Source organism: Notolepis coatsorum, assembly GCF_963971535.1.
Source record: "Notolepis coatsorum genome assembly, chromosome: 19".
Taxonomy (NCBI): Eukaryota; Metazoa; Chordata; class Actinopteri; order Aulopiformes; family Paralepididae; genus Notolepis; species Notolepis coatsorum.
The window spans coordinates 36,969,191-37,113,369 of record NC_140183.1 but is presented as its reverse complement, the minus strand read 5'-3'; the positions used below and the strand labels follow the sequence as shown (position 1 = coordinate 37,113,369).

At 44.2% G+C, this 144,179-nt stretch overlaps 1 protein-coding gene across 1 annotated transcript; it reads left to right on the top strand.

Moving 5' to 3' along the window:
* Positions 1-27,131: 27,131 nt before the first annotated feature.
* Positions 27,132-141,837, top strand: LOC311245767 (soluble guanylate cyclase 88E-like). The gene is made up of 19 exons (XM_084335746.1): positions 27,132-27,167; positions 27,712-27,756; positions 43,237-43,410; positions 48,298-48,430; positions 55,773-55,947; positions 56,341-56,432; positions 64,020-64,277; positions 66,872-67,004; positions 76,954-77,091; positions 95,731-95,851; positions 99,057-99,186; positions 99,620-99,766; positions 124,250-124,396; positions 128,188-128,344; positions 131,942-132,051; positions 133,475-133,564; positions 134,005-134,123; positions 134,529-134,946; positions 141,749-141,837. Exons 2-18 carry the CDS (start codon positions 27,749-27,751, stop codon positions 134,893-134,895), a joined length of 2,499 nt encoding a protein of 832 aa, XP_084191872.1. The 5' UTR covers positions 27,132-27,167; positions 27,712-27,748; the 3' UTR covers positions 134,896-134,946; positions 141,749-141,837.
* Positions 141,838-144,179: the final 2,342 nt, after the last annotated feature.

Here is a 144,179-nt window from a genome sequence, read left to right as displayed (position 1 = left end):
CAACAATGTAGACGGTTGTCCTTTCCATGATATGAATCTCCGGAAGGCCATAAGGAATGAGTCTGTGCTCATGGTCGGAAGGAGCTCGATATGTATCGCTCTGGTGGTCATGCATTTGAATACAATACCCCACCGCTTCTCGGTGCCTCTTCCTCTCTTTATATACAACGGGCCAAAACAGTCCATGCCTGTGGAGTGGAATGGCTTGTCGCCGATTCGGAGGCGACAGGGGGGTAGGTCAGCCATCCGTGGTATGCTGGGCTGCGCGCGCCACTTACGGCAGTCTAGACAGGTTCGCTGGAAGCGCCGTACTGCTTCTCTGCCTTGCAATATCCAATAACGACGTCTGATCTCCGCGAAGACTCTCTCTGCTCCTGCGTGGTGCACATCCTCGTCGTATTTCTTTATGATCAGCTCTGTGACCTTGTGTCGGCTGTTCAAGACGATCGGGTGCTTAGTGTCATCTGGTAGATCGGGGGCTCTCCGCAGGCGACCACCCACTCTGATGAGATTATGTGCGTCACTCTCTGGTGCCAGGTGAATCAGTCTGCTGTCTGATGGGACGGGGTTTCCTCCCTGTAGACAGTCTAGCTCATCGGGGAACGAGTCTCTCTGGGCTTGTTGTAGTAGAAGAAGTTCTGCTTCTTCGTAGTCAGCTGCTGACATGTCAGTGGTGGACTGAATCTCTGGGTGGTGCCGCAGGAATGTTCTTTGTTGCGCACTCTCTAGGGTAATGCAATCATCTATGTTCGGGTCTGTGGAGGTGACAGTGCTCAGTCCACAGAACATAGGCTTCTTGTTCTCAGCCTCCTCGCTACTTGCTTCCCTCGGGGTGGGCGTAGGCCAGTCTCCTTCCGGGAGCTGGAGGAATGCTGGTCCGTCACTGTAGATGTTGCGACGGGTTAGGTCATCCAGGGACATTCCCCGGGTGATGACGTCAGCTGGGTTGTGTTTGGTATCCACATACCTCCAGCTTGCTTCTTCTGTTAATTCTTGAATCTCGGTGACTCTGACTCCCACGAAGACTTTGTATCTGCATGAATCAGACTTAATCCATGTGAGTACTGTCGTGGAGTCTGACCACAAGATTGTTCTATGCACCGGAATGGTGAGTTCACGTTGGATTAACGTGGCTAGATGCGCTCCTGCGAGGGCTGCGCAGAGCTCTAGACGTGGGATAGATTGTTGCTTACGTGGGGCTATCCTTGAGCGGGCCAGTATGAAAGCAGTGTGTATATCTCCTCCCATCTCTTGGGCACGCAAATAAGCAACCGATCCGTAGGCTACTTCGGAGGCATCGCTGAAGACGTGTAGCTCAATCTCGCATGTCTCTGGCCTCACTGTGGATGGGAAGTAGCTGCGGCGTATATTGACACCTGGGAGTGAGCGGAGTTCCGTCTCCCACTCTCTCCATGTTGAGGCAAGGTGTGCGGGTATTGGGTCGTCCCAGCCCTGGTCCTTGTCCCATAGTGCTCGTACAATCATCTTTGCCCTGGTGGTGTAGGGTAGAATACATCCCAGCGGGTCATATTGTCTGGCGAGTGTTCTGTACACACTCCGTCTGGTGGTCGGTATCGCCGCCGACCTTCCTTGCTCTGGAGCCAAGGGTTTGTGTCTATAGTGGAGCGAGTCTGTTTTGAAGCGCCAGACTAATCCTAGTGTCATTTCTTGGGCTTCTCCTGGGATTGTCGCCATCCAGGTCTCGCTGCTGGCAGCCTTGTCTGCGGAGGAGAGGCTGCGCAATACGTGCGGGTCACTGCTGGCCCACTGCCTGAGATCAAAGCCTCCTTTGATTAGGGAGGCGCGTAACTTGATTAGGAGAGCCTCGGCTTCTTCTTGAGTCGAGACGCTTTGTAGACAGTTGTCTACGTAGAAACTGTTCTTCACACTGTGTTGGACCTCTTCATCTGCTGCTGGGTCCTCTGTGACGTGTTTCTGTAGTGCAAATGTAGCACAGCACGGGCTGCATGTGGTTCCGAAGGGGAGTACTTCCCACTGGTAGATGGATGGGTTCTCATCCCCGATCTTCTCTCTCCATAGGAACCGTAGCAGAGGCTTGTCCTCCTCTACTAGTCTCACTTGCAAGAACATCCCTTTGATATCCCCGCTTATAGCCACCTTGTCCTGGCGGAAGCGCAGTAGCACGCCTAGTAGGGAGGCGTGTAGCTTTATGCCAAGCAAGCAGTGCAAAAATTTACCGTAGTGGCATGCAGTAATGCGCCTTTCATTTTCGCGGAAATAGGCTGTCTATTGCCATTCTCTTTGACAAACTCTAACCTTAACCAGCTCCTTAACAGCGCCTAAACTTAACCGTTCTAACCTTAACCAACTCCGAAACAATGCCTAACCTTAACCTTAACCATAGAAATTATATTGCCATTCTCTTTGACAAACTCTAACCTTAACCAGCTCCTTAACAGCGCCTAAACTTAACCGTTCTAACCTTAACCAACTCCGAAACAATGCCTAACCTTAATCGGCGAAAGAATACACGTTAAAAAAAAATCACGTTAAAAAATATTTTCGATGGGATTCGAACTCGCCAGCAAACAAGCCATAGGATCCACAGCCATGTGTCCTTGCCAAGTGAGCTATTTGTTGGATACTGAATAAGGGGCGGTGACTTATATATATTGAGCTCCGCTCGTGTCGCATGCGCGGGCACCTCGCGCGAGCACGCCGGCGCACGCACGCACCTGAGCGAGCACGCCGCCGCCGGTGCACGCACGGTAGCATTTGTCTGAAAAGAAGGGCGCTTTACCGCACTAGCGTGCGGTGACGAATGCGGAAGCATTTTTGCACTGCTTGCTTGGCATTAACGTACAGGCAGTAGGGAGGGGCTGAGTGTGGGGCCGGGCAAGAGCTCTTTATTCAGATTTTGGGATCCGATCTGGTAGCTGCAGTTAAACACAATGCAATCCTTGCCATTGTGATGGACCTTGTGATGCGGCACGTACCATGATTCGGTCGTCTGATCGGCCTCTTTAATGTCAATCTTTGTTACGTGTCCCGCTGTGATTAGCTTCTCAATCTCAGCTCGGTACACACTCTGTTGAGCGGGGTCTTTGGCTAGGCGCCGCTCTGTGTTCAGTAGATAGCGCTCCGTGGCGTCTTTCTTTGCGTGAAAGGGGGGCATTCCCTCTCGCCTCAGGAGTGGAGTTGCGTATCTCATCACTCCGCCGACTGTGACTCTCTTTGTCCCCTGCTCGAGTAGGTGGATGGCGTAAATGTCTTCTTTAGAGCGAATGTCTTTCTTTTCGTTCTTAAAGGGCATTGTCTCTAGGGTCCATAGCCTCTCGACATGCTGCAGGAGAGTGGTGTCTTCTTCTGTCGTTCTGGAGTGGAAGCAGCTAGTGGCTGCGGTTCGGTTGAGAGATTTAGCGAGGGGGCCTTGTAATGTCCATCCTAGGCGGGTCTCGACTGCTGCAGGACAGCCTCGGGGGCCTGTATGGACCCGGTCAATCGGGACTATGAGTTCTGCATGGTCGGAGCCTATCAACAGGGTCGGGGTAGCGCCGTCTATGAGCGGGATAGGTAATTGGCGCAGGTGCACATATTTATCCATCAACTTGGTGACAGGGTAGGTGTACTGCGAGAGTCCTATTTCTTGGCTGATGAAAGCATTTGTGATCTCGTACCGTCGCTCTGGCTGCCCGTTGGCTGCGATAGTGAAGGAGACATTCTCGCCCTTTATCGTCTTCAAATCTCTTCTTATTGTCCGAATCGTCATTTCGTTCTTGCTCCCCCGCAGTCCCAGCTGAGTCGCAGCGGAGGCGAGCAGAAGGGTCTTCTCTGACCCGTCATCAAGGACGGCGTAAGTGTCCATGACTTTATCCTGGTAGCTCAATGTCACACGGACTACCTTTAAGAGCACTTGAGCTCCGTTGCTGCTGGCGGGGTCAATGTACATGACACTTGCCTTGGTGCCGCTCCGTGGTGCAGGTATAGGCCGTCTTCCGTTACTATCGTGTAGTATATCTAGATGGGCTCCATCGCACCGGCTGCACCTTTTCTTTAGGCGGCATTCGGCTGCCATGTGGGGCCGCGCACATCGATAACAGCGCCGGTTGGACTTTATCCATTGGCTCACTTCTTCTGCATTCATCTTTGTGAATGAGTCACATTGTGACAGCCAGTGTTCTTTCTCACAGTAGGGACACGCTATCTTCCACTTCTCCTTTCTCGAGGGGGTGCTGTGACTCTTACTGCTCGGTACTGACTCTGATTGGTGCATGACAGTCACCGATCTTCTTCCATCACTTATTCTCCTGGGTCCCTCTCTGGAGCTTGGCGTGCTCCGCCCGAAGGTGTCCAGTCGTAAGCTGCTGACCTCTCTCGCCAGGAAGTCGGCCAGATCAAGGAGGGATGGCTCGGGGCCGTCGGGATCTCGGTAGTCCCTCTGCCGCCGAAAGCGCTCCTGTCTTGCGGGTGGCAGCTTCTCCAAAATCCTCTCAACGTTAGAGTTGACGTACAGCTCATGCCTGCCCTTCTCCCGTTGAGCTCCCAGCATCCCCACCAGGGACTGCACTTTGATTGACAGGTCGTCTAGTGAACGATTGTCTGTGGCTGGGGGTAGGCGGTCAATATGCCTTATCTCCTGGATTACGTAATCCCATATACGTCCATATCTTTGATCCAGCGCTGCAAGGGCCGCTGTGTATGGGGTCGAGGAGGTAGCATAGGCTAGCGCTATATTGTGCGCTCGCGGTACTTTCAGGTGCTTCAATAATATTGCATACTTGTGGCGTTCATCAGCGACATCCACCATCATTGTCTCTAAACACATCCGGAGCTCCGTGTACTGTGCTCGACTCTCATAGGCGAAGTCTGGGAATGACGGCGTGGCGTTGTATGACGCCGTGGATGGCGGATACATCGGCGAGCGTTGGGGGAGAGACCTCCTGGGCGAGTCCCCTCTTGCGCCTCGCTGTGGGCTGGTACTGGCAGGGTACCATGGCCCGCTGGTCCAGGTACTGTTCCTCGGGGCTGGTTGTGCGTCGTGCTCACCCGTAAATAGAGTCGGGGGTCTGTAGCGCAGCGCCGCGGGGGTATAGCCTGGACTGTATGGGACCTCCTGGTCCGGTGGAGTACTGTGCTGTCGTCGGGCTTGGTTCTCCTCTTCTCCCTCTTCTTCTTCTATCAAATCTTCCAGATCTTGTAATCGTTTATTTAGCTTCTCCGCAGTGTAGGCCGCTCCTTCCTTGTAGCTGGGTCTCGCTTGGACCGGTATGGGAAGGGGGTCTGCGGGGGGTCTAGACTCGGTCTGTTGGTCAAGTTCAGGGTCGCTTGCTCGTTGCGGTGACGCTGCTCTTGACTGTTGTCTCGACGAGTTCCTTGAGCCCCTGGCGGAGGGAGAGGGAGTTGTCCTTTTGATCAGCTGCTCTATTAGTTGCGCTTGTAGTCGGTCGCGCTCTGCGTCTCTTTGGGCACCGGCAGCGGCGCGCTGGGCGTCGGCCCGGTCTCTTGCCATATTCTCTTCCATCTGGAAGCGTCTCATCTCCAGACTTGTGCGCTGTTCTTCGCTCCGTTGCTGTGCTTGGAGGTGTTCGCGCTCGCTTGTCGCCTGGGCTTGGAGACGTTCGCGCTCGCTAAGCGTCTGTGCTTGGAGCCGATCACGTTCGGTAGAGGCTGTCAGGCTGACGAGGAACGCCTGTTGTAGTATCCTCTCCGCTTCGCTGGGGGAAGGCGGTAGTGGAGGTGAGCCGCTCCTGCGTGAACCGCTCCTGGGGGTACTCGTTGGGGAGTCCTGGAGCTCTAGTTCCTCGGCGCTCTCCTCTTCTTCTTCCGTGCAGAGTTCTCTCTCTGTAGGGTTGTCTTCCTCCCGGGGCGTGTCGGGGACTACTTCTTTAGTAGTGGCGGGGGGTAAAGGCATGTCAATTCCCTCCTGGTCCCCACCGTGGGCTTGGTCAGTTACATTAGGACCTACTAGGGCCTCTGTGGTCGGGGAAACCTGGTCGTTAAGGTCAGACATAATTTTACTTTCTACTTTTACCACGTTTACCGTTTGTCGAAGGCTAGGTAGTTGACTGACAGTGTAAGCCTCTAAGTACTGAGGTGTCTGTCGTCTGCGCCGCGGGCGTTCTAGGTTAGGAGGATTGTTTCGTGGAGTGTTCATCATAGGCCATTTCGATATTAATAACACTATATTAATATTACACTAGTTACCCTCCGGCTCGAAGGACCAATTGTAGCTGAGGGGTACAATTCCCTGACTGTATTGTTAGATATGATATTTAATACCACTACCTCATGTACTTTAACTTCTGGCCACCCAGTACAAGATATAAGTATGATGAACACTTTCCCACCTGATGAAACGAACCAACACAAATGTACCAAATCGAATATTTAATACAGCAAAGGGTGTATACAACATTCATTTAATTACATTTATGATTTGAAATATTGAATATGCTCTTTTATGGCAAATGAGTATTCGTAGGTAAATCAACATTGAATGTCCAATCTCTGGTTGCGCAGGGAGTAAGTATACAACCTGGAATATTTAGGAAACGATAGCGATGGTACTTAAATGATTATAGCTGGATACACTAAGGGGGGGGGGGGGTCCCGCTGGTTGTAAGACAGTAGGAGGGGGGGGTTAGAGAAGCCGCTGGCGGTATCCCATCTGGCCGACGGTGTCTTGGGAGAATCCAAAGTCTTAGACACAGTGCCCACAGAACCTCGGGCAGCAGACGAATACAGCTGGACCCTCTGTGGAACGGTATCTGCCGGTCCACAACGGAGAGACGTGGTGCGACCTCACGTGTAGAGCGCCGCCTCACCTGGAGTCCTCTCCGGGGGGTAATTCCAACACTCGACAGTGTTGGCCTTTATCCATGGAATAATCAAAGCACATAAAGCATAATCCAAGAGCCGTGGAAGGCTCGCCGTCGTCGGGTAGAGTAATCCAATATACAGGTCCAGTCGCTCTTGACCCGGAGCTCCTCGGATGCAATCACCACTAGGGGTCTGACCAGCCTGGATAAGCGTCCAGATAACGTCAGGAACGATGGGGGTACTGATAACTGTAGAACTCGAACCGAACGATGCACCATACATAAATAGACTATTATTAGCTTAATAGAATACGTCCAACTCGACGGTATGGTGCCAAACTATGACCATTCAACTATTAATCTACACGATATCTCAATGCCTATTCTGGGCCAAGTAGGCCCTACTACACCGCACGTGCTTCGTGGGGAGGCTTTTTCGTCTGTCACTCTGTTGGAGGGTAAAGAACTGGACTAAAAGAAAGTTCTACTTTACGAGCGCCATATATATATGCGCTATGAACAAATAGTACCACACGTATTTCGCCCGACATATTACTGCGCGGAACCGGGGGTTTGCCTCGACATGTTAGGCGGCACGATTGAACTTGGACCTAGGGGTATGGCAACCTGGCGCCAGGTTCTCGTCCAATGGTAGAATGAAACTATTATGGGCTGTTTAGTAGAAACGGGGATATTCAATGCATATTGTACAAGGAATATACAGGGGATATCAAACGATATACAAATACAATTAAATATATATATATAAATAAATATACATATTCGGTTTAATCTGATCCTTCACAACAATTACTGTTACTGTATTGTTTGTCTTGTTTCATGTAAAAAGAAAAGGGAAAATAAAAAACATTTATTAAAAAAAAAGAGAAAGCTGGGTTCAGAAACCTTGTCCAGCATTTTGAATGCCATTGCTTTAAATTTTATTTTATTCTTGTCATTGTTCATTGTTGTGTTTTAAAATAGAACAATAATGACATCTGAGAGTTTTTCCCTGATTTTGAGGAAAAGTATCGAAATTAATATTAAAATCTCCCTTTCCCTCCCACTCTGCTATTCCTCTACTTCCTCCCTGCCACTCTTGACACCACAATGTGTCTCATATCCACAATCTGCTCCCCCAGAACAGACTCAACCCACCCACGGCAGTTTGCTAGCAACCCGGCTAATCTATCCTACCCTCCTACAGCCACTAATACACCTGTCACAGTACAGGGAGGCCTATGGAATTGTCAATCAGCAGTCAAGAAAGCTGACTTCATTACTGCCTACGCCCATAGTCAAAATCTGCAGCTCCTGGCTCTAACTGAGACCTGGATAACCCCCAATAACTCATCAACACCTGCAGCATTATCTACAAACTATAACTTCACTCACACACCTCGACCTTCCAGGCGGGGTGGAGGCACTGGCCTCATGACATCTCCTTCATGGACTACAAACGTAACACCCCTCCCAGCACTGTCACTCTCCTCTTTTGAATATCATGCAGTATCTGTCTCTAATCCTTTCAATCTCACCATTGTTACACTCTACCGCCCTCCAGGTCCGCTCGATCACTTCACAGATGAGCTGGACATGCTTCTAAGCTCCTTACCGGAAGATGGTACCCCTCTCCTTCTATTGGGCGACTTCAACCTGCCTGACTCATCTCAGTCAGTCATAGTAGTCTCCCTCCTACAATCATTTGACCTGACTCCCACTGCCATGCCTCCCACCCACAAAGCAGGCAACTCCTTGGATCTCATATTTTCACGTAACTCCAGCATCATTAACACCACGGTAACTCCCCTACATGTATCTGACCATTCCTTCATATCCTTCTCACTAACTCTCATGCTTAACCGAAAGGTCTTCACCCCAACTCAAACAGTCTCACTCAGACGCAACCTGCCCTCCCTATCCCCCTCCACCCTCTCCTCTGACATACTATCCACTCTACCTTTGAGTGACACCTTCTCTGCTCTCTCCACAGAGATGGCAACCTCCACCCTCCTCTCAGCCCTTGCAACCTCCTTCGACAAGCTCTGTCCCCTCGTTGAGAAACCTGCCCGCCGTTCCCCACCCAGTCCATGGCTGACAGATCCAGTGAGAGAACAAAGACAGGTCCTGAGAGCAGCTGAAAGGAAGTATAGAAAGTCACGCCTCACTGCTGACATCGACACATATCACAACCTCTTGTTAACATTCTCCAAAACCATTACTAATGCCAAAGCTTCTTTCTTTCACCATAGGATCGAGGCCTCTGCCAAGAATCTTCGCAAACTGCATGCTACCATGTCCTCCCTCCTCACTCCCCCCCCACCCCCCCCTCCCTCATCTTTCTCTGCCGAAGACTTTGCGATCTTCTTTGAGGAAAAAGTGGAGAACATCCGCAGCTCCTTCTCCCAACCCCCACCCATTCCAAATGCTGAATCGAGAACCTCATCCTTCACTGTCATCTTTCTCTCCCATTACAGAAGCCGAGACCCTGACACTGGTAACGTCGAACCGTCCGACTACATGCCAGCTGGACCGGCTACCTTCCCCACTCCTCCAGTCCATAGCACCAGACATCCTCCCATTCCTAACTGCAACCATCAACTCCTCACTCAACTCGGGGGTGGTCCCCACCTCCCTAAAACAAGCCAGAGTCACGCCCCTCATAAAAAAACCATCCCTGAACCCTACCGTCATAGGCAACTACCGTCCTGTCTCTCTTCTCTCCTTCCTTTCTAAAACACTTGAACGTGCTGTATCCAACCAACTTACTGCTTATCTCTTACAGAATGACCTCCTAGACCCTAATCAGTCAGGCTTCAGGACTGGTCACTCCACAGAGACAGCCCTCATTGCGGTCACAGAGGCACTTCACTTAGCAAAAGCGAAAGGCCTCTCTCTCCTCTGTCCTGATTCTCCTAGATCTATCTGCAGCCTTCGACACAGTCAACCACCAGATCCTCCTCGCGGCCCTCGCAGGAATGGGAGTGGCTGGCTCTGTGCTGACATGGTTGTCATCATACCTCAATGACCGCTCCTACCAAGTGTCATGGAGAGGGACCCTGTCGGCCACCCGCCCCCTGCGGACGGGTGTCCCCCAGGGCTCGGTTTTAGGACTCCTTCTCTTCTCCCTCTACACTAAATCACTGGGTAACATTATCACGTCTCATGGCTTCTCCTACCACTGTTATGCCGACGATACTCAACTCTTCCTCTCCTTCCCTCCCTCAGATATCCACGTCTCTGAGCGGATCTCGGCCTGTCTGTCCGACATCTCCGCCTGGATGACGACCAACCACCTCAAACTGAACCTAAGCAAAACAGAATTGCTCCACCTGCCGGCCAAATCCTCCCCCCTGACCGACCTTTCCATCACAGTCGAGAATGCAGCTGTGACCGCGTCCCCGACCGCCAATAACCTTGGTGTTGTCCTCGACGACCAGTTGAACTTCTCTGCTCACATCGCAGCGACAACCAGAACCTGCCGATTCCTCCTGAGCAACGTCAGAAGGATACGCCCCTTCCTGACAAAAGAAGCCACCCAACTCCTTGTCCAATCAACAGTCATCTCCCGCCTCGACTACTGCAACGCACTGCTCGCTGGCCTCCCGGCCACTGCCACTAAGCCTCTTCAACTCATTCAGAACGCAGCGGCCCGCCTGATCTCAAACCTACCGAAGTCGGCCCATGTCACCCCACTTCTTAGGGACCTGCACTGGCTCCCCATTGCTGCATGAATCCGCTTCAAGGCCCTTGACCTAGCATACCGTGCGGCAAAGGGAACTGCTCCCGCCTACCTCCGGTCAATGGTCTCTAACTACACACCCTCAAGACCCCTACGCTCTGCATCTTCTGGCCGCCTCAGACCTACTCCTATCCAAGCTCCGGGAGGGTCATCAAAGAGAAGTCGCCTATTCTCAGTCCTTGCCCCACAATGGTGGAATGAACTACCCACCCCAGTTAGGACAGCCGAAACACGTCCAATCTTTCGCCGTCGACTAAAGACTCACTTCTTCAACCATTATCTGAATTAAAAAAAAAAAAAAAAAAAAAAAAATCTAACCCTAACTAACCATACTGTCATGCACTTGTCCTAATAAACTAACCTACACTGTAGCACTCAACACTTTGATGAACATTGTTACTCAGCTGATAGAGTTGTGCTCTTCCTGATGGCTTGTCGTACAGAACTTGTAAGTCGCTTTGGATAAAAGCGTCAGCTAAATGACTAAATGTAAAATGTAAATGTAAATGTATCGAAACTAAAATTGGTATCGTGACAACCCTAATAGAGTGTACCCATTCCTGCAAAACCACCTCCAGTCAAGAGTGACAAACCATAATTTAGCTTGCAGAAAAATATAAATGTTCCAAGTTATCAAGCACCTGGCTCCGCAGTAGTCTGCCAAGAGACAGATGATTATGGGGCCCGGAGCCCTGTCCATCACTGCTGTGCTCCACCACTGGTCCTTCTGCCATGAAAAGGGGTTGTAGAGGGCTTGGCGATAACAGGGTTGTTCCGAGACCATTCAGAGTGGGCGTAATGCACTGCTGTATCAGGCAGAGGGGGGGCTAATTAACTCATCTCAAGGGGGTTGGTATTGCAGCCAAAGTTTAAAATAGAAGGCTGGAGGAGAACATGGAGCCCCTTCCCTATTTTGTCACATTATGTTATAACTATCATTGATGGCATATGAATGATCAAAGTCAACTTTAGTGTAATATAGAGGACATATAGAGGATCAAAATTCCGTTTCTCTCAGACCCCCAGTGTAGGCATATACAAGTACTAAAAACAAAACAAGGGTTTAAAATAAATAGGAATTGGAATTGTCCTTTGTTCCCAGTTAGTAGTAAGTGTTTTCTAGTGTTCCATGTTTGGTTGCTCATCTTTGTTTTCGTGTCTCAGTTAGTTTTTTGGTTAGGGTTTTGTTTGTAGACAGTTTGTACCTTTGTTCCATGCCGGCTCGGCCAATGTTTTTGTTTCGTGCTTTTGGAAGTGTATCTTTGTTATTGCCCTGTTGCAAGTAAAGCTCTTTTTATTGTCACCTCACCGCCTCCTGTCTGCTCTCTACTCGCCTACTCTCCAACACCCCCACCCCCCCCCCCCAACACCGTAACAAGGACCCAGCGGACAGAGCGAGCGAGGCACTTTTCAGTTGATTTTCTCTCCTCTTTCTTGGAGGAGAGGACGGCCATGCTGAGCCTGCACTACTCCATCAGAGCGTGGAGTCTTGAACAGGCCCCACAGATGGAGGAGCAGGGCAGGATGCTCAGACTTTTGTTCTGGTCTCCAGCCCCCAGCCAAGCCACTACTACCAGCATGGACCCCACTGCAAGTAAGGCCTCTATTGCTACTGCAGCAACTGCTAGCTTAGCTTCTGCAGCTAGCAGGACTCCCTCGGCTAGTGCAGCCCCTACTGCTAACATAGCCTTTAATGCTGGGACCGCCCCTTCGGCTGGCATGGTCCCTGTGGTTAGCGTAGCCCCTGCAGCTAGCAAGAACTCAACTGCTAGCTTAGCTCCCTCTGCTAGTATAGCCACTACAGCTGGTTCCTTAGCTCCCTCTGCCAGTGTAGCGTCTACTGCTAGCCCCCTAGCTCCCTCTGCCAGTATAGCTTCTACAGCTGGCCCCTTAGCCCCCTCTGCCAGTGTAGTTTCTACAGCTAGCCCCCTAGCTCGCTCTGCCAGGATAGCTTCTACAGCTAGCCCCTTAGCTCCCTCGGCTAGTGTAGCCACTACAGCTGGTCCCGTGGCCCCCTCTGGGGACAGGGCAGGTGAGGCCTTAACCTCCATCTCCTTGGAGGAGAGGAAGACCATGCTAAGACTGCTCTACTCCATCAGGGAGTGGAGTCCTGAGCTGGCTCCTCAGCTGGAGGAGCAGGGCAGAAGCTGGATCAAACATTTGTTTCCTGCCTCCAGCCAAGCCACTACTAGTATGGTCCCCACTGCAAGTAAGGCCACTATTGCTAGCGTAGCTACAGCTAGCCCCTTGGCTCCCTCTGCTAGTGTAGCCTCTACAGCTAGCACCCTTGCCCTCTCTGCTGGTGTAGCCTCTACAGCTAGCATCTTAGCCCTCTCTGTTAGTGTAGCCTCTACAGCTAGCACCCTAGCCCTCTCTGCTAGTGTAGCCTCTACAGCTAGCACATTAGCCCCCTCAGCTAGTGTAGCATCTACGGCTAGCACCTTAACCCCTCCTGTTAGTGTAACCCCTACAGCTATCACCGTAGCCCCCTCTGCTAGTGTAACCCCTACAGCTAGCACCTTAGCCCCTCCTGCTAGTATAGCATCTACAGCTAGCACCTTAGCCCCTCCTGCTAGTGTAACCCCTACAGCTAGCACCTTAGCCCCTCCTGCTAGTGTAGCCCCTACAGCTAGCACCTTAGTCCTTTCTGCTAGTGTAGCCTGTACAGCTAGCACCTTAGCCCCCTCTGCTAGTGTACTCCTACAGCTAGCACCTTAGCCCCTCCTGCTAGTGTAGCCCCTACAGCTAGCACCTTAGTCATTCCTGCTAGTGTAACCCCTACAGCTAGCACCTCAGCCTCCTCTGCTAGTGTAGCCACTACAGCTAGCACCTTAGCCCCTCCTGCTAGTATAGCCTCTACAGCTAGCTCCTATAGCCCTCTCTGCCAGTGTAACCCCTACAGCTAGCACCTTAGCCCCTCCTGCTAGTGTAGCCTCTACTGCTAGCACCTTAGCCCCTCTGCTAGTGTAACTCCTACAGCTAGCACCTTAGCCCCTCCTGCTAGTGTAGCCCCTACAGCTAGCACCTTAGTCCTTCCTGCTAGTGTAACCCCTACAGCTAGCACCTCAGCCTCCTCTGCTAGTGTAGCCACTACAGCTAGCACCTTAGCCCCTCCTGCTAGTATAGCCTCTACAGCTAGCTCCTTAGCTCTCTCTGCCAGTGTAACCCCTACAGCTAGCACCTTAGCCCCTCCTGCTAGTGTAGCCTCTACTGCTAGCACCTTAGCCTCCTCTGCTAGTGTCGCCTGTACAGCTAGCACATCCCCCACTGCTAGCAGAGTCTCTGCAGCTAGTACAGCTCCTGCATGTAGCTCAGCCCCTACAGCTAGTAAGGAATCCCCTGCTAGCGTAGCCCCGGGAGCTAGCAGAGCCTCTGTAGCTAGCTAGACTCCTAAGGCTAGCATAGCCCCTGCTTCCAAAGCCTCTTCTGCTAGTGTAGCCTGTACAGCTAGCACATCCCCCACTGCTAGCAGAGTCTCTGCAGCTAGTACCGCCCCTTTACGTAGCTTAGCCCCTACAGCTAGTAAGGAATCCCCTGCTAGCGTAGCGCCGGCAGCTAGCGGAGCCTCTGTAGCTTAGCCCCTGTTACCAGAGCCACACTCTGTGTGATCACTTTCATCCCTGCCGCTAGGACTACTTTTCTAGCTAGCGTAGCCTTGAGGGCTAGCACAGCTCCTTCTGCTGGCATGGAGCTTCGGGGAGAGTTTCCTGGAATCCAGGCGTCGCCATGGGAGGGAACTGGTCTGGCCTACCGTGGAGCCCCCAGGACAAGACAGGGTTTCCGACGCCACAGCCCCAGGAGGAGACTGAGTTCCCATTGCCACAGGTCCTCTTCACAGCCCTGGTGGGAGTCTTCAACTCCCGAGGAGTTCCCTGATCCTGCTCCCACTCCCGAGGAGCGTCCTGGTCCAGCTTCTACGCCTGGTCCAGCTTCTACGCCTGGTCCAGCCTCTATGCCTTCTCCCTTCTCCAGACCCCTCTCCGGTCCGGTTCCCCGGCCTCCCTTCTCCTATGCCCTTCCTGGGTTATTTTCTCCGCCCCCCTGCTCCAGATCTCCTTGTCCTTGCCTCCTTCATCCTGGTCTCGTCCCCCAGTTTTTTCCGGGGTCCCAGCCCCCCACCTTGCCCGTTCCCGGGCGGTCTTATAGGCCGTCTGGAAGCCGTCCGTCGGGGGGGGGGGGGGTACTGTTACAATCTTCCTTCCCCTGCTCTTCCCCTTCCCCTCCTGTCCATCCAAGGACTCATGAAGAGTCCCCTCCTGTCCATCCAAGGACTCATGAACAGTACTGTACCCCCATCTAGTGGACTACTGCCGCTACTACCTCTGTTGGTGTTTCATTTGTGCCGTGTCTATCTGTCTTTAGTCATTAATGTACTCTCCGTCATGTTCCTGTTACCTGCTGTGTTCCCTGATCTGGTCTAGTGTGTATTCTTTTTCAGTCCTGTCGTGTATTTTAGTGTCACTGTAGTTTGTCTGTCTTCCTCCCAGGTGTCGCTCATTGTAATCATGTGTGTGTATTTATGCTTGCTCCCCCCTGTCGTCCTTGTTGCGTCATTACTCAGTTTTCCTTATTCTGTCGTGCTGCCTGTTACCCCTGTGTTTCGTCATCCTGGCTGTACTCCGTTATCCTGTATCCTGTATCTGTTTTTAGTCTGGACCCTGTCGCTGCTCATTGAGTCTCGTTTTCATATCCTGTCATTCGCGGAATTGTCCTTTGTTCCCAGTTAGTAGTAAGTGTTTTCTAGTGTTCCATGTTTGGTTGCTCATCTTTGTTTTCGTGTCTCAGTTAGTTTTTTGGTTAGGGTTTTGTTTGTAGACAGTTTGTACCTTTGTTCCATGCCGGCTCGGCCGAGGTTTTTGTTTCGTGCTTTTGGAAGTGTATCTTTGTTATTGCCCTGTTGCAAGTAAAGCTCTTTTTATTGTCACCTCGCTGCCTCCTGTCTGCTCTCTAGTCACCTCTGTCTGCATTTGGGCCCTACTCTCCAACACACACCCCCAACACTGTAACAATATAAACAAAACCCTAATAAGGCACAGATCAGAACAAAAACGAATGATAACAAATATAATGCAATATATATATCCACATATCCACAGGTTGAATAGTTGGCCGCAGTTTTAGAGTGGTATTCTGTACCACAAAGTGTCTAGTGCTGAATGTGTGTGTGTGTTGTATAAAATAGTACTTATGGTTGGTGCTTTTGGACGTGTAGGTGGTGCGATGGGTATGTTTACAGTCCAGACTTTTTGGAGGTAGAGGGGATAGAGTTCAGCATCCTGACTGCCTGATGGATAAAGCTGTTGTCTGGTGGAGCAGGCGCTGATGCTGTGGTATCTTCTCCCAGATGGCAGGAGACGGAAGAGACTGGTGAGGGATGGGTGGGGTCACTCTCTTTGGATAGGAGGGTGTTGTAAATGTCCAGGAGGGAGGGGGAGTGAGGCACCAGTGATCTTCCCAGCCACATTCACTATGCGCTGCAAGGTCTTGAAGTTGGAGGCAGTGCAGCTCCCAAACTACACAGTGATGCAGCTGGTCAGAATGCTCTCAATGGCACCTCAGTAGAAGGAGCAGATGATGGGCATCTGGGCTCCTTCTCTCTTTAGCTTCCGGACGGAGTAAATACGCTGCTGGGCTTTCTTGGCCAGTGCTGCAGTGTTATTAGTCCAGGAGAGGTCCTCTGTGATCTACACACCCAGAAATGTGGTGCTGCTCACCCACTTCCACAACAGTACCGTGGATGGTCAGCAGGGGGTATTGGGTGTGGGCTCTCTGGTCAATAAAAATGTTGTTTGTTTTCCCTACATTTAGGGAGATTGCTGTCTTTGCACTGCATTGGTTAACCTAATTCCTGTAGTTCATTTCATAGTTTTTGCTTTACAGTTTTGTCAAAAAGCTAATTTGACAAAGTGGTTGGAACTGTAATTTGGTGCACAGTCATGGTCAGTTGGGTGAAGAGCAGGGGACTGAGCAGGCATGGTGGTGTAATGGTTAACACTGTCGCCTCACAGCAAGAAGGTCCAGGGTTCGATTCCCGCTTGGGGACCAGGTTTCCATGATGCCAGGTACCCAGGTGGGGTATCTCCCAGGCCTTTCTGTGTGGAGTTTGCATGTTCTCCCCGTGCTCGCAAGGGTTTCCCCCCCGATAAGATAAACCCAATGGAAAAACATGCACAACAACAGATCGCTAACGCTGTGGCGTCCTTGACAAAGACGGACAGGAGCACTTGGATTGGTCCCCTGGCGCGGATCACGTTGACGCCTGTCTGCTCCCGGCTGCCCTTGGGGGGGAAGGACGACGGGATGAGTTAATCGCAGAGACAGATTGCATCAGCGATTCTAAAGAGACAATGCATGCGTGTGTGTTCCGGTGTGTGTGCTATACTAACCGCTGTGTGTACCACTAAAACATTGAGTGTCGTTGCATGCCGAATAAAGACCTCTGCAACAGGTCCTGCATTATTATATTATTAGGCATCTGTGAGTGAATCTGATGTGAGTAAGGATTTACTCAGACAAAGGTAGACGTAGTTGACAATGGTTTATTACTAGCTTATAGCCCAGGAGAATGGTCTGAGGCCCCGTCCACACGAGCGCTGGATTTAATGTAACCATGATTGTATGTGCGCAGTTGCACTGTTCGGGCACACACAACCGGGGTTTTGCTACACTGCAACTGCGGTCTTTGAAAACCGGAGTCCAGGGTGAAGTTTTGCGCACATCCCGGTTGCAGTGGGTGCGTGTGGGCATAGCAACCGAGGTTATTCCCAGTGTTTACAGCAGAGCTGTCGCAATTATTTCCCATGTTCACGGCAGACTGTCGCAAACAATAGCAAGTTAGCAACCGAGCACGGGGTTAGAGTGATTAGAGCAGAGCCAGCTACACCAGTGTTTACAGCAGAGCTGTCCCAAGTAGCGTTATATTACAACGGCTCAATACTAACAATTGTTTGTATTGAGCCGTATTGTATTGTACCCATTCTGCAATGTGTTAAATAACGTTTGCATCCATTCATTATACTAGCGTTAACGTTACCATATTATTACGTTAGCATGGAAGCTATATAATACTATACATAGAGAATGCCATTCACATTAGCATGTAGCTAACAACACCGGAGATCTTTTTGTGAGACTAAACTATCCGCTCTTGGTGGTAAATTGTGTTGCTGTTGGTTTTGTGTCATCAACAAATGAGAGGCAGAATACACAGTGAATGTATCCATTTGTTTATTGCACTTTCTTTCTTTGCTGAAAAATATATGCTCCGTTGGCTAAATGGCTAACGCAAGATATTTAAAGATGGCGGCTTTGTTTTGTTTTTAAGCAGGAAGTGTAGTGAGCGTTCAACCTTTTCTGATTGGTTGAAATGGCCTTCATGTCTGAACAACATCGCCGCCTACTGCTTTGGCATTGTACTACATGTATCGGTTGCTGGTTTTCCAGCTGCCGTGAGTATGCGGTTATACACGGTTATTCACCTGTGTGGACAGAGGTTTATTTTTTTCACAACTTCTGTGTCATTAATACCCGTGATCGTGTGGACAGGGCCTGAGAGACCCGGCGAGTCCCTGGCCAGGGGGTCTCGTAACGGGCTCCTTGAGACAGGGGAAACTCTGATCTAGGTCCTAGAAAATGGGTGTGTCTAGGTGAGAGAGACAATTGGATTGGATGGGGGGGGGGGTTAGGAGGAGGGGGGGGGGCATGGTTTGGGAGGGTTGAAGGTGAGAGACAAAGGTTTAATGGCTGGGGGAGGGTAATGGGATGGTGTTATGTGTGGGGTCTGTGTGTGCCTTGATCAGGCATTCCCAGTGTGATGTGTTATGTCTAGCTGTAGTTCCCTGTCCTGGGCCTTCATTTATCAACGTTGCGTACGCACAGATATGTGCTTAACCCGTGCGTACGACCATTTCTAAGCAAAGTGTGGGATTTATCTATTTGAACGTGAACTTGACTTTGTGCTTATATTTACGCACAGCTCGGAGCATGCGTAGCTGACGCCCCGTGGTAGAAGATCGTTACTGCAGACGGACGGCATTATGCGCTCCTCAGTTCATGCAGTTTCAACGCGGAAATAAGCTTTCGTGCATTACTCCCGATACTGGCGCGTGTTCTGTATGAACCGTAATTCATTATAGTTCATTGTGAAATAGCGACAGTAGTGTAATTATAACGGGCTCATGCGTGAACAAGAGGTTGGCTTGCTTGTTTGGCACGGGGGGCAGACGCAGAACACCCACCTTCAAACGCCATTAAATATTGTTTCAAATAAAAAGCGACATACTATTATTTTGTGTCATGTTTCCAAATAAGATTGGCCACAACGAAATGCTTTCTACTTCAATTTGTTGGTTAGAATAGATTACCTCGCTCCGTTGAAACTTCACTGAGCTCCGCGCACAGACGTGATAATAATAATAACAACAACAATAATAATAATAATAATAGCTTAATTTTATATAGCGCCTTTCAAGAGACCCATGCAAGGTCGCTTTACATAGATAGGGGGAGGAAATAACAAAGTAATAAACATAGTGGACAGACTATGTAAATATGATGATGGGATTCAAGTTCGCGTTTTTATTGATCATAGGCATGCTGTCAGAGTATGATGTCATAATCAAACATTCTAGAACATTTGTCGTCACAGATCATGTCATAATAGAACATAGGCTACATGGCATGGTCCATCGTGATATTGTGTAGACTGTTATTACTGTACCACCCATTGTGACAACAGCCTTGTGAGCTCCCGCACACAAACATGATGGAATTCAAGTTCATGTATTGATCACATAGGCAGGCTACATCATACATGGCAGTGAGATTCATTGTTCTTGTATATGCTCTCGTATTATTGTTTATATAGGCTACCCAATACTGACATCAAAATAGATTGTATGCCTCTAGAAATCATATGCAGCAGGTAGAAAATTGACGGAAAATCCGTCGCGATTTGGAATAAAATTGAGGAGAACTTTAATCCCTGGGTATTAATCAAACAAAACGGAAAAAGGCAGTCATATTCCAGCACGGTCTTTATTAGTGTTTGCGCTGCCCAGGCAGCAATGGTTAATAGATATCATATCCGACATCACCGTACGTGTACACGTCTGTCAGCCTGTCTCATAACACGCTTCCCTCGGTTTAGTCCATTTTTCCACATTTCATGGGGGTGTTCCATTACCGTATATGGTTAATCGGGGCGGTTTTGGTATGCAAATACGTGAAAGTGTGCACGAGCCTCAGCGTAGAAGCAAGGTGATATTTATCATGACAGGTGTGCGTAGGACCTGTGTACGCACGTGTGATAAATCCCTTTTTTTTTGTGCGTGCACACATTCTAAATTCTGTGCTTACGTGTGGAAATAGAAGGTTTTCTAAGAAAATTTTATAAATGAGGGCCCATGCCTCTTGACCACATTATTGTCGCCCTATAGCCGAATTCTGTTAACAAAGAAAACCCCCTATTTCAAAAACCCCTGTGTACAATGTGGACTAGGCCTGAATCTGATCCGTTCTGTGCCATATTTGCTGGTCTGTTGCTTCCTATGTCGGGGGTCATACTGGGTGTATGACTGCGTAAAACAACCAATCATAGTGCTGATGTATCATTTGTCACTCGCGATGGGAAAATTACAAAAAAAGTGATAAAAGCTGTGCATGTGGAGGTGTGGTGTTGTTGATGCTTTTTGCACACAGTGTGTGTGTGTGTGTGTGTGTGTGTGTGTGTGTGTGTGTGTGTGTGTGTGTGTGTGTGTGTGTGTGTGTGTGTGTGTGTGTGTGTGTGTGTGTGTGTGTGTGTGTGTGTGTGTGTGTGTGTGTGTGTGTGTGTGTGAGGAAAAACCACGTTAGGAGCTGTCACAAGCAACGCTGAAATTGGATTAGTGTCACCCATGATAAGGCGAAGGGCAAAGAAGGGAAGGGAAGAAAATTGGAAGAAAGGAAACAGCTATTCCCCCCCTCTCCACCAGCTACCACCAACCCGCCTCCCATCGCAATAATTTCATTTAAAATTCCAGGCAGTGAACGCATAACCGTATAGCGGTGTACAGTTATGGAGCCGGCTGAAGTTAATGGAATATTTATATGCAGACCCAGGACCCAGTATTTCTTTTTCTTTTCACGGCAGTAAGTCTGCATCCCCCGAACCTCCCACCTTGCCTCGCTCTGCAATTGCCTTTGTTCAGATTTGACACTATTTTTACACCTCCAAGAGTATTGCCATCGCTGTTGGTCGAGAGGGGGTCTGGAGGGGCAGAACTGAGCCGGGGGGGTTTTGTCGGCCACCATTAGCTTCACAGCGCGACATAGAAATCAATGCCAAAAAGGGAGTAACGGACCGCCCCGGCGTCACCACCGCTTTCAAATAACCGTGCCGGAAGATTCAATTAGCCTAAATGCGGAGGGAGAGGTTGAATGAGGCCTGTGAGGTATTACCGTAGCCCTCAACAATTACCTGGCCACCATATAGGCCTCTATTTAACAGTGATGGAAGAGGCCATGTAAATGTGAAGCGGGAGGGACTGTGAAATGTGAATGAGATTATAGAATTATCGAAACTGGGTTCAGGTGGTGGGGAGTTGAAAAGTGGAGGGGAAAAAAGTAGGGAGTGGAAAGAAGGATTTTGAGGGAAAGATAAAGACACTGAGAGACGGGTGAAGCTGAATGGCAAGCAAGGAAGGGGAGAGAGAGAGAGTAGGGACAAAGGAGAGGGGGAGGGATTCTGAGAATAGGAATAAACAATGGGAGAGAGAGGGGACCCATAGCTGCATAAAGCCGCAATAAGTCTCCCGGCGTTGTTAGCATTCAGCTAGCGTAGCGCTATAGCCTCACTCCCGCTGTGTCTACAGTAAAACCAATAAGAGGGTGGTATCATGGGATTGTGGCAGAGAAATATGGCATGTTGTTGTGTGTGTGTGTGTGTGTGTGTGTGTGTGTGTGTGTGTGTGTGTGTGTGTGTGTGTGTGTGTGTGTGTGTGTGTGTGTGTGTGTGTGTGTGTGTGTGTGTGTGTGTGTGTGTGTGTGTGTGTGTGTGTGTGTGTGTGTGTGTGTGTGTGTGTGCGTGTGTGTGTCTGTGTGTGTGTAGGGGGGGGGGGTTGGAGATTGAGAGAGATGGGGAGGCTGGGATATAAAATAGATAGACTCGCATTAAGTATTCAACCAGAGGGCACATACACCGGAGCCCAGAGATTTCCAATCCGGCTACATCCCCCTGATTCATCTGTATAGCTATTGTGCAGTCACAGTGCTCGTTACACCGAAGTTTGTGTTTTTTGGCGCCGACATGCTGATAGGAATATGGATTCCGAGTTCGAATCCTGAGCCCCTTTTTTTCTCCACTGCTGCAGATCTAATACGTATGTCGGCCACATTATAATAGAGACCCCCCGCTGCCGCAGCCTTGCTCCTGGAGTTGAATAGGCTGCAACCCTGGCATTTCCCCCGAGATCACATCATCCCACAGTTAAGTTGGCTGAGCCACGATAACTCCCTGGAAAGATAACAAGTGAGGGATAGGAAAGAAAGTGTGTGTATAAATAAGATTTCTGACATAGGCCAGCAAAAATACCACCTACGAATGCATGCGGGAGGGGGTGAAAATAGCACCATGCGAGTGTATTTATGTTTCATTTGTCTGCCCTGAATGTGTGCGTTTCCATGTGTGACGACGAGCCACATCCAAATAACGGGAGGTGTTCCCACCAGCCGAGCAGAGATATCATATAATGGACGGTGGCATCTTCCCACCGCGGTCTCTCTCTCTCTCTCTCTCTCTCTCTCTCTCTCTCTCTCTCTCTCTCTCTCTCTCTCTCTCTCTCACTCTCGCTCTCGCTCTCTCTCTCTATTCTTTACTTTCTATGAAGGTGGGAAGGCTGTAATATAGTTGGAAGTGAGAGAAGATGAATGGTGTCGCCTGTAATGAAAGTGCAGGAAGTGTCCACATGGAGTCATCGTCGGCACCGTCAGCACATTGTTATCCGCTACCTCTCTTGCTTCCCTGGCTAAGAGGCAAATGAGGACCTCCTGGGTCGTCGCGAGGTACAATTGCGCCGGGGGCCATTACACGAGACAGCTGGGGAGAGGGAGAAAATGGGGGATGGGGGATAGGAGGCAAAACCCACCCCGGAAAATGTGATGAAGAGCGCTTGTTATCGCTCATGACCCATTAGCGACCTAGCATTCTGCACACCTGTTAGTTTGGGTATAGGCTTTGGGGAGGTAGTTAAACTGTTACTCACGAAAGGCTGTTTAGTTAGGCCTCTGTATAAGCCTCCAAATTGAAAACAAGCCAAAATCTTTAATCTTAAATCTCTCTGATTGCTGATGAATCAATTAGGCCTATTTGAAGTTTTGAAGTGTGCCATTGCCAAATAGCTAGTGGCTGCCTGATCATTCCCTGGTAGATTGTCCAAAAAAAACAGCACAATGTCATTTTCTGTAAAATGTTCAAGCTCACTCTCCATGGTGCCAACATTTGATAATCCAATATTAAACCCAGAATGTTGTAACAGTGTCCCCTAGCGGACACTGTGAGTAAAGCAGGACATTTACTTCTGAGAACAAGTGCTGCGTCTCTGCTTCTCCTCTGCATCTCATCCATGTACCGTGAAAAACACGATGTCACCTAATCTGTGTAGACAGTCAGGAGGAGCAACTGATTGATTGATTGAAATTGTATTAACAGATTGCAGAATGGGTACAATACAGTGCAGCAGCTGCTCAATACACACAATTGTTAAGGGGATGCAGACTAGAGAAAGACTTTCGTCTTGTTTACATCAGGGTCCCCCATTTTCAATTCATCATACAGTATGACATACATGACATACATATAGACACTGTTACATCTAAACATTTATGACATACCAGATCTACAAATATACAGTACTGTTTATGAGTACAAAAAGAGTCTAAAAAGAGAGTATATACATTTGAGGGGGAAGAAACTACATTGGAGGAGGTTGGGTATAGTGGGGGGGGGGGACTGTACATTGGAGGAGGTTGTGTAGGTGGGGTGGGGGGGGGGACTGTAAATTGGAGGTGGTTGGGTGGGTTGGGGGGGGGGGGTGGGTAGGCAGGTGGGGTGGGTGGGGGACACTGTACATTGGAGGGGGTTGGGTTTGGACCTTTACAGGGGCCAGTTTCGAATTGCAGTCTCCCGTAGATGCTCTTTGAGAGTGGTTTTGAAGGTGAATAGTGATTCACATTCCTTTACAGCTGTGGGTAGGGCGTTCCACATTGATGTGGCATAATTGCGAAACGTGTTTAGTCCCTTGTTTGAGCCGAATCTGGGTTTAACATGATTTGTGGAGCTCCCTCTGGTGTTGTGGTTGTGGTATTCACTGACCTTTGGGAAGTATTTTGACATGTACATGGGTACCTTAGTGGTATAGTCGTGTATCTTGTAGACCAGTCGTCTACTCTAAGCCATCCTAGGTTGTCAAAGTGGGCAGGGGTGAGGTGGGTTCTAGGACTAAGGTCAAGCAGTAGTCTGACCAGTTTGTTTTGTGATGTTTGTAATTTAGTTTTTAGCGCATTTGAGGTGCTTTGGTACCATGAGGTGCAAGCATAGTCGTAGTACCCTTGAATGAGTGCTCCTGCCAGAGTCTTCAGGGTATTCTTGTTTACCAGAGAGAAGATCTGATCCGGTACAAGAATCTAGTTCGTTGGTTGACTTTTTTTATTACATTGGATGCCATTTTGTCACAGGAAAGATTTTCCTCTAGGATGGAACCCAGGTATGTAATTTCATCTTTCCTTGTGACAATATTGTCACCCACTGAGAAGCCGTTGGTCTTGCTGAGTTTGTTATTTGAACCGAAGAGAATGGACTGTTTTACCCAGGTGTAATGATAGTTTGTTATCAGTGAGCCAGGTGCAGATTCTGCCGAGTTCCGAGGGTTTTTTCAACCTGCAACTTGTTCTTGTCAGAGACCAGCAGGGCTGAGTCGTCCGCGAACTTGGAACAAGTTGCAGTCACAAGCTGACGACATGTCATTTGCATAAATTAGGAACAGTAACGGTCCTAGTATCAGGGGCGGATTTAGGATTGTAGGAGATCCGGGGCTTAGCCCAGATTTTAGCCCAGATTTTTTTTACTTCGACACCACAACCTTTAACTTAACCACCTTAAAGCGGACAAAAGGCAGTAGATAACACTTAAATTCACACCCTTTAATTAATGAAGCAAACTATAATAATTTATTATAATAATAATAATAATAATAATAATAATAATAATAATAATAATAATAATAATAATAATAATAATAATAATAATAATAATAATAATAATAATAATAATAATAATAATAATAATAATAATAATAATAATAATAATAATAATAATAATAATAATAATAATAATAATAATAATAATAATAATAATAATAATAATAATAATAATAATAATAATAATAATAATAATAATAATAATAATAATAAAATAGTGCAGTGCAATAAAATAGTTAGTAAAATAGAATAAAATAATGCAATAGTGCATTGCAATAAAATAGTTATCATCGTATTTTTTCGGGGGGCCGGTAAGGAGTGCATTACAGTAGTCGAGTCGGCTTGAGATAAAGGCATGTACTGTATCTGGTTTTCAGCGTCCTTTTGATTTATAAATGGCCGTACTTTAGCTATGTTTCTAAGGTGGAAGAATTATGTTTTTGTCAACTTGTTGATTGTGATTTAAAGCTTAGGTCTAAGTCTACCATAACACCAAGACTTAACTCACTCAAATACAGTTAGCAGCTGGATAGACTACAGATGGAAATTAGCTTCTGCTAAATCTGGTGCAAACATATTTTCATGTACAGTAACAATGATTAATTGTCAAAAATAAATAAAAATAAAAATAAAATATTTATAATATTTTTTATTTCTTTATTTTTTGAAAATAGATTCGGGGCTTTTCAGAAAACATTCGGTGCTTGAGCCCAAGTAGCCACCCCCTAGCCCCGCCCCTGCCTAGTATGCTTCCTTGTGGAACACCACAGCTCACTGGGAGGGGGGGGGGGGGGGGGGGGGTAGAGTACCGCTTACCTCCACCATCTGTTCTCTCCCCTCCAGGTAGGATTGCATCCAGCTCACTGATAAGACTATCAAAACCAATTGCTTTTAGCTTGTCAATCAGAATGGAGTGATTGACAGTGTCGAAGGCCTTTTGTAGGTCCAGCATGACCATGCCGCAGTATTTGCCCGCGTCAACCTCTTGTTTGATGTGGTTGTTCAAATAGAGAAGGCATGTGTGAGTGGAGTGGGATGTTCTGAAGCCAGATTGGATTTTGTAGATTAGATTTTTACTTTTCGACCTGTTCGTATAACTTTTTTTCCATGACTTTCGAGATGGAGGTAAGAATAGAAACAGGGCGGTAATTGCCTGGGTCCAATTTGCTGCCCTTTTTGTGCATGGGGGTTACTCTCGCAATTTAGAAGTATTTGGGTACGTGTCCCTGTTTTATGGAGAGGTTTATTATGTGTGTGATGTTAACTGGCTGCGTTGAGCTGAATTATCATGTTTCACGCATTTCCTATCAATGCGGCTAATTGCCATAAACACCGCTTATTGCTGTAACTGTCATATTAAATTAGTTTAAGAACAGAGTCATTTGATTACTTACCTCACTCACACAAGACCCCCGCGGGCAGAATTACCAGAAGTAATGTTAGGCAATCGATACCTGAGACACTGTGAGAATAGGAGAATATGGTTAGAATAACAACATACTGTTATCCAAAGCTTCTCATCTCGAGCATTTACCATTTTGTTTTTTGGCTGAGCAGAAATCGCGAGATTAAAATAATGTTGCGCCGGCCATTAATAAATGCGCTGGTAGCCAAGGCGCGTGCATGCCTCGACCAATACAAGCAGGATCAAAATGTAAATTTGGTCACTATTTAAGCCAAAACGTAGACCTAGCCTATAGTTTTTTAAACGAATATTAGATTTCTTTGATCAACAAAGTTAGAATCAAACTTCGCACTTGTACATATTGTAATTATGCAAATCTTAAGTAATTGCCAAGGAAACATCCCTAATGAGTTTCTACAGAAATGTAATTTGGCATATAAATACATTATGATTATGTAGCCTACACCCAGGCTTACATGAAAAGGGCCATTTGTAAAGTAGCTTATTCATTCATTCATTATTCCATCAGGCTACATCACCATCATAGACACTGGTAGGCAAACGAGGTTGGTGAATATATCACATAACAGGTGATTATCTTTAAATGACAACCTTGGCCAATGGGCTGTGTTCAGAGGCACTGTGCCATATTGGTAAAAAAAAATCCATGACTCATCACAATGAAATGAATATCAAACGCCCACACACTTTTCCTCTGTCACTAGGCCTACATAGATACAAAAGCAAACAACTTGCATGCTAGAAATAGGCCCACATTTCCACACAGACAGGGTTTTAAAAAACGCTATGACCTTTTCTTTGGTACCTGCCAGAAACATACCTTGGCGCTGCTATTTTGGCCCAGGCCCCATTGACCTGACAGGCAAGTGTCAGGAGAGAGGGGACTTGTCAGCTGCAGGTGCTGGCCCTCTGCATGCAGGAAGCGACATTGTGGCGCTAGGCTGACAGCAGTTGCACCCAAGGATAACACTGCGCCGTGGGACTGCAGGTAAGGAGACTCATATTATCACCTTCTCCACCTTAACTGATGCATTTAAAAAAAAAGATCAGGGCAATAGGTTTATTTCAAGTGTTGTTGTGTAGTTAGTAGTTTACTGATATGATATGATGGAGAGTAATCTGTTTGATAGCCTGGTCCACCGCGGTGCTGTCTGGTACTTAATGCTGCATGCATTATGAATACTCCAAAACCATCTGCATGTTCATTTTAATACATAATACACAGCACCAGTAGTGAAGTGTGATGTGCAATTATCTGTGAGTGTTTCATTTTGTTGGTGTTTTACTAGTATTAAACTTCAAATTGAAGCTGGTGTACTCATAAGTAAATAGCAGACAGTATGGGCTTTAAGATGTAGCCTACTGTATATGGTGCAAAGTGCCTATCCTGCGGCACAGGATAATGCTGTAGCTGGTGTGCATCAAGCCTAGGTTAAGTATTTAACTATGACCTCACCATAATGTGTTGTTGTCTTCATGATGAATCCTGCTGAAGGAGGAATGGGCCTTTTATGTTCTTAATTCACACCCAGATGCAGTTGCTGTTGAAGGACGTGACCTGAGGGTACTATGAGCAGGTAAAATGATATTCTAAATATCGATGCACAATACAGTATAATGGCGACCATATCAGTATCGGCTGCTGATACTGATTATTTCTATGTATCGGTCCGATGGGCAGTTGGCGAACATAATCTGTATCAGTTGATGATAGTGATTTAAATTTTTTATGAAATTTTTTAGAACTAGACAGATCTGAACAACAGGTGATTATTTCTCTGTTTAGCTGTGCAGGTTTGAATTTTTTTTAATTTTGGCCACATACAAGTTTTGTTTGGTTACTTGCACGTGCACAACAGCATTGAAATAGACTGCAGAAACAGGGGGGGAAAGCAGATTATCTTCCATTTTACAGTGTTGACTCCAGTGGCGGACTGGCCATCGGGACGTTCGGGACGAATCCCGATGGGCCGGAACCAAAGTGGGCTGGTCCAAAAAAAAAAGAAAAAAAATAATTACGTTTTTTTTTTTTACTTTTTTTTTTTTTGTCAGTGTGTGGGCCAGTGTGTGGGCCACTAATGTGGGCCGGTGTGTGGGCCAGTGTGTGGGCCAGTGTGTGAGTCAGTGTGTGGGCCACTAATGTGGGCCAGTGTGTGGGCCAGTGTGTGGGCCAGTGTGTGGGCCAGTGTGTGGGCCGGTGTGTGGGCCAGTGTGTGGGCCAGTGTGTGGGCCGGTGTGTGGGCCGGTGTGTGGGCCAGTGTGTGGGCCAGTGTGTGGGCCGGTGTGTGGGCCAGTATGTGGGCCGGTGTGTGGGCCGGTGTGTGGGCCAGTATGTGGGCCAGTATGTGGGCCGGTGTGTGGGCCAGTGTGTGGGCCACTAATGTGGGCCCGGGCCGGTGTGTGGGCCGGTGTGTGAGCCGGTGTGTGGGCTGGTGCGTCTGAATGTCCCGGGCTGAATTTCTGTCCCAGTCCGCCACTGGTTGACTCTTTCACTTTCAGTATGGACAAACTTGGATTACCATGGGGACATTTATTTTATACCAATGTTGTTTTGTTTATTTAAAATGTATTGTTGGTACCGGCCACATTTTTATATCGGTGCGTCCCTAATTTTCACCTACTAGCCAAGTAGCCGTGCATTAAGAGTTCTTCATGCACAGGCAAATAGAGCTATTAATTTCCTTTTTTAATCTCAACCATTAGATCATTTTATTCCCATCTATATAGTTCAGAAGTCACTTTTGATCAATCGAAATTCGAGGCGTTTACCAGCGGACTTAAGCTACCGAGGATATCTGAGGAGGGGGCTGGGGAATTGGGGAGGCCGATCACTCTTTTAACAATAATAATAATAACTTCATTTTATATAGCACCTTTCAAGGGACCCAAGGTCGCTTTACATAAGGGGGGGGGGATAACAAAGTAACAGACAGTGGACAGACACAACATATACATATAAAGTGAGAGATTAGGGGTTAAAGGCCAAGTTGAAGAGGTGGGTTTTGAGCAGTTTTTTGAATGAGTCCAGAGTTGGGGCGGTGCGGAGTTCTGCGGGGAGGGAGTTCCAGAGGGTGGGAGCTGCCACACTGAAAGCTCTGTCCCCGAAGGTCCGCAGTCTGGTTCGGGGGATGGAGAGCTGACCAGTGTCCGTGGATCGTAGGGACCGTGACTGAGTGTAGGGGTGGAGGAGGTCAGTGAGGTACTGAGGTGCCAGAGCATGAAGGGATTTGTAGGTGAGCAGGAGGGTTTTGTAGGTGATGTGGGATTTGATGGGGAGCCAGTGGAGGTGGATGAGTGTGGGGGTGATGTGCTGCCAGGGTTTGGTGCGGGTTAGAACCCTGGCAGCTGAATCTTTTACATACTGGAGCCTGTCCAGGGTTTTGCTTGGGACCCCGGACAGGACCCTGTTGCAGTAGTCCAGGCGGGAGGTTACAAAGGCATGGATGAGGGTCTCAGCTGTGGAGTCTGAAAGTGATGGTCGGAGTCTGGATATGTTTCTGAGGTGGAAGAAGGCGGATTTGGTGACGGAACTGACATGGGCTTGGTAGGAAAGGGTGGAGTCCAGGATAACGCCCAGGTTGCGGACCTTTGGGGATGGGCAGATGGAGCAGCCGTCTATGTTAAGGGTGAGATCCCCAACCTTCTGGAGCAGGGCCTTGGGTGCCACAACCATGAGCTCAGTTTTATTGTTGTTGAGTTTGAGAAGATTAGATGACATCCAGGTTTTTATTTCGTGAAGGCAGTTGATAAGGGAGTGTGGGGGAGATGGGTGGATGGTTTGGTGGAGAGGTAGAGTTGTGTGTCGTCAGCATAGGAGTGGAAGCTGAGGCCATGGCGGCGGATGATCTGACCGAGGGGGAGCATGTAAATGGTGAACAGAATTGGGCCAAGTACAGAGCCTTGGGGGACGCCTCGGTTGACTGGGGCCGGGGTAGAACTGGTATTGCCGATGGTGATAAACTGTGTCCTGTGTTTTAGAACTCAGAGACAACATTTCTGAGATGCAGAAGGGCAAAGCACCCGGCTGGGATGGAATTCCACCCGAACTATACCTAGCGTTTTGGGAACCACTAGGCCTACTACTGCATGAGATGATTAAACAAGGAGGATTCTCGAGGGATGTAAATATGGCTCTTATCTCTCTATTCCTTAAGAAGGACAAGGACCCAAACGACTGTGGTAGCTACAGGCCCCTAAGTCTCCTCAGCGCCAACTTCAAAATATTTGCCAAAGTCCTGGCCCGTCGTCTACAATTTTATATGATGGAGCTAGTACACTGTGATCAAACCGGCTTTATTCAGGGATGCTTAGACATTTCAAATACCTCTGCAATGAGATTTTCCCCACCCTGAGTCAGACTGTTAGACACAATTATACAGGCACATACAACGAAATACTTCAGGATCTCAATAGATGGTCGAGACTCATTAACGTTAGGTTATGGCTATAACCAAGTTCTATGAGTAATGGTGACGCTCAGCATCACACTTGCACTGTACTTCACTTCGTGCACATGCACTGAATAAAAAATTCCACCATGTACCTTTACATCCCAACATTCGTCTGGCCACACCCCCATTCGCTTACCTTCATAAGCAGGTGTGTGGTCACCTACTCGCCTCCTTCCCAAGCTTTCACCACAAGGTGAGATCAAGGGCCGCAGAGGCGTCTGATGCTGAGCGTCACCATTACTCATAGAACTTGGTTATAGCCATAACCTAACGTTCTATTTCGTAATGGATCTCGCTCAGCATCACACTTGCACAAGGGAGGCTGAGCGAGAGCCATAGCCCGACAAATGTACCCCGCTGAGGCCCCCCACAACCATCAGATCGGGGAGGACCGAGCCCCCCCGACCCTCCCTAATGGAGGATACCCTCCCTATTGGAGGCTGACGGGAGGGCGACGGATCCGATCGTGCGAAGAGGCACTCAAGCAACTCAACGCACAGGGTGAGCAGACCGTGGCTTGACCCCACGACTACACACACGCACAACCCGCATGCCACCCGGGAACGAACGGAAGGAACAACCTCGTTACTGCCCCCAGAAAACACGGGGTTAAGAGCAAACCCAACCCCGTGGCAAGGCCGTAGCAGCGGAGCGCGAAGGAAGACCCAGACCCACTGAAGGGACTGGATCCCCTGGAAAACGGGGGCCCGGAGAGGTCAATGACGCCAGGCATCAAGACCCCACCAGGTGGTCACTTAGTGACACCGCCCCCCACATCGCCAGCATATTCGGATAAGGCCCCTCCAAGAGCGGGCCCTTTCCCCCCAATAGCACACCGCCTGGCACACTGACCCTGCAGAACAGGCAGTCAGCATGGCCGTAAGCACACAAAAAAGGTTAACCAACGGAAGCAGGCAGCGCACCGGGGAAAACCAGGCAACAGGCTGTAACCTGAGCCTGGAGCACTGCGGACGAGACAGGCGCCAAAGGAGTCAGCTGAAAACAGCCGCCCCGGCGGAAGGGGCGTATGCTGGCGTTGTTGATCACCATGACAAAGCCTCCATTAAAAAAACCCACCCAGAGAGGTTGAGGCAGAGAAGGCTGACATGATTGGCAGACGTCATGAACATGCAGGGGCACACTCAACCGGGTAACCCGGGAGTTGACTCTGCTCCAACACACCAGGGAACCAACCACCCTGTCGTTACCATATGCGGTGGTTGTTCCTATAACCCCTCAAGAAAAAACTCCAAAACACACCTGCGGGCATACACTGGCTATACCGCAGTACAAGTGTTTCAGTTTTCAAAAAAGGGTTATCCCAGGCCTACGGTATCAACGAAACTTTACTTCGGACCGGGCCCGGCGGCACGGGAAGCACAGGGTTACCAGAGGAGGTCCAAGACCACCCCAACAGCCCCCTCTTCGCCACGCGAAAAGAGCGAAAAGAATGGAGAACCAGCCCTAAGCACACCGCACTTGGTATTCCCAGGCGGTCTCCCAACCAAGTACTAACCAGGACCGAACCTGCGTAGCGTCCGAGATCGAACGAGATCGGGCGTGTACAGGTTGGCATGGCCGTAAGCCATTACGATAGTGCAGAGTACAACATGTACCCAACAAAGGGTCTACATAACGCCTAACCCTGTGACACCCGGACCGACCCGGCATTTTTCCCCCCGAAAAAAGCACAAGTCCCTCAGGGTACCAGAACAGCAGATCTGCATCCCCGGTGGACAACGGGTTAACTGACCTGGACCAGCGTGACCAGACCAGTCCTGTGTCCTAACCACGCCGACATGCCCACTCCAGGAGAGGGGGTAGGTATGCGTGTCGATCTAAAACATGAAAAGAGGGCGCCACCCAGACGGTCCCCATTTAGACCGTGCTCAGTGGCCCACCCCAAGGGCGTGAGACCCCTCTACCTATGTTCAGATCTATTCCGTTAACATCCCCCAGATATGAACGAGAATTCATCGAGACAACCTAGTAAACTGGCGCTCGGAAGAGACAAAACTCCATCCCAGTTGCCCTATAAAAACGCTGTTTTAACAAGCAACCAAGGCGCACTTAGCCCCTGTGTGATTCTGTCACAGAAACACACCTGAGCCAGCACTATGTATGCGTCGAGACCCAAACACATCAATGGATAGTCTAGCAAGACACCAAACATTGTTCCTCCAAGTCGCCTGGGAGAACGACACGGAGCCGTCGTGCTTCATGTACCTTCCTCTTTTTATTCAAAAAAGAAAGAACACAGACTGACATGAATCCCTCGTGACGACGCTGAGGGTAATTTTTTTTTACATTTTTACATCCCACCACCCTCCCATAGGGAGGAGATGGAAATCCCCAGAGAGACTTCCCACGCGAGCCGTATAGATTGAAAAGAATATATTTCAACATTGAGCCATGTAATATTTTGGGTTAGGGCTCTCCGAGGAGGAGGCACTGAACCAATACACACTCAATAATCGAATTGAATCGAATACACACACAATAGAGCAGGACTCCTTTTTGAAGTTCTACTCACCTTGACAATCTGAGGAGGAGGCTCTGAACTCTGAGGAGGCTCCCTCACAGGGAAGGAGAGTCCTAACTCACAGAAGGCCCGAGTAGGAGCTTCGTGAGGAGGAGCCCTGACCACTCCCTGAAACAGATCCATCATATGGACCTGAACAGCTCACGGAAGTCTTACCAACAGAGACGCGCACAGTGACGTACTCTATGGCGGGGGAATTTCTGCGGTGCACACGCCCAATCTCCCAGGGCGTGGGACCAGGAAACTCCCCCCCCCCCCCCCCCCCCCTCTTACCCTGTAACATGCCGAACAGCAACGTGACAGGAACCTTGAAGGACAGGAGGTTGTAACCCCTGCCCATCAAAAAGGGGAGGAAAGGATTACCAGTTCACCCCTTTACAACCCCACACCCATGATACGATGTAATGACAAAAAAGAGCATGACACAGTCACAGTCAGCTACATGAAGTGTCTAACAGCTTCACACAGCTCATGTGCTAACCTGCTATCTGATTTTTACTAAGGAAAAAACACAGAATAGAGAGGGCCTCCTTAAGAGCCCCGGTACCAGACTTACACATGTGCTTCTGTGGCCAACCTAACCCAGTTGTAGATCACAAGACACACACAACCCTTTATCACCACAAAAAATGGCAAATACACTCTACAGAGGAACGCCGTTTTTCATAATGAGAGAATACACAATTCTCGATTAGTATCGGCCACAGGCCTTGCTAAGCACACACGAAAAGTGACCAAACAATCTTTTCTTTGGGAAAATATAGTTTCTCAAGCGGTTTTAGCACAACCCCAGCAACTAAGCTAAGGGTTACATCGTATCCCACAACACAGTGACACAATATATTGTAAACAACATGTCTGAGAGGAGGGTGGGGAAGTCCCCAGGGAACCGGGGGGAACACCCCTCCTACCTTACCCTTGATACGGCCAGTTGAACAGGTAAACCTGTTAATATGTGAACACACTGTTCATTGTCATTACAGGCTGAGAAAAGAATTCATTCTTCACTCATATGTCACTAAGCATAGCTTTATAGGTTAAATAACCCCCTTAGTTGTGAGTACACGGTACATGAACACACATGATGTTTCTCAACACAACAAACCAGATAATTTTTACATATGTAACAAAAAACCTGATTTGCATGGAGAAGCTAATACCAGTGACAAGACAATTCACACACAACTCGCGTCGTATCCTAAATGTATTGCAGCAACACCCGTTTTGGAAAACATCGTTATTACAAAACATTAGAAGGGAAGGAAGAAGACGCGTTTTAAGGTCTGGTCGGGACCTTTCCTACCGTGAGCGCAGACCAAACTGCAGTCTGTATAACAGGGCACCGATAGTAAACACAGCATTCCTGTGTTGACGACACGGGCAGCGTCGCTGCTCCACCCCGCCGCTACGGTTCTCCTTGTTGTTCTCCCGGTAGGTTCGACTAACATCCTCTGTCAAAGATGACGTCGTAGTCAGAGTGTTTAAAGCATGTTATAGTCTCAGAACGTTCAACAGTGTAGCATTAAGCTAACAGCCGATCGGCTGATAGCAACAAGCTAACGTATACCAGCCTGGTAAACACAGCGAGCTAACGCCGCAACGAACAGCTGCGCGGCTAACAGCTGACTGGTAGTAGCCCATAACTAGCACGCAAGCTAACAGCTATCACCTGAACTGCATACAATGACATAACAAGCTACACTTCAGACAGGCCGCTGTCCCAATCCCTTCCCTAACAGGGAAAAGAAAAAGAGATGTCAGAACACAGTTTCAACGGTGATCCAGACACACACGGGGCCCTTTGAGCATGGAACTTCGATAAAGAAGATCTTATGCCCACATTTCCTCGTTAGGGTAAACTTTCATTTGTATATGAAAGATGGGGCCTACACGGGACAGAGAAGCATCCGCTCTAGAATCCTGGGATCACCAGAACCTAGCGCGGGCCACTAGATTAGTCATCATGGGCATCAGGCCAAGATCCTCCGACCACCGTTTTAAGCCGAGCAGAGGACCTTAGCCTGGGGTCGGCGTTTCGTAAATTGTTAGCTAACCCCCATAGCATCAACAACAACCAGAGCTCGCAATCAAAACAGTACATACCCAACCTGGAACCCACCGCTTCTCACAACAGTCGGTGCGTCCTACAGTCCAGCTGTGTTGCTGGAGGGTCTTACCCCATCCAGCCGCAGCAAGCAGGATTGTAGTTGGGAAGCATGTCAGCGGCGTGAGCTCCAAATACGAAAAAACCGGTGGAGGTGTAGAATGATCATCATCTTCCAGACACTCCAGTAACGAAGACAATATCGCCGTATTTTCTCGGAAATAGTGAGAGAGAAAATAAAGATATGATGTCAACGTATCTTTTGTTTTCCAACTTTCTTCTACTAACAACCTCGTCAAGTGGGGATCTACCGAAGGCACTTCCTTGTGGTGAAAGCGAAGAAGGAGGCGAGTAGGTGACCACACACCTGCTTATGAAGGTAAGCGGATGGGGGTGTGGCCAGACGAATGTTGGGATGTAAAGGTACATGGTGGAATTTTTTATTCAGTGCACGTGCACGAAGTGAAGTACAGTGCAAGTGTGATGCTGAGCGAGATCCATTACGAAATAGAACTCACTACAAGCCCATTATCAAAATGTACGTACTACCCAGAATAAACTTTGTTAGCTCAATGCTCCCCTTATCCCCCCCAATCGACTACTGCCACAAAATACAGGCTACAATATCTAAGTTAATTTGGAACAACAAGCAACCGTGAATCAAAAGAACCACCACTCAGCGTAGGAAACAGGACAGGGATCTAGCAATCCCAGATTTTTTATTATATTTCTGGTCCTTCTCACTGAGGCCCCTGATTAACTGGTTTGATCCCGAGATTGCTGTGTTGTGGCACGCCTTGGAGGAGGCAACAGTCTATACACAAAGACTACAAGATATAATATACTCCAACACCTCGATTAGAAAATGGCAATTACGATTTGGTCCTATCATCTCCCATGTGATTCAGACATGGCGTAACGCATATAGGTCTTGTACTATCAAGTGCCCATGGCACCTCGACTCATATTTCATAACCAACAATTACTTGTTGGGCATAAACCCATTAACCTATTAAGCCCTAGCCCTATTTTCTGAAAATCCGCCTAAAATACATACCTAAGTAAACCTAAGTAGACCTAAAGATTGCTCCACTTCTGCAAGGTTCATTTGCATGTTCTTGGTATCTAGGGAAATCTATGAATCTCAGGGAATGTATTCCCAGTGTCAGAAATATTGTGTCTGTTACTAGGCTTGAGTAAATTGTGATGAAACAAAGGAGAAAATGAATTATGATTTTTCTTTGCATCTTTGACAGTGAATACAGTAACACCATGCTAAAAATGACCAGACATGAAAAACTGCCACTGGGCTCGTTCAGCACCTTCTTGAGATCGCATGTACAAAAAGTCTAAGCAAATGAATAAAGGGAAGATGATTTAACAGAAGGTTTTGTAGATACACTACTGAATTCTGCCATCCGGACACATGCAATTTTAAATATTATTATAGAATATCAGGCCTATAAATTACCTTATTATAGTCAAGTTGCACATCTATGGATCGGGCCAAATCTACTCTTTCCAATGGCAGAGTTCAATCTGGATTTAGTATCACCAGGCATGCAGCAGGAACCGTGAATGAAATCTACTGTAAATACAGTTATTTTCTGTTATGGAAACTGATCCGCCATTTTGAATCGGTTTGCAACGCGGATTCTTGCTAAACGTTCACAGAAGGTAGACAAACTAGGGGGGTCCGGGAGGGGGGGGGGGGGGGGGGGGGGGTACGAGCTAGAGCATATGTGTGTAGGGTATTAGATAGCAAGTATTAGGGGTATATCCTGTATAAGACATTTAACTAAATGGTGATTTCATTGGATGTGCACTGTTAATAATGCTTGTATATCTTATCGTGTGTTGTCATGTTTGTTTATATGTTTGTTTAAAAAAATTATAAAAAATTAAATACAAAAAAAAAGAAGGTAGACAAACTAACTGCGCTCCAATCTATGCCAATAACGTTCAGTTTTGTGGTAGATAATCCAGAAAAATAAGAGAAATAAAAAACGTTATTCCACAAGTAAGGATGTTTGATATTGGCTTTTTTACAAATATCCGATATACCGATATTGTCCAACTCTTAATTTGTCCAACCGATAATTTTCGATATTACATTTTAATGCCAATATCGGCCGATAATATCGGTAGGCCGATAATATCGGACATCCCTATCCACAAGTCATTTGATTGACAGAAGCTGGCATGAGCTGGGTAATGTAGTTTTTCGAAATTCCGACGGTCATTGAAAGCCTCGTCTTTCCTTCATCATAATGACTACAACAAGATGGCTGCTCGCATTTATTTCCGATCGAAATTCGCTGTCATATGAATACAATTCCTAAACTGATATTTCATTAATAACACTTTAACCTATTGGTAAACAAGCGTATTGTTGAAAATATTCACTATGACTGCTGTTTTGACATAGGGTCTTTACTCTTGGCTACATTTGGAAAAAAATATGCTAAATTATGTCATACAGTCTGGAGAGATTGATTTATGGCTTGGGTCCGGTACCGTCCCGTCGGGCTTAACACATTGGTTGCCAGCAGGGGGTGCGCGATTTATCGCTTGAGTGCCAGCGCTTTAGTCAATAAGAGGACGGGGATATTTGCGAACGCATAAACTATATCTTAAATTATGGCTATGTGTCTAATACAACCGTCGCTTATCAATGACTTGCTTGCAGTCACCACCCCCCTCATCAGTACATTTCCATTTTATACCGTTTTGAATACGAGTATAGTTTTGAAGATTTCTAGTGATTCCTGAAAAATCTGTGAAAATAGCCCTTTACTGGAATACAAAAAACACGTTGTAATTTTGCGGCCTATTTATGAATCGTTTTCAAATAAACGCTAGATTATCAATAGTATATGTGTACTTATGCACGCTAGAGAAGCGCTAACGTTACGCACACACACATACACACATATGCGACACGTTGTGAACGCTGTGAAAAAAAACTGATTACCCCAAGACTGGTAAAATAAATCAGATGTTCTGCAAAAAGATTAATCCAATTCCTGATCGCCATTCCATATATCGATCACGTTTATTGATCCAACGTTATACCTCGAAACAGATAATCCACGCCGCTTTCAGTTGCCTCAATGAATGCAATAGTCTCAGGTTACATGGCTCAGAAGTAAAATGTGGAGCCCGGAGTTTTTTCTCTCTCATGCATTTCCATTGACTCCATTCCAATGGGTGCAATACCATCCGGGAGACGATAGGGGCGGTATTTGCCCTTTTCGAGCTCAGAGCCAGTCCCAATGATAACGTGAGGCTGGATGGATGAAAAATGAATGGATGAATGAATGAATGAATGAATGAACACTTTATTTAACGGATTGCAGAATGGGTACAATACAGTACGGCTCAATACATACAATTGTTAAGGGGATGCAGACCTGAGAAAGACGTTTGTCTTGTTTCCATCAGGGTCCCCCATTTTCAATTCATAGACATTTATGACATACATGACATACATGACATTTATGGCATAGGGACATAGGTATTTAGTACTGATACATTTGTGACATAAACGGTATTCAAATATACAGTACTGTTACCCCTAGATCCTGACAGAGTATATACATATGATGGGGAGGGGACTGTACATTAGGAGGGGGTGGGTGGGTGGGAGAGAAATATACATACGGCGGGGAGGGAATATATACATGCGGTGGGGAGGAGACTGTCTATTAGGAGGTGGTGGGGGTTTTGGGCATTTACGGTGGCCATATCGCTAATAAAAGAAATAATGATTAAATAACGAGATTTCTCGTCGTTGGCACCCAATGTGTTAAGAGGTTAACAACCCTCAGTCCACACTTTGGGGGATGTTTATGATAAAGTCGGCCGTCACGCGTTTCAAGACCCAAGACATTTTTATGACCTTCCCGGCGCATCCTCTCTTTTATTTACAATTAAGATCGGTGCTCAGGGCGCATGGGGTCCCATGGGGTCAGCCACTACATCTACACCCTTTTTTTTAAAACTCATCAGAGACAGAAAAACCTCAAGGGGCTTCATTTCAGATTTCTATACACTCTGACTCTGACGTTCCATAATAAACATAGGTAGTTATCTTTAAACACAGTTTGCTGAATGGAGAGAAGATGAATAGAACAAGGCTTCCCCCAAGACTCCACTATAGCCAGGGGGAAAATGAGTTGTACCCCACTGTTACGTACCCCAGTGGGGAGATGCAACACAAGGCCACAGACAGGGTATGTGAGGGTGCAGTGACACACAACGCAGGAGACAATTTGCTAAATAATAATATTTATTTTACAAACTTCAAAAAACAGCAACACAGAGCAAGGAGGACTTACCAGTGAACACCAAATGAAATATCAAAAAGAAATAAAAGCCCACCCCCCCTTACAGGCGCGGACGCCCCAAAGTACAGGTGGTGGTGCTCACTTCTAAAGCTGGTGTCTTTAACAGTAGGTCACCTACGTGATGCAAAATGTAGACCCAGGGTATCTTCCTGTCCTCAATGTCCCTGTGTGCAAAACAAAAGATTAACAAGAAAAACAATCACCATAAGCTGGGTGACGATGAATAAACAAATACACAAAACAGGTTATGGGTAAAACAGAAATGTACAACAGGCAGGATCACAAAAGGTACAATACTGAGCTCAACCAAGCTTTAACTAGCTCATACCAACAAACATGAGCTCAACAGAGCTTTAACTAGCTCACACCAATAAACATGGGCTCAACAGAGCTTTAACCAGCTCACACCAACAAGCATGAGCTCAACAGAGCTTTAACTAGCTCACACCAAAAAGCAGAACTCTACCACAACACCACCAGATATAATTACCCACAGACACCGACAGAGATCTAGCTAACACTGCGCACACAGGGATATATGAAGGGATGTGGAGGTTAATTGTCTGACGAGCCTCAGCTGCTGCTGCTGCTGCTGATTGACCCTGAGAGAAAGATAGGTTACACAGGAGGGAGACAAAAAAACAACAATACAACCTGCCTACATACATAACACATAATATATATTATTCCCTATACAATACAATATAATATTACAAGGATACATACATAATGATATAAGGACAGAGTCCGTAACACTTCCCCCCCCCAAAGAGTCAGCCCACGTACAATGAACGGTGGGGCTGGGATGGGGCGTGCGGTGCTCCCCACGAACACGCGCTCGTCCTCGGCATCGCCAACGGTCAACCGCCGCCGACTGGGAGCACCGCGTGCCCCAGCCCAGCCCCACCGTTCATTGTACCACCGGGTAAATCGCTATTTTTTATTGGATTGTCATGACAAACCAATTTTCTAATCCAACATATATGTAAAGAAACAACATACTCCAGTTAACGGTATATTTTTTTAATGATTCGTTACGGCGTAATCAATACTTAATTGCGTTAATCAGAAAACTCGGATCCGGGATTCGGCTACCATCAGTGGGGCAAGAACTGCGGATTTTCAGCCTCGCTCTCTGGAGCTTAAACGGAGTTTCGATTCCTGGCTAGAGGAGCACGTCGCGGCTCATGCGCATGCGCACGCTCGGCCAATCAGAGCGCAAAACGCCAATGCGGAAGCACTCTTGGGCTGCCTTTAATATAGACGCCAACGGGTTAACTGACCTGGTCCGGCACGACCAGAACCAGTGTCCTAGTTAGCCGCCATCCCCAGTCCTAAGAGGGGGGTAGGTACGTGTGTCGATCTAAAACATCACAGAGGGCGCCACCAAGATGGACAGAACGTGAATGCACTGCTCCTGGCGGCCCACCTCATAGGTGTGAGACCCCTCCGCTAATGTAATGATCTACTCCGTCATCTCCCCCCGGAGATGCACGTGAGTCATCGAGTCTAACCTAGTGCACTGGCGCTCGGTAGAGATAAAAAAATCTCCTTCCTAGTCGCCCGCATAAAAAACGCCCCTCTTCAGAACGGTGTTTACCAGACACAGTGGTATCGGCAGCAAGCCCCTCGTTGTACGTGGGCTGCAGCCGACCTGAGCTCGGGATATTGTTATAACGAAACACCAAGCTCACCTCCCTCGCGCCGGGTGTTTTTCATCTTGAAAACCGAGGCCAGCACGGCGACAGAGGGTATCCGTTTGTCCAGAGACCCGGGGAATTGAACCGCAGATTCGGAATCACGGTCCCAGGAAAACAAAGCTACAACTTCACTGAGGAGGAGCTAATGTTATCGTGGGGCATCAGACTAGAACCCCCTCCACGCCGCTAAGGGGCAGCGAAAAGGATTCTAGCCTGGAGCCGACCTTCGTAAGCTGTGCAGTTGACCCCCCACAACTGACACACCTGGCGCCCGCGTCGCAAAAAACATCACCCGCCCAGAGAGGCCGACAGCCCCCACACAGCCGACCGCCTCCCAAGCATAGTGTCCAGCTGCAGAGCCGGAGACAATGCCGGCGGGGATTGCTCAGCGACGCGCGCCCCTAATGCGAAGCGCCGGTGGAGGTCAGAATGATCATCATCTTCTAGACACTCCGGTGGCAAAGACATTATCGCTGTATTTCCTCGAAAAATAGTGAGAGAGAAAACAAAGATATAATGTCAATGCAGCTCCTCTTCTCTTCAACAAACTTTCGTTACTAAACTAAAGTGGTGTATACAGACACTTCTCGTGGTGAAAATAGGGAAGGAGCTGATGGTGTGGCCACGACCCCGCTTATGTAGAGGAGCGGATGTGGGTGTGGCCAGGCGGATGGGTGTGTGCATGTGGAGAGAATTATTCAATATTAGACTGGATAAAGGGATAGTTCCAATAGAGCAGAGTGTAAGCTATACGATAATATAACCCCAATCACCAACAAATACACTTTAATTTTATTCATAGAACATATATCACCCCTAGAAAACTGTGTATGATGGCACAGGGTGGCTGGCTCCCGGTGCACCCTGTGCACTCTGGGGGCCACTGGCACTTATATGCACATGGGAATGTCCACCGGGGGCTCGATTTTGGAAAATCATAACCACTAAGCTTTCGGATATATGTGACCTAACAATTCCACTATCCGCAACAACACTACTCCTGAATGATATCTTCCAGCTACCGACTCCCATACAGCAAAAAATACTAATTTTAGCGGGAGTTACAGCAGCTAAAAAACTGATAGCCATGAGATGGAAGCAACCCGAAAAACGTACAATGATCAATTGGGCTTTAACATTTAGAGTGTAATTTATATGGAGATCTCCACGGCTCGGGTAATTGGAGTTAAATAATCCAACATTGGGTTGTGGGAGTCAGCGGCTGAGAGAGTAAAGGCTATGATCTAGCAGCGAAGCAGGGTAGAGATGTTGGTCCTGAGGCGTCCTAGGGTCCTTGGGTGGGGTGGGGGGGGGGGGGGGGTGAGAGTGGGGAAGAAATGTCGTTTGTAATGTCTGTGGTAATATAATACACATTTTATATTCTGTTTTTATTATTTCTTTGTATTATTTGTATTTATTGTCATTATTATTATTATTATTGCTGTATTGTGTTGTCTTGTTTCATGTGTGAAAAATAATGTATAATAAAATTATCATAAAAAATTAAATGCATGACATTTATTTTGGAATTCAATCATGGCATGTCATTATCATGTCATGACATGTCATTATTATGCAATATTTAGTCTGATTGGCGGTGGCATTTAAAAGTGAGCCTTAAAAACATAGATGGCCTGGAAAAGATTTTGTATTTCAGATGTTTAAAGGCACAATCTGTAATGCATATAGAAACAAAAGTAAAAAGCATAGGATTGGAGTATTGTTATAACAACAAAATATTAATTTGTAAGGTTTTCTTTAATATGATATGATAATGGATTTGTTTCAATTGGTAATGTTTGTAAACTTTACTTTTAACTTTGACCAGTCGAGAAAGACACATAATGCTTATATACCTTTAATTTATACAGTCAAAATTACCTTTGCCCTATTCTTGTCTTTCCTCAGCAGAGCAGTTAACCTGGGCAGAAATCTGGAGGTCCCGCCCCCCCTCAAGATGTATGGCCTATACCTGGAAGCGGTGAATGATTACATCAATGAGTCCTACGGGGAGGACGTCTGGAGACTGATTGAGGCCCGAGCGGAGATCCCCCACCTCAACTTTGTCAGACATCAGATGTACAAGTATGACATTTAACAGTGGATTTCCACATGACGCCTGGGCATCTGTTGTCACGGTGGGGAGGGGGGCGTGCATCCTGAGAGGTGTCCCAGGCCTAAACTGAACTGTGATGGGAGATACCCACCAGATAACCCCAATGACATACCTGCACTCAACCTCTACATCAACCCTCGCCCTGGTTTTGGCAAACAGCGTGAGTTAGATAAGAGATCGTCTGATATGTCATATTGAGACCTATCAAGAAGATGGGAAACATTTCATTTGTTGCTTCTACCGTGGACATGTAATTGAACAGACCCCATAAAGCAAACCCAATAACAACTTTGTAGTGGAAGACGATCATACTACTGGTATATTCTGGAAAAGACATTTTAAATGATGAGAAATAAAAGCACAAAAGTACATGAATGATTATTATTATTATTATTTCATGTAGGAAGTAGGAAGAAGTGTACACTTATTTGCTCCTACCCCTTCTATTGACTTAAATAATTACCCTTTTTAATCATAATTTACATACAATATTTAGAGTATGTACAGAAATGCATACCGGTATGACCAGGGGTGTAGTGGAGGGTGAACCCAACTCAACTTTACCCACCTGTTTATTTAGTCAAATAGAGTTTACCCACCTTTTAAGCTGATGTAAATCTTCATGACTAAAATTCATATAGATTATAGTATGCTGTATTTGATATTAAAATTGGGTCTTTTGATGAAATAAAACAAAAGAATACTATTCAGAATAAAAAAAAGTATCTGTATATTTGTGATTATTGCTGTTACTGTGATCATCAACTGAAGTTGATTTACCCCAGTTGTTCTGAGCCTATTTGGACCCAAGGAACACCAAAAGACACTAAATTAATTCAGTACTCATTATGCAAATTGTGTCATGACTGATTATTAACACTTTGAGTGCCACGCTTAGCGGTTATCTCTACCGCTAGATGGCCATCTTGATAGTCGTTTCCGCGATGTTTCACTATATTTGCAAAGCTGTGTGTGTGTTCTGTATTATAGCTGTGGAGACAATGGTGTGGCTCATTTGACAGACATTACTTGTAATGCAACATGTAAAAAATAGTTTGTTTCTACACACCGTAGTTTGTAGTTTATTAAACGCTAAACATCTCACATTGCCAAGATAATCCAGTATTTTCATAGATCGCGAGATAAAACGTGTTATGTGCAATAAGCCCGAATCGTTCTGGTTGATTCCCTGAACCCCCAAATACTCCCAAATCAAAGGTATATAACATGTATATATGTACCTTCACAAAATCATCAAGGGGGGGGGGGGGGGGGGGGGGGGTTTAACTCAAAACTGTGATCGTGTTTGCAGAGCATGTTTTACGTCTGGTGAAACACAAAACTGTGATCGCTAGAAAAACACGTTTCAGATTCTGTAAAATAGACATACCTTACCTTAGCCAGAAGGTATTCCAAAAAGAATAATTCCAAGTGATCACATCGCCATCGCGATTACTAGTGTATATGTCTACGTTTCAATGAAATACGCTTAGGCAACTGAATTTCGAGGCGATCAATGTGAATCTATGTTCAAGCAGGAGGAGGGGCCCCTACCAAGGAAAAAAAAAGGCTGTGTATCAACACCAAGCCATTCCAGTTCAGACACAGACGATACTGCCACCTGGTGATAGTCGATCGGCATTGCAATTCAAACATATACAAACGACCCAGGGATGGCTAGAATGATGCGGATGATGATTTAGAACGGGGATCAGAGGAAAAATATCAAAGGATCTAAAAACGTAATTTTACGCGTTTGGCGCTCAACCGCTGGTGAGCAAACACGTAATATTACATGGTATCTTGTATCTTGTATCTTGTATCTTGTATCTTGTTAGAAAGTGTTAAGGCTGTCAATCGATTAAAATATTGAATCTGATTAATCGCATGATTGTCCATAGTTAACTTGGGATTAATCGCAAATTGATCGCATCTTTTTTATCTGTTCTAAATCTACCTTAACTCATTCCCCGCCAACAACGATTATACTTGTTATTGGGCACCATGATTTGAACACCAACAACGAGTATACTTGTTATTTGATAGTTTTTCCTTTTCTTCGATTTTAATATTCTATTCAATGTCACGGACCTGTACAGTATGTTGCCGTTAAAAGGCATACTGGGATGCAGGTCCGGCCAGATCCTGCCAGGTGGCAGTATCGAGAGTGCAGTAAACCCTGTTCCAGACTGGGTGTTACGCTTAAACCGCTCCGGGCGCAGTTTTTTAGTACAGGGAAGCCTAGAGATTCGCATTGAAACGGGTCCGGGACCTTGGTTGCATGTGTTGTGCCGTATTATGTCGTGGACCAGATGGACCAGATGGCGATCAAACAATTGGAATATTCTTTTTTGATTACCCCTGACCAGATATGCGGTAAGGACTATCTGACAACAATTTCAGCTTGATCCAACAATGTTTTGATACCGATCCAGCTGATCAGCGTTTTTAGTGTTCAATACGAATGCCGTTACTGGCAATCAAAGCATCAGAAACGACCCCCCCCCCCCCCCCCTTTCATGCATTCATGATGAAACATAATACCTTTTTTTTTATCCACTTTTTCTCCCATTTTCTATATTTTCTCCCATCCCAATTTTGTATCATCCAATTCAACCCTCCCCTGTCACGAACGCTGTTTCTTGCCTCCCACAAGCCAGCTGCAATGTGGACTAAGTCATACATAGCACAAGTCCCCTCCGGTACTTGAGGTAACAGCAGTCGCATCTTTTCACCTGCGCATCTCTCAGTGGCGAGGAGTAACGCGTGGGAGGCTCACGCTGCCCCCGACACTTCCTGATTCTACTGCGCAGGCGCACCAACCGACCTGTAGGAGTCGCTGTCCACAACGCCTGAAACTGATCCCCAGTTTCCCACCCCCTAATACGGCCAATGTGTATTAGTATGAACGACCAGCTAAACTGAAAGCAATGTGGAGCGCTGGGCTCGAACAGGCGAGCCCAGCGTCTCCGCATTCGTGGCGAGCGCCTTGCCCACTATGCCACGTAGCCGCCCCGATGAAACATAATACCTATTATATACATTTGATTTGGAAATAGTAGCGTGTCCAGGCGAGAATGGCCAACGCTTATAGTAGAATTCACGTTGCGCCCTATTAGCTTCCCAGGAATGATCCCGGATCACTCTGAAATTATACTTATATTCACCACAGGATAACGTGTGAACGTATGCATGAAGAAATTATCTCTTTTTTGCATCTTGGACGGAAGAAAGTCAGTGTCAAATTACTTTAGTATGGTCTCCATAGCTAGAATATAGAATATAGATATAGCTCTACAAACAACATGACACACTCCTATCTTTAAAGCGTGGCATAGCTACAACGGGACCCGGCTAATCCCTGGCGCAGAATGAGTTGAATGGATATTTTTCAAGTTTTAATACTCTTATCAACATGAGAGTCAACAAATGCTTGCTTTATGCAGCCATTTAACACAAAAGGATGACCCTCATGCATTGCAAATTTGCATCAAATTCAAAACAGAGTGATAGTCAAAATAATAATAATTCTTTTTAAACGGTAATCTTGCATTAAAGAAATTGTGGTGTTAACAGAATTGTGCGTTAACTTTGACAGCCTTACTGATTATATATGATTATATTGTTAACTTATCAGAGATATTTGCCCTATAGTTCACCTTTATTGTACCACCTTGTATAGCTAATGTAGTCACGTAATCACCTTTCCCTGTAGATTGATTGATAGATGGATAGATGGATAGATAGATAGATGCTTTATTGTCATTGCATATAAACAGGGGTGTAAAAAGTACCCAGAAATTATACTTATGTGAAAGTATGGGTATACCATCTCAAAATCTTACTCAAGTAAAAGTCAGAGTATGGCTAAAAACACACTTAAGTAAAAGTAAAAAAAAGTTTCTACTTTTAAATGCTACTTAAGTACTAAAAAGTTTAAGTAAAAACTTTTTATGGAGATAGGGCCATGGGTGCTCGTCTTGTCCGTCCACGCCGACCGTTTCGTCCTCTTCATCACTTGTACTATCGTTTATGGCCATCTTCTGTAGCTTGTCACTCTGACTTTCTATTCTTCTGATAGCAGGTGTTTAATCAAAGATCCCTGAGTTCTAGTCTTGCACAAGGACCAATCAGCATGGGTTTGGGCGAGTTAATTTTCCATTGATGGGTATTTGATTGGCTGTTTTAAATAAAGTGCGGCAGCAGGATTAATACCGTTAACGTTAGTTCGGCTAGAGAAACAAATATACGAATTAAAATGCTTGGACCTGCGAGATTTGTACTTTGTACTTTGTAGTAGTACTTTTTTTTCTCTGAAATGTAATTGAGTAAGTAGTACAGCCTCACAAGTACAAGTATACAAACCTAATAATACTTGAGTAAAGTACAAATCCCCAAAAACAGTAAGTATTGTAACAAAGTACAATTACTCAAGTACTTTACACCCCTGCATATAAAACATAAGAAAATTGAGTTTGGCAGCAATCCACTCCACTTACCACCATACAATATAAATAATCATATACGTATGGCACACAAAATTATAAAAAGTTATAATTGAATACTATACTTGAATGTAAACATGAATCGTTATTGAACTTATTGCTTTAGCTATGGGGTAGTTGTAGTACTTGGTGGTGCAACTAGAATACCAAACTGTACAGCAGCACGTCAGGCTACTCTCAATAGTGTAGCTGTAGAAGTTGATCAGCATTTTGTAACCCGCGAGAGACAGTACTGTGTGTAGTAAATCTATACAGACAGTGAACGGATAGTGTACGTATACAGTAGTACAGAGTAGGCTTCTGACATTCCCGTAATGAAGCACCAATAGTAAGTCTCCTCCTCCTCTATAGTGACAACCTGATCCTGCGGTTAGCCAAGGCAGCAGGGGAGGTGCTGGGCAAGACCCACGATGAGCTGATGTACGCCTTCGGGGTCTACATGGTCAAGAGGATTGGAAACTACGGCTATGAGCGGATCCTGAAGGTGACCCACTGCAGTATAATGTAGTGATCAATCAATGACTCAATAAAGTGTTTAAGCTATTGTTCCAACACCTTCATTCATTGGCACGTGAAGTCTCTTTGTCTGCAAAGACGTTTCACTTGAGAGAGATGCCGGTTGTAATCCAGCTGCGTTACACATGTGCCTCCATAGGAGTCCACTCTCGGCCGTCGCTGCCCTGGAGATCAAATGGCATTCAGGATTTTCCCCAGCTCTCAGTATTAATAATTGGAAGCGGGCAAAATGACCTCTTAAAAAGGATGACTTTGGTAACCACCAGTGTACAGCCTTTAAAAAAGAAAAACAATGTAACCCAGCTCTCAATGTTGATAATTATAGACGCCACCAGCATTGAGGATTCCTTTTATTTGTAGACAGGAAACATTTGTTTTTTAACAAAGTATAACCCTGGACACACTAATGAAATAACATTTTAGCACAATTGTATTTGTGTTTTGAAGTTTGCTTTTTAGACAAGGGTTTCTAAATTAAATTGAGGGAGTGGTGGTGACTCAGACTCCCAAAAGCGGGTGATATTAGTGGTTCGCTGTTCATGAACTCCTATATGTGCACTGAAAACTGAAAATTAAAGGTTTCAGTCGACACACTCGACACAGTGTCATAGATGCGAAGTGGCACTAAGCTACTGCATATAGGCTTTCTTACCATGGTGTTGAGAGGATTATATCTGGGTGCCCTTTGCACACTGATTTGACAGCACAACACACACACACACACACCCTAATATTGGCCAAATGGAAACACACACTCTCTTTCTCTCGGATCACCAAAATAAGCAATAGCAAACCAAAATATATATAGCTAACCTATAAGCACTGCTCAAAATGTCAGTAAAATGTAATTGTGTTTTACAGAATGTGATGTTTTTCTACATTTATACCGTGGTGTTGAGCTGGGTACAGTAGCTCTGGATGCCCTCTGTCGGCGCAGTCTGCAAGTGTTTCACGTGGAATTATGATTGTTGTCGTGATGTCAAGCTGATGCTTGTGGGACATGACTAGGGGGCAGAGCGTCTAGGTGTGTGTGAGTGAATGACTGAATGAATTAATAAGTGAGTCAGTGAATTAGTGACATTGCCTGTCATAGAGGTGCTTCACATCTTAAAGGAACACGCCAACTTTTTGGGAAATTCGCTTATTTGCCATCTACCCTGGAGTTAGACAAGCAGATACATACCATTTTCTTCTCTGTGCATGCATTAGGCTTATGGAATAGCCGCACCATTAGCCTAGCTTAGCGTCATTCACTGGAAGTAGGTGTGCCAGTGTAGCCTAGTTCCCAACAGTCACGAAATGCACTCCAAATACAACTCCAAAACGTTCCTGTAAACATGTTGTGACCTGTGTATTTACCATAAAAATTATTGACATTTTCGTTTTCTAAGCAGATATATACTCTGAATTTTTTTTTGCCAAACCACTGCTGCCTGGGTGCAGTGATTTCATCACCTCAAAAGCCCTGTTGCTTTTTGAATAACTGGGCTTTTGAGGTGATGAAATCACTGCACCCAGGCAGCAGTGGTTCGGCAAAAAAGATTTCAGATAGGGATGCTCGATATTGGCTTTTTTACCGATACCGATATTCCGATATTGTCCAACTCTTAATTTCCGATACCGATATCAACCGATATCAACCGATACCGATATATGCAGGGTTTCCCCATCCAAAAAAACGGAATAATTTCAGGTAACTAATAATTTCACTGGATATATATATAACAAATATTGTTATTGTTTTTTATTTTTTTTAAACCGATACCGATATTTTCCGATATCACATTTTACTGCCGATATCGGCCGATAATATCGGTCGGCCGATAATATCGGACATCCCTAATTTCAGAGTATATATCTGCTTAGAAAACAAAAATGTCGAATTATTTTTTTTATTTCTCGACATGGTAAATATACAGGTCACAACAGGAACGTTTTGGAGTTGTATTTGGAGTGTATTTCGTGACTGTTCAAGTTTCATGTTTGTTTATTAACTCAATCAGCGCCAGACCCGAGGAAAGTCAGGTTATCTCGCCATGCGTTGAGCGCCAGGACCACCCGAAAACCCGAGTATAGTCGGGTTTTCATCGTTATTTCTTTTATTCGATATTTCTATTCATTACAGGCACACGGACTCGGGGTTAACATGGGGAATCATCCTGAGAACACCAAAGTGCAATACCGGCTGCATCCGCCCAGGAGGCAGGATCGAGCACCCTTTGAAACCTTATATCTTGGCCTGTGCAACGATCAAATGTCTCCAGGCACACTTTTCTTTGTCAAGCGAGGCGGGCGGGTATCCCGATTCCATTGAGCAGCGTCAAATGCCCCGATGCATCTGTTGTGGTGGATTATGTTGGCGGCACGACAGACACCAATACTTGGACTTGCGATCAGACAATTGGAATCTTTTTTTTGGGGTACCTCCTAGTGAAGGTAAGGGCTAAATGATATCAATCCTACTTTGATCCAACCATGATTTCACCTCGATCGCAATGTGTGTGTGTAACGTTACTCCACAACGTATGCCGTTGGTGATGATCAAAGCATCAAAAAACGACCCCCCCCCTTCATGCATTCATGATGAAACATAATACCTATTATATACATTTGATTTGGAAATAGTAGCGTGTCCAGGCGAGAAATTGCAATGCTTTTAGTGAAATTCACATTTTGCTGCATATCGTCGTTTTCTGGGATTAGACAGGATCACTCTAAAACTATACTTATATTCACCACGGTATAACACGGGAACGTATTGATGAAAAAATGTATTCTTTTTCACATATTGAACGATAGATAGTTGATGTCAAATGGGCCATAGTATTGTATCCATAGCTATAATATAGAATATATATATATAGCCCTGCAAACACCGCCACTTATTCCTATCTTTTAGAGCGTGGTAGGAACAAACGATGCTCAAGTCTGTGGCGTCCAAATTGTTAATTGTCATAGTAAAATACAGAATACTTTATCATGAAATGCTTTTTTCTGTATGAGCTAGATGTATGTGCTAGATAAAAAGTATAAAATAGAAAAAGTCAAAAGTATGTAAAAAAAAAGTGTTCACTGTTCAGTCAATATACATACAATATACAATACAGAGTAAAAAGAGTAACAGTGAAGTACAATGCAGAAATGGGATGAGGTACAAACTTAGGGTAAGGTGCAATGAGGTATGAATTGTAGTGCAAATCTCTTTACTTAATAAATAAAGTGTGTTAAAGTGTCTAAAGTGAGTAAAGTGGGTGTTATGGTGAGTGTTTATTTAAAGTGAGTGTGTACGTGTGGTGTAGTGTAGATCAGGGGTGGCCAACCCGCGGCTCGCGAGCCGCATGCGGCTCTTTGCCCGTCAATGTGCGGCTCTTCCACCCAAAAAAATTTAAAAAATTGTTTTATTTTTTTCACTTTTTTTTTTACTTTTTTTTTTTTATGTCACTCATTCCATAAGGACGTAGAATAAACATTTACAATTTTTTTTAAATGGTCCATTTGCATGTTCTTGGTATCTGAATCTAGGGACATATATGGATCAGTGTCAGAAATAGTGTGTTACTGTGTTAGTGTGCTACTAGGCTTGAGTAAATGGTAATGAACCAAAGGAGAATATCAATTCTATTTAAAAAGAAAAATGATCTTTGACTGTCTGTGAATAACACCATGCTAAAATTGACCAGACCTGAAAAATCTAAGCAAATGAATAAAGGGAAGATGATTAAACAGAAGGTTTTGTAGATACAGTACTGAATTCTGCCATCTTTTTTATAATGTAAATTTCTCCACCATTTTTCATCATATTGCAACACCGTGTTTTGCAAGACGTTCACAGAAAGGTAGAGAAACTAACTGCGTTCTGTTTTATGGCAATAACGTTCAGGTTTGTGGGAGATAATCCCAAAAAATAAGAGAAATAAAAAAGTAAATCCAGAAGTCAGATGATTGACAGGGGCTGGTGTGAGCTGGGTAGGGTCGTTTTTCGAAATTTGAAAGCCCTGAGTCTCTTCCTTCAAAAGACTACACTCACTTTTTGATGTGCCACTTCCTCCTGTCAATATGCGCCGGTTTCCGACTCAATGCCCTGAGATTTCTATAATCTTATATTTCACTAATAACAGTTAAAATAATTGGTAAACAAACGTAATGCTGAAAATATACACTTTTACTGTATATCTCGGGCTTAAGAGGTTAACCCTGTAAGGCCCAAATTAAAAAGACATTAGCAACTTCAGAGGCCAGAGGGTGGGACATATAAACACATTTACTATCAAATAGCATTGTGAGGCTGAACAACAGGACCAATTGACTATACATGTGCTTAAAGGGGAACTATCTTATAAATGGCCTTTTTTAGTGTTTACCATTGTTTCTTAGCTATGTGGACTTATATTAATAGGATCTATGTCTCTAATTCTCATATTGGCGCATTCTTCCAATTCTCCTCTCACAATATTCACCCTCACTGAACTGAGTCATCTGAAAATGTGCATATCTGTGATGTCAGAGATTTCTCAGCTGCATAATAATGTGGCAGTTGATGTGGCAGTTGGCACCAGGCCACACAGTGGTTGGAGCCCAGCCTCAAAACGGCTTAAGATCTTGAGGTAGAAAAATGCGGTTTTTGAGTACTTGATTAGAAATACAAAACAATGAATTTTTTTTTTTTTTTTTTAACCTAGGTGTTCCATAGACTCACAGGAATTGTGTAAAAGTGCCCAAATAGTGAAAGAAATAGTAAAATGGTATTTGGTATTGGTATGGTATATGGTGTGGCTCTTTGTGGTACCACAGTAAATTTTGTGGCTCTTAGTCTCTGACTGGTTGGCCACCCCTGGTGTAGATGATGGGTTGTTACATAGTGTCATTGTCGTTGAGCATCCTGATGGCCTGGGGATAAAAGCTCCTTCTGAGTCTCTCTGTACTGGCCATGAGACTCCGGTATCGCTTGCCTGACCGCAGCAGTTCAAGGAGGCAGTTGTTTGGGTGACTAGAGTCTTTGATTATTCTCTTAGCCTTGCCCCTGCAATGCTTGTTGTAAATGTCCTGGAGAGTGGGAAGCCCACCTCCAATTGTGCGTTCGGCTGAACGTGCCACTCTCTGTAGTCTTCTACGGTCTTGTGCGGTGCTATTCCCAAACCAGGAGGTGATGTTACCAGTCAGGATGCTCTCTATTGTGCATGAGTAGACGTTTTTGAGGATCTTCTGACTCACTTTGAACTTCCTTCCAGGCACCTAAGGAAGTAGAGGCGTTGCAGTGCCTTCTTTACTACACTGTCAATACTGTCAATGTGTGTGGTCCAAGTCAAGTCCTCGGATATGTGGACTCCGAGGTACTTAAAACTGTTTACTCTCTCGACCGGTGCCCCGTCGATGTTGAGGGGGCTGTAGTCCATGGTCCCCAATCTCCTAAAGTCCACAATCATCTCTTTCATTTTGCTGACATTCAGGAAGAGGCAGTTCTCCTGACACCACCGCGCCAGATCCTCTACCTCTTCCAGGTAGGCCCTCTGGTCATTTGCAGAGATCAGGCCCACCACTACTGTGTCGTCAGCAAACTTGATGATTGTGTTGTTGTTCCGCTGTGCCACACAGTCATGTGTGTACAGCAAGTAGAGGAGGGGACTCAGAACAGAGCCCTGTGTTGAGGGTGATGGATGAGGAGGTGCAGTTGCCTGCTCTCACCACCTGGGGTCTTCCCGTCAGGAAGTCCAAGACCCACTGGCAGAGGTCATAGTTCAAGCCCAGGTCCCTGAGCTTGGCTACGAGTTTGGAGGGGACTATGGTATTGAATGCTGAGCTGTAGTCGATGAATAGCATTCTCACATAGTTCCCCTGCCTCTTGTCCAGGTGTGATGACTGTTGAGCACTAGGCTACACTGGCACAGCTACTTCCAGTGAATGACGCTAAGCTAGGCTAACGGCGCGGCTGTTCCCTAAGCCTAATGCATACACAAAGAAGAAAAGGGTATGTATCTTCTTGTCTAACTCCAGGGTAGATGGCAAATAAGCGAATTTCCCAAAAAGTTGGCGTGTTCCTCTAACAAAAAACAAAAAAACAGAAACATCGATTTAAGAAATATTTAGCTCAATCAATATTTAAAAAACACATGATTTCTTCTTCTAAAATGTTACTATTTTTATAAGCAAAAGGATAGTCAATAACTACAACAGTGTTCCATAATGTGCTTTTGCTTTTATACCATCAATATTGGAGTCAGATTCACCTTTTTCAAATCGTGAATTACTACCTCATTTTGTAACAAAACTCTAGCATCAAATCTTGTCTTTTTATTAGGGATGTCCGATATTATCGGCGTACCGATATTATCGGCCGATATCGGCATTAAAATGTGATATCGGAAAATATCTGTATCGGTTTTCAAAAAAATAAACATTTTTTTTTTTTTTTTACATTTCTATAACCTTTATTTACCCTGCATATATCAGTATCGGTTCATATCGGTATCAGAAATTAAGAGTTGGACAATATCGGTATAGGTAAAAAAGCCAATATTGAGCATCCCTACTTTTTATAGATCCCAAAAAACACTGAGGATGTCTATCTTTGTAATCTGCCTATATAATGATTTTATCTTGACAACAAAAACAAATATGAGCAGCATTCTAAGAATGGACTATGTTCGATTTCCTGTCAGTTGTTGATATTAGCGAACCCTGCGACAGGAAATAAACTGTAGTCCGAGCTGTTGATTGATTGATTGATTGAATTTATTGGACAATCTAAAATCACACACAATACTGATACACAACATGTACAGCCATCACATATAATTTAAAACCGTCGAGGATTGAAACACAATAAAACCTTATGGTTTATTTCCATTGTGGTCCTCAAAGGGGGGGGGGGGAGCGGAGACAAGATTATGTGTATGCACAAATAAGACATGCAAATAACATTTTCAGGCATTATAAATATGTAAATATGAATAAAAAATTGAATAAAACAAACAAACACAAAGTCAATACTTTTTATAGACACTGGCAGTTTATTCCACTCACAAGCTGCTGAGTACTGGAAGGTATTTCCCCCCATTGAGCTCTTGAATTTGCACAGTTAAACTGCCCCTGGTTGCATATGTGTGGGTGCCCCTAAAGCACATAAAATAATTTGACAAGTATTAGGGGACTCTATTGAACATCATTTTATGGGTAAGGCCCAACTTAATTTGTATCACCCGTTTTTCCACTGGGAGCCAATTTAGTTTTGTTTCCTAGCAACATGTCAAACATTCCACGGAAGTGGGTCTATCCATGTTGCCAAGCAGGTCCTCATTCTCCATCTCCTCCAGGTGCTGGGGCGCAACGTGCGTGACTTCATCAACGAGCTGGACAACCTGCACGAGTACTTTCGTTTCTCCTTCCCCAAGGTCCAGCCTCCCAGCTTCTGTGTGGAGGAAGAATGCGAGACCAGCCTCACCCTGCACTACCGCAGCACTCGCAAAGGGTTCACCCAGTTTGTCAAAGGTATAATGTCACGTCTCCCACAAGCATCTACTCAGTGATAGTGTGCATAGGGCCATCTTATTATAATATTAACTTGTTGGAATTAATTAATCACTTAATGGAATTAATTAACTGCCTGCCAAGATGAGTCAGTGGTAGAAACGCGACTTGATCATCATCACGTTGTTATTCCACCCACGTCTATCCGGAAGATTTCCCTTGAAATTATTACAAAAGGTCATTATTTATTATGACCTTTTTTTCAGTATTCATATACAACACACAACAAGGTAATTTATGTCACTCCGAAAGGTCACCTACAGCATGAGCCCCATCTCGAATGAAGCCCTAAATAAAGCCGTTGCCACCTCTTCCCTCTGGTTATTACCGGTGTGTACCGCTGTGTCCTTACAGGCCAGCTCTCTCAAGTGGGACGGCAATTCTACAACACAGACATTGAAGTGGAAATCCTGTCGAAAGAGGAGACTGAGAAAATGACATATGTGGTACGTACAGGTATATCAGTTGCTGTTATCTAGCAGCAGTCTGACCTTGACCTTTATACATGGATTCTATCAATACTGTAATAATTCCATCTCCCTCAATGACGAGCGAGGTGAAAGTCTTGTTTACACTCAGCCAACAAGTGTTTATTGGATGGAGATATGTGTTTATTGGGTTGGGACCTGCATGTGGCTCGACACTGATTTTTCTATATTTTTTTTTATCGTAAATTCTGAATGTGTATCTTAACCTCCCTTATGTCATGTTATCCTACGCCTCCCCATCAAATTAACCTAACCGTCAACAGCATAAGAATATTACTTTGAAGCGACCTTAATCATGTTTTTATTTATTGAACTGGGGAGGTCAATTAACAGCAGATTACTGTCTACAATAACAACCTCTCCCTCTACTATGATTATTATGGTTTTATGATTGACATTAGTTTCTATTGCACCCATGCACGAAGTGTGAAGGTGTGTGGTAGTCTGACCGTCCCACCGGGCCGGACTAATTATCTACTAAGTACACAAAACAATACCCCCAATTACCCCAAACAATACCACAAAATACCACAAAGCAGACCCGGCGCCATGGGCGGGCATTAGGGGGCCGGGCCCGCCCACTGAGTCAGCTGTGCCCACCCTGGTAAAAAAAATATATTTTTTTTATTTTTTTGTCAATCAAAGTCAACTATCCAAATCCTTAGTCAGGGACAGCCCTGGGCCCTGTTTCTTGTACCTGGATAACTGAGTTAGCCGGATAACTTTAGCTGGATAACTGGGTTAGCCTGACTTTCCGATTTCATGTACGTGGATTTTCCAAATCACCATGACAACATATCCAAAAGTTTGAGCCTGGTCGAAAGCAGAGTTCAAGTTCAAGTTAGCCTGAACTATCGCCACGCCCCCGCAAATAAGTGACAGCCCGTTTCCTGAAACTATTCCCACAGTCTACGATCTGCATTATACCATTCTGAATTACGTTTTTGTGCTCCATTCTTCCAGAGGGGGCTTTTGAAATGTAAAATAGACCCAAAATGCTGATATTAAATTCACTTTGTCCTAAATAATGCACGTTATATATACCGTGGCGACGGTGGCGCTCGCTCGTGCGATGTACACATGATGTGGTTATTTTAATTGTAACTGGGATTAAGATGTCTGATGAGATGCGCTGTTTGACGGATTTGAGAAATTGAATGAGCCGTTGACGTCACATTAATGAATGAGGATAAAGAGATAAACTTCATTCAAAACAAAGGATATTCTAAACACGGGTCTCTCGTTCATTAATGTATAAACAATGAATTTATCCCATCTGGCCCAGTGGCCCAGCGGTAGTGCTCATGCCTGCCAATTCAGCGACCGGGGTTCAAATCCCGGTGTTTCCAATATGATTTTTTTGAATATAATATGAATGATTATACGCCAAAGTAGCCTGGTTTTAAGTTAAAATATTATAAATCTAAATGCATTGAGGATGTCATTCTTTATATAGCTCTCAACGTGCACCAAATTGAATTATTCCTATATTGCAAAAAGAAGGACCCCGGTCTTGAACCCGGGTCGTCCGTGTGGAAGTCAAAAGAACAACCCGTTGGACCACATTGGAGATAAGTTAAACATTGACTATACATCAATCAATGGGCAAGAAAGCCGTCTCGTAATTCTGTATAACAGTTAACTAGTTATTTTCGCTAGCAAGATCTCATTTGATTATTCAATCCAGCAGGCAAGTTTAAAGAAATATAATCTGATTGATTGAGGTAATGAGGGACTTAGAATTAGCCTATAGATAACGCATTTAACTTGTCGGCGAGGCGATTGAGCCTATTGCAATCTGTCAATAAAGTCTTAAATCAATTAATCAATCAATGCCGTTGAGAATCAGGGTCTCTGCCATCGATACGTGCTGGCTTTCCACCTAAAACGGGAGCGCGCATCTAGCCTGACTTGAGCCTGACTCTCAAGTCTGGCTTGAGTTAACGAGACTGAATCCACCTTTGTGAAACAGGAAAATCCCGGCTTCGAACATCGGGTTAACTGAAGCTGGATAATGGACATCTTGATCGACTTAGTTGAACCACGTACATGAAACAGGGCCCTGGTGGGCACTGATGTCAACAACAACACTACTGAAGCTAGCACGGCACTCTGTGAGAATTCGTTTTCTACCCTCAAGAACGTCTTTACAGAACATCGCCTTAGTATGCTTCATCGACGCAAGGCCAATTTAATTCAGTTGGCATTTGAGAAGGACTTAACAAAAAAGTTCAGGAATGAGTGGAGGGGCAGTGTTTTAAGAAGATTTCACTCTGTCCCCAAACACAGCTTTCCGCTCTACTAATGATGGTGAGTAGCCTGTGGAGGAATTTTGTTTGCTTTTTTATGCACCTTATTTTTGTCAGTTCAGTTCAATTTGTCAGTGAATTCAGAAGTGTTTTTTATTTTATTTTTTTATCTTTCTTCCCCTCCTTTTTCCCCGATTTTTCTCCCATCCCACCCTTCCTGGTTGTTGCGTACTTTCCCCTACTGTTGGTCCGGGAGACCGGAGACTGTCACATGCTTTCCTCCGACGCATGTGCAGCCTGGGGCAGGCCAACCTGGCCGCGCAGGTTCTCACCGGGGAGAGTGTAGCGTGTGGGAGGCCACACTATCTCTCCTTAGTTCCAACCCTTGCTGAGCAGGCGCCCCGATCGAACTGTAGGGGTCGCTGTCCACAACGCCCAGGACCCACCCTTCAGCTTTCCCACCCCCTGATACAGCCAATTGTATCAGTGTGAGAGGCCAGCCAAGCTGATAGCAATGCCGGGAGCTGGATTCGAACAGGCGAATCCTAGTGTCTCCCGGTGTTGGTGACGAACGTAATCTCCGTGCGCCACCTGCCCCCCTGAATTCAGAAGTGTTGAATAAATGGAGACTTTTCAAAGATATAGAATAGAATAGAATAGAAATGTATTATCCTGAGGGAAATTTGACATTGCAAATCACTCAACATTAAACATTTAGACAGAACAAGTCACGAATAAGAATAACAAAACAAATGGCCTAAGAATAGAATAAAATGAAATAGAATAAAAATAGAATAGAAGATACAGTAAATAAATACAGTAAAAATATACTGAAGTCTACAGTAGGTGTAATATTGCACAGTTCTGTTTAAAAAGTAAGAGTCCAGGAAGATGGTAACTGTCACTCTGTGCTCAGTGATGCAGTGAGGCACAGTGATGCATTGTATAGTCTGATGGCTGTCGGAATGAAGGACTTCCTGTGCCGTTCTGTGCTGCATTTAGGTAGTGTGAGCCTATAACATGCTCCTCCTGTCAGCTAAGTCTGTGTATAGTGGGTGGGAGGGGTTTTCCCTGATGGCCTGGAGCTTAGCAAGGTTCCTCCTCTCCGCCACCCTCGCTAGAGTCCAGCTCCACCCCAACCACGCTACTGGCCTTCTTGACCATCTTATCCAGCCTGTTTGTGTCCCCTGCTCTCAGTCCGCTGCCCCAGCAGGTCTGTTATATGTATCCGTTCAGTCTGTTTTTGTATAAGTGAATGTTACCGTGAATACCTATCAGGTTACGGGAATACCTATTTAGGTAACCAAGAATACCTAGGCATGGTATTCCTGGTACCTAAAGGTATTCTCGGTTACCCATAGGTTACGGGAATACCTTTCTCCAGTTACCGGGAATGCTTTACAGATCTCTCTCTCTCTCTCTCTCTCTCTCTCTCTCTCTCTCTCTCTCTCTCTCTCTCTCTCTCTCTCTCTCTCTCTCTCTCTCTCTCTCTCTCTCTCTCTCTCTCTCTCTCTCTCTCTCTCTCTCTTGTTTAAAAGAACCTTACAGATGTCTTCAATAGACTCACAGGAATTGTGTAAAGTTGCCCAAATAGTGCTAGGAATAGCAAAGCATGTCCCCTTTAATGGCACTCAACCATCGGGTGCCAGAAACGTGTTTATCCGTGAACGGCACTGAAAGTGTTAATAGTGATTTTTTAAAGAAAAACAAACATGGATTATTGGAATGTGAGTCAAAGATGTGAGACTGAGCTACTTTCCTGGCATATACATAAAATATAGCCAATGCTTTGAGGCTGATTGGGAGGGATCTTCCATAAAAATTTGTAAGTCATCCGCATAAAGAGCTATTTTTGTGGTGTCTCATTGATTATTATAGGGGCGATTTCTTCTGATTGTCTAATGAATTGGGCTAATGGTTCGAGGGAAAGCGCGAATAGTCTGGGGCTCAGAGGACAACCCTGTCTGGAAGATCTAGATTCTGGGAAGAGTGTGAAGCATATTTTGCCTGTCATTATCATTGCTGACGGTGAGGCATAGAGCACTTTAATCATGTGTATAAATTCCTTTCCAAGTCCCATAGCCTCCAGTACCATCCAAATATATGACCATTTTAGTCTATCGATTGCCTTCATGGCATCCAAAGACAGAACCGTGGCCGGAATTGTATTTTACTGTTGTCAATTACATGTAATAATCTCCTGAGATTATCTCCAGCTAATCTACCTTGAATAAAACCGGTCTGGTCACAGTGTACCAGCACCGCCATGTACTTCTGCAGTCGACAGGCTAGTACTTTGGCAAAAATGTTAAGATCGGCCCGAGAAGACTCAGGGGCCTATAGGTGCCACAGTCATTGGGGTCCTTGTCTTTTTTAAGTAACAAGGAGATCAAAGCCATATTAACATCTCTCGAGAATCCCCCTGTTTAATAGCATGTTCAATCATCTCGAACAGCAATGGGCCCAACTGGTCCCAGAATGCTAAGTATAACTCAGGTGGAATCCCATCCAAGCCCGGTGCTTTACCCCTCTGCATCTCAACAATTGTCTCTCTGAGTTCTACAAGAGTGATTGGTCTCCCCAATTCCCCAGCCTCTTCCTCAGATAATGATTTGATTTGAATTTGGAATGATCAAAGTTGACCTCTGAGCTATACAGTTGTGAATAGAATTATCTAAAAGTGTCATTAATCTTTTTTGAATCAGTGGTAACTACTCCTGGTTGTGTCCTGATTGAATGGATATCCGATTTTTTTTTATTTTAGCGTATTTTCATTGCCAATAAATGGCTTGGTCTGTAGCCATGAAAGTAATAATTTTGCCCCGTCCTTTTTTTTTTACTTTTTCTCCTTCTTTTTCAGTTTTTCTCCCATCCCAATGATTGATCGTGCCAATTCCCCCCTCCCGTCTTGATCGTTTCTCGCATGTGCCCCCCACTGGTCGGTCGTAGGGAGGGTTGAAGAATCTATTGCATGTCCCCTCTGATACATGCGGAGTCAGCCAGCCACTTCTTTTCACCTGCCAGCGCGGACTTTCATTGGTGAGGTGTAACGTGTGGGAGGCTCACACTACTCTCGACATCTCCTGTCCTTGCTGTGCAGGCGCCCTGACCGACCTGTAGGAGTCGCTGTTTACAACGACCAGATTACCACCCATTGACTTCCCTCCCGCTGACTCTGCCAATTGAGTCAGTATGACGGCCAGCCCAAGCCGGAGGCAACGCTGACAGCCGGATTCGATCCCGGTGTCTCACGCGTTGGTGACGAGCGCTTAGACCGCTGCGCCACCCAGCCGCCTGCCCCGTCCTATGTTTTAAAAACTCAGAGTGTTGTCTAAGTATGGAATTTATTTCTTTTTTAACTATCATATACGTTGTGTGTTTATCTGTTCATTGTAGTTAATCTGCAGTGAGGCGTATCGGTCCATGTATAGTTTTTCCAATTGCTCTAGTTTTTTTACAGAGATTTACGCAAATTGGAAGCGAAAAGCGTGACATGACTTCTAACAAAGCCCTTCACTGCATTCCACAGGATTCTAGGGTCCTCGACCGTGCCAACGTTAATCTTCAAAAATTCAGTATACAGAAGTCTTCGTTTTTCCACAAGAACAAGTTAAAAAGCCATCTGGGGGCTTTTGTGGAAAGTTTGCCAAACGATGCTATAAAAGAAATCCATTTGTGGTCTGAGAGAGCCAGGGGGACCAACGAGACATCGAAATTATTAAAGAGAAGGTCTTGTGTCTGGATAACAGGCAAGAGTAGTCCCTCAAAGTAGGATTGGTTACTGTATGTGCCACAGGTCTGTGAGCCCAGTATGCTGGGCCCACATCCTAAGGGCATTAGAAGATTGTTTTTATTTCTTTTTCTTTTCAGGCCTATGGGCATTAGAAGATTGTTTTAATTTATTTTTCTTTTCAGGCCTATGACAGGGTGGGTTGGGGAGGAATATTATTTTTTATTATTTACAATTTTGTTGTTAATTAAAAAAACATCGATTTTTATAATGTATTTAATTGTTAATTGGTTTTTTTTGTCAACGGTGGTTGGTGCAGGGGTTTGGGGATAGGATTTTTAAAAAAAATTAGGCAAGGGGCAAGCCAATGCTTGTAGTTGGCAAAGAATTAAAATTATGTTTTATGTGCATTTTTTTGTTGTGCCTGTACCTGTGCCTTTCATCCAAAAATGAAATAAAAATATATGAAAAAAAAGAAGAAGATTGTTTTTGATCATATGTTTGCGAGGAGCCGGATCTATCCATCCTGGAGTCCCAGCATGCATTGAAATCACCACCCACTATGAAAGCATATTCATTAAGTTGTAACATAATTTTGGTGATTGTTTTGTAGAACGCTGCATCAAATGTATTAGGGGCATATAATGCAATTAGTGCTATTTTCCTTTGAGAATATTCAACCTTTGCCATTGTTATCCTCCCCTCTGTGTCCGACCATATGCCTAAAACCCTGATATCTAGATTATGTCTTGTCACTATAGCGACTCCTTTTGTTTTGTTGTTGGCAGAGGATGAGGAAATTACATGATATTGTCGGTTCGCCAGCCTCGCTATGTCAGCTGTCTCACTAAGAAGAGCTATGTAAATGTTCCTTCATTGTAATAAGCAAAGGACACTGGTACACTTGGGTGGTGTGTTCAGCCCCCCAGTATTGCATATTAAAGTGTTCAATTTAGCCATGGTCATACTTGTTTATGTGTTTAGTAAACTATCATAACCTTCCTACTCACTTTAGGGGTGTCCTCGACTAAATACATTTTAATTGACTAAGTCAGTAATTTGTTGATTTAATTGACTAAATCTATACAATTGTATAAAATCTAGAAACTTTTAAATCTCATGCTTACATGATAGTCTGTTGTTATTCCATTATGTATTTTACCAAACCTGTGCTTTAGCTCCGCCTATTTTATAAACCTATGCATTTAAAAAGGTATTATTTCAGCAAATTACATAAATATTTTGTATTATTAAACAGTATTATGTTTGTAGGTGAAGTATTTACCTACCTTGTTTAACAACCAGGACAGTTGTGTACATACTTTACTACATACTGAAATCTTGCAATCCAACCATCCATTTTTTTCAGTGAATCTCTTACAAGATTGTGCCAGCAAGGTAGTTTTTATACGTGACACAGCTTTCGTTTTGGGATAAATATGTTTATTTATAGTAGACTTGATGCCCTCTAGTGGTCATAAAATAGTTATTGCAGCTTTAATTGACTAATCAACTCAAATGGGGCACTCCTAACTCACTTCCTACTTCCTACCACTACACACCCAGGTCTACAAGATGAACTTTGACAATGCAGCCTTCAAGCATCGAATGCCGCAGCAGAAGACGGCACCGGGCTATGAGAAGCTCCCAATGAAGCGGGGAATCTTCTTCGACATGTTCCCCTTCAGCGTCATCTTCCGCCGTGACATGACCATGTACCGCATCGGTGACGGCCTCAAGGAGGTCTTCTCTGACCTCCAGGGCAAGAAGGTCAACGAGGAGTTCACCCTGGTGCGGCCCATGCTGGAGTTCAGCTGGGACAATGTGAGTTCAGAAGCCCAATTAGAAACACCATCTTCCAAATACTACACGTACTATACATGTATAAGGATTTGTTTTAATGGCAATAATGCAAGGACATATCTACAACTTACAAAGTTCCATCGAGCGCTAGGCGGTTCTGCTGGGCCGTGACACTGGACCTGGCCAACAGTGGCTCAGGAGGTAGAGTGTTCATCTGGTACTGAGGTTCCTGATTCGATTCCAGATCCTCCCGGCAGCATGTCAAAGTGTCCTTAATCAAGACACTTAACCCCTAACCGCTCCCGATGAGCAGGTTGGCACCTTGCATGGTTGCCTCCGCCTTCTGTGTGTGAATGTATGAGTGAATGGGTGAATGTGAGGCATAAGTTGTAAAGCACTTTGGATAAAAGAGCTATATAAATGCAGTCCATTTAGCATTTACAATGACTGCAAGACATACAGTACAATAGGCAGTAGACTATACATATCTTTATCCATACTAGTGCAGTGCCTGTTCGGAGCGTGTGCCTGTTCAAAATGGGCCGATTGGTTGGCCCCTGGAAGTGCTGCTTGCAGCATTGTCAAAAACTGCAGGACTGCTGCTTCCAAGATTCTCAAGAATTGCCCATCCAATCAACTTCACATTCAACACTGCACTTACTTGGGCTCTCAGCAATACACCAAGTGTGAAGTTGATCGGTTGAATGGTTTTCGAAATAAGCGAAGAACATTATGACCATTTAAACGTATGATGCTGCTACAGCGCCACCTATTGGCCAAATGGTCACTCAGATTATATCTACACATGTCCACCAAATGTGGTTGCAATAGCACAAAGCGCCAAGGAGACTTTTTTTCAGCTTGGTCCAGAGATGCTCTGTACCACCTTTGGTGACGATTGCTCAATACGTTTAGGAGGGGTAGCGAAAAAAATGAAAACTGATCTAAACGCAAATGGGCTTGGCTTACATGGATAGATTCGTCTGGACCCACATAATTCAGGATACCAAATTCGACACTGCACTCTCCTGGTCCTCAGCAATTCAACTGCAGAGTGTAAAGTTGATCAGATGAATGGTTCTCGAGATATGCAAATAACAGACAGACACGTACACAGACAAGGGATTCCTTCCTTTATAGTTAGATTAGATATATATATATAGTACTATGTAGTTCAGTATTAGCAGCATGGAATCCATTATAATTAATAATAATAATTATTATTATTTCTTAAATTCATATAGCACCTTTCAGGAAACCCTATCTGTAACTGAGGGGTTACAAAACCCTGACTGTATTAAAGATTGTGATAGATTAAACCACTACTACATATTATTATTACTTGCCAGACAGTACAGTTAATTATGGCAGACACTCAATAGACGGCACGGTGACAAAGAGATAACGTTTACAGTATTTTATTATCAATAGCAAATATACAACTGAGAATTACTTGGTCGCTCTTTTATGGCGAATGATATTAGAATGTCAGAGTATCAAAGTCAGTGGGAATGAATAATTCCTAGGCTAAGGATACTAGACCGGAACGCTGCATGGCGTGAGATGGCGATATAGGGGGGCAAACAAGGGTATAGCTGGAGACTGGTGATTTCCCCCACGGAGTAGTAAGCTCCAGAGGATTGAAGAATAGACGGATACTCCGGCTGGTCACTGGAGAAAGGGGGTCTCATACGGATCCGGTCCTTGTAATCCAAGTGCTCGTTAGCAGGGTAATAGCTCTTAATCCAAAGCCCGACGGCAGTGATGATAGCTAGCCAGCTTCGTCCTCGAAGCTAGCCCGATGCAGATCTTCAGGGTAGTTAAATCCAAACGACAATGGTATTAACGATGCTCTTCTCCACGGTACCAAGTTTCCACAAGTCACTATAATCCACCAACAATGGTTCTACAATATCAAGGTCGTATCTAAGGAGCTACTAGTTATCCGTAACGATACACCGCGGTAGGTTCCACTGCTCACATGTCCAATAGTTCTGCTGCTAGGTTCACCTCGTGTTCTGATACTAATTACGTTAAGTCCACACACACTTGCTAAGGTTCACACTAGTTACTAGGTTCACGCTTCACTCTGCTACTAGACGAACGAACTGCTTGTTACTGCTGCACACCGAACTGCTGTAATGACGAACTGCTTTAGGTTGAACGAACTGCTGTTTGCGCCTTCCACAATATATATACTTAGAGTGCTTTCTAGGGCGCAACCGAATCTCTTGTCCGGAATCAATGCGCTGGCCAAGGGCATGTCTCAACTTGTCCAGACTCGTCTTTGAACTTGTCTGGGGGGCGCGATTCTTGGCGCCGCCAGTGTCAAGGGCGTTGTCCAATGAGGAAAGCGAATAATGCTATGATTCAAACGGAGGCTTAAAGGGATATAGCTTATATATATAAATAATATACAAGTTATATAAAACAATAAAATTTAGATTCTCAGTGTTAATCTGGCCCTTCAGAACACTATCTGTGGGGGGGAAGTGTAATTAGTGTCAATTTGTGCATAGATAGACCGGTGTATCATCTTGCTGTTCTATACTCACTCACATGCTTGTGCATCTTGATTACAGAATTACATTACGAATCTGTTTTTTTCCCCTCAGATCTACACACATTTAAACAATGTGTTTGAGCTGCTGTCCAAAGCGGTGGTGCAGAAGGTCAACATGCCAAAGCTGAGCAAAGAGGAGCTAGAGGAGAAGGAGAGTGAAAAAGCAAAGAGGGTAGAAGAGAGAGGTAATCTCACGTCTAGTTTTAACAAGAAAACAATTGTTCCCATGTTTGTTTCCATCATCATTTAACCTCTCAAATGTCATACATATTGAAGGAAATCACTGGTTTTCACTTGAATTACATGTATGTAAAGTACAAATCTATAGATATTTCGTTTTAACGGATCCTCTGTGTGTGTGTGAAATTATGGGGGCTGTAGAAACAGACAGGGCACTCTGGACGGGGAGCCAGGGTGGCTAGAAACGAGATAAGGAGCCCTGTCGAGGTCATTCCTGCTAGAAATAATGTCTGCATCCATTAACACATCCAGTGCCACGCCTCTTACTCATCATTGGCCCCTCATGCCACCTATTAACCCGATGTAAACGGCCACCTTGTTTGTAGAGCTATAACCATGTTCTATATTATAGCTATGGATACAGTAGTAATTTGACACTGGGTTTCTTCCGGTCAAGATGCAAAAAAGAAATTATTTTTCCATCCATACGTTCCCGTGTTATACCGCGGTGAATATAAGTATGGTTTTAGGGCGGTCTATCGTAATCAGTGATGCCACAGATTACTTGTAAAAGTAATCTGATTACTGATTACTCCTTTAAAAAGTAATCTAGTTACTTTACTGATGACTTGATTATCAGAGTAACTTAGTTACTTTGAAAGTAACTATGTTACGAAGTCGTCCCCCCTGCTGCTGCCACAACATATGAATTACAACAGTTTTTTTTTCAAACGCTTTATTGAAAGTGCATAAATAGTTTTTAACTTGTTTCTCTGCACATAACGTAAATTATTAAACTAGTGCTTCAGCTTCTGTACCATCAAGTATGGTAAAGCAACAGTCTCTGATGCTCACAGCATTAGAGCAGCCAGCCAGTGGTTTTACAAAACCAATGTATAACATCTAACAAATGCAGGCTGAACTATTCAATTATATCAACTGTAACTATTAAATTGTTTTTATAAATGTCTCTCTATAAACATACAATCAGTCTCTCTCATCAAATTAACTGTAAATCTGGCAAATAAGAGCTTTTGCTCTGCCACCATCAAATATACATTAATCAAAAGGGAAAGCAACAATCTCTCCTGACTGTTGAGCAGCAACAGTATACTTCAAGAAAATGTTCTTTATGTTTGAATACCTATCCAGTATCTGAAACTCATACTGCTCCTCCTATGCTATTATTATTATTTATTATTGTGTGCTACTGACAACCTACATACTGCAGTATGGTGTTCCATGTTCATGAATAGTGCAATGCAAAAGATGTTTAACTCAAAGGTGGAACATACCTGCACTATGGCATCTGGAAGGCCTGCAGTCGTCTTGGAGAGGGTGTCCTTCAGAACGAGGGTCTTCTGCATCAGCACTTCAAGTGTGGGTAGTAAAGTTCCATAAGGACAGTCACCTTGTAAAATGTCCAGTGCTACAGTCAGAGGCTTCATGGTGGTGCAGTACTCATGCAGGAACTGGTATTCTGTATCTTTGAAGCAAGTGACTCCCACCTTGGTGCACAGAGGTAACATTTATTCTACAACATATCTCCAGTCCCGACCATTCTCTTCAGCTCTCGGGTGTTTTTTTTATTGAAATCCAGCTTTTGCTGTTTGGCTGGTGGACCTCCGAGTCCTGTAGAAGTCGAAGCTTCGGCTTTGGGTTTTTTTCTATCAGTTTGGTCGTGCTGTGTTGTGATTCCAGATGCTTTCAATGCAATTGGATGTGCTGTTTTTAGCGGTAGACAGTATTTTGTTTCCTCCGCATAGTGAATGTTTTTTTCACCCGGCTTAGCTAACACAAACGTGAAGTAGTGACTGAACTTCCAGTGCAAGAAAGCGTTACTAGTGTCTCCCTGCGCCATTGTAGTGGTAGGCTAGCTCGCTATGTTTTGGTAAGCCTGATAATAACAGCCACCGCCCACCAGCATGGTACAACACGTGAGGTTGCGTTCTCAGACACGCTTTGAAAACGTGACATGTGACATCACTCCCAATGCAAGAAAAACAGCTCAAAATGTATTTTTGACTGTCGAAAACGAAAGAAAATACTGCATTCTACCTGCATTATGACTTATGAGATAGTAACGAAATAGTAACGCACAGCCACTTGGACAAGTAACTGCAATCAGATTACTGGCTTGTAAAGATTAACGCGTTAGATTACTATTTTCGGGAAAAAGTTATCAGATTACAGTAACGCGTTACTGGCATCACTGATTGTAATCCATGAAAAGAAAGTAATAGCCATAGGCCTACACGTCGATTACATTGTAGACTCTAGTGTTCCTCGCCTGAACCCGCTATTGTTCCGGATTCAAGTCCACATTATCGGTGTGTCGTGGAAATTACCAAGAACAAAAGATGAGCCGTTGTGAAATCATTCTGAGTCAAGTTATTAAAGATTAAAACATAGTTATTCATCTGTGGCCACAGTGAAAGTGATCAGTTTATAGAAAAACATACATGTTTACAAACAAGCGTCTGACCAGAAAGTGACAAAGAGCTCTGGTCAGAACGTACATTAATACACAATTGAAATGACGTCCAGATATGACAGAAAGGATAAAGAAAATGTGCCCCAGTTAGGGAAATAAATAACCAGACTTGCTCAATAGACTTTGTTATGTCTTAACTGGAGAGAGAGAAATAGCCTTGGCACGGCTCTACAGCTCCCACACCTTGGAGTCCTTAAAGAGACACACACAGACTGTAGCCTAGTGTCTGGGCTGTTATAGTTGACATATACAAGTTCAAATTTCAAGTTTCTTTAATAGTTGTCATACAGAAGTACAGAATACTTTTATACAAAATGCTTCTTACTGTTACGCTCCAGACTGTGCTAGACAAGATAAGTATGAAATAAAATAGTATAGCATGTAAAATAGAAGTAAAAATAGAGGTCACAGTGTTCAGTATAGACATATGTACAATGTTCGATGCAGAATAGAAGTAACTGAGTTACCATACAATATACAATATACTATGCAATGTACTAATATACAATACTATATAGTGCAAAGCAGAAATGGGATGAGGTACAATTTAGGTACAATTTACAGTAAGGTGTACGAGTTGTAGTGCAAATCCTTTACCAATAAATATAAAGTGTGTTTAGGTGATCTAACGTGTGGAGAGTGGGTGCTGCAGTGTGTTGTTTGTTTAAAGTGAGTGTGTGCGTGTGGATGTGTGTGCTGTGTGCATTTGATGGTTGTTGCATAGTGTTTATTGTTCGTTGAGCAGCCTGATGGCCTGGGGATAGAAGCTTCTTCTGAGTCTTTCTGTGCTCGCCTTGAGACTCCGGTATCACTTGCCTGACCGCAGCAGTTCAAAGAGGCAGTTGTTTGGGTGGCTGGAGTCCTTGATGATTCTCTTAGCCTTACCCCTGCACCGCTTGTTGTAAATGTTCTGGAGGGTGGGAAGCCCCCCTCCAATTGTGTGTTCGGCTGAACGTGTCACTCTCTGTAGTCTGCTTCGGTCTTGTGCAGTGCTATTCCCAAACCAGGAGGTGATGTTGCCAGTCAGGATGCTCTCTATTGTACTATATACTAGTCAGGCTGTACAGAGATAGAATATGTATTTTAACACAGATGTATAGACTAGGGCTGCAACTAACGATTATTTTGGTAGTTGACTAATCTGTCGATTATTTTTTCGATTAGTCGACTAATCTAACGATTATTTTTGTCACACCCTCCATCTCTGTTTCCTGTGGGCGCGGCTCCTTTTCCGGGCTCCAGTGCATGTTTTACCTCACATGCTCAAGTCTGCACACCTGTGAATGTCACCCTGTTGTCCAGTCCCTCTGCCTTAACAGTTAACTTAACATAACATGATCCCATAGCAAATAAAAAGAATGACTCATGAAACATTTGAATTTGGATCTTAAGCAACTTGCTTAAATCAAAATGTATTTGAATAACATAAATACAATACAACAGTGGTTCTCAAACGGTGGTACGCGTACCACTAGTGGTACTTGGTGGTACTGCTGGTGGTACTTGAAAACATTTCCAAAAAAGCGAAAAAAAAAAAAGAAAAAAAAAATTGTGCAGTCAGGCCACTGAACTTAGAAGCAGGCCAGGCCAGTGTTTCTGGTTGCGGCGGCGCGATAGTTAGATAATCTAAGTGGGGAACAACCAGGAGATCACTGTGACAGAGAGTAATGCAGTCTAAACAGTCATAAATCTTTAATTAAACTTCAGCCCTGATCATAACCATTTATTTTTAGATTTCTTGTAATGTCAGATAAAAAATGAAATACTCCCACTTTTCTGAAAAGAGTGTTAAATCTGACATTACAAAAAATCCATCAAAATATGTGTTGCTGCTAATCATTGACACATGCCTAGTGTTGTGACGGGCCAGATTAAACCGAATATATATATTTATTTATATATATATATTTAATTGTATTTGTATATTCTCTAATATTCCCTGATATCCCTTGTATATTCCTTGTACAATATGCATTGAATATCCATTCTAGCCTACTGAACATCCCATAATAGTCTCCATTCTACTATTGGTCGAGACCTTGGTGCCAGGCTGCCATACCCCCCAGACCCAGTTCAAACGTACCGCTCAACATGTACGAACAAGTCCTAGTTCCGCGTAGGAATCTGGCTACCGCACCACTAATGGGACTATTTGTTCATAGTGCGTATATATACTGCGCTACTAAAGTAGGACTTCCTTTTCAGTCCAGTTTCTTACCCTCCAATAGAGTGACAGACGTAAAGCCTCCCCGCGACGCCACGTGTGGGAGTAAGGCCAAGTTCGGCCTACCATCGGTATTGAGACATCGTGTATATTAATATTTGAATAGTCATATTTGGCACTATATCGTCGAGTTGGACGTAGTCTATTAAGCTAATAATAGTCTGTTAATATATAGTGCTTCGTGCGGTGAGAATACTACCGTAGTCAGCACCCCATCGTTTCGGGCAGAAAACTGGCTGTTTATTCAGGATGATCGACCCCATGTGAGATTGCACCCGAGGAGCCCCAGAGCCGACGAGCAAGTGGACCTGTATACCGGATTATTCTACCGACGACAGCCCGCCTTCCCCGGCAAGGATTATGCTTTGTATACGTTGATTATTCCATGGATAAAGACCCCCGACACTGCCGTGTGTTGGAACCCCCCCCCCTGGAGAGGACGCAAGGTGAGGAGACGCTCTGCAAGACGAGGCCGCTTCACGTCTCTCCTCCGTGGACCGGAGGACGCCGGCCCACAAAGAGTCCATCTGCTTTCATCTGCGGTCCAAGGATCGCCGGCGCATTGAACGGCACTACAGTGGGTTCACCTGGGATACCCTTGGCCGGATGAGGCAGCCGGACTCTACCCCCCCCCCCTTCCTACTCCTGTCGGCTTACAAGCGACCGGATTAACCCCCCCTAGTGTATCCAGTCTATAATCATTAAAGTACCATTGCTGTTATTCCTTAACTATTCCAGGTCGTATATGTACCACCTGCGCCTTCAGAGATTGGACATTCTCTATTGATATACCGACGAATACTCTTGCCATAAAAGTGCATACTAATTCCCATTCATAAATGTGATTGATTTGATTAAGTGCTTGCTCTACACACCATCGCTGTGTAGAAATAAAGACCTATTTCTAATTCGTACATTTGTGTTGGATCCGTTTCATCTACGTGACAGTGTTCATCATAATATATTTATGCCGAGTACTGGGTGGCCGAATATTAAGTACAAAGGTAGTGGTAGTAAGTATCATATCTAGTAATACAGTCAGGGAATTGTACCCCTCAGTTACACCTAGCCTGTAATAATCTCCCCCAGAAAAATGTACTTTGCATTTGATATATTGAAAATACTTTACTTTTTGTGTGTTTTTTTTAACAATAATTTGTGATGCCATCACACAAACTGGCATTTAAAGGGTAAACATTCAAAAATGTATTGAATATGTGTTTTCTTCTTTTTTACAATAATTTGCACTGGCATTTAAAGGGTAAAAATGCCTGCACCAGAATGCAGGAAATTAAGTTTTTGTAACAAAATAAGTGTGTGTGTGTGTGTGTGTGTGTGTGTGTGTGTGTGTGTGTGTGTGTGTGTGTGTGTGTGTGTGTGTGTGTGTGTGTGTGTGTGTGTGTGTGTGTGTGTGTGTGTGTGTGTGTGTGTGTGTGTGTGTGTGTGTGTGTGTGTGTGAGAGAGAGAGAGAATGACGGACAATTGCTTGCTGTGTGAGAGAGAGAGAGAGAGAGAGAGAGAGAGTGAGAGAGAGAGAGAGATAGAGAGAATTAAGTACATTTGCTGAAATACAGTTGTTCTTCATTTTCTCACTTGCTATGTGAGAATGTTAGTTATTATGTTCTCAATGCCCCTTGCAGTGGATGAGTTGTGTGGAAGCGTAGTTCTAGTGCTATCTATTTGTACATTGTGGCTGTGTCTGACAAAAGTTAACAATAAATAATGGTATCAGGAATACATTTGCCTCCTGCATGATCAAGAATGAGGAGGTACTGAGAAGAGCGGATATGCAAGGGGGACAGCTGCTGGAGAGGTTGAAAAAGAGAAAGATGGAGTTGTGCGGGCATGTTCTGAGAGGATCCAGCGGGGAGATGTTCAAGAAGGTGGTGATGGGGAAGGTGGATGGACAGAGAGGAAGTGGAAGACCAAGAAGAGGCTGGGTAGACGATGTCTGTGATTGGAGTGGAGTGAGAGGCGGAGTCACGGAGTTGGAGAGAAGAAGTGGGGACAGAATGGGTTGGAGAGTGATAGGCAACCTTCGGAACGAAGAAGCCACCTAATGATGATGATGAACTGTGCATAGCTGAATAGACTGTATTTTAACGCCGGTCATATGGTACTTGGAGAGCCAGCTACATTCTCAGGTGGTACTTGGTGTAAAAAGTTTGAGAACCACTGCAATACAACAATCAATCATAACAAAATAAATAAATTAAATAATACGAATTAAAGTGTTTAAATGTAAACAAAGGAAAAAAAATAAGTAGCAGCATCTGCCCCCAGCACCGCGGCTGATGGGGCTGTAACTTGGTCCAGGAGGGTGACTTGGAACAGCTGTAGGGGGAGAGGAGAGGAGGATGACAGATCAGACAGACTTCTAGGTATTTTGTTTGCTGTGTGTGAGAGAAGTGTGTGTATGTGTGAAACTTTATTTTAGATGATGTACTGCATAATGCCATTAACGTTAAACCATGGGAAAGCTAGTTGGAACTTGGCTGGCTAGGCTACAGACAGCTCACGTTAGCACAGAGTGTCGTGTTTTTGCAGATTGACTAGCTAAGTAAGATTGTGACACACACTGCCACATTGAGTATGTGTATATAAAAGCAGCAACGCTGTAAGCTTGGCGCTGTTGTTTAGCTAACGTTACGTTACATACAACATACCGCAGCTTCGGCATAACTGAAATAGCGTGCAGCAATGCTGTAAGCTTGGCGCTGTTTAACGTTACATACAACATACCGCAGCCTCTATAAGCCCCAGCAATAGAGTTCGCTTAGCAAGCATTATCCATATCCATGAGACGTTCTGTTTTCCAACATGTAAGCTAACGTAAAAAATACAATACTATGGCTAACTATCTAAAACGTACCCATGTTCCGAAGCTCCGGGGTGCATTCTTTCTTCTTCTTACCCGGGCCGTTACTACAGAATGCAGTCAGACAATGGAAACGATACTGCCCCCAGCACTTCCTGTAGTGCATTGCAGTTACAAATGAACATTTGCGTCTCTGATTTTTTTATACGACGCATCGACGCAAAAATTCCCCGTCGACGATTTTTTGTGATCGACGTCGTCGATTATATCAACTAATCGTTGCAGCCCTAGTATAGACATAGATAACATTTCCATAACAGGTATTATGTGCCATCATGAATGCATGAAAGGGGGGGGGGGTCATTTCTGATTATTTGAGCGTCAGTAACGGCATTCACATTGAACACTAGACACGGTTACCAGCCTGATCGCTATGAAAGCATTGCAGGATCAAGCCAGAACTGACGTCAAATCGCTCTTACCTTTGGCCGAAAGTAATCCAAAAAGAATATTCTAATTTCTTGATCGCCATCTGGTAGATCCAATCCCCATTTGATCGACGTTATAAACTACCATAACATACGGATCAAGCATAGTCGACGGGCTTTAATGTAACCGGCTGAACTGTGCCGCTTCCCGAGAATGAAATCCGAGACATGGGGTCATTCCACAGCACAGGGTACAGTGTTAGAAATGTAGCTCGATACCGCTGCCTGGTAGGATGCGGCCGGTACTGCACCTTCGGATTCCCACTATGCATTTTTCAGCCAACACACAGCATCCTGAGATTAAATAGGGTATTAAAATTGAAAAAAAGAAAAAACTACCCAGAAACAAGAATCTTCGTTTATGGCACTGAACCGTTGGGGCACATAAACGAGAATTATTGTTCTTGGCAACCAAAGTGTTAAGGGATAACTAGCCCGTAGCAACGTCTGGCGTCACGAGAGAGAGAGAGAGCCATTGCTATCGTGACGGGATGGCCACACGGCGAAGAGAGTTAGAGAGTATCGCGTGAGAGAGAGAGAGACTTTAAGCTGGTGGGTTCTTCCGGGAGAGAGTCAGACAAGCGTTGACAGCGAGACAGCAGAGATACCTTCAGCCTCCTCTGAGGCTGGAGGGTGGGGGAGGGAAGCCATAAGGACATATCTAGCTCCGGCTAACAGGACAAGCTTCGGCTAGTGAGCTAGGCCGCAACAACCAAGAGAGAGATAGAATTATTAATCTAGTTTCTTCACATTTTAAAGACTTTCAATTAGTTTCATTCTGTACGAGACCTTTTGTTTATGAAAATAAACACCCCACCAAGAAAAGATATCACGTTTCCAGTCCTAATTCTTCTGTTACGGATGCATCAAACGGGGTGAACAGTGTGACAGCCAGTAACATTGCCATCAACAAACAAATAACACAACCAGAGACTTCACGGAACAGCAGATGACGGGTTGATAAGGCTGAAACACTGATATCCTTCAGTATACTAGTCTAAAAGAAACAAGAAGTCACTTTCAATTAAGTTGCGATCACAATATTACCTCAATCCCATCATTCACTCAAAGTCTAAAAATGTAACTAAAGAGAAGTCAGATCACTCGGGCACCATATTGACTTTATTCTCAAAATGTTTACTTTAATATCAACATTTTGACTTTATTCTGTAACTGTTACTTTGAGTTTATTCTTGACATTTTGACTTTATTCTCAAAGAATAATGTAAGATAATTGTTCTTATCATTGCCCTATTCCTCTTCTGTAGAAAACATAAGGCAAGTCACTGGTCAGAACAGATCCTCAGTTTGATCTCTCTCTATAGTCTGGTCAAATAGCCTTAAGAGCTTGAATTAGAGAACAAATATATTTGATCAAAAATAATAATAATAATAATAATAACAATAATAAAAAAGGTAACTTTTTAATTAATTTGTCCTCAATGATGGAAATTATTTGTCTAAAGTTTAAAAAAAAAAAACGTTGTCTTTTTAAATGACTGTTTTGTTTACCTATATAAAATCTTGAATCCACCTCACTTCCCAAATCTACAGTATGTGTGGCAGCACGAAACCTTGAAAAATCCCACGTATGTGGAATTTTATGTAAATTCATAGGTATTTACTATGGAAAGCAGTACTCCACGGTAGAAAGGAAAGTTAAGTGTGGAATGTCAAAATACATTGTCATTCTGTGAAACAACAAATTACTGTAATCTTATGCTGTGAAAATGTAGGCTCTTGTTTTATTTTTTAATATATTTTAAAATAATATTATTATGTTCGATTACTGTTTGCCCAGCCATTTATGGCAGATTCTCAAAATTCCTTATAAGGATGTGGATTTGTTTTACTTGTAACCTTTGGTAGAGCATACAAAGATCATGAGATATTTGTATACATCTTTTCCAAATGGACTCCCTCCCTCTAGAGACTAAGTTGGTGGAGGAGATGAAGGGGACAGACCAGGAGTACAGCAGTACAGCAGGTGCTCTGACACAGTACAACAGCTCTGCCAACTCCTCTGGAGGTGAAGACATCGAACTGCTGGCCTTCCAGACAGTCACTGGTCAGAATACACTCCTCCGTTTGATCTTCTCTCTCTCTCTTTCCCTCTTTTCACCCAAGTTCGGTCCACGTCAGATATCCACCACTTTTAGTGCAACAGAAATAAAGAAAACACTTAGTTTCTTTGCAGAGTGTTAACATAATTTGGTTAAACATGGGGAAAAGGTTGATATTCATGCTTCACATAATAATTTGAGCAATCACTTGCTTGCTCGCTCAAGAATGGTATCTAATGGTTAGTATGTGTCTGTCCAATCACATGCTTCGTGCAAATTACGGCTGGTGTTTGTCCAATCGTGTGTTTGTCCAATCGTGTTCCTGCATGCAAATAGTTGTGGTGACAGCACCTGCACATTAAAGGAACACACTAAATGTGCCTCTCCAGAGTCAGACAAGAAGATAGATAGCCTACCAATTTCCTCTCTGTGCATGAAGTAGAAAGAAATCCAGTTGCAAGCTAGCCTAGCTTAGCACAAATTAATGGATGTGAATACGGATCAGCTAGCCTAGCTTAAAACTCCAGGGCCCTCATTTATCAATGGTGCGTACGCACAGATATGTGCATAACCCGTGCGTACGATCATTTCTAAGCAAAGTGTGGGACTTATCAATTTGAACGTGTGCTTGACTTTGTGCGTATATTTACGCACAGCTCCGACCGTGCGTACCTGGCGCCCGGTGGTAGAATATGAATATTGCAATGCGGAAATAAGCTTCCGTGCATTAGTTTCAACACTGGCGTGTTCTACAGTATGACCCGTAATTCATTATAGTTCATTGTAAAATAGCGACAGTAATTATTGTTAAACCCTATAAATATAGCATTTGGAATAGGTCTTTCTTTCCGAATGAATGCAGCATGGTTTATATAGGGTTATCGGAATGGCATTATGCCCTGGACTTTTATATCAGTCTGTGCAGCCCGCGTCCCCCCTTACGGTGTTGATCTTTCGAGAAGTATGGGTTTGTTGTACAATTGTAACAGTCTTAACAAGTACACTTTATTAACACAACAGTGTTATGTTAAACTTGGGCCACACAGACAGCCATGGCTGCTATTTAATTTTGTTTATCTTGAGGGTGGTGTGTTGCATTGTGGGTCGTCTGATGCAGATGAGCCAATGCCAATGCTGTCTCCTACTGTGTGTGTGTACCTTACAAGAAGAAGAATCTGTGGTCGTGTGTTGTTCCAAACTGTGTAGAGAATAAAACCACCACACTTAGTCCTGATACACTTAGTAACTGATACTTAGTCCTGATACACTTAGTAACTGATACTTAGTCCTGATACACTTAGTAACTGATACAATTAGTAACTGATACACTTAGTCGTGATACACTTAGTAACTGATACACTTAGTCCTGATACACTTAGTTATGATATGTGTGTGTGCAGTAAGTTGCAGTAAGCGAGATGGAACTCAGCCATCCCCATTCATGTTGAAGTAGAGATGAAGAGGAAGAAGCGCTACTTCCTGTTAAATCCCCGGTTCAGTGTGGAGCCACAGCGTTCCGCCCGCCCGCCTCCCAATGGAACCTTAAACCTTTATCAGCAGTGAGCGAACGACACACAGCCAACAATGTAAACTATTTACATTCCACTCCCTATCATCACACTTCAAGGTTAGCCTGTAGCTCCTACTGGTTTCCATTTACAGTGCAATCCTTCTGGCCTTCCTCGCTGCAAAGTCATCAATCACATCAAATTGTCCAACTCCTGAGCCAGCTCCTTCCCATCCAAATCAGATTGCCCTCCATGGTTTAAGGTGTGTACAAGTGCCTCTGCTTGCTTCATCAGCTCTTGGTGTGGCAGGTCTTGGAAGTTGTACAAAATTGCATACCTTTCACCTTGGCACGTTTCTTGTCTTCTTTTCTTCTCTTTTTATACTGGATGGCCGGATGGCTTTTGCCTCTTCATAGTTCTCTAACGTTAGTCTTTCTTTCCTCAACGCTCAATTCTATAAACACTTGACCAATAGAACATGTTCTGACTGTGAACACCTAAAGCTGAGGCTCAGACCGACCGACCGTTTTAGATTTTTGGCTCATTTCCCCTTATGTTAGAATTTTGTTTATGTAAAAATAATGGTTGCAGATATAGAGGGGGGCGCCAAAACTGCGCTGAGCAAAAAATATATTGTAAAAGGGTGGATTATCCCTGCTTGTGAGAGTAGTAGTACACAGACACTGGGTAGTAGGATACTATAGAATTGGACCTATATGTACCCCCGTCTTTGGCCCGGAACGTCATTCTGGAGGGCTTGCAGCTAGAATGGATGGGGCCCAGGATTTATTAACCTGGGGACTGGTAGTGACTGTCAGTTCAATAGTATTATTGTGCTTCCCTTTAAGCAGTACCCTTCCTTGACCACCTGTATAGACCCTTCAAATGCTATTCTGGGAATGGGGTGTAAGGGTTAAATAATTATGCAGTCACAATATTTACCCAGGGGTTAGAATAGCTAATGGAAGAAACAGACACACAGACAATGCTCCCAATAAGGTCTACTTTATAGAAGCCTGGGCAGGTTATCAGTTACAGTTAACACTTTCCATTTATTCCTACATGGCACCGGGTGCTCTCACTGTTAATGTAGGGGAAGCTATTCCCACCATAGGCACCGCATGCTCAATACATTAATAACACCCCGCTTGTACTAGGGGAACCCAGGCATAAAGTAGAGAAACATTGGGAATTCAAATAACCAAATAACAAAATAACAACAAATAAAACCAAGTAAATGTGGGCCCACGTTACCAAAATAAAACCTACACTAAGCCGGCTTAAATTGTTTGGGGTACCCCTTAGACACTGGTTGTTAGCGTTCACTTGAATGGACGTTGCTGTTGATACACGAGGTACCGTTAGTACTTAGCCAAGATGGCAGACCCACTCTTATCACCACTCGTCCAGGTGACAAGATGGCGTCGGCGATCCCGCGAGCACAGCCAGCGGGCTGGACGAACAGCATAGGCAGTGGTTAGCTGGAGGAGCGTGCTGTGATGGCGACCTCTGCTGGTGGGAAGAGGCGTCCTCTGTACCGTCTGGGGGACGTCCACTGCTGGCTGTTGCTTGCTGCTGTTGCTTGCTGCTGTCGCGCGAGCTAATACTGTTGCTACCCTAAACACAGCTAAGCTTCGGGTCTGGATGCACCCTCCTGCTATATCGGTTGTACTACTAACGCAACGTGGCTGGCTATACCACCGGTCTTCAGCGCCGCGCGCCCGGTAGTCTACTGAAGTCAGACGGAGCCGTTAGCAGCATACTAATACACCGCACACTTACTACTATAACCCGCTAACGATAGACGTTAGTCCTGTTAACTCTAGACGTTAGTCCTTCGGTTCTGTATCGCTTACTCGCACACTATCGCTGGTACTTCTAGGATAACCCGTCGACTAGCAAGTACTTCTCATCACCCGTTGCTCGTTCCGACGGGGCTCTCCAACAACGGGGCTTGTTTGAGCACACGCCCGCTGTGACTGCGACTGTTCACGGTCAAGTCCACTGCCGAAGAGAGCTTCCTGGTCCTTTCGCCCCCAGGTAACTCCCTCTTCCTCGTTGCTTTCCTCTCTCCTCCGCTCCACCTGCCACCACTGCCACTCCGCCCCCTGCTGGCAACCTCCACTGATCCCACTCTAGGACCGCTCCAGAAAGGGAAAAAGGGCTCCAATGTTATTGTTAGTGATCCATACTGAAGCCGGAGAAGAGTAGCACCTCACCTCGTCGTTAGACTGGGCGAGCTATCCAAAGGGAACACTGTTTATCACACGTTATACACACACAGGGAAAGTAACAGTTAGTTAGCACTTCTGAATACTTAGTAGAATATTCAGGCTGCTACAATATAATAATTTTTTTTGCGCCCCCCAGAGCCCTAGGCAACCGCCCTAGGCAACCGCCCTAGGCAACAGCCTATATCGCCTGTAGGAAGCTCTGCCCCTGATAGGCAGGCTACACATGGCGTAGGCTACATGGCAGTGAGATTCATTGTTCTTGTATATGCTCTCGTATTATTGTTTATATAGGCTACCTAATACCGACATCAAAATAGATTGTATGCCTCTACAAATCATATGCAGGTAGAAAATGTATGGAGAACTTTAATCCCTGGGTATTAATCGAACGAAATGAAGAAAAGGCATATTCCAGCATGGTTATTAATGACACCAATGGCAAACAGTGGTTAACGGTCTTTATTAGTGTTTGCGCTGCCCAGGCAGCAATGGGCTTTAGGAAGTTAATCATATCCGACATCACCGTACGTGTACATGTCTGTTAGCCTGTCGCGTATTTCTCCCATAACACGCTTCGCTCGGCTTAGTCCACTTTTCCACATTTCATGGGGGTGTTTCATGACCATATATGGATAATCATGCACGAGCATTGACGGTAAGAACAAATGGTATTTATCAACACAGAGTGTGCGTACGACCTGTGCACGCACGGTTGATAAATCCCGATTTTTCTTTTTGATAAATGAGGGCCCATAGGAGAGGTGTTTTTGGCCAACAGTTAGGTTATAGCTAGCTGATCTGTAATTGGTCATGGTAATGTTACAACGCAAACAAATGTATCCAAGTCCAGTTTTGCCCGATGTTGATCTGAGATCCCCTTGGTAAAGACTAGCTGATGCTTGATATTCCATCTATGGCTATTCCTCTGGCATCTTTGATAAGACATACAGTATAAATTATGTGAAGTGCTGGCTTAACAAATGTCCTGTGGCTAAATAACTATGTGGGGGCGGATGTCGAACACTAGAAGACACAACAAACTCTCCTCTCATCTAATAACAGTCCATTAGATGGAAGCAACAATTAGGGGGTATAGGGCTGGGTAGGTATAATGAATATGAAGAAAATAGACCATTTGGAATGAAATGGCACATTGACAGTTGTATTGCAAGATAAAGACATAGACATATTATATTGTAATGTACTGATGGTGGTATTGTGCAATAGCCTGACCACAAGCACATAGGCCATCTCAAAAATAACAATTGCAATACCTAACATTTCACCAAACATGCTGTGAAGTCAATTGTCTTCAAGACCTTTCTGATAAAAAGGTCTACTACAATCTATAAAAAAGAGCCCACATTCATATACAAATATTTCTATTTATTCTATTTACAAACATTTGCATGTCCTTATGGTTGGCACCTAGTTACAGCTGTACAGTCTGTGCCATTCAGCTGCAGCCTCTAACAGGCAGTTTTAGCTACTGTCTCAAAAAGTTTACAATTTCTCCCCTGTGCTTCCTGGTTCATGCAATTCAGATCAAACTGTAAAACTAGGCATTGTAGATCAGATCCAGCAATTGTATATTTTATTTCTCGCCTAAAGAGACATATTTTAGTCAACTGTTTAGGTGGGGAAAGAGAAGGAAAAGGATTTACAAGCGAGCCACCTCTAGACAAACTGAGATTTATTCATTTATTTTACAAATGAAGAAACGTAAGTCAGGAGTCAGACCAGAGTGTATCATTGTTGTTTTTATAAATTGCAAGAGTGAACAATAATAAACATCAATAAACATATATGACAAGATTAAACTACATAGTGACATAGATATTAATGGAAAAAGGGGATGGACTAAAATGAGGCATTCTAGCAAGAAAGGCTGGATTACAAACAAGGCATTTCAAGCAGTTCAGGGCTCTGTTCCTCGTACGTGGCTAACTTAGTTAGCTGGATCATTTTCAGGATAACTTGACATAAGTCAGACTTTTTGGTTCCACCAAGCAAGTTTGGCTAAATCACTATAGCAACACATCCATCAATTTGAACCTGCTTCAGCATATACTGCACATCAGAGCTACGGAACATGCAACACCTGTTTGAGCTGCGGGATGAGGTGCGCTTGTTTCTGACAGAGAATGGTTCCGAGCTCGCTGCCCACCTCCAAGCCCTTCTTGAACGGTTTAAAATGTATTTCCCAGAGGAAATCAAGCGACAAACCTTAAAAACAGTGTTTCAGTCCAAGCCGCTGGCTGAGTTGTGGATATCAATTAAGGAGGAATATGCACAGCTATCCACCATTTGAATCTACCTACCTATGCGAAAAAACATTCTCTGCACTGACTTATAAAAAATAAGTACAGATCACGTCTGAATGTGGAGGATGATCTCAGAGTCGCTGTCTCCAAAATTAAACCCAGACTGGACTTGTTATGCTCCAAGCTATAGTGCCCATCCATCTCATTAGGTGAGTTGAACATTAGCCTTCTAACTGAAACACGCTATATGTATTAATTTTATGGTTGTTTGATTATTGTGTTATTTTGTGTAGTTATTGTGCATGTTAAAAGCCTCCAATGCTTATTAGTGCATGTGCGTGTGAACGTTTGCATGTTTCAACCACCTCCTATAATAGTGGGGGTCGCAGCTCTCTGACACCGTTATTTCAGAAAAACTTTGGGAACCATGTATTTATATAGTACAGATACCTAAGCGCATACAGTACATATTATCCTCGTAAGTATCTATTCATTCATATCAATTAGATACTCTTTGGGCTCGTTAGATCTCATTCGATGATTCATTCCATTAAACCTACTGCCAGCAGGCACATTTAAAGAAATATAATCTGATTGATTGGGTTAATGAGGCACTTAAAATGGGCCTATACATATGCATTTAACTTGTCTGCGATATTTTCCCGTTAGAAAATAATGGTTTCCACGATAGACGCCTCCCCCTTTTGAACCTGGACGGGCACGCACAATTATACTGATTACTGAAGTCTGGTTCGAAATAACGCGATTGGGGCGGTCAGGTGGCGTAGCGGAGATTGCGCTCATCACCAATGCAAGAGACTGCGGTCTCGACTCCCGGAGTCAGCATTGCCTTGGCTTGGGCTGATCGCTATACTAACTCGTTTGGCTGGGTTAGGGGGAGGGAAGCCGTGGGTGGGAAACTGGCGTTGTGGACAGCGACGCCTACAGGTCAGGTCTGGGCGCTTGCTCAGCGGAGGCAGGACTTGAGGAAGGCAGCGTGACCTCCCACGCGTTACACTTCACCAATGAGAGCCCTCGCTGCCAGGTGAGAAGAGAGCCACTGGCTGTCGTCGCACGTGTCGGAGGAAGCGTGCGGATACTTCAGGGTTCCCTTGTACCGACCAGTAGGAGAACATGCGCATAACAACCAGGTAGGGGAAGGGGGGAATTGGCACAACGACTAAATTGGGACGGGGAGAAAACAGAGAAAAATCTGAAAATTTAAATAAAATAAAATAACGTGATTGTTTGAGTGCGAGTCAGCCTTTGAGAAACTGCGATAGCCTGACATCAATCATCGGGTTAATTTAAGCTGGCTAATAGGACTTTGAATCAGCTTAGTTGAACCAGGTACGAGGAATGGGGAGGAAGAGCGTGGATGACGTGGATTTTGGATTTTGTAACCGACGTTCTACAGTACATGCACCTTCAGCTACTGTATATATCTATTATTCTGATAGCAGGTGTTTAATCAGAGATCCCTGCTTTCTAGTCTTGCACAAGGACCAATCAGCATGGGTATGGGCCGGTTAATTTTCCATTGATGGGGATTTGATTGGCTGTTTTTAAATAAAGTGCGGCTGCAGGATTAATAACATTAATGTTAGTTCGGCCAGAGAAACAAATATACTAATTAAAATGGTTGGACCTGCGAGATTTGTACTTTGTAGGTCTGCATTTTAAATGTAATGAGTAAAAAGTATGTTTTTTTTCTCTGAAATGCAATTGAGTAAAAGTACAAGTATACAAACCTAATAATACTTGAGTAAAGTACAAATCCCACAAAAAAGTACTTAAGTATTGTAACGAAGTACAATTACTCTAGTACTTTACACCCCTGGTAAACTAAACACTAGTTGGTGACTGAAATAACATAGAACAAGCACCAATATAAACATCCCCACAATTTTATTATTTCCTCAAAAAAACACCACATAACCATTAACTCATTCAGCGCCAGTCACGAGAAAAGTCGGGTTAACTTGCCAACCGTTCAGCGCCAATCACGAAAAAAGTCGGGTTTTAATCGTTATTTCTTTTATTAGCTATATCCATTCATTTTTCATCCATCCAGCCTGATGTTATCATTGGGAATGGGTCGGAGTTTGCAAAAGGGCAAATACCGCTGCCTACGCCTTCCAGCCGGTATTGCACTCCATTAGAAATGGTGTAGTTTCTGGGACGATCTGAGCCGTGCGGGCGGGGGACTCGTGTTTACAACGTTACATCTGCGATGCTGCCCCCCCCTTCATATGTACTACATTCTGTTGTGGAAGGACAGCTCATTCACTGAGAGACTTACACTGCATCAGGGTAAGACATTTTAAGTCATTTAGTAATATCTTTAAACTGAGACTTGATTGCTGACTTGACCAGCTGACTTGATTAAGGGGCGTGTTTAAAGCGGCCATTTTGTTTCCTTAAGTGACCCATTAAAAGCTGCTTCCTGCTTAAAGACAGCACTTGTGTACTGAGTGTGATCTCAGAGCCCTGTCACTGCTTAAAAGCAGAACCTCAGCCTCTCCTGGAATCACTCTGTACTACATTCTGTTGTGGAAGGACAGCTCATTCACTGAGAGACTTACACTGCATCAGGGTAAGACATTTTAAGTCATTTAGTAATATCTTTAAACTGAGACTTGATTGCTGACTTGACCAGCTGACTTGATTAAGGGGCGTGTTTAAAGCGGCCATTTTGTTTCCTTAAGTGACCCATTAAGGGCCAGGTGTTCGAAAGCACTAATTAGTGATAGGGATTTAAAGGCCTGCTGGCTTAGCGTCAGCGAAGCGTCGAGAAACGAAGAGGGACAAAGAGGAGTTTTCCTGGAGTTCTCAGCAGAGGGATCCAGGGATCCACCCAGTGCTAAGTACATCATAATCCTATCTTACACTCCACTCTGAAAAATCTCCCTTTCCCTCCCACTCTGCTATTTCTCTACTTCCTCCCTGCCACTCTTGACACCACAATGTGTCTCATATCCACAATCTGCTCCCCCAGAACAGACTCAACCCACCCACGGCAGTTTGCTAGCAACCCGGCTAATCTATCCTACCCTCCTACAGCCACTAATACACCTGTCACAGTACAGGGAGGCCTATGGAATTGTCAATCAGCAGTCAAGAAAGCTGACTTCATTACTGCCTACGCCCATAGTCAAAATCTGCAGCTCCTGGCTCTAACTGAGACCTGGATAACCCCCAATAACTCATCAACACCTGCAGCATTATCTACAAACTATAACTTCACTCACACACCTCGACCTTCCAGGCGGGGTGGAGGCACTGGCCTCATGACATCTCCTTCATGGACTACAAACGTAACACCCCTCCCAGCACTGTCACTCTCCTCTTTTGAATATCATGCAGTATCTGTCTCTAATCCTTTCAATCTCACCATTGTTACACTCTACCGCCCTCCAGGTCCGCTCGATCACTTCACAGATGAGCTGGACATGCTTCTAAGCTCCTTACCGGAAGATGGTACCCCTCTCCTTCTATTGAGCGACTTCAACCTGCCTGACTCATCTCAGTCAGTCATAGTAGTCTCCCTCCTACAATCATTTGACCTGACTCCCACTGCCATGCCTCCCACCCACAAAGCAGGCAACTCCTTGGATCTCATATTTTCACGTAACTCCAGCATCATTAACACCACGGTAACTCCCCTACATGTATCTGACCATTCCTTCATATCCTTCTCACTAACTCTCATGCTTAACCGAAAGGTCTTCACCCCAACTCAAACCGTCTCACTCAGACGCAACCTGCCCTCCCTATCCCCCTCCACCCTCTCCTCTGACATACTATCCACTCTACCTTTGAGTGACACCTTCTCTGCTCTCTCCACAGAGATGGCAACCTCCACCCTCCTCTCAGCCCTTGCAACCTCCTTCGACAAGCTCTGTCCCCTCGTTGAGAAACCTGCCCGCCGTTCCCCACCCAGTCCATGGCTGACAGATCCAGTGAGAGAACAAAGACAGGTCCTGAGAGCAGCTGAAAGGAAGTATAGAAAGTCACGCCTCACTGCTGACATCGACACATATCACAACCTCTTGTTAACATTCTCCAAAACCATTACTAATGCCAAAGCTTCTTTCTTTCACCATAGGATCGAGGCCTCTGCCAAGAATCTTCGCAAACTGCATGCTACCATGTCCTCCCTCCTCACTCCCCCCCCACCCCCCCCTCCCTCATCTTTCTCTGCCGAAGACTTTGCGATCTTCTTTGAGGAAAAAGTGGAGAACATCCGCAGCTCCTTCTCCCAACCCCCACCCATTCCAAATGCTGAATCGAGAACCTCATCCTTCACTCTGTCATCTTTCTCTCCCATTACAGAAGCCGAGACCCTGACACTGGTAACGTCGAACCGTCCGACTACATGCCAGCTGGACCGGCTACCTTCCCCACTCCTCCAGTCCATAGCACCAGACATCCTCCCATTCCTAACTGCAACCATCAACTCCTCACTCAACTCGGGGGTGGTCCCCACCTCCCTAAAACAAGCCAGAGTCACGCCCCTCATAAAAAAACCATCCCTGAACCCTACCGTCATAGGCAACTACCGTCCTGTCTCTCTTCTCTCCTTCCTTTCTAAAACACTTGAACGTGCTGTATCCAACCAACTTACTGCTTATCTCTTACAGAATGACCTCCTAGACCCTAATCAGTCAGGCTTCAGGACTGGTCACTCCACAGAGACAGCCCTCATTGCGGTCACAGAGGCACTTCACTTAGCAAAAGCGAAAGGCCTCTCCTCTGTCCTGATTCTCCTAGATCTATCTGCAGCCTTCGACACAGTCAACCACCAGATCCTCCTCGCGGCCCTCGCAGGAATGGGAGTGGCTGGCTCTGCGCTGACATGGTTGTCATCATACCTCAATGACCGCTCCTACCAAGTGTCATGGAGAGGGACCCTGTCGGCCACCCGCCCCCTGCGGACGGGTGTCCCCCAGGGCTCGGTTTTAGGACCCCTTCTCTTCTCCCTCTACACTAAATCACTGGGTAACATTATCACGTCTCATGGCTTCTCCTACCACTGTTATGCCGACGATACTCAACTCTTCCTCTCCTTCCCTCCCTCAGATATCCACGTCTCTGAGCGGATCTCGGCCTGTCTGTCCGACATCTCCGCCTGGATGACGACCAACCACCTCAAACTGAACCTAAGCAAAACAGAATTGCTCCACCTGCCGGCCAAATCCTCCCCCCTGACCGACCTTTCCATCACAGTCGAGAATGCAGCTGTGACCGCGTCCCCGACCGCCAAGAACCTTGGTGTTGTCCTCGACGACCAGTTGAACTTCTCTGCTCACATCGCAGCGACAACCAGAACCTGCCGATTCCTCCTGAGCAACGTCAGAAGGATACGCCCCTTCCTGACAAAAGAAGCCACCCAACTCCTCGTCCAATCAACAGTCATCTCCCGCCTCGACTACTGCAACGCACTGCTCGCTGGCCTCCCGGCCACTGCCACTAAGCCTCTTCAACTCATTCAGAACGCAGCGGCCCGCCTGATCTCAAACCTACCGAAGTCGGCCCATGTCACCCCACTTCTTAGGGACCTGCACTGGCTCCCCATTGCTGCACGAATCCGCTTCAAGGCCCTTGACCTAGCATACTGTGCGGCAAAGGGAACTGCTCCCGCCTACCTCCGGTCAATGGTCTCTAACTACACACCCTCAAGACCCCTACGCTCTGCATCTTCTGGCCGCCTCAGACCTACTCCTATCCAAGCTCCGGGAGGGTCATCAAAGAGAAGTCGCCTATTCTCAGTCCTTGCCCCACAATGGTGGAATGAACTACCCACCCCAGTTAGGACAGCCGAAACACGTCCAATCTTTCGCCGTCGACTAAAGACTCACTTCTTCAACCATTATCTGAATTAAAAAAAAAAAAAAAAAAAAATCTAACCCTAACTAACCATACTGTCATGCACTTGTCCTAATAAACTAACCTACACTGTAGCACTCAACACTTTGATGAACATTGTTACTCAGCTGATAGAGTTGTGCTCTTCCTGATGGCTTGTCGTACAGAACTTGTAAGTCGCTTTGGATAAAAGCGTCAGCTAAATGACTAAATGTAAATGTAAATGTATATGCAATGTGGGACGGAGCTCCACGAGCAGTATTTGGAATGGCGATCAGATAATTGGATTATTTCTTTTACATACATTACCAGGTAAGGACTCTATATATCAAATCTTGCGTTGATCTGATATTTCTTTCTACCGCGATCAAAGCTGTCTGTGTGTATGTGTATGTGCTTTTTACCGTTGGCTGTGGTGGGGGTGGGGGCGAGCGCCCCGCTATGAGGGCCATTTCATGTATGCACGAGGAAGGATAATAATGATAATCTAGCGTTGATTTCAGGAAGATTCGATAATCAGGCGAAAAATGACAACGTGATAAGTGTATTCCGCTAAAACGCTATTATCGCGTCTTTTCCTGGAATTACTCAGAAGCACCCAAACTATATTCATATTCAAAACGGTATAAAACGGAAATGTACAATCTGTTTTGTGCATGTTGACTTGAAGCAACTCATCGACGGGTGTATTAGACCCATAGCTATAATATAAGATATATTTTAAGCACTCACAAATGTTGCAGTCTCCCCATTGATTAAAGCGATGGCGTTCTAGCGCCCCCTGGCTCATTAAGCGATGGCGCTGAATGAATTAATACTCCTCTTAAAGGGGAACTGTTTTACTATTTCTTTCACTATTTGGGCACTTTTACACAATTCCTGTGAGTCTATGGAACACCTCTGTAATATATTTTTTTTTTTTATTCATTGTTTTGTATTTCTAATCAAGTCCTCAAAAACAGCATTTTTCTACCTCAAGATCTTAAGCCGTTTTGAGCCTGGGCTCCAACCACTGTGTGCAGCTCATCTTGTACCTGATGCCACACAGCCACATTAACATGCAGCGGTGTCTTTCTGACATCACAGATCATCACATTTTCAAATGACTCAGTTCAGTGAGGGTGAATATTGTGAGAGGAGAATTGGAAGAATGCGCCAATATGAGAATTAGAGACATAGATCATATTAATATAAGTTCACATAGCTAGGAAACAATGCTAAACACTCAAAAAGGCCATTTATAAGATAGTTCCCCTTTAAGCCCGGAGCCCTATTTTCTGAAAATCCACCTAAAATACATACCTAAGTAAATGGAAGATTGCTCCACTTCTACAAGGTCCATTTGCATGTTCTTGGTATCTAGGGACATCTATCGACCTCAGTGGATGCATTCCCAGTGTCAGAAATATTGTGTCTATCACTAGGCTTGCTTAAATTGTGATGAAACAAAGGAGAATATGAATTATGATTTTTCTTTGCATCTTTGACAGTGAATAACACCATGCTAAAAATGACCAGACATAAAAGCTTGTTCAGTACCTTCTTGAGATCACGTGTACAAAGAATCTAAGGAAATGAATAAAGGGAAGATGATTTAACAGAAGGTTTTGTAGATACAGTACTGAATTCTGCCATCCAGACCCATGCAATTTGAAATATTATTATAGAATATAGAATATTGATTGATTGAACATTTTATTAACAGATTGCAGAATGGGTACAATACAGTACAGCTCAATACACACAATTGTTAACTCATTCAGGGCCAACAGCGCCCTCTGCTGATGGCCCTTCGGTGCCAATGCTTTATCCAATGGAGGAATGGACTTATTTGCGAGTGCTTAAAACATATCAAATATAATAGAATAGATCTAAATAACACAGTGATCGTCAATGAGTTGCTTCCAGTCAACATGCATGAAACAGATAATTTTTTCATACATACATTTCCATTTTATACCGTGATGAATATCAATATATTTCTAGGGCGTTCTGTCTCATCTCAATAAACTCCAGCAAATCGAGCTTAAATGTATTTCCTTAGAAATCGTGCCATTTGTCGCTTGATTTATGAATTGTTTTCAAATAAACGCTAGATTATCGATAGTATATGTGTCCTCATGCACGAAGCGAAGCGGGGTCTGAAAAATCGCTTCTCCGTACTTTGGTCAGCGCGAACCGCACGCACACGCGCACGCACACACACACACACACACACACCGATGACTGTGAAAGGAACATCTGATTACCCCAAGATTCGTAATATAAAGTCCTTACCCCCCATCTGATGTCATGCAAAAGGATTAATCCAATTCCTGATCGCCATTCCAAATATTGATCGCGTTTATTGATCTAACGTTATATATCCAAAACACATAATCCACGCTGCTCTGAGTGTCCTCAGTCCATCTGTTATAACGATACTGCATGCCCGAGAAGTAAAACCTGGACCGGACTTATTTTTTTTATGTACAGTCCCAGCCAATCCAATCCAATGATGTGCAATACCATCCAGGAGATGATAGGAAGCGGTATTTGCCCTTTGCGAGCGCAGACCCATTCCCAATGATAACGTCGGGCTGGATGGATGAAAAATAAATGGATATCGCTAATAAAATAAATATCGATTAAAACACGAGATTTCTCGGGTTTGGCGCCCAGAGCATGGCGAGTTAACCCGGACTATCTCGGGTTTGGCCTCCAGTGAGTTAAGTGGATGCAGACCAGAGAAAGACTTTCGTCTTGTTTACATCAGGGTCCCCCATTTTCAATTTATCATAACATATATGACATACATGACATACAGATAGACAGTACTGCTACATCTAGACATTTATGACATACCAGATCTACAAATACAGTACTGTTTGTGATTTAAAAAAAAGGTCTAAAAAAGAGAGTATATACATTTGAGGGGGAAGAAACTGTACATTGGAGGAGGTTGGGTAGGTGGGGTGGGGGGGGTGGGGGGGGTGGGTAGGTGGGGAGGGGCGGGGGGGAAACTGTACATTGGAGGGGGTTGGGGGGGGGTAACTGTACATTGGAGGGGGTTGGGTTAGGACATTTACAGGGGTCAGTTTCGAATTGCAGTCTCCCGTAGGTGCTCCTTGAGAGTGGTTTTGAAAGTGGGTAGTGAATGGTTCACATTCCTTTACAGCTGTGGGTAGGGGGTTCCATATTGATGTGGCATAATTGCAAAACGTGTTTAGTCCCTTGTTTGAGCAGAATCTGGGTTTAACATGATTTGTGGAGCTCCCTCTGGTGTTGTGGTAGTGGTATTCACTGACCTTTGGGAAGTATTTTGACATGTACATGGGTACCTTAGTCGTGTAGTGTATCTTGTAGACCAGGCCCATTGCAAGTTGTCTACTCTAAGCCATCCTAGGTTGTCAATGTGGGCAGGGGTGAGGTGGGTTCTAGTAAGGTCAAGCAGTAGTCTGACCAGTTTTTGTGATGTTTGTAATTTAGTTTTTAGCGCCTTTGAGGTGCTTTGGTACCATGAGGTGCAAGCATAGTCGTAGTACCCTTGAATGAGTGCTCCTGCCAGAGGCTTCAGGGTATTCTTGTTTACCAGAGAGGAGATCCGGTACAAGAATCTAGTTCGTTGGTTGACTTTTTTGATTACATTGGATGCCATTTTGTCACAGGAAAGATTTGCCTCTAGGATGGAACCTAGGTATGTTATTTCATCTTACCTCGTGACAATATTGTCACCCACTGTAACTGAGAAGCCGTCGGTCTTGCTGAGTTTGTTATTTGAACCGAAGAGAATGGACTCTGTTTTACCCAGGTGTAATGATAGTTTGTTATCAGCGAGCCAGGTGCAGATTCTGCCTAGTTCAGAGCTGAGGGTTTTTTGTTGTTCTTGTCAGAGACCAGCAGGGCTGAGTCGTCAACAAGTTGCAGTCACAAGCTGACGACATGTCATTTGCATAAATTAGGAACAGTAGCGGCCCTAGTATGCTTCCTTGTGGAACACCACCACAGCTCACTGGAAGGGGGGGGATAGGGTACCGTTTACCTCCACCATCTGTTCTCTCCCCTCCAGGTAGGATTGCATCCAGCTCACTGATAGACTATCAAAACCAATTGCTTTTAGCTTGTCAATCAGAATGGAGTGATTGACAGTGTCGAAGGCCTGTTGTAGGTCCAGCATGACCATGCTGCAGTATTTGCCCGCGTCCACCTCTTGTTTGATGTGGTCGTTCAGTGGAGTGGGATGTTCTGAAGCCAGATTGTAATTCGTAGATTACCTTTCGACCTGTTCATATACTATTTTTTCCATGACTTTTCGAGATGTAGGTAAGAATAGAAACAGGGCGGTAGTTGCCTGGGTCTAATTTGCTGCCCTTTTTGTGCAGGGGGGTTACTCTTGCAATTTTGAAGTCTTTGGGTACGTGTCCCTGTTTTATGGAGAGGTTTATTATGTGTGTGATGACTGGGGTGATGGCGGCTGCTGAGTCTCTCAGGAATTTGGAGGGGATATTGTCATGGCCAGTGGCCTTGTTAGGTTGGAGGGCGCTCAGTTTTTTGAGTACCTCAGCTGTTGTTACCATTTCTAGTTTGAAATCGTCTTTGCGGACACCTAGGTTATTGTAGTAGGTAGGGGTGGACGGTATAAACGGTATATGGTATAAACGGTATGAATTTGCGCTACGGTATGGATTTTTACTATACCTTGTGACCGGTAGAGCAACACAGTGTGGAGGGAGGGGGCTGCCAGGAGCGGAGCCAACGCCAGCCCGCCGAGACAGGGCTCCACAGTGCGACTATTTCACTCGGATTTCCCCCTAAAAATAGATATGTGGACAAATTATTTAGGAGCACAGAGGCTTTGCGTAGTGGCCGTGTCAACGCGCAATTGTCATTTCATAATAGACACGGAACAGAGCGGAACTTCAATTCAAGAAGCAAACTAGCACTTCAGCCCTGCGTTGCACACAGCTGTGTGTGACAACTTCTCTCGCGAGTCGCGCAGTTTCTATGTGTAATGTAAACTCTGCGACGGGTCCAATCGTCTAACATGCTTTGCATCCTCGCCATTCTGGAATGCCCACGTCGCACAAAAATCTTAAGTAATGTTAAATGTTGATGTAGCCTCAGAAAGCTAACGTTAGCTCTACTAGCAGCCTGTTGATGTAGCTTCAGCAAGCTGACGTTGGCTACTCCTAGCAGCTCTCTCTCTTTCTCACTCACTCTCTCTCTCTCTCCCCCCTGCCTCCCTCTCTCCCTCCCTCTCTCTCTCTGCTAACAATCCTGATTCGATTCTTGAACCTATTTCATTCCAAAGGAATATATTGATGGACATTAGCTATAGTATATAGCTCAGCAGCTGTAACAGAATACTTTTTTTTTTTAATTATTATTATTGATGTTTCAACAATGACAAAAAAAGCCAGCGGTGGACCGACATGACAAACGCTGTCACTGTTTACTTGTGTAAGGAGGACATGGTTCCTTTTCAAACTGTCGATCGAAAGGGCTTTAAAGACATTGTCAAAACACGATCCAAGATATGCGTTACCTGCCTGCAGACACTTGAGAAAAGTGTTGCAGTTTTGCACAATACATTTTCTTAAAATACCTCTGTACTATGTGAAATATGTGGTATATAAGAAATAAGAGAAATAAAAAATAATAATCAGGAAGTCATTTGATTCCAGAAATCTGGAGAACCCTAGGAGATGTAGTTTTTAGAAATGTCAACACTCATTAAAAGCCCTGTCTTTCCTTCATCATAATGACTACAGCAAAATGGCCGCTCGGATTTATTTCCGGTCGAAATTCGCGATCTATTGAATACAATTCCTAAACTCATATTTCATTAATAACACTTTAACCTATTGGTAAACAAACGTATTGCTGAAAATATACACTATGACTGCTGTTGTGACATGGTTAGGATGTTTACTGTTGGATACATTTGGGGGGAAAAACAAACATTATGTCATTCAGTCTAGACAGATTGATTTATGACGTGATGTCATTTTGGGACCGGTACTGTGTATTACAATGTATTTGATTTGATTTGATCTTTTGATCTCGAACAAACATAAACACACACACTTTAAATAACAAAATTACAAAAACTAAATGAAAATTAAATAAAAAAAACTAAATAAAAAACAAATACAAATTAAATAAAATATATCTTCCTAGACATGGAAGCAATTGCCAACATAGCTCAAGACAACTGGTTTTGTTCGAGAAGGGACAGAAAGAAGCAAAGCTTATCTCGTCCTGCCCCTTCCTTACAATATCATATTAATATGTAATAAGTTATCCATCAATATCAAAAATAATATACCTATCCACTACAGCAAAAGATAAATAAATAATTACAAAAATACTAGTTCACGTTATTTTCAAGCTCCTCTAACTCATACTTGTCCAAGAATTCCTGTTTATATCTGCATTTAAACATTTCAATAGTACTTGTTTTTATCAAGGCCATTCCAAATGGATACCCCACAAACTGAGATGCACTTACTTTTGGGAGTAGTACGGACAATAGGTTGTTTTAAATTCAATTTCTCTCTTAGATTATAACCCCCATCTCTGCCCATACAACAGTATGCATTAATTTCACGATTTACATCAGGAAACCCAAAAAGATGGGTAAACTCTATTTCACATTTTAAAATGTGGTAAACTGGGTTTAGGTGGGTTTAGGTGGGTTTACCCCCCCCCCCCCCCCACACACACCACCCTGCTGCTCATCTTACCTCAATTACCTCATAATCATACACCCCTTTTCTTGCCATTGTCAGGGAAGTGCAGCGAGACCATTTTCGAGGACATGCGGGAACCTCCAAAGAAGCCTCTCCACCTGAAGGGCCAGATGAAGTATGTCCCTCAGTGGGACTCGCTCATCTTCCTGGGGACGCCCATGTAAGACTGAAGGCAGTTATGTGACTTGTTTTCGCCCATGTAAGACTGAAGGCAGTTATGTGACTTGTTTTCGCCCCTGTAAGACTGAAGGAAGTTATGTGACTTGTTTTCGCCCATGTAAGACTTGTTTTCGCCCATGTAAGACTGAAGGCAGTTATGTGACTTGTTTTCACCCCTGTAAGACTGAAGGCAGTTATGTGACTTGTTTTCGCCCCTGTAAGACTGAAGGCAGTTATGTGACTTGTTTTCACCCATGTAAGACTGAAGGCAGTTATGTGACTTGTTTTCGCCCCTGTAAGACTGAAGGCAGTTATGTGACTTGTTTTCGCCCATGTAAGACTTGTTTTCGCCCATGTAAGACTGAAGGCAGTTATGTGACTTGTTTTCGCCCATGTAAGACTGAAGGCAATTATGTGACTTGTTTTCGCCCATGTAAGACTTGTTTTCACCCATGTAAGACTGAAGGCAGTTATGTGACTTGTTTTCGCCCATGTAAGACTGAAGGCAGTTATGTGACTTGTTTTCGCCCATGTAAGACTGAAGGAAGTTATGAGACTTGTTTTCGCCCATGTAAGACTTGTTTTCGCCCCTGTAAGACTGAAGGAAGTTATGTGACTTGTTTTCACCCATGTAAGACTGAAGGCAGTTATGTGACTTGTTTTCGCCCATGTAAGACTTCGCCCATGTAAGACTGAAGGCAGTTATGTGACTTGTTTTCGCCCATGTAAGACTGAAGGCAGTTATGTGACTTGTTTTCGCCCATGTAAGACTGAAGGCAGTTATGTGACTTGTTTTCGCCCATGTAAGACTGAAGGAAGTTATGAGACTTGTTTTCGCCCATGTAAGACTTGTTTTCGCCCCTGTAAGACTGAAGGAAGTTATGTGACTTGTTTTCACCCATGTAAGACTTGTTTTCGCCCCTGTAAGACTTGTTTTCGCCCCTGTAAGACTGAAGGAAGTTATGTGACTTGTTTTCGCCCATGTAAGACTTGTTTTCGCCCATGTAAGACTGAAGGCAGTTATGTGACTTGTTTTCGCCCATGTAAGACTTGTTTTCGCCCATGTAAGACTGAAGGCAGTTATGTGACTTGTTTTCGCCCATGTAAGACTGAAGGCAGTTATGTGACTTGTTTTCGCCCATGTAAGACTGAAGGCAGTTATGTGACTCATTCTGTCATTTGTAGTCGGGACGTCACAATGACCATTTTGCATTTAAGTGTTTTTCATCAAAATGTAGATTTTCTGCTCTTTTGTCATTATTTTACCCAATACATGTGTCATACTGCAGAGGACAGAAATGACTGGGCCCCTAAACAAGTCCATTGAATGGGCCCAAACATGTTAAACTCATATTATATTAAACATACATGTATTCCTGGCCTCCATGGAACTGGCCCCCAGAGAGCTTTCCACTGACACTTGATATTCAGGTGCCTACTAATTAGAAGATAAATAATAATGTTATTGTTAGAAAGCTGCCAAGCCATCCTCTTTCCAACTGTGTATAACTCCGTGTTAGCACAGAAAGTGATGGAAAGTACAATATATCTGCACAATCGTCTCTGTTTGTGCAGATATTCTCAAATTTTCTAAATAATGCATCTATATGCAGGTTCTGTCGGTTTGGTTTTAGTTGACCACTTTGTTAGTCAATGAGTTGATTTGTATGCCCTTTTCCATGCAGAATGAGATCTCTTTTGAAAAAGGATAACATACCTGGCAAGCACTAGTTCTAAAGAGGTATTTCTGTACAATTGCATTTGGGAAACACAATTTTACAGATTTGTCGATTTAAATAAACTAATTGATTAGTCGACAAATCTATGACTATTAGTCTTCATAAAAATGAAGACAGCCAGACTATATGAGCATAATCTGCTTAGTTGTTTCAAAGACATTTTGTAAAGAAAAAGAACCTGCAGTTTTTTATTAAACATTGGCAGACCTGGAAGGCTAATATATCCCTTCCTAGATACCGTGTCGTGTTGCACGTGGGAAGTGGAAATACAAAAGCGACAAGGTGGCAGCGTCCTTCTTGCCTAGAAGCATGAGGTGAATACAATACAGGTTTGAATTGGTTCTACTGGCCTCTTAATGTCATAAAACCTACTCAGCACATTAACTCATTCAGCGCCAAACACATAATATTACGTGTTTCCTCGCCAACGCTTGAGCACCAAACACATAATAATACGTTTTTAGATCCTTTGATATTTTTCCTTTGATCCCCGTTCTAAATCATCATCCGGATCATTCTAGCCGTCCCTGGCTCGTTTGCCTACATTGGAATTGCAATGCCGATCGAATATCACCAGGTGGCAGTATCGCCTACCTTTAAACTGGATTGGCTTGGTGTGGATACACGTTTTCCTTTTTTTGTGGTTGTAAGGGCTCCTCCTCCTGCTTGAACAGAGATTCACGGCGATCGCCTTGAAATTCCGTTGCCGAAGCGTATTTCCCATCGAAACGTGTATAGACATATACACTGGTAATCGCAATGGCGATGCGATCACTTGGAATTATTCTTTTTGGAATACCTTCTGGCTAAGGTAAGGTATATTCTATGTCTATTTTACCGAACCTGAAACATGTTTTTCTAACGATCACAGTTTTGTGTTTTTTTTAAACATGCTCGTCAAACACGATCACAGTTTATTAAAACAACCCCCCCCCCCCCCCCCCCCCACACACACCCTTGATGATTTTGTGAAGGTACATGTGTACATGGTATATACCTTTGATTTGAGAGTATTTGGGGTTTCAGGGGCTTATTGCATATATCGCGCAATCTATGGGAAAAGACTGGATTATCTTGGAAATGCGATGTTTAGAGTGTAATAAACTACAAACTACACTGTGTAGAAAGTTAAACAAACTCTTTTTTCCATGTTGGACTACAAGTAGTGTCTGTCAAATGACCACACCATTGTCTCCACAGCTATAATACAGAACACACACAGCTCTGCAAACATCATGAAACACCGTGAAAATTACCATTTTAAGCTGGCCTGAAGTGGCAGAGATGGGGACAGTTCATGGCGCTGAATGAGTTAAGGACCATGTCAACTTTCAATTCACATTTAGAAAGAGAAAAGAAAAGTTAAGAGGCAGCAGCGAAATGCCAATTGGATGCATTGATTTATATCTGCTCTGTCCTCGTGGTTATCATGAATACACTTCTCCTCCTCTCCCCTTGTTCTTGCAGTATTGAGACGGTGGAGGACATGATCAAGATGGGGGTGTATGTGAACGATCTGAACCTGCATGACTCCAGCAGAGAGCTGATCCTGGCTGGAACACAGCAGTCGGCCGAGCTGCAGCTGGCTCTGGACCAGGTGAGCCAGACACTCCCTGCTACACCAGGGCTTCCCATGACTGTAGTCAAGGGGATCCCCAGGGGTCATTGAGTGAGCTCCAGAGGGTCAGTAGATAAGTGAGGTATCGGTTTGATTACACCTGTGCACATGAAGTGCTGGCGAGGGGGTATTCAGGTTATCACTCCTGTCCATGTGTGTGTGTCTGTCTGTCTGTCTGTCTGTCTGTCTGTCTGTCTGTCTGTCTGTCTGTCTGTCTGTCTGTATGTCTGTCTGTATGTATGTTTATGTGTATATCTCCTATAGTTCTAATCCAATTAGGAGGAAACATACTACATACAAACAAACATATTTATTTACCCCACCACCCTATGCCCCCCATTTTCCTGTCTATTCCAAAGTACTTTGTTGGTACATCTCACTCTTGTGTCGCATGTGTGGTGTTTTTGTCCAGGAGCAACAGAAGTACGCCCAGCTGCAGGAGATCATCAAGAAGCTGGATGAGGAGAAGAAGAGAGGGGACTCCCTGCTGTACGCCATGATCCCCAAAGCTGTGGCCGACCGCCTCAGGAAGGGCGTCACTGCCCTAGAGACATGCCAGGTACAGGACAAGACATAAAAGCAGCACAGTGGCACAGTGGTTAGCACTGTTGCCTCACAAGGAGGTCCTGGGTTCAATCCCCAGCAGGGGGCCTTTCTATGTGGAGTTTGCATTCTCTCCATGTTTGTGTGGGTTTCCTCTGGAGTTGGTCCCTTGACCAAGGTACTGGCATTACAACTGGAGTTGGTCCCGTGACCAAGGTACTGGCATTACAACTGGAGTTGGTCCCTGGACCAAGGTACTGGCATTACAACTGGAATTGGTCCCTGGACCAAGGTACTGGCATTACAGCTGGAGTTGGTCCCTTGACCAAGGTACTGGCATTACAGCTGGAGTTGGTCCCTTGACCAAGGTACTGGCATTACAGCTGGAGTTGGTCCCTTGACCAAGGTACTGGCATTACAGCTGGAGTTGGTCCCTTGACCAAGGTACTGGCATTACAGCTGGAGTTGGTCCCTTGACCAAGGTACGGGCATTACAGCTGGAGTTGGTCCCTTGACCAAGGTACTGGCATTACAACTGGAGCTGGTCCCTTGACCAAGGTACTGGCATTACAGCTGGAGTTGGTCCCTTGACCAAGGTACTGGCATTACAGCTGGAGTTGGTCCCTTGACCAAGGTACTGGCATTACAGCTGGAGTTGGTCCCTTGACCAAGGTACTGGCATTACAACTGGAGTTGGTCCCTGGAACAAGGTACTGGCATTATAACTGGAGTTGGTCCCTTGACCAAGGTACTGGCATTACAACTGGAGTTGGTCCCTTCGAGCAAGGTACTGGCATTACACCTGGAGTTGGTCCCTTGACAAAGGTACTGGCATTACAGCTGGAGTTGGTCCCTTGACCAAGGTACTGGCATTACAGCTGGAGTTGGTCCCTTGACCAAGGTACGGGCATTACAGCTGGAGTTGGTCCCTTGACCAAGGTACTGGCATTACAACTGGAGCTGGTCCCTTGACCAAGGTACTGGCATTACAGCTGGAGTTGGTCCCTTGACCAAGGTACTGGCATTACAGCTGGAGTTGGTCCCTTGACCAAGGTACTGGCATTACAGCTGGAGTTGGTCCCTTGACCAAGGTACTGGCATTACAACTGGAGTTGGTCCCTGGAACAAGGTACTGGCATTATAACTGGAGTTGGTCCCTTGACCAAGGTACTGGCATTACAACTGGAGTTGGTCCCTTCGAGCAAGGTACTGGCATTACACCTGGAGTTGGTCCCTTGACAAAGGTACTGGCATTACAACTGGAGCTGGTCCCTGGACCAAGGTACTGGCATTACAACTGGAGCTGGTCCCTTGACCAAGGTACTGGCATTACAACTGGAGCTGGTCCCTTGACCAAGGTACTGGTATTACAACTGGAGCTGGTCCCTGGACCAAGGTACTGGCATTACAACTGGAGCTGGTCCCTTCGAGCAAGGTACTGGCATTACAACTGGAGCTGGTCCCTAGACCAAGGTACTGGCATTACAACTGGAGCTGGTCCCTTGACCAAGGTACTGGCATTACAACTGGAGTTGGTCCCCGGGCTCCATACTGTGTGGCTGCCCACTGCTCCTAAATAGTTAGGATGGGTCAAATGCAGAGGACAAATTTCCTTGAGGGGATTAATAAATGTTCAACTTAATTTAAGAGAATGAACGTATGCATTGGCAGGCAGTCAGGTAGTCATAGGGAAGTTCAGTTTATACCAAGCAACACAATAGAAAACTTAAATGGATATTTCACTTTAGCAGAAATCATCACTCTTACCGCTATCTAAAGTCATCTACTAGTAAGCTAGCGACCATCGCTGTCCCTGTTGTCTGATGTTTTTTTTTTTTAAATACTTTCAGAAAAGAAGATGCTACCCGTGTATTTTAGACTACCGGCCACTGTAGTTAGGCTAATCATCCACCCTCTTTAGCAGTAGATACACGAAACAACTACAACACTACAAAATAAACGTAACCCCTTAAGCTCGAGCGGTCCAGTACCAGTACGAGATGGATATCACGCCATAAATAGATGAATACAGAACCTATTAATTAATGTTGCGTTTCCTTTTCAAATGTAGCCAAGAGTAAAGACCCTAACCCTCTCAAAACAGCAGTCAAATTGTATATTTTCAGCACTATGCTTGTTTACCAATGATTTTAAGTAGGGATGTTCGATATTGTCCAACTCTTAATTTCCGATACAAATATCAACCGATACCGATATACGGTATGCAGGGTGTGTGTGTGTGTGTGTGTCTCCCCCCCCCCCCAAACTGAATAATTTCAGGTAATTAACATTACATATCTCTTTTATTTTTTTCTACTTTTTCTCCCATTTTCAATTTTTTTCTCCCATCCCAATTTCGTATCGTCCAATTCTACCCTCCCCTGTCTCGAACGCTGTTTGGCCATGCCTCCCACAAGCCGGCTGTAATGTGGACGAAGCCATACATTGCACGAGTCCCCTCCGGTACTCGAGGTAGCAGCCGTTGCATCTTTTCACCTGCACAGCGCGATCTTTCAGCGTCGGGGGTCTGCGCTTTGGAGGGACGCCGCCCCCGTCGCTTCCTGATACTACTGCGCAGGCGCACCAACCGACCTGTAGGAGTCGCTGTCCACAACATCCGATCCCCACCCATCAGCTTCCCACCCCCTAATACTGCCAAATGTATTAGTATGAACGACCAGCAAAGCTGAATGCAATGCAGAGAGCTGGGCTCGAACCCAGCGTCTCCTGCATTGGTGGTGAGCGCCTTGCCCACTGCACCACCTAGCCGCCCAACATTACATATCTCTTGTCGTGGAATTAACACAACATTATGCATACTTTTGACAATAAATAAAATAAGAATGTATTCTTACTTGCTTGCCTGGGTAAATAAAGGTTAAATAAATGTAAAAAATATATATAGTAATAAATAAATTCAGATTTTTTTTTTTGAAAACTGATACCGATCATTTCCGATATTACATTTGAATGCCAATATTGGCCAATAATATGGGTAGGCCGATAATATCGGACATCCCTAATTTTAAGTGGGCTTGACATTAACTTTTTGGCTCACTAGCCACTGTGGCTAGTGGTTTTCCAAAGTCACTAGCCACTCAGCATTTTCACCAGCCAAAAATCCCCACACTCACGCCCCCACTCAAAAAGTAATAAATATAGGTAATTGGACAATGTAACTGCAAGCATTTGTTTGGACATACGATTTTATTTGAACAGAAACATCTAAAATAACATCTAATCCAAAATGTCAGTAGTGTGGTGTGTGCTAAAATAATATCTAATCCAAAGTGTCAGTAGTGTGGTGTGTGATAAAATAACATCTAATCCAAAAACATCTGTCCCCACCTGAACACCCCACCCACCCAGACAAGTACAAACTTAATTCTGCTCATCTACCCTGAAGAAAAAACAGTATGACTTAGCTATGTATTTTTCATATAACGTTAACACTGAGTGTGTTTATATGCACATTGTAACTGAGGGGTACAATTCCCTGACTGTATTGTTAGATATGGTATTTAATACCACTACCTCTTGTACTTTAACTTCTGGCCATCCAGTACATGATATAAGTATGATGAACACTTTCCCACCTGATGAAACGAATCCACACAAATGTACAAATCGAAGGTTTAATATAGCAAAAGGTATATACAACGTTCACTTGTTTACACTTATGATTTGAAATATGCACTTTTATGGCAAATTAGTATTCGTAGGTAAATCAACATTGAATGTCCAATCTCTGGTTACGCAGGGAGTAAGTATACAACCTGGAACATTTAGGAACGATAGCGATGGTACTTAAATGATTATAGCTGGATACACTAAGGGGGGGGGGGGTCCCGCTGGTTGTAAGACAGTAGGAGGGGGGGGTTAGAGAAGCCGCTGGCGGTATCCCATCTGGCCGACGGTTTCTTGGGAGAATTCAAAGTCTTGAACACGGTGCCCACAGAACCTCGGTCCGCAGACGAATACAGCTGGACCCTCTGTGGACGGTAGCTGCCGGTCCACAACGGAGAGACGTGAGGCGACCTCACTGGTGTAGAGCGCCGTCTCACCTGGAGTCCTCTCCGGGGGGTAGTTCCAACACTCCGCAGTGTTGGCCTTTATCCATGGAATAATCAAAGCACCCAAAGCATAATCCAAGCCGTGGAAGGCTCGCCGTCGTCCGGGTAGAGTAATCCAATATACAGGTCCAGTCGCCCTGGCCCGGAGCTCCTCGGATGCAAGCACCACTAGGGGTCTGCCCAGCCTGGTTAAGCGTCCAGATAACGTCAGGAACGATGGGGGTACTGATAACTTTAGAACTCTAACCGAACGATGCACCATACATAAATAGACTATTATTAGCTTAATAGAATACGTCCAACTCGACGGTATAGTGCCAAACTATGACTATTCAACTATTAATCTACACGATATCTCAATGCCTATTCTGGAGGCCAAGTAGGCCTTACTACACCACACGTGCGTCGTGGGGAGGCTTCGCGTCTGTCACTGTTGGAGGGTAAAGAACTGGACTAAAGAAAGTTCTACTTTACTTGCGCCATATATATATGCGCTATGAACAAATAGTACCATTCGTATTTCGCCCGACATATTCCTGCGCGGAACCGGGGCTTGCCACGACATGTTGGGCGGCACGATTGAACTTGGACCTAGGGGTATGGCAACCTGGCGCCAGGTTCTCGTCCAATGGTAGAATGAAACTATTATGGGCTGTTTAGTAGACTAAAGGGATATTCAGTGCATATTGTACAAGGAATATACAGGGGATATCATACGATATACAAATACAATTAAATATATATATATAAATAAATATATATATTCGGTTTAATCTGATCCTTCACAACAGCCGCCCCCTAATTAGTCCCACCTAATTAGCTAAGCAGAGACAGATTAACCGCACTGTCTACCACTCAAGGTCCGCTGTAAGGGTCAGTCAACTCACAAAGTCATGGGGTCATGGTCATCATCGATAGTATCTGGGAGTCGGGGCAGTTCTATGAGCCTCGCCACGGGACGTGTGTAAGTGCGCCCTTGGACGAGTACTTCAGCTGCTCGGACCTTGCCATCGGCACCGGTGATCACTTTGCTTACGCGGCCAGCCGGCCACATAGCTCTGGGTAGTGACTGGTCAATAATCATGACGACTGTTCCTTCTGTCAAATTGTCTCTCTCTTTTACCCACTTCTGGCGGGTCTGTAGAGACGGTAGGTAGTGGAGTAGGAAGCTGCTCCAAAACTTGTCAGCTAGTACCTGACTGTACCTCCACATTCTTCGGCCGTTCGCTTCTTCAGGCCTGTACATTGTCTGGGGTAGCGCGGGGTCCAGCCGCCCCATTAGGAGTGTGTTGGGGGTGACTGGGTCGACATCTGCTACATCACTGGAGACGTAACCGAGGGGCTTTGAGTTCAATACTCCCTCGATCTCCGTGAGGACTGTCATTGGGACTTCCTCCGCCACAGTCTGGGCCCCAAGTACGGCGTACAGGGCTGTCTTTATAGAACGTACTTCTCGTTCCCAGGTGCCACCGAAGTGGGGTGCGTTCGGGGGATTAAACTGGAAGTCAATCTGGGATGGAGCGAGGTGGGTCTTAAGTTCTGGGCCCATAGCTTGGAAGCTCTCTCTCAGCTCTCTTTCTCCGCCTTTGAAGTTGGTCCCGTGATCAGACAACAATGTAGACGGCTTTCCTTTCCGTGATGTGAATCTTCGGAAGGCCATAAGGAATGTTCTCTGCTGCGCACTCTCTAGGGTAATGCAGTCATCTATGTTGGGGTCTGTGGAGGCGACTGTGCTCAGTCCACAGAACATAGGTTTCTTGTTCTCAGCCTCCTCGTTACTTGCTTCCCGCGGGGTGGGCGTAGGCCACTCTCCTTCCGGGAGCTTGAGGAATTCTGGTCCGTCACTGTAGATGTTGCGACGGGTTAGGTCATCCAGAGACATTCCCCGGGTGATGACGTCAGCTGGGTTGTGTTTGGTGTCCACATACCGCCAGCTCGCTGCTTCTGTTAACTCTTGAATCTCGGTGACTCTGACTCCCACGAAGACTTTGTATCTGCATGAATCAGACTGGATCCATGTGAGTACTGTCGTGGAATCTGACCACAAGATTGTTCTGTGCACCGGAATGGTGAGTTCACGTTGGATTAACGTGGCTAGATGCGCTCCTGCTAGGGCTGCGCAGAGCTCTAGACGTGGGATAGATTGTTGCTTACGTGGGGCTATTCTTGAGCGGGCCAGGATGAAAGCAGTGTGTATCTTTCCTCCCTTCTCTTGGGCACGCAAGTAGGCCACCGATCCGTAGGCGTATATTGACGCCTGGGAGTGAGCGGAGTTCCGTCTCCCACTCTCTCCATGTTGAGGCAAGGTGTGCGGGTATTGGGTCGTCCCAGCCCTGGTCCTTGTCCCATAGTGCTCGTACAATCATCTTTGCCCTGGTGGTGTAAGGTAGAATACATCCCAACGGGTCATATTGTCTGGCGAGTGTTCTGTACACACTCCGTCTGGTGGTCGGTATCGCCGTCGACCTTCCCTGCTCTGGAGCCAAGGGTTTGTGTCTATAGTGGAGCGAGTCTGTTTTGAAGCGCCAGACTAGTCCTAGTGTCATTTCTTGGGCTTCTCCCGGGATTGTCGCCATCCAGGTCTCGCTGCTGGCAGCCTTGTCCGCGGGGGAGAGGCTGCGCAATACGTGCGGGTCACTGCTGGCCCACTGCCTGAGATCAAAGCCGCCTTTGATCAGGGAGGCGCGTAACTTGATTAGGAGAGCCTCGGCTTCTTCTTGAGTCGAAACGCTTTGTAAACAGTTGTCCACGTAGAAACTGTTCTTCACACTGTGTTGGACCTCTTCATCTGCTGTTGGGTCCTCTGCGACGTGTTTCTGTAGTGCAAATGTAGCACAGCACGGGCTGCATGTGGTTCCGAAGGGGAGTACTTCCCACTGGTAGATGGCTGGGTTCTCATCTCCGATCCTCTCTCTCCATAGGAACCGCAGCAGAGGCTTGTCCTCCTCTACTAGTCTCACCTGCAAGAACATCCCTTTGATATCCCCGCTGATAGCCACCTTGTCCTGGCGGAAGCGCAGTAGCACGCCTAGTAGGGAGGGGCCGAGTGTGGGGCCAGGCAAAAGCTCTTTATTCAGATTTTGGGATCCGATCTGGTAGCTGCAGTTAAACACAATGCGATCCTTGCCGTTGTGATGGACCTTGTGATGCGGCACGTACCATGATTCGGTCGTCTGATCGGCCTCTTTAATGTCAATCTTTGTTACGTGTCCCGCTGTGATTAGCTTCTCAATCTCAGCGCGGTACACACTCTCTTGAGCGGGGTCTTTGGCTAGGCGCCGCTCCGTGTTCAATAGATAGCGCTCCGTGGCGTCTTTCTTTGCGTGAAAGGTGGGCATTCCCTCTCGCCTCAGGAGTGGAGTTGCGTATCTCATCACTCCGCCGACTGTGACTCTCTTTGTCCCCTGCTCGAGTAGGTTGATGGCGTAAATGTCTTCTTTAGAACGAATATCTTTCTTTTCGTTCTTAAAGGGCATTGTCTCTAGTGTCCATAGCCTCTCGACATGCTGCAGGAGAGTGGTGTCTTCTTCTGTCGTTCTGGAGTGGAGGCAGCTAGTGGCTGCTGTTCGGTTGAGAGATTTAGCGAGGGGGCCTTGTAGGGTCCACCCTAGGCGGGTCTCGACTGCTGCAGGACAGCCTCGGGGTCCTGTATGAACCCGGTCAATCAGGACTATGAGTTCTGCATGGTCGGAGCCTATCAGCAGGGTCGGGGTAGCGCCGTCTATGAGCGGGATAGGTAATTGGCGCAGGTGCACATATTTATCCATCAACTTGGTGACAGGGTAGGTGTACTGCGATAGTCCTATTTCTTGGCTGGTGAAAGCATTTGTAATCTTGTACCGTCGCTCTGGCTGCCCGTTTGCTGCGATAGTGAAGGAGACATTCTCGCCCTTTATCGTCTTTAAATCTCTTCTTATTGTCCGAATCGTCATTTCGTTCTTGCTCCCCCGCAGTCCCAGCTGGGCCGCAGCGGACGCGAGCAGAAGGGTCTTCTCTGACCCGTCGTCAAGGACGGCGTAAGTGTCCATGACTTTATCTTGGTAGCTCAATGTCACACGGACTACCTTTAAGAGCACTTGGGCGCCGCTGCTGCTGGCGGGGTCAATGTACATGACACTTGCCTTGGTGCCGCTCCGTGGTGCAGGTGGAGGCCGTCTTCCGTTACTTTCGTGTAGTATATCTAGATGGGCTCCATCGCACCGGCTGCACCTTTTCTTTAGGCGGCATTCGGCTGCCATGTGGGGCACATCGATAACAGCGCCTGTTGGACTTTATCCATTGACTCACTTCTTCCGCATTCATCTTTGTGAATAGGTCACATTGTGACAGCCAGTGTTCTTTCTCACAGTAGGGACACGCTATCTTCCACTTCTCTTTTCTCGAGGGGGTGCTGTGACTCTTACTGCTTGGTACTGACTCTGATTGGTGCATGACAGTCACCGATCTTCTTCCATCATTTATTCTCCTGGGTCCCTCTCTGGAGCTTGGCGTGCTCCGCCCGAATGTATCTAGTCGTAAGCTGCTGACTTCTCTCGCCAGGAAGTCGGCTAGATCAAGGAGGGATGGCTCGGGCCGTTGGGATCCCGGTAATCTCTCTGCCGCCTAAAGCGCTCCTGTCTTGCGGGTGGCAGCTTCTCCAAAATCCTCTCGACGTTAGAGTTGGCGTATAGCTCATGCATGCCCTTTTCCCGTTCCGCTCCCAGCATCCCTACCAGGGACTGCACTTTGATTGACAGGTCGTCTAATGAGCGATTGTCCGTGGCTGGGGGTAGGCGATCAATATGCCTTATCTCTTGGATTACGTAATCCCATATACGTCCATATCTCTGGTCCAGCGCCGCTAGGGCCGCTGTGTATGGTGTCGAAGAGGTGGCATAGGCTAGCGCTATATTGTGCGCTCGCGGTACTTTCAGGTGCTTCAGTAATATTGCATACTTGTGGCGTTCATCAGCGACATCCACCATCATTGTCTCTAAGCACATCCGGAGCTCCGTGTACTGTGCTCGACTCTCATAGGCGAAGTCTGGAAATGACGGCGTGGCAATGTATGACGCCGTGGAGGGCTGATACATCGGCGAGCGTTGGGGGAGAGACCTCCTGGGCGAGTCCCCTCTTGCGCCTCGCTGTGGGCTGGTACTGACAGGGTACCATGGCCCGCTGGTCCAGGTGCTATTCCTCGGGGCTGGTCGTGCGTCGTGTTCACCCGTGAATAGAGTCGGGGGTCTGTAGCGCAGCGCCGCGGGGGTATAGCCTGGACTGTATGGGACCTCCTGGTCCGGTGGAGTACTGTGCTGTCGTCGGGCTTGGTTCTCCTCCTCTCCCTCTTCTTCCTCTATCAGATCTTCCAGATCCTGTAATCGTTTATTTAGCTTCTCCGCAGTGTATGCCGCTCCTTCCTTGTAGCTGGGTCTCGCTTGGACCGGTCTGTGAAGGGGGTCTGCGGGGGGTATAGACTCGGTCTGTTGGTCAAGTTCAGGGTCGCTTGCTCGTTGAGGAGACGCTGCCCTTGACTGTTGTCTCGACGAGTTCCTTGAACCCCTGGCGGAGGGAGAGGGTGTTGCCTTGCGGATCAGCTGCTCCATTAGCTGCGCTTGTAACTTGTCGCGCTCGACTTCGCGCTTGGTGAGATCTGCTTCTCTTTGGGCACCGGCAGCGGCGCGCTGGGCGTCGGCCCGGTCTCTTGCCATATTCTCTTCTGTCTGAAGGCGTCTCATCTCCAGGCGTGTGCGCTCTTCTTCGCTCCGTTGTTGCGCTTGGAGTTGTTCGCGCTCGCTAAGCGCCTGTGCTTGGAGACGGTCTCTTTCAATGGTAAAATGTTCGCGCTCGCTAAGCGTCTGCGCTTGGAGTCGATCGCGTTCGGTAGAGGCTGTCAGGCTGACGAGGAACGCCTGTTGTAGCATCCTCTCCGCTTCGCTGGGGGAAGGCGGTTGTGGAGGTGAGCCGCTCCTGCGTGAGCCGCTCCTGGGGGTACTCGTTGGGGAGTCCTGGAGCTCTATTTCCTCGGCGCTCTCCTCCTCTTCTTCCGTGCAGAGTTCTCTCTCTGTAGGGTCGTCTTCCTCCCGGGGCTGGTCGGGGACTACTTCTTGGGTAGTGGCGGGGGGTAAAGGCATGTCCGCTCCCTCCTGGTCCCCACCGTGAGCTTGGTCAGTTACATTAGGACCTACTAGGGCCTCTGTGGTCGGGGAAACCTGGTCGTTAAGGTCAGACATAATTTTACTTTATACTTTTACCGCGTTTACCGTTTGTCGAAGGCTAGGTAGTTGACTGACAGTGTAAGCCTCTAAGTACTGAGGTGTCTGTCGTCTGCGCCGCGGGCGTTCTAGGTTAGGAGGATCGTTTCGTGGAGTGTTCATCATAGGCCATTTCAATATTAATAACACTATATTAATATTACACTAGTTACCCTCCGGCTCGAAGGACCAATTGTAACTGAGGGGTACAATTCCCTGACTGTATTGTTAGATATGGTATTTAATACCACTACCTCTTGTACTTTAACTTCTGGCCATCCAGTACATGATATAAGTATGATGAACACTTTCCCACCTGATGAAACGAATCCACACAAATGTACAAATCGAAGGTTTAATATAGCAAAAGGTATATACAACGTTCACTTGTTTACACTTATGATTTGAAATATGCACTTTTATGGCAAATGAGTATTCGTAGGTAAATCAACATTGAATGTCCAATCTCTGGTTACGCAGGGAGTAAGTATACAACCTGGAATATTTAGGAACGATAGCGATGGTACTTAAATGATTATAGCTGGATACACTAAGGGGGGGGGGGGTCCCGCTGGTTGTAAGACAGTAGGAGGGGGGGGGTTAGAGAAGCCGCTGGCGGTATCCCATCTGGCCGACGGTTTCTTGGGAGAATTCAAAGTCTTGAACACGGTGCCCACAGAACCTCGGTCCGCAGACGAATACAGCTGGACCCTCTGTGGACGGTAGCTGCCGGTCCACAACGGAGAGACGTGAGGCGACCTCACTGGTGTAGAGCGCCGTCTCACCTGGAGTCCTCTCCGGGGGGTAGTTCCAACACTCCGCAGTGTTGGCCTTTATCCATGGAATAATCAAAGCACCCAAAGCATAATCCAAGCCGTGGAAGGCTCGCCGTCGTCCGGGTAGAGTAATCCAATATACAGGTCCAGTCGCCCTGGCCCGGAGCTCCTCGGATGCAAGCACCACTAGGGGTCTGCCCAGCCTGGTTAAGCGTCCAGATAACGTCAGGAACGATGGGGGTACTGATAACTTTAGAACTCTAACCGAACGATGCACCATACATAAATAGACTATTATTAGCTTAATAGAATACGTCCAACTCGACGGTATAGTGCCAAACTATGACTATTCAACTATTAATCTACACGATATCTCAATGCCTATTCTGGAGGCCAAGTAGGCCTTACTACACCACACGTGCGTCGTGGGGAGGCTTCGCGTCTGTCACTCTGTTGGAGGGTAAAGAACTGGACTAAAGAAAGTTCTACTTTACTTGCGCCATATATATATGCGCTATGAACAAATAGTACCATTCGTATTTCGCCCGACATATTCCTGCGCGGAACCGGGGCTTGCCACGACATGTTGGGCGGCACGATTGAACTTGGACATAGGGGTATGGCAACCTGGCGCCAGGTTCTCGTCCAATGGTAGAATGAAACTATTATGGGCTGTTTAGTAGACTAAAGGGATATTCAGTGCATATTGTACAAGGAATATACAGGGGATATCATACGATATACAAATACAATTAAATATATATATATAAATAAATATATATATTCGGTTTAATCTGATCCCTTACAACACACATTATACGCCGATCATAACCCAACAATGGTAATAATGTGATTATTAAAATGGTCATGTGAAAATGGGCTCCAGACTAACTTTTTTCACCACCGTGATGAATATGAGAGAGAGAGAGAGAGAGAGAGAGAGAGAGAGAGAGAGAGAGAGAGAGAGAGAGAGAGAGAGAGAGAGAGAGAGAGAGAGTGAGATCGATCTGGGGCAGCTGTCCATGGTGCTGAATATTTGCTGTGTTAGTCTGGAGCCTGTATGCTTCTTAATGTTAAAAGAATGTGGCTAGCTAACAAACACCGTAATATTAGTTTAATAATACACGTTACATAATACATGTTAGTTTGTCTAATACTTACTCGCACATCCACAAATAGTCGGTGAATGGTCTGCCTTTCTTCCCGATTGCGTGAACGTTGCGGAACAGCAGCTTCAACTTGTCCAACTGAGCCGATTTCATTGAGACCAGGGATCTCACCGCAACCCACAATATACCGCCACATTGTAACGTTAAGTTAGCTAACTGTCTGTACTAACCAGTTGAGCTATTAATGTTAACAGCGTTCGTTCAGCTGTCAGCTGTCACACACACCACACGGAAGCAACACGACGCGCGCGATAGGGCGAAGTGGATGGGCCAATGAATGAACACACTGTGCGCACCCAGTCCTCTTGGGAGTTGTAGTATTATATAGTCACCTGGATTTACTTCATTATTGCAGATGCCTTTTGTAGACTACAATGTCTTTTTTTCATATAAAAAAAAAAAGCCACCCGCCACGTTGGCGGGAAGAATGAAGAAGTTACACACCAATGCCGAATTCTTCCCGCATTGGGCATGTGGGCGGGTATTAATGTCAAGCCCTTATTACTGAAATATGAGTTTATAAAAATCTCTGCGGATTGCATCGGAGAGCGGAGGATTTAGGCGGAAGTAAAGCAAGCTGTCATAAGTGTGTGTACTAAGGATGCTCGATATTGGCTTTTTTAATAAATCGGACATCCCTAGTGTGTACTCCTATGAACGGGAAGACCCAGGGCTTTCGATGGGCTTTAGAATTGAATACAACTACACTTCCCAGCTCACGCCAGCCCCTGTCAATCATCTGACTTCCAGCGTGAATCTTTTTTTTATTTACGTGGCATTTAATTTTCATGGCATAGCATTTTTCATTACAAAAAAGTAACTGTACTTACAGTAGATTTCATCCATGGTTTTTGCTGCTGTCAGGGGCGCGTGAATAAAGGCAACCAACTTGTGTTCAGCTTTTCTCTGATTGGCCACGACCCCACGCCGCTAGCCCGCCCCCTTTTACCGCGAGTGCGGCAGGAACCTTCAAGTTCCCTGGTGCAAAATAAATCTGGTAGTTCGTTTATGACGTTAATTATTTAGTTTAGTTATGACATGCCTGGTGGTACTCTGCCATTGGAAAGGGGAGATTTGGCCCGATCCATAGATGTGTGACTTGGCCATAATAAAGTAATTTATATGCCTTATATTCTATATTCATATTTCAAATTGCATGTGTCCGGATTGCAAAATGCAGTACTCTATCTACAAAACCCCCTGTAAATCATCTGCCCTTCATTCATTTGCTTAGAGTTTTTGTACACGTGATCTCAAGAAGGTGCTGAATTAGCTTTTCACATCTGGTCAATGTTAGCATGGTGATATTCACCATCAAAGATGAAAAAATAAAATAAGAAAAAATAAAATGTATATTCTCCTTTGGTTCATTACAATTTACTCAAGCCTGGTAACAGACACAATATTTCTGATGCTGGGAATACATTCCCAGAGATCCATAGATGTCCCTAGATACCAAGAACATGCAAATGGACCTTGGAGCAATCTTCCATTTACTTAGGTATGTATTTGTAGGCGAATTTTCGGAAAATATGGCTAGGGTTTAAGAGGTTAAAGATAAAAACTGAATTGATCAGGCTGCTCCAGAGGAGAGCACAAGGTTAGGGCCCTGTCCATGGTGCTGAAATTAGATTAGGGCCTGGGCTACCCCTGTCCATGGTGCTGAAATTAGAATAGGGCCTGGGCTACCCCTGTCCATGGTGCTGAAATTAGATTAGGGCCTGGGCTACCCCTGTCCATGGTGCTGAAAAGAGATTAGGGCCTGGGCTACCCCGTCCATGGTGCTGAAATGAGGGAGGGAGGGGGGGGGGGCTTGATATTGCACTTATAATAGGTTTACTGTACAGGTCTATACCTAATATTGTTGAAATCGTCTTTGTTACCTTTCTGCACAGAGAAATTGTAAAATGGCAATAATTGTTAGTTCCGGTTGTAAGCAGAGCTTTTATGTAGTCAGAAGGCACTGTTTATTCTCTCCTGTCCATAGGGTATTTTGTGCTTCCCATAACCTGTTAAGCTGTAGCCCTATTTCGCCTAAAGGTACATGCCTAAGTAAATGGAAGATTGCTCCACTTCTGCAAGATCAATTTACATGTTCTTGGTATCTAGGAACATCTAGGGACCTGGGGGTATGTATTTCCAGTGTCAGAAATATTGTGTCTGTTACTAGGCTTGAGTAAATTGTAATGAAGAAAAGGAGAATATAAATGATTTATTTTTGCATCTGTGCCGGTGAATAACACCATGTTACAATTGTGCCGTAACCGAGGTCGCTCACTGAGCTCATTCACCACCTTATTGAGATCAAGTGTAAAAAAAAATCTAAGCAAATGAATAAAGGGAAGATGATTAAACAGAAGGATTTGTAGATACAGTAATAAATGATAATCGATTTAAATTATGAATTCATATTTGACCTTGAACTTGACCTTATTATCGCCAAATCATACATCTATGGATAGGGAAAATGCTCCTCTTTCCAATGGCAGGGTTGAATCTGGATTTAGTCATTTCCTTGCGGTTTTATGATAATTCGCATTTTTCCGATAAATTTGTATTTCCGATCAATCGTATAAAACATCGGTAAAAATGAAAATATACACTTTGACTACTGTTTTTGATAGGGTTATGGTCTTTACTCTTGGCTAGAATTTGTTTTATAAAAAAAACATTAACCTCTTAACATCCAAGGGCCCACATGTGGACGATTCGCGATGCCACTTTGCCGACCTCTAGTGGCTCGGGTGTGCATTTCTTTTAATACAATATATATATAGAATTAAAGCCCTGTTTGTTGCCTGTCGATTGCCCATTCAGGTGACAAAATCCGTTCAGCGGTTCTCGAGTTACATGCCGATATGTGAGGCGTGCCCCAAAGGACGCAAAAGTACACATTACCACCCCCGACTCCCGGGGCTCTATCTCCGTCAATCATTTGGCGATCTCGAAAATCTGTACAGAGGGTTGTAGCCAATGAGTGTGGCTTTCCAATGATACCCCATGATATGATAATTGGGGATCTAATATGGTCTCTATTGATCGATTTATGATAAAGAAAAGCAGGGTCCCCCTACAGGGGGACCTTAACGGTCTATACATAATATTGTTGAAATAGTCTTTGTTACCTTTCTGCACAGAGAAATTGTAAAATGGCAATAATTGTTAGTTCCGGTTGTAAGCAGGGCTTTTATGTAGTCAGAAGGCACTGTTTATTCTGTCCTGTCCATAGGGTATTTTGTGCTTCCCATAAAACACTCAACACAACAGTAACACAGAGCATCAATAAATACAACCAAACAAAGGTTAACAAGAGCAAATATGTAGCTTTTAATCTGAATCAGAAACACTTTACTTGCTAAATATATTGAATGTACAGAAGCTTGTCTTGGTGACAATAACACAGACAATAATGCAAAGACATTACATGACAGTACCACAATACATTCTGAGTCATTATTAATAATAGGAAAGTTTATTTCATCCGTGGCCACAAATGAAAGATCAGTTTACAATCAGAGACAACAATGTTCACACACAAGCGTCTGACCATAAAATGATCAAGAGCCCTGGTCAGACATACAATTAAATACATGAAATGACGTAGAAAAAACAAAATGGCTGGTTAGAGAAATTAATAATACGACTATATTATGGCTATAGCCTGGAAGGAAAACAGCTTCGTCTAACTGTTCCCATAACCTTGGGTTATGGCTCTGAAGAAACACAATCCCGTGACCTATAGTCTGGGCCTTTATAATAGAATACTCATTGTAACTGTCTATGTGGTTTATGGCTTATATAGCAGAACATATTTTAATACACAAGGATATGACAAAGGTAAACAAAAATGGTTCTCAGTCACTGGAAGCAACAACAAAAAGGTTATGGCTGGGGAGATATTAGTACATTGGAGTCTTCTTAAAGAGACATACACACATTAACCAGTCAAGCTGGTCACACTGAAAGTCAAGCTGTATAAAATGATATCTCAACACAGATCTATAATGACATGATAATATATTCCACGACAACAGCAAGCACACATACATCGCACACAGTGTACAGGAACAGCAAGACAAACAATGGACATACTAAACATACCACTTTCCATATAGATAGCATTACAGTAAATACCATTGGATACCTCTTGGTAGGCAAAGACTGGGTGATTGTGTGGTGCCTGTGCTTGTGTGGTGATTGTGTGATGCCTGTGGCTTACGGCGAGTGTGTGGTGCGCTCCCATGTGTTTTGTCTCCGTTCCCCGTCTACTGTTATTTTGTCGTCGGAATAAAAATATTTTACACTTGTGATGAGCTCATTATACTAATCAACTCCCGCTGAGATTGTACCTGAGTTTTTGCGTATGACAAAGGATTACCTGACGTACCATGCAGTATATAAAGTCTGTCCCTCTGAAAAGGTGAAAGGGGCCAGTGTAGAGGGAGGCGGAGAGGTGCACTGATGGACATCGCAGACTATGCTGCCTGGACTATGTCTTTGCAACATTTGATCTCTAGCCGAGAACGACAAGTAGGACCAAGTGGACTTGCTTCTGATTCTCTTGCTGCAAACTCTGTGTTCCGTTTTTTCTAAACTTTGTTTAACCAGGGCATTCTGGACGAAACTTGGTTTAACCAGGGCCTTCAAAGAAAGTCCAAAGTCTCAGGTGTAGGACATCTTGTTTTAAGAATAGCACATATTGTGAGAGAATCCTCCCAGATCAATTAATGTAGACAATCAGGTGGACTCAGTTGATAAGGTTTATTTACATTTACACAGGTTTATTAGCTTACAATCCAGGAGAATTGGCTGGAGAGACCCGGCGAGACCCCTGGCCGGGGGGGTCCCATAAATGGGCTCCTCGAGACAGGGGAAGCACTGGTCTATATAGGTCATAGAAGGTGGGTGTGTCCAGGTGGGAGAGACAATTGGATTGGAGGGAGAGGGGGGGGGTTGTAGCGGGTGAGGGGGACGGAAGGGGGAGTTAGGAGAAGTAAGGAAGGGGGGGGTGAGTTAGGGGGGGCATAGACGATAGGTGGGTGGATGGGGGAGGGTAGACAGAAACGTGGGTATTTGGAGGACAATAGGCTATGGGGAGGGTGGGGGGGATCACACGTGGGAGGGGGGGTTGAAGGTGAATGGATGGGGGAGGGTAATGGGGTGGTTATTATTCCGCCACAATATCCCGAGGTTGTCCGTCACCTGAAATCAAGCCCTAATGCACAGGCACTTTGTACTATAAGGGCTAGCACTAGCCGACAGGCAATATGCACTTTAACACTATGGCGACCGGCGGGGCACGGCGATTTAGGCCTCAGAGGACAGCGGATTGTAAACAAACCGATGTACTTTCTAAGAGCTTTATATATCATTTATATTATTGCTATCTGTCCATTCTCATTGTCACTTGAGTGCATAAACCGTGCCTTCATAATGGCTTAAAGAAAATTAAAATCCATCGGTTGGTTGTCATTTTATAGCGTCGTGAATATAAGGTATATCGCGCTTTTAGTCTAGGCTTTTCTGCAGGAGGCTGCAAAATAGGCTAAACGTTGGCGCCGTTATATTAAACGCCATTTCTGCTGTATATATCACATATATTACATCTATGGATGAAATGGGGGCGGCGGGGAACGCCGATTACTATTATTGATTAGCAATACAGTGTGCGTTCAATATAGCATTTTCATTGATAGATCACATTACGTTATAAAACAATGTCCAATCCAGCTGTAATTTGGGGTAATATTATCCTACCGTCAGGCCATGTGATCGCCGGCAGAATTTCCTCACCAGTCATCGGATTCTGGTAGATCGATATGCACATTGGCTAATCATAAATCCCATTATTCCACGCTGAAAAAAACGCTCGGCAAGCTGATCCAAGATGGAGGGGCTTCGTTTGGAATCAAGGATCTGTGATCCGCCCACAGAACTGTACTTGCATTTTTTTTTAAATCCACATAATGATACTGCAGTGGAGCGATGGCGCCCCTAAGCGGGTCTGGCCGGTACTGCATGTTTCGGAAATCAAATATGTGAAAATATCCTGATAGTGGATCGGGTACCTAAGAAGCGTTATAAATATGGAATAAAACAATAACAACTCGTCACGTATATACTCGTGGCTCTGGTCCACAACGCTCTTTTTCGAAACACGTATATATACGTGGACGGACGCCATAGTGTTAAATGGAGCACTGAGCTATTTTATGCACTGTAGAACTGTTGAATTAAAAAAAAATTATTGTGAAATACTTCTTCTACTTCAGGGATAGCATTGTATATTGTTGTATGTTTTTATATTGTATGTTTTTATAGTGTATGTTTTTTCAACTGTTTTATGATGAAATGAGCATTGCACCTAGACAAAATGTGTTGAAATGGCAATAAAGTATCTATCTATGAAACCAGGGCATCCTGGATGAAACTTGGTTTAACCAGGGCATTCTGGATGAAACTTGGTTTAACCAGGGCATTCTGGATGAAACTTGGTTTAACCAGGGCATTCTGGATGAAACTTGGTTTAACCAGGGCATTCTGGATGAAACTTTGTTTAACCAGGGCATTATGGGTGAAACTTGGTTAAACCAGGGCATTCTGGGTGAAACTTGGTTTAACCAGGGCATCCTGGATGAAACTTGGTTAAACCAAGGGCATACTGTATGTCATCTGGATCACAACATGGTGCTCAGTGAGAAAACAAGAGGAGAGCGTGTGTGCTTTCACGCCAAAAATAACGGACATAACCAATGCTCTCCAGATTTGGAATATTTTATCATTCACTGCAGACCCTTTTACTCTGCTCTGCTGGGGGATTTCAACCATGCCAGCATGAAGTTTGACCTGGGGAAGTGAATACCCTTGACCACTTCTACGCCTCTTTACCCGTGCCCCACTGGGCACGTCAGAGTATGCCACAATTTAGCTGGTTCCAACCTAAAGACAGAGGCTAAAGCAGGCCAGGGCTTCCAAATCCATCAGCCAGGGGTGGACAACCGAGGCAGTGGGAGAGCTACAGGACTGCTTTCACTCTACTGACTGGGAGGCCTTGAGAGGTATATGCTCCAACATGGATTAACATACTGACATTGTCATCTTGTATATTTCATTCTGTGAGGAGAGCTGCCTCCTCAAGAAGACAGTGATCAAATTCAACAAGGATAAGCTCAAGTGCTCGAGAGCTGAGGGAGTTCAAGAAGAACAAGACACTGGCCTACAAACTAGGTGAGCAGGCAGAGCAGCCAGGGCTAAACTGAACAGGGCTATAGAATCTTCCAAGAGGGAATACAACAAACAGCTGGAGAATGGCTTCAGGAGCAACCTCACACGCAGGCTGGGCTTCCCTACATAGGGTCACAAACTACAAGCACAGAGAGCGCCAAGCACACTCTACACCCTGCCCTAGCAACATCTCCCCCTGCGCCCACACCCCCACTCTACACCCTGCCACCATGACAGGCCGTTCCACTCAACAAAGGTTCCTGTCTGAATATACTGTATGAGTTTTGACACATTTATATGCATTTAAGGAAGGGATATAGGATAGGATATAGGAAGGGACAGAGCAGGCTGTTCTTCCTGAGGAGACTCCGGTCCTTCCAATGTGTGCAATAGACTGCTGCAGTCATTTCACCAGTCTCTAGTAGCCAGGGTCCTCTTTTTTGCCGTTGTATGCTGGGGGGCTACATCAACTCAAGGGACACCAACCAACTGAACAAGCTGGTGAGGAAGGCTAGCTCTGTGGTGGGAGTCGAGCTGGTCAAACTAGAGGTGATGGCAGAGATGAGGGTGAGAAGGAAGCTGGCCACTATCCTGAAGAACCACGCCTACCCCCTCTATGAGGAGCTAGCCAAGATGAGGAGCATGTTCAGCCACAGACTCATACACCTCCCGACACTCCAATAACCGCCTCGGCCAGTCCTTCGTGCCAGCGGCCATCAGGCTGCACAACCGTGGACATGGACTGCTGCCAGCAGCCGGAGAACTAACGGCTTCAGAACTTCAGGAATGTCTGACCACTAATATATACACGTATATCATGCCAGTTAGGGCACCTTGTGTATACGGTTTACTTTTACTTGTAGTATTAAGATTCAAATTCTTTATTGCCTACAGTATATTTATTGTAACGTATAATCTAACCCTCATCTGCACCTTTGTTTACACTATATCCTCCTACTACCAGTGTTAATTTTGTCAACGAATTTGATGACGAAAGATCTTCGCCAACGAAGCTTTTTCCCGCGACGACAACGAGACGTGACGTCACGTTATTGAACACCATGTGACGCCAACGTCACTAAATTATTAATTAAATATTGTTGACCACAACAGAGGACACAAAAATGTAGTTTACAAAAACCATGACGAATTCTCTCTTCATTTATCTCGACTAAAACAAGATGAGACAAAATAATTATAACTTTTAGAATAAGTCACGTTATTATTTCCCATTTCCGTTTCCGGGTTAAGCTCAGCAGCGTTTATGGCTAAAAGCCAATCTACATAACATACGCGAGGCAAAAAACCGTGTCCCAGGTCTCTCGTGACTACAGCTTATATCAATAACCATGAACAGCATCTGCTACTCTCTCAACACTCCTGCGGCAGCCGAACAGTTCTACCAAAAGAACATAGCATTTAAGACAACAGAGGCTGAGAGGATGGCTAGGCTAATAGCCTGGGAGTCGGGACCTATATCCCAGACTTGCTCTCTTTCATCTGTGTACACCCACCACTACTATCAACATTACACATGGACAGGGGCGTAGCTGGGGGGGGGGGGGGGGGGGGGGGTAGCTTAGGATGATTCCAAGGGCCCAGCACTGGGGGCCCCCCCAAAAAAAAAAAAAAAAATGTTACAGGTGTATTGATGCTCTCATTGATACTATGTTTGTTTCTGAAGGTGTGTGTGTGTGTGTGTGTGTGTGTGTGTGTGTGTGTGTGTGAGCGTTTCCGTTAGCCGGTAATTACCGGTATTTGACCGGCAAAATCTGGTGAAGTCCGACATATCTAATCTCTCCGGTCATAATGTCCGGTGAAAATAATTCCCTCTAAACACAATTAGATTATTTGAATTGTATTAAAATAGGCTAAAATTAAATAGCCTATGCGATGAACGAACAATCATTACATTTGTCGTTGCTTCACCAAGCAGCCGGTCAATGACATCCTGTGTCAGCGAGCTGGCAGCTGATATATTTACGTGAAGCATGGCTTGGCAGGGTGCAGTACTCCAATTCAGCCATTGGCAATTCAGCTGTTGGGTGGGGGCGCTGCTGACACCGCTGCTCTGCTCTGTCTGCTCCTGCTCCATGCTTCACGTAAATATATCAGCTGCCAGCTCGCTGACACAGGATGTCATTGACCGGCTGCTTGGTGAAGCAACGACAAATGTAATGATTGTTTCGTTCATCGCATAGGCTATTTAATTTTAGCCTATTTTAATACAATTCAAATAATCAAATTGTGCTTAGAGGGAATTATTTTCACCGGACATTATGAGCAGCAGCACCAAGTCGTTGGGAGGTGGAGATATACATCACGGCGCAAACCCACGATAATGTTGCCGTCTCTCTGCCAAATTTCTCAGTTCTTCGCTTGATATAATTAATACAAATGTCCAATATAACGGAATTCGTTAGCTCATAAAAATGTGATTATAACAGACTGCTGTTTATTAAGGTCGGGCAGACTGCCCACCGACACCTCAAGTCGGCAGCAGCACGCAGTCTCGAGGGACTTATTTTATTTGGAATATATTAATGACTGTATATACGCAAAAGTAGTCTAGTTTTAAGTTAAAATATTATAAATGCCTTGATGATGTCATTCTTTATATAGGCCTATCAATTGTTTTTAAGCTCAATAAACTCTGACCGGAATTTATCCCATTTGTCCGGTAGAGTGAAATCTACCGGACACTCAGACCTGCAAAAAAAAATTCTAACGGAAACCCTGGTGTGTGTGTGTGTGTGTGTGATATATAGAGAGAGAGGGGGGGCTTTGGTAGACTATTGCATTGGTCCATTCATTGAAGATGAACGCAATGTGACATCCTTTACTAGGCTCACCCACCAACAGTGCAGGTGCTGAACTGCTGATCCGAATGTATAGGTAAAAACCATATTATGCGTTTTCATCAATAAAAAAATGGCACAAAAAAAATCCGCTTGCACGCTTGCGCGCGCTCGCATTCACTGGGGGCCTACAAATACATTCTTTCATGGGGCCCTGATTCTGGAGCTACACCCCTGCACATGGATACAACAAGGACAAGACCACGTTCACTTAAAAAGGTATGAAAAGAAAAGAAACAGACGAGTACTAACACTGAGATTGACCCTGCTATAAGTTATGAATCCCTTTAGTGCTTGAAGTGCACTAAAACGTCGTAATGACTTTATTTTTCATATAATGTTGGGTACATGCTCAGTAGAGTTAGAACGCTCCCAGTCTTAGGGGCTGTGATATTTTGTTACCACACTTTATGCACATAGAAGTGCAGTGGCAGGTTCGCTAAGCTAATTGTTAGCCGAATGCTCTGATTTTTTAAGTTTAAAGTGACGTCAGCGATCTACGGTACGATTCGAGGGACAAAAGGGAATGTGTGTGTGACGTGTGTGAAATTTGTACAGTAGGTCCCAGTGAGAATTGCAATCAGTACTGTGTATTTACACTATCCTAATGTTCCTTTGTTGGTTAAAAAAATATATATAAGCAATTTAAATCAGAATATGTTCCATTCCATGTCTGACTATTTCTGAATCTATTGACCATTTCAAGGAATGTTTGGTTACTATTGGGCTTCTAGCCTTCTACTGAACTTATTGTGAATCAGCTGATAGGGTTTTGGCTAGACTATACTTAATAAATAGAATTGCATTATTTACAATATAAAAATATAAAATGCCTTTTTTTCATTAGCGAAAACTAGACAAAAATCATCAGTTTTCTGCAACAAAATCTAGACAAAAACAAAAAATACAAAATCGAGACTAACACTGACTAAGACTAAAATGCTCAGACATTTAGTTGACTAAAACTGACTAAATGAAAAATAAATGCAGATGACTAAATATGATGAAAACAAAAAAGGAGCACTTGACACATGACTAAAACTAAAATGAAAATAGCTGCCAAAATTAACACTGCCAACTACTCCTGTTTATTTCCTCATTTTATATTCAGATCTTTATTACCTACTGTATATTTATCTTTTTACTATTACCCTGCCCATACCTGTACCCCCCCCCCCCCCCCCCCCCCCCCATGCTATGATGCCAGAATTTCCCAGGGGGATCAATAAAGGAATATCTTATCTTGTCATTTATCAGAATGTGGAGAGTTGTATGTTCTTGCACAGATAACTATTCTACTATATCCCTACAGTAGATTGACAAATAAAGTTATTCTGAAATCAAATAACAGGTGATCATCATTAAATGACAACCATGGCCAGTGAGTTGTGTCATTTCGCCATATTGGTTGGCATGTATCTATGTACTGTATATACATTTACCTATGTGTATATTCATGGCCAACAGTATGTTTATGACTATGAAAGGAGGGCTTGAGAGAATGTACCTGTAGCCTAGGAAACTAACACAATATGGATTTCTCACCAGCCTCTCCAATTTTCTGACATGAAACTGAGGAGTCAAATCTGTCATTAACACATTGGTTGCCAACAACGAGAGACCTCGTTGTTGGCCGCCATGCGTTGGTTGCCAATAACGAGATTTCTCGTTATTTAATCGTTATTTCTTTTATTAGCGATATCCATTCATTTATCATCCGTCCAGCCTGACATTATCATTGGGAATGGCTCCGAGCTCGAAAAGGGCAAATACCGCCACCTATCGTTTCCCGGATGGTAATGCACATCATTGGATTGAGTGAAAAAGTGCATCAGAGAAAAACTCCGCCCCAGGGATCAATAAACGCAATCAATATTTGGAATGGCGATCAGGAATTGGATTAATCTTTTTGCAGAACATCTGATCTGAGGTAAGGAATCTATGTTACCAGTTTTTGGTTAATCAGAGTTGTTTTTCACAGATTGCACAACGTGTGTGTGTGTGTGTGTGTGTGTGTGTGTGTGTGTGTGTGTGTGTGTGTGTGTGTGTGTGTGTGTGTGTGTGTGTGTGTGTGTGTGTGTGTGTGTGTGTGTGTGTGTGTGTGTGTGTGTGTGTGTGTGTGTGTGTGTGTGTGCGTGCGTGCGTGCGTGCGTGCGTGCCTTCTCTCAGGTCTTCCCAGATGTGACCATCCTGTTCAGTGATGTGGTGAAGTTCAATGAGATCTGCATCCACATCACACCCATGCAGGTGGTAGACATGCTCAACGAGATCTACATAGTTTTCGACACCCTCAGCGAGAAGCACAATGTCTACAAGGTCAGTCAAAAAGTGGAGGACAAACGTAGAGAGACTTGGTCCAAAGTAGAACACTGGAGCACACAGATACATTTATTGAAGACCTGCATTTAGACGCATGGTGCATCTTCATCAGAGTCAAATAGGTAATACCCTCCCATAATTAGGGACTCGCAGGCTGGAAGAAATAAGGAGGGGTCAGTAGGCTGCATATAGGGAGGGTCATCAATTAACTTAATATGCAACGGCCGTAAGTAACAGACGAAAGTCGTGGCACTTTGCGAGCGTCTAGCGGCTGCATTTTCCGCAGAACATATAAATTACAGAATTAAAGATCTATTTGTTGCCGTTCGAACGCCACCTCACTCGACCAAATCTCGAGTTACATGACGATATGTCAGGTGAGCGACTTTTTACACACAAGCGTCAGATGACCACCCCGGACTCCCGGCGCTCCAGAACTGCCAATCATCCGCCGATTGTGAAAATGATTGGTCAGCGTTGTAGCCAATGAGTGTCGCTTTCCAATGATATCCCATGTGGGGGGTGCGAATAAGGGATCTAGGTGAAAGTTGCCGAGTTAAAACCAGAAGTCAATCAGACTGAGGAAATGGAATTCTGGAGAGCTTTTTATTTTGGCACACGGTTTACCCGGATTTCTCTCAAAGAGCCATTTCTGAACGGATTTTTATAAAAAATGTACCTGTACTACATAAGACTTCAGGCTATGGATCTGCACTGTTTTCCAGCTTGTACCTATTTTTTTTTTTTTTTAATGCAACTGCTACATAAAAATGTGAGTACAGTTCAAGTTCAACTCAAGTTCAGACCTATGTTACTCTATTTCATTAGCACTAAAAGTGATTTTCCTTTTTTGCATTAGTAACTTCAGAATGTTATCTTTCAAAAGAGACCAGGCCTATGCATGTGCTATAAGCATAAAGTATAAAGTAAACTTTGCAAAGAAAGTATGCAGTCCTCAAGTTAAAGTAAAGAAATGGCCACTTTTCTGGGTGCCTAACCAATAATGGAGAAGAAATCATCAAAATATCATATTATATTAGCATAATAAAAAAAAGAAGTCAGGCTTACATTAACTGGGCTCTGATGAGGCCATAAATGTTTGTGAGTTCTTACACCCAAATGAGACAAACATTTTGTATTGCCTCTTAAATATCTGAGCCCAATTCATTGTCCCAGATTTTGCATCCTGGTTACATCACCGATTGGATGGTTCTCTCTCTGATTTCTAGCTTCGGGAGAGAGTGGTGCCTGTTCACAAATACTGACTGAATTGTCCTGGGGCACAGGAAGAACATTATGTGAATTAATAAAATGGGTGGCATTCCCCTTTAAGTCCTTATGGTTCAACTGTGTTAAGATCATTAACACTTTCTCTGCCACGCTTATGTACATCCTTATACCATCCTCTGCCAGCTCTATTTGTCTATGGAGAAATTGTATTGCTAAATTGACATTACTATGGCCCATTCAACGTCAATTATCTATCGTTCAGGATGTAGGAACGTTATACTTTTTCATTCACATATTCATACTAAAATACGGTCTAAAGTATAAATATGTTTTTATTGTTTTCTGCAGCATTCTGCAGAACATTATTTATAGCCCTAAATGCATTATATTGGTGATCAAATACAGTTTGATAGCGATCGGCGCCAGATAAAAAATTTCAAATGGACGTGCTTCTAGAAGTTACTACTTATCATCTGATGTTGACCGGATGGGGGGGGGGGTCGTTTATAATTACGTGGCCAACGTTAGATGATTCATGTAGTGTGGGTGATATGATCATTAGAGCAGTTTGTATCGAACACGGTAAAAATAAACGCTGAAACTTACCCCAGTCTCCTCGGACCGTTGGGCGATGAGCGTGGAGCAAAAATATTCCTATTATGGGATGTTGAAATATGCGATCAATCTCCAGGTTGTATAATAGTATATACGTCCAAATCATGTTGTTTATCGAGTTATTGGTAACGGATCACTATCCATTGTGTCGAGCTCGAGTCCCGGGACCTATAGCGAGTGGTCGGACCAAATTTGGATGAGCACCAGTTTCCGTTTTCTGGTTTCCGGTTTGGGCGATCCGCCGATCGGCCACCAGATGGCGCTCTTGAACCGTTGGAGAGTTGAGAGGGGATCAACAGTAGATCTCAAGTCTCCGCGGGAGAAATATGATTGCGATCACAGATTTTTTAAAATATTGATCTCAATGATGTGTTACGGCGTCATTGGCAGATTAAGCATGGCGGGGAATGACGAGTTACGGCGTCCTTGGCGATTAAAGTGTTAATCTACAGTTCCCTTTTGTGCGGGTTGGTTGGATCACGTGAAACCTCTCCCTTCATCTCCTGCAAATATCTCTGAGATGGGTGTGGTATTTTGAGTCAGGTGAACAAATACTGCACTCAATTTCTTAGAATACATGTTTCACACGAAGTATGAACAGCCAGGGATGAGCTATATCTATCAGAACTGTAAGCCTGCAAACCCTGAGCTTGCAGAGACCGTACCTCTTATGGTAATGAGCAGAGCATACAGTCGCTACAGTGACTACATTTATATTCATACCATATTCCAGATGACAACTCAAATTAAGTTAAGGTCTCAGACAGATTATCATACAATTAGAATCTATAGATAGGAAAATGAGTGCTGCAAATATTACCATAGAAACAGAACACAGTCAGACCGTAAAAATCAACAGTGCAAGGGATGCCTCATTATAGTTGATCATAACTTCGCAAATAGATGATTAAAAGAAATGTGGGTTTCTAAACAACTTTATAGGTGAAAATGATGATGATGTCTAGCTTGACCAAGTCTCTCTCGTGCGCGCTCTCTCTCTCTCTCTCTCTCTCTCTCTCTCTCTCTCTCTCTACTCTGAGAACATAATATATGTAGATACTTTGTACTCCACCGCCTGAAATTCCCTTTTTAAACGCCAGCTGCCCCCAGCAAGGTTATGAATCACACTCGGCAAGAAACCAATCAACTCCTACAACTAACTCCCTGAATCAAGAACAGAAAACCACAAGAAATCGACCCATTCCACACAAACAAGGCTGATAAACAAAGACCTCACGAAGACTCAGTGCTTTCAACATCTCCTACTGTATTCCATTGTATATTTGTTTGATTCCTTATGTGAGGCCCAAATAAAAAAGACATTAACAACTTCAGAGGCCAGATAGTGGGACCTATAAACACATTTACTATCCAATAGCATTGTGAGGCTGAACAACAGGAGCCATTGACTATGTAAATGTGGTTAAAAAAAAAGAAAAACATTTACAGACTTTTTTTTAAAGCTACAATGTGTAATGTGATTTGCGATCACATTATTTGATACCGATGGTTTGAATTTAGCTCCAAAACATATCTTAATGTGGACACACTGGAATTTTGTTTAACTTTTTGTGGTTAAATCTATGCAGCCCTCATTCAACACAACAATGAGGACCACATAGACTAACCACTAAATAACCACTACATTCTGTGCTTATTCCAATAAAATTCCTTTCAAGATTCTCTGATGTCTCATAATAGACTGAGTCGGTGTGTCCCTGTTAAGATATGTAAATACTCACATTCAGTTGAATTATTACTGCCGTTTGAGTATTGAGTAAACTTGAACATGAAGAAAACCCATCATTGGTTTCTGGTGGTAACAGTCTCTGTAGTCAGTCTGTTCCAGTCAAACGCCATCAGATATTTTTCATATTTATGTTCGGTGGGACAACAACATGGGCTTACGTCAACAAGTCCTCCTCCTCCCATACCATGTCCAGGTGGAGACCATCCGAGATGCCTACATGGTGGTCGCAGGTGTGCCCAATAAGACCACCTTTCACGCCCACCACATCTGTGACATGGCCCTGGACATGCTGAGCTCCATCGACCATCTCAAAGACCCCTCCACGGGGGACAACATCCAGATACGAGTCGGTGAGCAGTGCCGGGTAGAAGAACACCACCAGAAAAGAGACGATTTTAGCACAGTGCTTCAGTCAGGGGTTGCACATTTGATCAAATTATTTTCCATGAAAAATGATACAGAACCAAACAAAAGAAACATTTGGAAATGTCTTGAAAATGTATTCATAATAATTACTTCAACAAGTCCTTAACATCATGCTTGGCAACTAGTGGATGTAGAAGCCTTTTCTTTAAGGAATGATAATTCAAATATCACATTTCTTCATCATAGTCTCGAGCTGCAGTCAGCTATTCAACAACAAAATGTAACATGAATGTCGGCACTGACAAACATTGGTCATGGAAATCATGCAACGTGCTACATACAGTATGTAATGGAAAAGTGATGGAATTTGACTGAACAACGGTGTCTAGGAATTCTGGTCAATGGCACAGCTGCCGTAAAATGAAACATAGATGAGAGGAGTGCTGCTGACTGAAACCTCAGTGCTGCTATTATTAAACAGTTAATTTTAGCGTTTTTATTTCAAACTCTTATTATTACAAACTATTTTTTTATGTTTTGCTGGTGTCGGATGGGAAAATGTAGCAATGGCCAAGGGTGTCTCAACATTTACGAGTTCATTTATATAACTGTTCAATTTATCTACGGAATGCAAATGAGGCCATTTGAATGTTTTAGCCCTACAGAAATAAAGCCTTTTTTTATATATATAAGTGAATCCACATGAGTGCCTCAGACCTCCATTCCTTTTATTGATTTTGAAGTGCAGTGACACATTAGGAATGAGAAATTGCTACAGTAGTTTAAGTGCAAGGTATCGTCACTATCGGAGTGTATCTCGGTCGGTCACAAAACCTCACTGTTACTCATTTTACTCTGTATTGTATATTGTATATATATGTATATTGACTGAACATTCCTTTACTTACTTTTTACTTACCTCTTAATTACTTTTTTTTACTGTATGTAGCACACTCAGGGGCTCATACAGAAACAAGCATTTCATCATAAAGTATTCTGTATTTCGTTGTGACGAATAATAAACAAACTTGAAACTTGAAACGTGTGTAATCTGGGGCTGGGCGATATGGCCCAAAATTGTATCACGATATATCACGATAAAAAATGTCATATAGATTATCGATATTTTTATTAGTATTAACACTTTCAGCGCCAGCCGTTTTATCCATCCTTGTAGTCAATGGGTCACGCTTGAAAAGATAGGGATGCGTCACTATGTTTGCAGGGCTATTATATTCTATATTATAGCAATGGAGACAATACTATACTCATTTGACAGTCACTATCTCTCGTCCAACATGTATACGTTTGCGTGTTATCCCGTGGTGAATATTGTAGTTTCAGAGTGATCCTGGCTAATTCCTGGAAGCTGCGTTATTGAGCGATATGTGAATTTTGCTAAAGGCGTTCGCGTTGCTCGCCTGGACACGCTACTGTTTCCAAATCAAAAGGTGTATAATAAGTATTATGTTTCATCATGAATGCATCAAAGAGGGGGGGGGGGGTCGTTTTTTTATGCTCTGATCGCCAGCAACGGCATTAGTTTTAAATACTATATGTTGATCGGCTGGATCGATGTGAAATCATTGTAGGATCAAGGTGGAATTGACGTCAGATAGTCCTTACCTTTACTAGGAGGTATCCCAAAAGAATATTCCAATTGTCTGATCGCGATTTCCAGTATTGATGTCCATCGGGTCCCTGACATGAAGTGGCACAAGATATGCCTCAAGTGTGCTGAACGCGTTTCAAAGTGCTCGGATGAACCGCTAGACTTGCCTGAGTCTAAATTCTTTGCCCAGACAACCAACATTAGATGTGACACACAGTCTGGAACAGGGTTTCAAAGGGTAGTCGATACTGCCACCTAGCAGGATCTGGTCGGTATTGCACTCTCAGGGTCTCAGTATGGCTTTCAACAGTAACATAGAGGTCCGTGAGACTGTATAGAATTAAAAAACAAATAAAAGAAAAAACAATCGAAAACCCAACTATACTTGGGTTTTGGCGCTCAACGGTTGGTGAGATAACCCGACTATAGTATGTTTATTTTGCAGCAATTCTTTGTCGTTGCCGCCATCTTTAGTGTTACAGCCCCTCACACTCTAGTTCTCAGGCTGCAGCTGGTTTGAAAGCGAATGTACCAAAAAGGTGGCTGTGGCTCCAGGGGAGTTGAACAGTTCTGGCTCTGCTAGTTTCTTTTCTATCTTTTGGTGCTTTTTTGGTGGACAAACCACCGTGACTCGCGACTGGAGACTAGCTCTGCTAGCACACATAGCCTACTGTGTACAGACAGTTTCAAACTGTATTATAAATGAGAAACCAAACAAAATAAATGAAAAAATATATCTCAATTTGGTCAGTATTGTCATTTGGACAAGCAAAGCCATTACTTTAAGTTGCAGGCAAGAAAGACAAGTCTGTCCACTGTCTCTGGTTTTAACTCATTGGGCGCCATTGACGAGAAAAGTCGGGGTAACTCGCCATCGATTGAGCGCCAATCACGAGAAAAGTCTGGTTTTAATCGCTATTTCTTTTATTCACTATTGCCATTCATAATTCATCGGGGCAGCCTGTGCATACTGTTCTGAATGTGTCTGAGCCGGCAGACGGTCAATACCGCCCTCTAACGCCTTCGGCCGCTATTGCACTCCATTTGAAACGATGTAGTTTGTTTTCTGGGCCGAGCTGAGCCGTGCGGGCGGGGTTTAAATACTCCGGCAGGACAAGCGCTTACAACGATGCATCAACTAGCCCCCCCCCCCCCTCATTCATATGCAATGCCGGACAACGTGGGACGGACCTCCACGACCAGTACTTGGAATGGCGATCAGATAATTGGATTATTCGTTTTGCATTACATCAGAGACAAGGTAAGGACACTATATATCCAATCTTGCATTGATCTGATATTTTTTTCTCCCACGATCGAAGCTGTCTGTGTGCTGTCTACCGTTGGTGGCGGTGGGGGGGGGGGACGCCCCGCTACAAGCCCCATTTCATGTGTACATGAGGAAGGATAATAGCGATAATCTAGCGTTGATTTCAGGAAGATTCGATAATCAGCCGAAAAATGACAACGTGATAACTGGATTTCACTAAAGGGCTATTTTCACATCTTTTCCTGTGATTACTAAGAATCACCCAAACTATACTCATATTCAATACGGTATCAAACGGAAATGTACGGATGAAAAAACAATCTGTTTTTTGCATGTTGACCAGAAGCAACTCACTGACAATCGACGGTGTTATTAGATCCATAGCTATAATATTTCATATATTTTAAGCACTCGCAAGTTTGGCTTTCTCCCCATTGAACAAAGCGATGACATTCTACCCAGAAGGTAAACAACGACCCCTAGCGCTGAATGAGTTAATGCTGCCCTGTTGCAGGTCAAACAAAAAATAAAAAAGGTGTATTGATCTTTTTTTAATTATCAATTATTATCGATTATTAAAATATATCGCGATAATTATCGTTATCGTTTTATCGCCCAGCCCTTTTAGCATGCGTTTCAGCCACGCTCAGGAGTGAGCCTGACAGTCGGGCAGTGAACTGTCCCTCTCTCTCCCGTTAGGCATCCACTCAGGGATGGTGGTGGCAGGGGTGGTGGGTCTGAAGATGCCCCGCTACTGTCTGTTTGGAGACACCGTCAACACGGCCTCTCGGATGGAGAGCAACGGCGTGGTGAGCGGCAGGGGGCGGGGGGGCGGCATAAACAAAATAACCCACGGCACAGCAAATTGTGCTAAATAACCCACGGCGTTGGCATAAATTACTGCAATAACACTAATGGTTTCTCCCTCAGACAAAAACATGTACATTAGTATAGACCGTAGAGCAGCGTTTCCTACTTAATGAGGCCACTGTACCCAGTGCCTTTTAGTTAATGCACAATGCTAAACACTTCATTTGTCAGCAGTTATAGAAACAACCGAACTAAATGACATTTTAGAAAATAAATGGTTGTGCTGCTCCACAGCACACTCTATACACACACAATAAGAGGAAGTACCAGAATGAAATAGCTGGTGTAATGTTTTGATATATATATATATATATATATATATATATATATATATATATATATATATATATATATATATATATATTAGGGCTGTCAATGGTTATATAATATAAATTTAATCACTATTAATCGCACATGTTTTATCTGTTCAAAATGTACCTTAAAGGGATATTTTTCAAGTGTTTAATACACTATGCTTGCTTTATGTACATTTATGTGTATTAAATTAAATAAATAACCAAAATGACATAATGTCATTATTGTCAGGAAAAACAAAGGTACTGCATTTAGCATCAAATAAATATGCTGCAAATAATCATAACATGGCAAAGCCCAATAGGCTTTGCCAGTAGAATGAGTACTCACACAATGTAGTGTTTTTTTAAGCATTAAAACCACACGATGGACCTCAATGCATTGCAACAATAGACACATTGTACAACGGGGGCATTCCCTGGATCCCTCGCACTAAGGCAAATCACACAATGTAATTGTGTCCAACCTCACATGGGGAGTAAATAAAAGGTCACAACAACGTCCCCTTCTACTATGTGGAATCAAACTTCATACTTTTGTACCTTCTCACACAGTACCATTATTGTTATTTTCATTGTCTGGGCATATTGCTCAGAATTGTCTGACAATGTAAAGAAGCTTGAGGGACAAAAACAGGCTACAGAGAGAGGGACAGACACATACACATACATACAAGAAATGCACGTCAGTAGTTAAGATTTACTAGTTAAGAAATGTTTGTCACTTGTTATATGAACTGGTATGATTGAATTTTTGTACATTTTTACAATCAGTCTTTTTTTTAAGTGTGTTATGCATCAAAATATATTACTAAATGGCATGAATACGCATTTGCGTTAATGTGTTATTACCTAGATCAGAAATTCAGAACCCACCAGTTAATAACTGTTATACATTCTGCTTTCTAGCTTCAGAAGAGATGTTCATACTTACAAATAGACCCATAGGAATAAAATAATTTAAGAATTCTAAAATGTAATACCCCCGGTTATCTGAGTTGACTGAACATTTAACACATATTTGTCCTTGTTTGTCCTTACCCTACAGGGCATGCAGATCCACATTAGCCAGACCACCAAGGACCACCTAGAACACGAGCCCTATTTTATCGAAGAGAGGGGCAAGATTTTTGTCAAGGTGGGTGGAGGGTGGCAGGCAGCCAAACGCTTCAGATACTGTACCATTAAATTAACCCTACAGATGAAGAACCAGATGTGTTTAAACATAAAGTTAGTAGCTTGGAGTGTTGTGTACATGCATAGTTAAAGGAAGTAGAGGCACTTTCAGGTATGTATTACATTCCAAGTGATTGAGAGTGATTTTACAACTGCAAATACATGGGCTGTCCAAAATAATCAGTTTGGACACTGCAGTAAACTCCTTTCTGAAACACTCTGGTTTGTTCACCTTCAATCCACTAGCTGGAATAGAGATTATGATGAATTTGTTACACAACAAGTTTTGTCTCGAGTGTCACCATGGTATTAATATTTATTTTTCTATCACGGTTCCGTTATTTTAAAATCCTCTTCCCTCAGGATGTTTTTTTTTTTTCTGTCTCTCCTGTCTTCTCACAGGGTAAGGGCTACATGAAGACCTACTGGCTGAAAGGGAAGAAGGACCTGTCGTTCAAGACGCCGGCGGAGGTGCGATACAGCAGCGAACAGAAGGACTCAGAGGACAAGAGCTCCACTGGGTGAGTGGAGGAGAGGAAGATGTGATTAGATTACATTCAAATGTATTGTCATTGTACAGCAAGTAGAGTACAGCGAAAAGCAGTTGGCATCTACCCAAAGTGCAAGGTAACAGTAAAGTGCATAACAATATACATTGTAACAAATTATTAAATGGAACATATATAACAAGCGAGTAAATATGCAGATTTGATGTATGTACAGTATTATTATGTACAGTGATACAATTATACTGGCCAGTGGTATAACTAATAAGAGTAGATATGGGATATATACAGAGATAGGCTAGATATAGTATCTACAGCGTGTGATATGTAAACAGGAATATATGCAGATATATTCATACAGATATAGATTAATGTATATACGCTATATACCATGATGATCTGACTTGATTTTTGTGGCAGTTCCACCTGCACCAATACCAAGCGCTCGACCTCTGACCTCCACGTCTTCAGCGAGGAGCATGTGGAGGGGAAACCCACCCCCAGCGACCTTCCCCAGGACACTCTACCACCACCAGAGGGCGCCAGGGAGCCCCCCTGCGTCTCAGCCGAGCCCCAGGATAAGGAGAAAGCCAGAAAGACTAAGAATAACAAGGGGACAAGGCTGGAGGTGCCGCAGGAGAACGCGGTGCAGGAGACAGCGCCCCCAGCCGACGGGCTAGAGAACCCGGGCCCTGTGCTCAACAACAAGAGGCACAGCTTCAGGCAGCAGAACGCCAGGATGCCGGCCAACCTACCAATGCGCAGCGCCAGCTGTTCCATACTGTGAGGGCTACGCCTCAGCCTTGCACGATACAGAGGATGGTCTTGTAGTGTAAATGTAAGTACACTGCACTAGAGTCGTGCGAGATTACAAGTAATTCCTCGCGTGATGCGATGAGTTGGACGATGTCTGAAGTATCCAATGTCGTCAAAGGTGAGAGGGTGAGACATAGCTGCATACAAGGTTACTGACACGACTGACACAGGTTGAACGTCATATTGGGGTCTTGATGCCATTAGGGTGTGAACGACAGTTTGGGGTAAACATTTGAGAGTTTTACAGTGTGTATATATATATATATATATATATATATATATATATATATATATATATATATATATATACATACACCAAACCCAAACCCTTTCAGGTGTAAGTAGGATGGTTTGGGGATGTTTTCTCAGAATTCTGTCTTGGAATTCTAGAACTCCATAGATTTCAGTGACCGGAAGCCATTGATGCATCATCATTAGAATGTTCAGTTGTCAAAATTTGATCTCACACGTACATGTGAAAGGGTTAAAGCTCTTTTATGAGATCTGTTTACCAAAAGCATAATTATATGCTTAAGTCAGGACTAATACAGGAAACATGTGAAGTGGACTTAAAGGAACACTCCTACATTTTGGGAAATTAGCTTATTTGCCATCTACCCTGGAGTTAGACAAGAAGATACATACCTTTTTCTTCTCTGTGCATGCAGTAGGAGTAGGAAGACGTTGGGGACTAGGCTAATGGAGGAGCCTACTTCCAGTGACTGACGCTAAGCTAGGCTAACAGTGCACGTCTTTTTACTCCTACTAGTACTGCATGCACAGAGAAGAAAAATGTATGTATCTTCTTGTCTAACTCCAGGGTAGATGGCAAATAAGCAAATTTCCCAAAATGTTGGAGTTTACCTTTAAATAGATGGGTTCCCTGACAATATCCAGTACTATATACCAGTACCAGTGTACCAAAATAAAAGGTGGGTAAACAATGACCTCAAGACTCTGATCACCATAATGGCAATCATTTCCAATGAACATTGGAAACCAGAATATATATTTAAAAAATACTATTTTGTTTTATTTCCTCAAAAATACCCTGTTTCATGTAACTTGCATCAATCTGATACTACTTATTTTTTACTTAATTCATAAAGAATTTAAATGTATGTAAAAGAAATATGGTTTAAGATAGAAATGTTTGTAAAATGAGTTTAGGTGGGTTTATGTTCCACTATATTGCAGTGCGTACATCATCAAGATATATATTGCTTTGTTGGCCATGATGAGCTCAAATAAAGAATCCATGCCCAAGCTTACTATGTAGCCTAACAGGTGAAACAGGAAACCCACCTATAAGAAGGTAAGGTGAGTACCTTGATAAAAAAAACTGTCAAGTCACTCAAAACATACCTACATACAGTACTTTTGGCTATAATGTTTAAATTAGGGCTGACCCCGATTAGTTGAATAGTCGACTAATCTATCGAAAGGAGCCATAGTCGACTGCCAACCTCTTAGTCGAATGCAAAAAAAGAAAAAGAAAATGTATAATTATTAATTTCTTATATTTTTTGTCACTTTCCAAAAGGGAAGAGGCCTAGACGCGTGGCTAGCACTAATGGCGTGCATACCAGCGAGGCTAACTGCCTAAGAAAACACTGAAGGCACTGAAAGAGGATTTCACCCATCTAATGAACACACTAGAGTAGACAAATATCGAGATGTATCCATCAGTGGACCAATTGCATGCTTTAGCAGAGGACAAGGAGCCTTCAGTCGACTCCTTCAGACACCCCCCACACTGCCCACAGCCCAAAAAAATTAAATAATAATAAATAATAATTTATACTTTTTTTTGCAATCAGAGGGGTAGTCGACTATTAGTCGACTATCGGCCAATCAAAGTCGACTATCCAAATCCTTAGTCAGGGACAGCCCTAGTTTAAATGATGTCATATAGAGTATGAGAGTCCTTGTATCTTTGATGAGTTTTGAGCGTGGATTCTGTACAGCCAGGGGCGTCGTTTTGGTATGGCACGGTATGGCACTCGCCATACCTTGGCAAAATTCAATTTAAAAATATATATATATTTTTTTATAATTACAATTTTTTATGTTGATTTAGAATTCGAATGTCAACATTACGAACGAAGCTTCGAACTATTCGGTACAGCCCTAGCATGTTTTGATATAGTCAATTATCTCACTTTTACTGTGACTAACTGAAATATGCCCCAAAAAAAAGGAAAATGGACATACAGACGTTTTTTAATCAAAGGGCAGCAGAGACAAGTGATACAGGGACACAGGTAAGGTCTTACAATGGCTTAGTGATTATAACAGTGCAGTTCAGCATTCAGTAACCCATACTTTTTGTGAATGTGTTTTTGATACTACATTCTGTTGAACACACACCTCAAAACCGTACCTAAGGAAAATTGGCTCAATTGCAAGAAAAATAATAGACAGTTATGATATTACATTCTGCATAATTCGTATGCAAAATATTGTGGTTCCCTGCTTTCTGTTGACACATTTCTATACTAAAAATGATCGTGTAGTCCTGTGTCATACCTAAATGTCATAACTGAATTGTATAGAAACAACTCACAAAAAGTGACTATTGCACAAATGATGCACAAATGATGAAACCCCCCCTCCCTCCTCTCCATACCTTGGCTTTTACTGAAACGATGCTACTGTGTACAGCTCATAGGTAGAATCTGAAATGCCGTCAAACAACGACCTCATGATATTGCACTTTATTTAAATGTTTTGTTTTGGTTTGATGTGTGGGTTGGAGTTGAGCGGGGATATGGGAAGGGTTGCTATTGCTGACCATACCTCAGATCTTGACAGTATACATACATTTAGTCATTTAGCTGACGCTTTTATCCAAAGCGACTTACAAGTTCTGTACGACAAGTCATCAGGAAGGGTACAACTCTATCAGCTGAGTAACAATGTTCATCAAAGTGTTGCGTGTTACAGTGTAGGTTAGTTTATTAGGACAAGTGCATGACAGTAAGGTTACCGTAATTTTCGGACTATAAGCCGCACCTTTTCCCCCCATTTTTCGACCCTGCGGCTTATATAACGGTGCGGCTTATATGTGACTCGATGTGACCAAACCCGAAAATGTTAAAATCGAAATATTGCTTTTTTGACTGCATTGAAATGTTATTTATCTGTTCCCTTATTTGCTAAACTTCATACAACTTGTAAATGAGTTAATTCTTGTTATTTGTCCGACAGTATTGTGTCCCAATGCTAATTACATATGGTAATTAAACATTAAAACACCTGCGGCTTATAGTCCAGTGCGGCTTATATATGTACACATCATTCAATTTAGCTGCTGCGGCTTATATACAGGTGCGGCTTATAGTGCGAAAAGTACGGTAGTTAGGGTTATTTTTTTTTTATTATTTTTTATTATTTCAGATAATGGTTGAAGAAGTGCGTCTTTAGTCGACGGCGAAAGATTGGACGGGATTCGGCTGTCCTAACTGGGGTGGGTAGTTCATTCCACCATTGTGGGGTAAGGACTGAGAATAGGCGGCTTCTCTTTGATGACCCTCCCGGAGCTTGGATAGGAGTAGGTCTGAGGTGGCCAGAAGATGCAGAGCGTAGGGGTCTTGAGGGTGTGTAGTTAGAGACCATTGACCGGAGGTAGAAGCTACTAGAAGTATAAGAATCTACTATATAGTTATATACACAGTATATACTGTATATTATATAATACTAGTGCAGTGCCCATTCACAACTGGCCAATTGGAAGTTCTGCTTGCAGCGACACAGCTCTTTGTTCCCCGTTCCCTTCCCCCTAGGCAAAACAACCTTTTTCCTTAAGTTACAGGCAAAAACATAAAGTGTGTTGTTATAGCACCACCATCTGGCCAAATGGCACCTAATTCGACACTGCACTCCCTTGGGTCCTCAGCAATACACCCAAGTGTGAAGTCGATGGGATGAATGGCTCTCGAGATATGCGTAAAGTTCATTGTTATAGCGCCACCATCTGGCCAAATGGCACCAAATCCGACACTGCACTTCCTTGGGTCCTCAGCAATACACCCACCAAGTGTGACGTCGATTGGATGAACGGTTCTTGAAGTATGCGCAAAGTTTGTCATTACAGCACCACCACCTGGCCAAATGGCACCAAATTCAACACTGTTCAAGGCCTAGGCAAACCAACCTTTCCTTAATAAATCCCTCCTGGCGCGACACTGACTAGTAGAGACTAGAGCGTCGACACTGACTAGAGCCTGTTGCCAGGCGAATTCTTCCCATACAGGCAGTTTAAGTTACAGGCCAAAATCTAAAGTTTGTTGTTATAGTGCCACCATCTGGCCAAATCGCACCACATTGAACACTGCACTCCCCTGTGTCCTCAGCAATACACCCGCTAAATGTGAAGTTAATCGGATGAACAGTTCTTGAGATATGCGAGCCACAGACAGACAGACAGACAGACATGCACACAGAGATTCCTTCCTTTTGTAATTGGATACAAAACATGTAAACAAAGTGCAATACCAAGCAGAATCTACCTTTTTAAATGGTATGTCTACATATTACGGTGACTGTTACAAGGAAGCACAGAATCAGCTTCACACATACAATACAATACATAACATGTAAATTTGAGAACTGAAAAAGGTTGATACAGAATAATGACATTATTCATGATAATGTTAAACTTTGTATTGATTATAATGACTATGGTGATGAGTTGATATTCCTGGATTTGTGTATAACTACCTGCTGTATCATTGCACATGTTTATAAGCCATTTATGAAGTCGTCAACATTACTAAATAAGAGTCTGTTGGGTTTTATAATGACAACCAATTACATGAATGTCCTGGGAACTGACATAAGTCATTTCTTTGTAAAGACGCTTACGGGTTTTCAGTCGAGGCGAGAGCTTCAACAGAAATAGAAGACATGATTTATTTTTAATCTATGGGTGCTTCATTTGATTCAAGAACTGAGATATAGATATCATCACGGGATGTATTTTGTGTAAATTGTATTTGTATGTATTTTGATAGACATTTGGCTAGTTATTGTAATTTCATTGTCTTCATCTTCATTTAAGAGTTCCATTTCTGACTATTGAATATGTGAATGACTGCATTTGTCTGTTTTTTTTTTATTTATATAAAACTATGTTCAGCCACAAAAACAGCTTTTGTATGTGTTCTTTAAAAGACATTGTCAGTCAGTGACTTAAAAGTCTGGGTAAAGATGTGTTAATTGCCCAACCAAATTTGAATGATTAAAAAACCTTAATAACCATTATAAAACCCAGCTGAAAAACTGCTCATCTGGCTGCTCAGACCATCTCTGGATTGTGGGGGCATGGTCAGATCACGCTTGATTGACGGACCCAACTTGGTTAAATGGAACCTACTTGGTTAGAAAGGTAGACTAATCGACTAACTAGCCAACTAGATTAGACCACCCAAATTTGTGTTTTTATTTAACCACACCTTCTAGAGTATGGCGCTGATCTTTTTAGCATTTCCATTCACATACATGTACGGTTAGCATTAGTTTTGCAGGTTGTCTCCATCCTGGAAGTTGATTGGCTGACACGGCATTCTAGTAGTAGTAGTAGTAGTAGTAGTAGTAGTAGTTTTTATTCAGTCATCATCACACACAATACAATATGCACAATCTTTGATTTGGCAGTGACTGAAAAGGTACAGGCTGAAGCATAATGCGTATACCAGCCTGTCCTATATCCTTAACAGAATTAAGACTAAAAAAAACAGTATAAAAAAAATATCAAATGTAAAACCAAAAGCTAATTACTCATTATGTATATCAGCATTGTTCCACAAGTTAACACCAACAATAGAAATACATCTCCTTTTAATCCCTTTTTTAGCTTTTTGAACAGTACATTTACAAATGTCTCTCAAATCATATTTTCTTTTATTATTGAAAAAAACCTTTGCACACCATCTGGAAGTAACTTTGCTTTAGCTCTGTACATTATTTGCATAATTTTATAATAAACCAAATTATTACATTTCATAACATGACACTTTATAAACAGTGGATTTGTGTGGTCATAGTAACCAGCCTTATAAAGGCTACAAATGCTGGATCCTGTCATGGATCCTGTCAGTCTACCTCACTATTGGCTCTGCTCTCATCTGAATTGCCAATCCGGCCGACCAAATTTTCAAGAAACCCCATTGTTGTATCCACTTTGAAAATATGGCTTCAATTCAGGCGCGCCTCTGGACTCCTTGGGTTCTCCAGCCACAGCCCCATTTGCAACAACCACCTCTTTATCCCTCCACACTAATGCAGCCTTTTTGACCTGGCAAAGGTCAGGCCTAGTTAGAGTGAGGGACCTATACACCAATAAGGTTTTCTGTAGTTTTAGCGATCTGTGTGAAAAATGTGGCCTCCCGAGATCTCATTTATTCCGATACTTTCAAGTTCGAAACTGGGTTAAACAACATAATACCTCCTTCCCTAATATCTCCAACTCAGTAATTGACACAATTCTGGACATCCCCACAAATCAAAAAGGTCTTATATCAAGGATTTACACCTTGATCTCCCGTAACACAGAAACATTTCTTGATAAATCAAGAAGACTGGGAAAAGGAATGGGGCGATGCTATAGATGAGAATATTTGGAATAGAGTATTGGCCAGAGTAAATGATAGTACATCCTGTTCCAGGCTCAATCTGATGCAATTTAAGGTGGTCCATCGCATCTACTTTACAAACTCTAAACTCACCAAAATATATCCCAATATTACAGACTCTTGTAATAGATGTCACATGTCCCCAGCAAATATGACACACATGTTTTGGTCTTGTCCCCGCCTACACAGCTTCTGGACAGCTATTTTCAAACACCTCGCCGAGGCCTTCGACACTCCCAGTGCAGAAATAGCCATCTTTGGAGTCTTACCAAGACCGGATCACCAAAGGGTTAGGAGAAGAACAATAGATAGAATTGCCTTTGCATCCCTACTAGCACGCAGAAGGATCTTGCTAGAGTGGAAATCACCAGCAGCCCCCAAAGCATCCCTATGGCTCAAAGATCTCATGTTCTTTTTAAATCTGGAGAAAATTAAATACAACCTAAGGGGGTCTAGTGAAAAGTTCGAAATAGTATGGGGCCCTTTTATTAGTTACATAGCCAAGCTAAAGACACTAGGACAATGAGAAGGAAGGATGAGTGAGAGAGATATGTGTTTGTATGTTCTATGTTTTCTGTTGTGTATTTGTAGGATTGGGTAGGACAGGGGAGGGAGGGGGGAGGGTTCGTACAAGGTCCTTGGAATGCTTAGTGCTTGTTTTTGACAAAAATAGATCAAAATGCTTGGAAAGTCCTTGAAATTCAAATCGATCAACCATATTAAGTGTTGTTGTTCATCCAAACTTGTAAAGGAATGTGAATCACTACCCACCTTCAAAAAACACCTATGGGAGACTGCAATTCGAAACTGGCCCCTATAAATGTCCTAACCCAGTTGTACAGTAAATGACCAAGTATGGCTTTGTCAGTATTCCAATGTACAGTGTACAGTCTCCCCCACCCCCCCCCCCTTACCCAACCCCCCCCCCCCCCCCCACCTCCAATGTACAGCCCCCCACCCACCCACCCGAACCCCACCCCACCTACCCAACCTCCTCCAATGTACAGTTTCTATGTCAAATGTATATACACTCTTTTTCTGGACACTTTTTGTATCACAAACAGTACTGTATTTGCAAATCTGGTATGTCATAAATGTATAGATGTAGCAGTACTGTCTATCTGTATGTTGTGTATGTCATAATATGTTATGATGAATTGAAAATGGGGGACCCTGATGTAAACAAGATGAAAGTCTTTCTCTGGTCTGCATCCCCTTAACAATTGTATGTATTGAGCTGTACTGTACTGTACCCATTCTGCAATCTGTTAATAAACTTTTCAATCAATCAATCAATAGAATTGTACTGAATCAAGAAATTGAATTTATTTTACATTTTCTGAATTAAGGTATTGCTAATTGTCGGAGATTGGCTTTGAGCCATAAATATTGGATCAGATTAGTATTTTTTCTTTTTATTAATTATTATTATAAATTGTTGCTATAGAAAACACTTAAAAGTGAACTATCATTTTTTTTCTTTTTTTTTCTTTTTTTTTTTTTTTGAGAAAGTCCTTGAATTTAATTTTGCAATGTCTGTGGGAACCCTGGAGGGAGGGGGGGGAGGGCGAAAATATAAAATGCCATTCAATGTGTACTGTATTCAACTGTACCTTTGACGACTAATAAATAAATGTTTAAAAAAAAATAAAGGCTACAAATAGACAGTCACTGTAAATCCTGGTGTGGTCTGGGGTCAGTTATCTCCCCTACACACTTGATGGTTAAAGGTTAGGATTACAGGATAACTTCACACTGCAGAGGCAGATCTATCCATTCCCTAGTGGCGCAAAGTCACAAACGAACACACAGAGATACATCAATAGTCCCCCCTCCCAAAGATTCTCAGAGTGGGGGACAATAACTAGGCATACTTCAGAAGGTGTTACATAGGTCAGTGGTTCTCACCTCTATGAGTGCTGAATGAACACAGTATCAGTAGGCTATATCTTTTTGGAATGAAAGTCATCCTTTACTAAATTGTAGTTTCGTGGAGGAGCACTACATCTGTTCGTGTGACGGGGAGAAGGTCTGTCTCCCATCAACAGCAGAGTGATTAGCTGAAACCTCCTCTGCACCAGGTCAGGGGATCTACAGGCCACGCCTGGCCACCGATCCCATAATACAGCCAGCGGAAAAGACTGCGTGCTCACAAAAGCGTCTAAGCTCAACTCAAATCCTCAATCAAACTCAAGCCCAAACACTCTGGGGCGCAATTCACTGACCTCAATTGTGATGAGGTCGGTGAGTCCTGGTATTAGTCATGTGTGTGGTGATGACATGGTGTGCTTTACTGGTGCAGTGTTAGGGTTGGAGGCTGGGGAAAAGAAACGTGATCTTTAATGAGAGATAAGTGTATATAATTGATGCTCTCGCTGTTGTCTCATAACCAAAATAGGTGTGTGCGTAAGCTGTGTACTGTGTATAAGGTGCAGCACAGGTAAGAGCTAATCTCAGGGTTGAGACTGCACCTCCTCCACACACACAAACCACACACACACACATCACACACACACGCTGAACTCTCCCCGTAGACATTTCCTTGCGAGATGTCATTACACGATAAAGAGGAAGCCATCAGGAAACCGCTTAAGCGCTACTTCCTGTCTGTTGCCGTGGC

Bases quoted from the DNA above. Each gene is read 5' to 3' on its own strand.
- LOC311245767 (XM_084335746.1), top strand. The intron at 43,411-48,297 runs GTATGACATTTA...CCTCCTCTATAG, and splicing joins GTCAGACATCAGATGTACAA to TGACAACCTGATCCTGCGGT. The intron at 99,767-124,249 runs GTACAGGACAAG...GCCTTCTCTCAG, and splicing joins CTGCCCTAGAGACATGCCAG to GTCTTCCCAGATGTGACCAT.